Here is a 127401-nt window from a genome sequence, read left to right as displayed (position 1 = left end):
CTTCCAGTACCGAGTGGAGAAGGCGAGGCCTCCACCCACCATTAAACAATGCTTCAAATGTCAACAGTTCAATCACATATCCGTCAACTGCAATAACCCTGTTGTCTGCTTGAGATGTGGAGAAAATCACCATCACGAAACCTGCACCAAAGAAAAACGCCATGCCAAATGTGCCAACTGTGCAGGTGAACACTCCGCCGCCTCAAAGACCTGTCAAACATGACTCAACTTGCCAACAAACCACCACCCCTTGGAAAACCCACCAACCGCCCTACCCTGCACTCTAGAGACAGCACCCCTTCTTGCCCTTCTCAGAGATGACCTTAAAAAACTGGCCATGGACGACACAAAAATAGAAGAAGTCATCAAAAGCATCAGAAAAAAACACAAACCACAGTTTATAAACAAAACCCTCTCACCAAGAACTTTACACCAGTCTTTTTTCCTCAATATTCTCACCATGACACTCTGCACCTTCTTACATATAAACATCAGAGGAATAAGAGGAAATAAAGAAGAACTTATCCAACTGCTAAATGACAAGTATATCTCTGTAGCTTTTGTAAACGAAACACTTTTATCAACCAAATCACATAGATACTCGATCATCAGAAAAGAGCTACAGACAGGACATGGAGGAGGAGTAGCCATCTTAATCAGAAATAACATTGAATACAGCGAAATGGATTTTGGTCTCACATCAGAAGAACTCAACGGAAATGAATTTGTTGCAATAAAAATGAAAACCCATTTAAATCACTCCATCACAGTCATCAGTATCTATTGGGGTATATATATATATATATATATAGGGGTAAGCGAGCCGGAATCCATGCTAGGCTAAAAGCTAACCCCTTCAGACCAGCAGTACCGTCGCTCCTTCTCTCCAATGTCCGCTCCCTCGACAACAAGCTGGATGAGCTACGTCTACTGAGAGCAACCAACAGAGAGTGGAGAGACTGCTGTGTGTTTGCTTTCACGGAGACATGGCTACAGAACACCCCAGCCACGGCCATTCAGCTGGAGGAGACGACATTGTTCCGGGCCGACAGAGAGGCAGCGAGCTCCGGTAAGAGTCGAGGTGGGGGCTTATGCATCTACCAACAAGAACTGGTGTGTTAATGCCACGTTAGCCACAAAACACTGCTCTCCACTGACGGAGTTCCTCATTGTGAAATGTCGGCCATTCTACCTGCCGAGGGAATTTACTAACGTGATCATAGCAGTTGTTTACATAGCTCCAGGCGCAAATGCTAAAGCTAACGCTAACGAGGCACTCGGGGAGCTACACAACGCCATCAGTGAGCTTCTGACCAAACACACAGACAGCTTTGTTGTGGTCGCAGGGGACTTTAACCACACAAGTTTAAAGAAGGTGCTCCCACAGTTCAAGCAAATTGTAGACTTTAAAACCAGAGGAGAAAACATTCTGGACTTAGTGTATACAAATACCCCAGACGCATACAAGGCCACACCACGTCCTCACCTCGGCCGTTCGGACCACCTTTCTGTAATGCTGGTGCCCTCCTACAAACCCCTACTAAAGCGAAGCAGACCAGTGAAAATACAAACCAGGACTTGGCCAGAGGGCGCAGTTTCGGCACTTAAGGACTGCTTTGCATGTACGGGCTGGGGGTATTCAAGACAGGAGCCTCCCAGGGAGTTCAGATTGACATTCATGAGTATGCTGAGGCGGTAACCGGCTACTTCGCTAAGTGCACAGAGGATGTAACTGTACTGAAGACCTTCACTGTACGTGGCAACCACAAACCATGGATGACTTCAGAGGTGCGCTCGCTACTGACAGCCCGTGATGCAGCCTTCAGGACGGGGGACAAGACTGCTCTCCGTTCAGCTAGGTCTGCGCTCTCCAAAGGGATCAAGGCAGCGAAGCGTACCTATGCTGAAGGAATCCAGGGTCACCTTTGTGACACAGGGAACACCAGACGGATGTGGCAGGGGGTCCAAGCGCTGACGGATTACAAGCAGGCGGTCGACGATGACGACGCTTCTCTACCAGACAGGCTCAACAACTTCTTTGCACGTTTCGAAGCACCACACCCTACAACCAGAGGGAGGCACGGCCCTTCTCCAACTGCTGCGGGGCCAGCGCTCATCATCAGTGCAGCAGACACACAGAAAACCCTCATGAGGGTCAACCCACGGAAAGCGGCAGGCCCAGATAACATCCCGGGACGTGTGCTCAGAGACTGCGTTGAAGAGCTGGCAGAGGTACTGACAGACATTTTCAACATCTCCCTCAGCCAGGCCATCATCCCCAGGTGCTTAAAAAACATCCACCATTGTACATGTTGCGAAGAAACCAGTTGTATCCTGTCTAAACGACTACCGTCCCGTCGCACTGACATCTACTGTGATGAAGTGCTTCGAACGGCTCGTCAAATCACACATCACAGCCAGCAAGCCTGCAACACTTGATCCATACCAGTTTGCCTATCGTCCAAACCACTCCACAGAGGACGCAATATCCACCACCTTGCACTCCGTCATCACTCATCTGGACCATAGAGACACATACACCAGAGTCCTGTACATTGACTTCACCTCAGCCTTTAACACGATTGTCCCCCAGAGACTAATGGAGAAACTTCTTCTACTTGGCCTTAACACCGCCACATGTCTCTGGATCCTGGACTTTCTGACTGAGAGACCACAGACGGTCCGTGTTGAAAAAAACATCTCTAGTTCCATCACACTGAGCACTGGATCCCCCCAAGGCTGTGTGCTCAGCCCACTGCTGTTCACACTGCTGACACATGACTGTGCACCCAGACACGAGGGGAACCAGATCATCAAGTTTGCGGACGACACCACCGTGGTGGGACTCGTCCACGGAAGTGAGGAAGCTATGTACAGGGACGAAGTTTAACACCTGGAGGACTGGTTCAGGGAAAACAATCTGCTGCTCAACGTGGACAAAACGAAGGAGATGATCATCGACTTCCGGAAGTCACAACCAGAGCATGCCCCCCTCAGCATCAGCGGCCGTACAGTGGAGAGAGTGGAGAACATCAAGTTCCTGGGGATAAATCAGTTAAAAACACTTAGGAATAGCACTGCTGTTCGCCAGCGGCGTGCGGCAAGCTGAATAAACTGCATGTTGCTGTATCAGACCGGAGACTGTGCTCCGGAGACCTCACCACCGCTGATTGCCACTGTGCTCCGGAGACCTCGCCACCGCTGATCGCCAGCGGCGAGCTGCATAAACTGCCGCTGTATGTTACTGTATCAGACCGGTGACTGTGCTCCGGAGATCGCCACTGCTGACCAGCTCCGGTGCTCCGGGCAGTTTAGGCAGATCGCCGCTCGCCACTGGCGATCAGCGGTGACACAGAGAGTGCAGCACCGCTGATCGCCACCGCTGATCGTCAGCGGCGAGCTGCATAAACAGCTGCTTTATGTGATTGTATCAGACTGAGTCTGTGCTCCGGTCATGGAGGACGTACTGAACAAATATTTTTAATTAGGACGTGTCAGAATGGTCAGTTATGAGCTCTGTGTGATCTTTTCTTAACAATTTGTGTGTTTGTACGTCGGTGAAATACGTCCCCTGACTAAATACGGCGACCGCTGGCCGCAGTCTGATGTGAAGTGGTGCGAACACACGAACACACGTTTGCTGACTTTATCCGGCACATTAGCTTCATATATAAAATCCTCTGTAAAACACTGTGCTCCACTGTGCAGCCACCAACAGCACACTTGTCCCTCCGCGTTGACATAACACCGCTCTTCCTCCCTTGCCTGCACTCTTGCAGGGACAAGGTGGAGCTAAGGTGGAGCTTGCGAAGTAAACTTACTGGTGGGGCGGTAACATTTGCGGTGAAATGCGCATGCTGCCGTCATAAGCGCAGGGAATTCAGCATTGAGCGTTTTATCGCCTATACTTACACTAAGGGGAACCAAGAAAACATGACATGAGTATTCTTTTTCCACACTTTGGCGACTGGTAGGGCCTCCAGAGTCCCAAATATAAGTATTGAAATGGTTAAAAAGTTGATTTTGCATAATATGTCCCCTTTAAATCTTTAGATCTCTGTGAAACGCTCTCTTTTTGTTGCACTACTTGTTGTATGTACAGCTTAATGACAATACAAGTGATTTGATTTGATTGATTTTATATTGTCCCCCAGGAATAAAACCCTCTGCAAACCGTATCCACCCCCAGCCACACCCTCATCATGGGAGATTTCAATGCCAAACATGTTGACTTCTACTGCAATAAAATAAACTCAAGTGGCAAAGTACTTGAACAGATTCTCGCTGACACCAACTTAACAATCATTAACACAAATGAACTTACTTACATATCTCCACTAACTGGCAACACAGACATCCTGGACTTCATTACATGCTCCCTCGACCTGGCTTATAAACTCCATAAGTTCTCCACCTCCTCCAACTCATCAGACACAAAAGGAAGCTGCGACGAGATTTCATCAGGTTCAGATCACCCCACATAATAACAGAATTAAACAGACTGCAAAGCGCTCTTAAAACACAACTCACCCTCCACCGACTACCTGGAAAACATTCACCCTTGTCCAACAGACCCCCATTTTGACAATGAATGGAAAAATTTGGTTGATAAAGAAATAGCCAAACACAAAACAAACGACAAAAACACTGCCAACTTCACTACAGAGCACCAATTACTCACAAAACCAGTAATTATGAAAAAATGAAAAACATTTCCCCTCACCATGACCTTGGTCATTATGATCCACAAACCTGGAAAAGATCCACACAACACCTCAAGTTATCACCCCATAAGCCTTCTCAGCCACATCAGGAAATTATTTGAAAGAATACTCACCTCACGTCTCACCAGCCACATCGAATCAATGGGCCTCCTGGGAATACACCAAGTCAGTTTCAGGAAGGGGAGAGCCACCACAGACAACATCCTCCGATTTTCCGAAGACATTCATAGAAACTTTAACAAAAAAGAAATAACCCTGGCAATATTCTTTGACATTGAAAAAGCATTTGATAAAGTATGGCACAACAGACTCAAATACCGACTACTGGACACCAACCTCAAACTGCCAAAACCCACCCAATCCAATTTCAAGCTTTCTGGATAACCGCCAAATCAAGGTGAAAGTTGCTTCCACCATTTCAACACCTTTCCTCCCTCAAGCTGGAGTCCCACAGGGTGCAGTTCTGAGCCCACTTTTATTCCTCTTATACATCTCTGATATCTACTATCCCCCAGCCACCACAGCCAAAGTCTCACAGTTTGCAGATGACCTCTGTTACTGGTCCAGCTCTAAACGCCCAAATCTAGCAGCCAAGAAACTCCAAACATGCATAACTGAAATAGAAACCTGGACAGAATCAAACTGAACCCTGTCAAGACACAATGCAGAACTCACACCTGCAGCCCAACAATATCGATCTGTCACTCAACAATCACAAAATCACTATAAGCTAAGAAGCAACATTCCTTGGTGTAACATTTCAAAACAACATGACCTGGACCAAACACATCAATAACCTGGAACAAAGAGCAAACAATAGACTCAACCACCTCAAAGCCCTCCGTGGAAAACATGGCGCATCACCACCCACAGTCATCAAAGTCTACCTGGCATACATCAGACCACTCTTTGAATACTCCGTCCCCACCTGGATCAATATCTCCGACAACCAGTTACAACGACTTCAGGTCATTCAAAACAAAGCAGTGAAACTGGCTCACAGACTTCCGTCCTACATCAGCAACCATTACATCCGCACCATAACTGGCATCCAGACCGTCAGACAGAGACACCAAGTGATAGCACTGAAATACATGAGAACAGCAATAAACAATCTTTTCTTTTCTTTATTTGTGCCTTGGTCTTCTTTTGCTAAAACCTCATGAGTCCTTTGCCTCCTTCCACCTTTCCGGCCCCCTCCTGATGTCACAAACTATGGATAGAAAAGGGCAGAGGCCCTGAGCTATCCCTCCAGGCTCCTGACTCTTTAGTTTAGCTTATAGTCACAATCACAATCACAAAATCACTATCAGTAAAGAAGCAACAATAGACTCAACCACCTCAAAGCCTCCTCAAAGCCCTCTGTGGAAAACCACCACCAACAGTCAATAAATTCTACCTGGCAATCATCAGACCACTCTTCTGATGACTGTCAGAGACATCAAAACACACAGTAAACTGATATATCGGCCATAATAAATCAATACGATAAAACCATAATTAAACACAGACTCACATTATTCCCCTGTTAAATTTACCCCACTCAAGAATCAAGAAGTTTTTATTGTCATTATGAGGACATAATGAAATTTTTGCAGAGACTCCCGGCTTGAGGTACACAATACACTCTGGAATAATCCAGACATCCTAAGAAATAAAACAACACTAAAACTCAAATCATGGCAAGAAAAAGGTATAATGCACAAATTATCCAAGATAACAAATTAATGATCCCTCTGGGTAGGGGGTGAGCCCCCCGAAGCAGCACGCACTGCCCCACCCCCCATCCCCATCCTCGGTCGGTGGGCACCGACACTCCTGATGTTTGGTGGGGCCCCTCTCCGGGGCACGGTGGGGTCAGACAAGGCAGGTCATTGGACCTCTGGCCCCGCCTCTGCTTGGGGAATCTGCCCTGGACCGGCTCAGGGGTCTGCCTGTCTTCTGTCTCTCAGGGCCCCCTCAGTTTGTGACCCTACGTGGGTCTCCGCCCCCTCCCTGGGATGGGGAGGCGTGCAGTCAGTCTCTGGGGTGCAGTGGGGGTAGTTGTGGTGAGCTATGGCCGTGCCTTCTCGGTGGGCAGTCTGGGGGGGCGCTGCTTCCCCCAGTGGTGGGCTGGCTCCACCCTCAGGCGCTGGCGGGCTCTGGGTGCGGGGGGCCTTGGCCTCTGCGGCCTGCCTGGGTGTGGGGTGGCTCGGCCTCTGTCCATGATCTTATCGCAGCCGGCTCCCTCGGGTCAACCCTGGGTGGGAGGGCTTCAGCCTCACACTCCTCCGACTGGTTCCCTGCGGGTTGGATGCATTGCTATCCTGGGGGGTGGTGGCTGTGGGTCTCTCCTGCCCTTAACGGCTGCTAGACGCCCTAGGCACTTGGATCATTGGCCCAGTTCCCTACCCAGATTCCAACCACATCTAATGACAACCCCTGCACATATACACTGATATGCACGATCACACATGCACACACACAGTAAGATAAATTAAACTTAACTGATATAGCTGTTATAAGCTCAGAGACACTCTCTTGATGTGGTTGTTAACAATTACTATATAAACTGTACCTGAATGTCAGTAACGTTATCATGTTTTGTTTTGCCAAGTATGTTCTGTATATGCTAAATAATTTCAACTGTTTAATGTTAATAACCTGTTACTAACCCACTAATGAAAGAAAACTACAAAACCCCAGACAGCTCTTTTATAACCAACCTATACATCAGCAAAGAAATACAAAAACACAAGCCACAAATCCAGCTTCGAAAACTGATCCACATGCGAAATGGCAATCTTCCCTCCTCCCTGAACAGTCTACTGTCACCATGGCCCGAAGGAGCATTTAACGGTGCACGCAAACAAGGCACTGAAACCCCATCTGACACCCCTGTAAAACTACTGGTCATCAAAGGCATCGACACCAACATTACAGAAACACAAGTCAAAGAAGAACTCAAGGCATCCAAATCACCAGACTACACAGAATCATAAATAGAAATACTCAGCAACAAACCATATTCCTCAAAATCCACCTCACCAACCCAGATCAAACTGCCGGCCTTCTCCATGAAGGATTCTACATGGACCTCTTCCAGTACCTAATGGTAAAGAGGACTGGTAGCAACAGGTTTAAGCTGGGACATGTAGAATGAGGGATGGATTCTAAGGGAATTAGGAAGTTTTAATTTAACAACAGATGGGTTGATTATTTCCAGGATGGGAAAAGGGCCCAGAGACCGAGGGGACAGCTTCATTGATGTGGCTTTAAGAGGGATGTTTCTGGAGGATAACCAAACTAACTGTCCTGGTTGCTAGAACCGGGGTGACATGCAAATTTGGAATTGTGAACCCATTGCAAAACTTTGGCGCAGACAGAATCTTGCACGGATAGCTTGTGTGGCAATATATAGTTCAGCAACAATCAGATGGGCTGCAGTTCCACCCAATCACAGTGGGAGACTGCCCCATAAAGGCGGGCGTAAAGCACCTGTCAGTCCTTTGGTTGCTGGAGGCTGGGTCGCGTCACTCCTGTGCTTCCTCCATTTCCGCGTCCGTGTGGTTACAGGTGGGCTGCCGGCTGCATTTCTCGCGTACGTTGCCCATCCAGTACTAATGTGATTGTTTTATAAAGGTCCACTTGGGTGTTGCTGCTGGCTGCGCGCTGTTCACCGCTCTGTGCCACTCACTGCCTGCCGCTGGTCGCTCTCGGGGAGCTTTGATCCTCCCGTTCCACGCTGTGTTGGCCGGGATCGCCTGATCGGTATGTAGTGCAGTGGTTTTAGCTTCTTCCTCCAGCCATTCATAAGTTGCTCATTGTTTGTTCGCTTCATCGTAGGACGACTGACCGTAACGGCGCAGCGCCGATTAATCCGCTCCTAGAACCGCTGCTGCTTTGCTTCTGCTCTATTTCCACTTCTTTCCCTCAGTCGAAGAGGTTGTTGGGTCTGGTTGCTGTGCCTGATTGGAGCTGTGCGTTTGCGGAACTGATCGCCTCGCTTGCGTCGGCATTCGCCGCTCCGCCAGGTCGCTTGGTAACGCTGTCTCCGATTGTGGGCAGCCACGTCTTAAACTGTGTGTGTACTCGCATGAGAGGATATATAATATATATATTTGATTTGGTTCTTTTGTGGTAATTTCTTTAATTTCGTTTGTAATTTGTTTTGCTGTAACCCATAATTACAATTATTCTGTTCTTTTTGGGTTATTATGGTTTGCTTTTCAATTGCTGTTATATAGAATTTTGTTTATTTGTCATTGGGTTTAATTATTATAATTCCTGTACATTTAATTCTTTGATTCCTCTTTTGTTATTAGTTATTGTTTTGTTTCATTATTTGTTATTTTCTAATTGGTTGCTTTCTGGTCGCCCCCATTCAGGTGCTGAGCCTACGGTGGTGGATTGGTGTCCTGGTCACGGTGTCCCCTTTTTGTCGTGTTAGCACTTTGTAGCTTCCTTGTTTTGTTTACTTTGATTTGCTTCACGTGTGGTGTTCCTGGGATCCCCTTTTCTTTTGGATACGGTTTTCCGCTGTAGGTCTCAGCACTGATTGGTTCCCCTTATATGTCCCCTTACGTGAGTAATTCTTTTTATAGTATTTTTTAAAACAGAAATTTGTATAAATAAAAGTATTTGTATTATTGAACTGCCGTCTCTGTCTCGTTGCATAACGAACCTCAGTGCCTTGCTCTATTTGAGTTAGTCCATTTATAAGAAATCCCTGGGTGAAATTCCCAGGGTGGCGTTGTCTGGCAACCATTTAAATTTATCGAGGCTGCTTTAAAAAGGCACCTCCCCACACCTCGTGCCGCCACAATCGCATCCATAGTCCATTACCCGGATCCGGCTGACTCCTCTGAGCATCCCTAACTATGGACTCAATTTCCCAGGTGACCGCCGCCACCATACAAGTGGGAGGCAGGATGTTCTCAGGGTCACCTGGGGAATCCTCAGATTCCTGTAGGCGGGAGAGCGCGTCAGGTTTGATGTTACGGGATCCTGGACTGTAAGAAAGCGTGAAATCAAAACGACTAAATAAAAGAGACCACCTGGCCTAACGGGGGTTGAGACGTTTGGCGGCTTGAATATATGAAAGGTTCTTGTGATCTGTCCAAACTAAAAATGGATGCTCAGCCCCCTCTAACCAGTGCAGCCACGCCTCTAACGCCAATTTCACTGCAAGCAACTCACGATTGCCTACATTGTAGTTGCTTTCGGGGGATGTTAAACAGTGCGAAAAAAAACCACAGGGATGCAGTTTGTTGTCAGGACTGGAACGCTGGGAAAGACGAGATTCGAGTGAGAATCGTCTCACGGAAGACTAACAGCTGTGTGGCGATTTTCACCGAGACCTGGCTGGACAATAACATCCCCGATGCAGCGGTGGAGCTGGCGGGGCGCTCTCTGTTCCGAGCCGACAGGACTGCAGCTTCAGGCAAGACCAAAGGCGGAGGTTTGGCACTGTACATTCACAACTCGTGGTGTACAGCCACGAGCATAATTGGAACTTTCTGCTCTTCCGATTTGGAATATCTGGCAGTGAAGTGCAGACCTTTTAAAATGGTTAGAGAACTCACCTCTGTCATGATCACAGCAGCCTACATACCACCGCGAGCTAATGCTAAATTAGCACTGGAGGAGCTGTACTGCCTGATTACCAACCAGATGAACGCTAATCCAGAGGCGGCTGTGATCGTGGCGGGGGACTTTAACCATGTGGAATTGAAAGCTGTTCTCCCCAAGTTCTACAAATTCATAAACTTTCCAACCAGAGACCATAACATACTGGACCAGGTTTACTGCAACATCCGAGGGGCATACAAGGCTACAGCAGCTCCTCACCTCGGCATGTCGGATCACATCTCTATGGAACTGATCCCTACATACAGACCTCTGATCTGTAGGTCCAAGCCCACCACCAGAACCGTTCAGGTTTGGACTGAGGAGGCTTCCTCAGCCTTACAGGATTGTTTTGAGAACACAGACTGGGGAGTGTTTAAGGAAGGCGCTGACCTAGAGGAATACATGTCATCTGTGCTGTCCTATGTTCACTTCTGCACTGATGCTGTCCTACCCACGAAGACAATCACGGTTTTTCCTAACCAAAAACCTTGGATGGACAGCACAGTGAGGAACCTGCTAAAAGCCCGGAATACAGCGTATAGGTCGGGGGAAAGGCTGGCGTATAGCAGGGCCCGAAAGGAACTGAAAAAGGGCATCCAGCTGGCAAAACATTGTTACAAGCAGCACATTGAGGAGCACTTTAATGACAACAACCCACGTAGTATGTGGAAAGGCATCAGGACCATCACGGACTATAAGCAAAGCGACCAGCAGGTCAGCCAGGACCCCACTCTGCTTGACACCTTAAACAGCTTCTTCGCACGCTTTGACTCTCCAAGCAGCAGAAGGACTGTACATCTTCCTCAGACAGAGGTACATCATCAGCCTCTCGTCCTGCAGCTGCACCAGGTGACATCCGTCTTGAGGAAGATCAACATCAGAAAGGCAGCAGGTCCAGATAAGGTGTCAGGTCAGACCCTGAAATTATGTGCTGAACAACTAGCAGGAGTTTTTCTGGACATATTCAACCTGTCTATGCAGCTGTCCATGGTCCCTGTGTGCCTGAAGTCCTCCATCATTGTGCCTGTGCCGAAAAAAAGAACCGTCACCTGCCTCAATGATTACCGCCCTGTCGCTCTGACCCCAGTCATCATGAAGTGCTTCGAGAAGATCCTCCTGAAGTACATCAAGGACGCCATTCCTGCTGGGCTAGACGGCCAGCAGTTCGCCTACAGGGAGAACCGTTCTACGGAGGATGCTGTCTCGTTAGCACTTCATACGGCCCAGACTCACCTGCAGCATCCCGACACCTATGTTAGGATGCTATTTGTGGACTTCAGCTCAGCCTTCAACACCGTCCTCCCGGACATGCTGGCCCTGAAACTCCACAACCTGGGTCTGTCAACATCTCTCTGCTCCTGGATCAGCGACTTTCTCACCAACAGGCCACAGGTGGTGAGGATAGGGGAGTCCACGTCTGCTCCACTAACCCTCAACACTGGCACACCGCAAGGCTGTGTGCTCAGCCCTGTCCTCTTCACCCTCTTCACACACGACTGCTCTGCCAGCCACTCCACAAACATGGTTGTGAAGTTTGCAGATGACACCACCATAGTGGGTCTCATCTCCAACAACGACGAGACCCACTACAGAGGAGAGGTCCAGAACCTGACCCAGTGGTGCTCCGGGAACAACCTTGTTCTAAACACCGACAAGACCAAGGAGGTCATAGTGGACTACAGGAGGTCCAGGAAGACTGTACACGCTCCGCTCAACATACATGGAAAGGAGGTGGAGCATGTAGACAGCATAAAGTTCCTGGGCATCCACATTTCCTCCGACCTCTCCTGGTCTGTGAACACTTCACACCTGGTGAAGAAGGCTCAACAACGGCTCTTCTTTCTCAGGAAGTTGAAGAGGTCTGGGCTCTCTTCCCAACTGCTCATAAACTTCTACAGAGCCACTGTAGAGAGCATCCTGTGTCTCAGCATGACAGTGTGGTATGGCAACTGCACTGCACAGGACAGGAAGAACCTAGCCCGGGTGGTGAGGACAGCACAGGGGATTGTGGGATGCCGTCTACCTGATCTGGACTCAGTTTACACTGCCCGAGTCCGGAGAAGGGCCAGACGCATAGCTACAGATTCCACACACCCGGGCTATGCACTGTTTGTACCGCTTCCATCAGGAAAGCGGTACAGAAACATCAAAGCAAAGAACAATAGACTCAGGGACAGCTTCTTTCCCAGAGCTGTGAAAGCAATCGCCCCCCCACAGTGAAAACAATTTGCATCCCATCTCTACACCACCCCCCCAAACACACACACAAGCAGCCACACACACCCACCCTCCCAAACACACCCCTGCTGACCCAAACCTGCTCAAATCTCCATAAAACGTCCATGTCGCACTAAACTGCACTTTGTGTTGTACATACCTCACTTTACTTTGCACACACTTTGCACACACTGTACTTTATATTTTGTTGTGTCTCATTAGCGTTAAGTCTCTTGTTGTGTCTTATTTGAGTGTATTTCGTCATCTATTTAAATGTCAAGTCCTTCGTTATTTCTGTTATTTTTGCTATTTTACTGTGTACCTTAAGCCGGGAGTCTCTGCAAAAATTTCATTATGTCCTCATAATGACAATAAAAACTTCTTGAATCTTGAATCTTGAATCTTGAAGAACCGCGCCTACTCCCGAGTCGGAAGCGTCCACCTCCACAACAAACTGCTTAGACGGATCAGGACTGAAAAATGGCCGGAGCATTGTTTAGCCCGAACGGCATAACCAGGTATTTAAAATTACCCAAAATGTTAAAGGCCGTCTTCCATTCATCCCCCTTCTTTATCTGAACCAAGTGATACGCATTACGCAGGTCAAGCTTGGAAAACACGGTGGCACCCTGAAGTTGCTGGAAAGCCGAATTTGTTAACGGTAAGGGGTATTTAATCTTGACGGTAATGCTTGTAGAACCTGAAAATGTAATAAAACCTGATAATGTAATAAAGTGCATTTCCCAATAATGTAATACACTTTTTTACCAATAATGTAATAAAGTATTACATTAACGGGAGGTTATTACATTATCAGGTTATGCTTCATTTCGCAGCTCCTGATAATGTAATACTTCCCCAATATTGTAATAATTTAATAGCAGACCACCCATTACTTGGGTTCAAGTGGTGATACTGTGTAAGCAACGCAAGCTCGAGAGCTCTAGCGCCACCAACAGGACAAAGTTGGACATGCATGTATGTACATTAACTTTTGACTTGTTCATCCGTTTTTCACAAACGATGTTACACTGGAACCCTTGGGCCAAGCCGAGTTCAACGCATCCTTATGTTTTTTTCGGCCATATTTGATTTTCTGCCATCTTTGATTTGATCCATAACCCTTTAAAGGCTTGTCTTGTCACACATTTTGTGTAATCTTCTCAAAACATCGTTCAGATGATCTTCAGACCATGCCACACGAATGCATTCAACATCTTGAAATTCAGAGGCACTTGGCCGTGGCAGCCAATCAAACATGAAGTTGAGGTCACCAAACAGGAAGTAAGCCAATTTCTCTGCAACCCTTTAACATATTTTGAACTGGATAGTGTGGAAAAAGAATACTCAGTCCTTTTTTTTCGTGGTCCCCCTTATTGTAAGTATAGGCGATAAAACATGCGATGTTGAATTCCCTGCGCATTATGACGGCAGCATGCGCATTTCACCACGAATGTAACCGCCCCGTACATTTAACCTTAAGTTTACCTCAAGAGCTCCACTTTGCTCCCTATAAAATGCGAGAGTGCAGGCGAGGGAGGAAGAGCGGTATTATGTCAACGCGGAGGGACAAATGTGCCGGATAAAGTCAGCAAACGTGTGCTTGTGTGTTCGCACCACTTCACATCAGACTGTGGCCAGCGGTCGCCGTATTTAGACAGCGAACGTATTTCACCGACGTACAAACACACACATTTTTAAGAAAAGGTCACATAGAGCTCATAACTGACCAGTCCGACACGTCCTAATTAAAAATATTTGTTCAGTACGTTCTCCATGACCGGAGCACAGACTCAGTCTGATACAGTCACATACAGCAGCAGTTTATGCAGCGCGCCACTGGCGATCAGCGGTGGCGATCAGCGGTGCTGTCCCTATTTCACTGATTTACAGTTCGGCACTGTTCGGCTTGCAAGAACAGTGGCACTCTCGCTGTTTTCCGCGCACGCTGCCATGTTGATATTGTGCTTCATCCTTACGGTATTTTGACTAAAGCATGTCACAGACATGTTCATTAGGACACCAGGGAACTATTTTAACTTGGGAAATAGGGTATAATGTCTCATTTAAGTAAACAGTTTGGTTAAATATGTTAAAGGCTTGCAGAGAAATTACTTACTTACTGTTTGGTGACCTCAACTTCATGTTTGATTGGCTGCCACGGCCAAGTGCCACTTGAACCCAAGTAACCGGTGGTCTGCTGCTAAATTATTACAATATTGGGGAAGTATTACATTATCAGGAGCTGCGAAATGAAGGATAACCTGATAATGTAATAACCTCCCGTTAATGTAATACTTTATTACATTATTGGTAAAAAAGTGTATTACATTATTGGGAAATGCACTTTATTACATTATAAGGAAGTTATTACATCATCAGGTTTTATTACATTTTCAATGGACTCTAGTGCAAATTTTTATTACATTATTGGGGTTATTACAATATCTGGGATTTATTACATTATCAGGTTCTACAATGCTGTTTAACCCCCGAAGTCTATACAAGGACGGGGTATTATCCTTTTTACCCACAAAAAAGAACCCAGCTCTTTAATGTAATTATTCATTGCCTTTTGTTCAGGATGTGAAAAGGTTGAAGATGAAAGAGACGGCTAGTAGGTAATGGAGCACCGGGTAATAAATCAATAGCACAATCATAGGGACAGTGAGGTGGAAGTGATAGTGCCCGATCTTTGCTGAATACTTCGGCTAGATCATGATAAATGTTGGGAACACAAGACAAATCGGGAGGCTTATACTGGGTGTTAGGAGCTAACTCCATGTTACTGACAGGGGTGAGAATCTCAGCCATGGGTAACCTAATAGCAAAGGGGTCTGACGCCACCTTAAACCTTATCACTTCTCTGTGATTATCTGATAACACCAAAGTAAGTGGTTCTGTGAGTGACTTGTGACAACACCTTGCCGTCAAATGCACTCACAGTGAGTGGTTCCCTTAATTGTTCAAGCCGAATCCCCGATTGCTTGGCTAGCCCCACGTCCAGGACATTATCCTCTGCCCCGGAGTCCACTAAAGCCTGAAGTGGAATAGTTAGCAAACCTAAGCATAATAAGGCAGGGAGTTGAAAACAAGGCAACGATAAGGGGTTGGGAGCTGCCTGACCCACCAGTACCCTCGTATCTTCTGGTGGGTCCAGTCTTTTGGCCACACCGGACAGTCTCGCAAGAAATGTCCCTTCTGGCCACAGTACAGACACTCACCCGCCCGCAGACGTCTGGACCTTTCCCCCGAGGTAAGTCACGCTCTACCCAACTGCATGGCTTCCTCTCCAGTGTGTACTGGAACGGACTCACCCGGGGAAGATCTGCACCTTCTCTGGAGCTGACGAAAGAAGAGACCGCCACAAGAAACAAGAGATTGGAGGTCAGTAGGTGGATCCCTAAGCGCAAGTTCCCTTCTAATTGGCACAGATAATCCGTGTAAAAATGCCCCTCTCAAGCTTTGCTCATTCCACCTACGTAAAGTAGGTACTTTTTTGTAGTGGAGATCAACCTAATCGTGCCGTGCGAGGCGAGTAGTGTGCAGATGTTGAGATGATTAGAAACAGCTGAGGTTGTAAAAATGGTTTCATTCAAGTCAGTGACAAGAGCAATTATATAAAATACTCACTCATTCATCTGTGTTTGTGTCACAATGAAGTTTTACATGATGAAACTCTGATAATACTGCTACTCTCATGCAGCATGTAGTTAAATACATACGTTTCATTTGTGACTGTCGTGACAGTAACTTATTTTCCTTTAGTGATGACAGTTTACTCAAAGTGATCGATGATGTCATATCAGTCTATGGTGTTAAATAGGAGTCTCTTTCTTTATAGGGCCTTTCTTCAGAGCTGTGGCCTGTGATTAAAAGACTTATTCTGTCTGACATTAATCTAATTTAGCTCCAGTGTGGCATCATCAGCAATTAAAATCATTATGAGGAAAACTATATTATTGGAATATTGTTGGTTCATTACAAATATAAACTTTTATTTTACTTCCCATTTTCCCAAATGAAGAATGATTTGTGGTAGTGAACATTTGACCATTCATTATTTATAACAAGTGCAGAGAACATCACCCGTTTCCTGATGCACGGCCTGTTTCTCTGTCTCTGAGTCTTTGTTTCTTTCACAAACTGGAGGCAGATCAGTGACACAGCTAAGACTGTGCAGTGAGAACACATGCAGGCAAACAGATTCAGTAATAAGTACTAAGTTACCAAGACCCATGTCCAATATTCAAATATGTCCAAACATCACACTGTGATAAGGAATTCACACAACTCCTGATGTGTTAACTTAAACGTCCTCTCCCAAACGTCAATCCCCACCGGGCGCGTTACGGCAGCGGCGCGGAGCCTTGGGAGCCAGCGGTATTCACGGAAGATCGCGCGATAATCTCAAACGGACGCGAGATCCCGCGATAGACTGTGTGTATAAAGGAAACAACAACAACACAGCTTCTTTCATTGTCTATGTATTTCTCTTTTACATAAAGGATAAAATAAAAATAAATGGTTAAAAGTTAAAAAGTTATTCAGTCAAGTATTTCTATATATATAATATTTTAAAGTCATTAAAATGTCCAGTAACTTTGCACTGATCAGGACAAGGCAAGAAATATGGCATGTACTATATTAATTAATAATTAAACAGTTTGTAGGTACAGTACTTAAAGTACTTTCTGTAAAGTTTTTAGAATCACATTTTTTAGAATCACATCATCTTAGCAGGACTTTATACTCGCCATCCACTCCCAAAACTCCTGCAATTAAAAACCAGGCTTTGTCCTTTCTGACATTGTCCTTATAATAAGGATGTGTGGTGTCATAAAGGATTTTATATTTCTCCACTTCCATAATCAGTCTCTCGTCGTCCATTGTCTCCGAGACCCTCGGATCAAATGACTGTTGACCTGGGAGCACCGGTTATGACGTAACGCTGAGGTGAAGTTGTGACCTGCGTATTGTTTTATTTTGAAAGGGGGGCGGAAGTGTTTTACTTTGATACTGTGTCGGACTTCCTGTCTTGTGCGATCTGCTTCGTTGAATTTACGAGGTTCAGCAGCGGCAACGGAAAAAATAGAACTGATTCCTATCGATAGCGCTGCGGCGCGGCGAGCCGCTTCTGGGCCGCTGCTGATCCGCGCCGCAGCGCGGCCGGTGGGAATGCTCACATTGATTAGAATGGAAGCGATATGCAACGGCTACCGGGCGGCTGCCGTTCCGCGTCCAGTGGAAATCCAGGGTTACTGGCTTTCCATTTAAATACATTTAAGTTTCAACATAATGTGAGACACTGTATGAAGATCATGTGAACTCTGTTAGATAAAGTGTGTGGCTCTTAAAAGAGCCGTTGGGTTGATGAGGTGGTTCCAGTCTGAGCAGTGTGTTTACTTGGAGCTGGTGTACTTGGTGACGGCCTTGGTTCCCTCGGACACGGCGTGCTTGGCCAGCTCACCGGGCAGCAGGAGACGCACGGCGGTCTGAATCTCCCTGGAGGTGATGGTGGAGCGCTTGTTGTAGTGAGCCAGGCGAGACGCCTCACCGGCGATGCGCTCGAAGATGTCGTTGACGAAGGAGTTCATGATGCCCATGGCCTTGGACGAGATGCCAGTGTCGGGGTGGACCTGCTTGAGCACCTTGTACACGTAGATGGCGTAGCTCTCCTTCCTGCTCTTTCTCCTCTTCTTGCCTCCTTTGCCGGCGGTCTTAGTCACGGCTTTCTTGGAGCCCTTCTTGGGCGCGGACTTGGCGGGTTCAGGCATCCTGACAGTTCACACTGATCAATGAGCTGCAGCAGGCGGAGGAGACTCTACTTATAAAGGCTCCATGCAAACACCACTGTGTGCTCCCCCTCCTGTGATTGGTTGATTCTCTCACTGAGGTTGGATGAGGAGGAGATAGTGTTGTCTTTGTTTGAAACACACTGGAGACATTTTAGAAACAAATACATGATACATTTTATTAAAGAAACAAATCGCTACTGTCCTTCAGTTCTTCCTTCAGACAGAAACCATTGAACATGTTTCTGCCACAATATCTTCATGATTATTAATGATCTTTATCAAAGTTAGAAACATTTTGGGAAACAGAAACTCAGTGAGTCATGATGATCAAACCTCTGGTAAAAGGAAGAAGAAATTCTTCATAATCTTTTTATCCTTTCAGTTCAACGTGAATGTGATTATTGTGATGTTGTGAGACTGAGATTAATGAGATAAATACAAAAAACAGACAAAATGTCTTCACTTTCAAGAGTACTTAATACTACAAAATAAAATAATCTACCTTTAACCAATTATATATTTTCCATTGTTGAATGAGGCAGAAAAAGAAAATGAAAAAGATGAGAAGATGAGGACAGACAAAAGATCAGAATACTTTATAGCAGTTTAACACACACACTTAATTTGTATTACTAGTAAAAATAAATGCAAAGAGAACCAGTCAAACTAAAAAAACATCCAACTCTGTGTGGGGAAGCAAAACTGTTCAATTGTGGTGGATGATATGAGCTTAACAATATAAAATAGTCCACTGTGATAAAACAATAACATTCATGACATGAATTTCATATGTTTGCGTGTTTTGATACAGAATGATATAAAATCCACAATAATAAAAACATATTTTTAAGTGAGTTGCAAATTTCAGACACATAAGTGAGATTAAATTAAATAATTACATGATAATAATAATAATAACTATAAGAAAGCTGGGCCTCAAATTTAATTTAATCAATGAAAAAAACTTTAGAGCAGTGGTTGAGTAAATAATGAGCTCTCAGTAACACCATCATCAGCAACATTATAATACAGTGGTGTAAATAGAAAGTCAGCTACAAACTTTTCACAGGAGGCAGATTTATTCCCAAAAAGATAATTTGCTCTTATCATCATCATCTTCCTCACTACACTGACATAGTAAAGTCAAAATAAGATCCATTCCACATATATGCAGTAATTTCCTTCCAGGACCAGTGGAAGTTTGTGAACCATTTAAATAACCAAGATAATGGAAAAGACAAACATTCAAAACCACAACAGTGTAGAGTCACTGAACATGTGATATAATTTCAGATGTGAAATATTGTTGATGGAACAATAGTGAAGGTTATTCATAGAGGGGAATTAATTCTTAACATATTAACACTGTAAGTAACAAAGAGTGTGAGCTCTCAGAGACAAAGTGGTTGGCTCTTAAAAGAGCCGTTGTTGTTGTTTTGTTTGATGACAAAGTGAAGTGAGTTTAACCGCCGAAGCCGTACAGAGTTCTTCCCTGTCTCTTCAGAGCATAAACCACGTCCATGGCGGTCACAGTCTTCCTCTTTGCGTGCTCGGTGTAGGTGACAGCATCACGGATCACGTTCTCCAGGAAAACCTTCAACACCCCACGAGTCTCCTCGTAGATCAGACCAGAGATACGCTTCACTCCGCCACGGCGAGCCAGACGGCGGATGGCGGGCTTGGTGATTCCCTGGATGTTATCACGGAGAACTTTGCGGTGACGCTTAGCGCCTCCTTTACCGAGACCCTTTCCTCCTTTTCCACGGCCACTCATTTTTACTTATCTGGTGATAGAGTTCACTCAAAGATGTGATGAATACACTGAGATTCACGGCTATTGAAAGTCTGTTTGAGGACCTAGTTGAAGACAGAGGCTTCATATTCTTCCTCTGTGGGTTTTCATGGTGGATAAAGGAGTTTATGGTATAGCAGCGCCCCCAACAGGAGAAGAGAGTCAGTGACAGAAGTCTCCCAAATTCCAGATGTCTCCCAAAATAAAACATTAAAAAGTCAGGGTTTATATTAAAACACAAGAAAACATGTGCGTCAGATAACAGAGAAAGACCACAAACTAAAAGTTCATTTAAAAATAAGTAACTGTGCTTAGAAAATGATTCATATTTAAATGACTCACTTATTTCCTTATATATTTTTTAATATTTATTTATTATTTATGTTGATAATCAATTATGTCTGACAGGATAGTGAAAAATCACAGCTGAGAAACTGGTGTTTAAAAAAAATATATTGAAAATTTAAAAAAAACCAAAAGCTTAAAGAACTTCAAATAAACATGTCAAAGTAAAGATTAAAGTTAAGAAAAAAGCACCTGATGGTGAGCACAGTTTAACATGATGTGCAGCTTCAATCCTGTTTTCTTTATTTCCTTGTTGGCTTCTCCCTCTCCAGGGTTAGCAAATGTAGATGATGCACATATTAGATTTTTACACTGAAATGACTGTGAACATTGAACCCCATCCTCCTCAGTAGACTCTCCTCCATTGGCCTCTCCCACACTCCCCTCAGCTGGTTCCACTCTTACCTCACAGGCCGCACTCAGTTTGTACAGCTCAAATCTTTCACTTCAAAACCTTCCCCAGTCACTACAGGTGTGCCCCAGGGATCTGTCCTGGGGCCCCTTCTCTTCATCATCTATCTCCTCCCCCTTGGCCACATCCTCCGTAAATTCAATATCCAGTTCCACTGCTTCGCGAATGACACCCAGCTCTACTTTTCTTGCAAACCAAATTCCACACTACCACCACCCTCCCTCACCTCTTGTCTCTCTGAGCTAAAAAACTGGTTCACCTCAAACTTCCTTAAATTAAACTGCAATAAAACTCCTCCTCGGCACTAAATCCACCCTATCTATCTCCCTCACCATTGATAGCTCCTCTGGGTGTCAACCTCGACACCACACTCTCTTTTCACTCACACATCAACATCACTACCCGCACTGCTTATTTTCATCTCCGCAACATCAACAGACTCCGCCCCTCCCTCACCCCCCACTCCACAGCCGTCCTTGTTCACAGTCTCGTCACCTCCCGTCTTGATTACTGCAATTCTCTCCCAAAAGTCTCTCCATAAACTGCAACTGGTCCAAAACTCAGCCGCGCATATGATAACAAAGACCCCCTCACACCACCACATCACCCCCGTCCTCCAGCACCTCCGCTGGCTCCCTGTCAAACTCCTCCTGTACACATACATGGCCATCCACAACCTTGCCCCTCCCTACCTGTCTGATCTCCTGCACGTCATCACCCCCACTCGTTCCCTCAGATATTCCTCCTCCATCCACCTCTCTGTGCCTCCTGCCCGCCTCAGCACTATGGGGGGCAGAGCCTTCAGCCACTCTGCTCCTCAGCTTTGGAACACACTACCACCTGACCTCTGTAACTGTGACTCTCTCCACCTCTTCAAATCAAGACTGAAAACTCACCTGTTCCGGACCGCCTACTCCCTCTAACCCCCCTGCTTTTACCGCCACTTCCCCAAATTTGGGGAAGTTGATTTGTTTTGTTTTTTTTGGTTTTTAAGTAATTGTGTGATTTTAATTCATCTTGTTTGTAAAGTGTCCTTGAGTGACCTGAAAGGCGCTTTTAAATTAAATTTATTATTATTATCGTTATTATTATTATCATTATTGTTATTATTATTATTATTATTATTATTATTATTGAGTATGCAGTACATGCTAGACCTGTATGTGGTGCTGTGATGCTCCTACAGCATAAACAGAGATGTTGAGCATTGGGGGTGGCTGATTGTACTCAATTCCATTGTAAGTCACTTTGGATAAAAAGTGATAAAAGTGTCTGCTAAATGACATGTAATGTAATGCAATAAAGGATGTGCACTTTTTGCAAAATTAAAAAAAAATAAACAAGTAAATGTAACAATGTATACAATCAGTGAAACAGAGACAGAATGGACCAAGGAAAGAAAATAGAAGTTTCCATAAAGTGAATAAAACAAACAATTTCCAAACACAGGAGGATGGGACACACGGTTGGTGTAGTGGTTAGCACTCTTGCCTTTGCACCTCGAACCCCGGTTGGAACAAAGGCCATTCTGCATGGAGTTTGCATGTTTCCTCCCACAGTCCAAAAACATGCAACATGGGGATTAGGTAAAGTAGTCACTCTAATGTAAATGTAAGAGTGTATGGTTGTTTGTCTCTGTATGTCCAGGGTGTGACCTCACCTATCGCCCACTGTCAGCACCCCTGTACAGAACAAACTGTGCAAAAGATGAAACTCTATTATGTGGCTGAGGACTGGTTTACTATAGTGGGAAATGGTGATGAAACATCAAACTAATGAATGATTCATGGTTAAAGTTGCTTCCCTATATTGGCACATAATTGTTGTTTTGTTTTTTTCAGTGGGGGAGAGGCTGTATTTTTTTAGCCAGCGCTAGACCAGTTCCACAAACTTTCATCTTCAAAGATCCTCAATCAACCATCTCCAATAGCACTAGCTGTTTGCTAACAGACTAGTAGCTACTTCCCTCAAGGAGTGAAGGGCTGTTTGTTGCTTTCTGGCTGCTACGATATTTGGCAAACACTGCTCTTATTGAGATGAGAGGCAAAATTAATCTCTAATGAATTTGATTCACAGACTTGGATTGCTGTTTGTTCAATGGTGTGACTGAAAAGACATGACTATAAAAATCATATAAAATAGATTTAACATTAAATGTTTGCTGTGCCTGTACAAAAGGTGATTACTGATCGACCTGCAACACATCATAATTTTTATTATGAAAATAACAAGAGTGTATTACAACTCCTGTACTTACCATGTCATTACATTAAAAATTAGCTGTTATTACCATATCCCCTCCTATTATATGAAATCATCACAATTTTCATGATGAAATTTAACCCATAAGAACACATTGTGACAAGTTCAGGAGGGTGCTATTAAAAAAAAAAGAGAGAGGTTCTTAGGGAATGCAAAACACTTTGTTAATCGGCAGTTGGCATTTAGTAAATAAAGATGACATGAATTTATAAATGTAATGAGGAATAACAAGAGGGGCTGTAGTCTACAGAGTTTGAACAGTAGTTATGTTGGTGTTCACCACACTTACTAATGACAGCTTTGATATCTGTGATAATGTAATAACTATATAAATAAATGATAAATATGTTTGTTCATAATGGAAGACAACAATTAATTGATATGTAACTTACATTATACTAATAATAAAAACATATTAAATGTATTGAGGCGGCAGAGAACAGTTGTCTATGTTGAGAGTGAGGTGGCTCTTAAAAGAGCCGTTGAGGTGGAGGTTAGTGGAGCAGCAGCACAGAGTTTAAGCTCTCTCTCCACGGATGCGGCGGGCCAGCTGGATGTCCTTGGGCATGATGGTGACTCTCTTGGCGTGGATGGCGCACAGGTTGGTGTCCTCGAACAGGCCGACCAGGTAAGCCTCGCTGGACTCCTGCAGAGCCATGACCGCGGAGCTCTGGAAGCGCAGGTCGGTCTTGAAGTCCTGAGCGATCTCTCTCACCAGGCGCTGGAAGGGCAGCTTGCGGATCAGCAGCTCCGTGGATTTCTGGTAGCGACGGATCTCTCGCAGAGCCACGGTACCGGGCCTGTAACGGTGAGGCTTCTTCACGCCGCCGGTGGCAGGCGCGCTCTTACGCGCAGCCTTGGTGGCCAGCTGCTTCCTGGGAGCTTTACCTCCGGTAGATTTACGAGCGGTTTGCTTGGTTCTTGCCATGTTTCTGCTTGTTGCTTTCAACAGGAGAAAAAGTGAAGCAGACACGAGCGACTCTCTGCTCTTAAACTGTGGGAGCAGCTGTGACACGGTGACGCTGCTTCAGTCCTCCGGCTCCTGATTGGTGGTGAGCGGCTCTTCCTGGAGCGCAGCGCCGCCCAGAGGAGCCCGAGACCCCGCTGCTTATTCGACAAAAGTCGCTTGAAAGCGCAGAGGGTGATCCCCCCCTCTGCTGCTCTGCTCTGGTTGGTCTGGCAGGAGTCTCCGCTCTTTCGTGGACATATAAAGGAGGGTTTGCGTTAATCGACTCACAGTTTCTCTGAGTTTGTCAGAAAAATCTAGTAAAAATTAACCATGTCAGGAAGAGGCAAAACCGGCGGAAAAGCCCGCGCTAAGGCAAAGACCCGCTCCTCTCGTGCTGGACTCCAGTTCCCGGTCGGTCGTGTTCACAGGCTGCTGCGCAAAGGCAACTACGCTCATCGTGTGGGTGCCGGCGCCCCCGTCTACCTGGCCGCTGTGCTCGAGTACCTGACCGCTGAGATCCTGGAGCTGGCTGGAAACGCCGCCCGCGACAACAAGAAGACCCGTATCATCCCCCGCCACCTGCAGCTGGCCGTCCGCAACGACGAGGAGCTCAACAAACTCCTGGGCGGAGTGACCATCGCTCAGGGCGGCGTGCTGCCCAACATCCAGGCTGTTCTTCTGCCCAAGAAGACCGAGAAGGCCGCTAAGTCCAAATAAACCACAGCAACTCCGCAAACAAGCAAACAAAAGGCTCTTTTAAGAGCCACACACTCACTCTGAGAAACTGCTCATCCTCCTCTTTAAAATACAGCAAAACTGTCAGTGTCAGATATTAAACGTTGTAAAAACAACATAAAATATAACATGTATAGTATTTACATGGTTTATTAATTTAACATAACTTAACATATACATAAATACATTTTAAATAAAAAGAGTTGCAGGAGTTGTCACACTGGCACCTTCCTTAGCAGAGTCCCTTGCTGGTCTTTTCTCCAACTCCATTAACTGCCTTATTGGATGATTAGTTCTCATATGCCTGTTTGTGAGCATGCTCAATATGAATTTTTTATTTTACAAAGTGTACACTCTGCCTTTCCGGAGTCTTTAAAATGTGTCCAAATTTGACTCCTTTTCTAGCTGTCACTCATCTTCGGTAAAATGGTAAAATGCTCTCTCCCTCCTGTTCGTGTGTGCTGTGTGCGAGTGTCTGTAACACCTCCCCTCCACACAGTGTAGTCACACACAGCCACACATGTTGACCTCCAAATAACAAGGTCACATAAGACACAAGTAACCAACTACAAGTAAAGGTTTTTAGAAACCTTTACCACTTGTAGCAAGTGTGTGACTAAATTAAAGTACAGTTTAACTCCCTCAACTCACTAAACTCCTGTTAGAAAGTTTGGATCATAAATTACAAACATGAACATAAATAAAAATAATACCCTGCCAAAGTTACTGTAAGCGAGATAAGGGCGTCTATACTGGGTACGTAAATAAAGTCAACAACCCTTCCTCCCGGCAACAACAACCGCGCCACTTCCCTTCACAATAAAACTACACAACAGATATGAGAAACAATACCTGACAAGCTCTACTAAGAGCTGCCATAATTAAAAAAAAACATGTTAAAATACTTTATCAAACTTGCCAGTATTCATGGCAACCAGATATTTGTTCAATTGCAAAACATCGGCAAAGTAGCGCCGACTTGGCAGGTTGTTGCGGGGTTCAATATGCGCTATCAACCGTCGGAACCCTCGGCTGGTCGTCAAGAGCAATCATTTCCATTACCTTGATCGTTATTGCCCTGGCCACTGTCTTCCTTTGGTCGAGTCCCAGCTGCGCTGCTTTCTTTTTGTCTGCTGCCTAATGTTACTAGCGTTAGCTTCCTGCCGTTGTTTGTGTACTTCAGGGTGGCGGTTTTTCAAAAGACATGACTTGACGCGGAACCCTCCGCGCATTACCTCGACTTTGCAAGTGTTGCATGATGCTTTTCGCGTATCTTCTATTGACACCCTGAAAAATCGCCCACACCGCTGACATTATCTCTCCTCAACACACACACACACATCTTATGCTGCGCTTGCGTCACTGACGCTGTCATATGCCCAAACAAATGCCGCATGGCCTCCCCTTTCCCGACACACATACACAAACAGCAATTAGACGAGTATAAACATCGGTTGTTAAAATCGGGGCAGTTTTACTCATTGAACCGATGCCGATATGTTAAAAAATGACGAACATCGGCCGATAACAATATTAATGCCGATATATCGTGCATCCCTAATAAAGAATCGCTCTCGATCGCGAGCCGGCTCCTCCAATTGACAAGAAATAAAAAGACACCGTTTTGGCAGCACAGCGAGACTTTATTTTCTCTATATCACATGAAAACAGATAACACGATCTCATGCGGAGCCGGACTCTCTTCTCCGGTCTGTCACTTTACCTGGTCCCCCACCACAACAAGGGGACTTAATTACACTAAGAAAACAAAAGAATAAAAGTGATAATAAAACATTAGACTAAATTAATTAAAATTAACAATACAACTTAAACACATAATAAAACAATAACATGTAATATAATACAAAAAAATGTTATGGTGACAACATAAATTCCATACTTAAACTAATAAACACATAATAAACTACACGGTTACATATACATCAAATACATTTACCCACTGTGTTCTAGTGAAAATGTAAACACATTAACACTTGATTCATTCATTAAGATGAGACATATACAATGAAGAGGGAAGTGAAAGAAACAATGCAACATAATATACATATACATATGTTATACATTATACATAACATATAAATGTATACCTGCAACACTGTTGTTTCTCTCTGCAGCTCTCTGTTGTTTAATCATTTCAATATTTGTATTAACAGGGCACAGTATACAATTATATGATACGTCAACTGTTGTTTGTGTAGTGAACACAATAACTTTCTATACCTCATAATAAATCATAGTATATGTGTTGCTTGTATCTTAAATAGCAGCAAAACAAACAAAAGTGCATTTTCACTGTTGATCTGCATGTATGACTTTGTTGATGTTTATTAATCATGATGTAGAAAATAATTAAAAACAATTAAATGACTCAGGTATTAAATGGTTAAAAACTACCTTAGCTGCAACTATGAAAGTTTACTCAAAGTGATTACTGATGTCATTCATCAGTCTATGACGTCAATTACAAGACTCTGGTCTAATCATTATATTATATATATTTCTTAATATATGCAAGTAGTAATAAATATTTACATAGTTAGGTTACATATCAATACTTAATGTGTGTTATTAATAACACATTATAACACAATCACTTCCTATACCTTGTAATATGTGTATAGTACATGTGTTGACTGTGTCTTTTTTCTCTCTTTAGTTCTTACAAACTCAATTAAATCATGTTCTGAATAAAGGGCAAAACGATGTGTGAGAATATAAATACATATATATGCAAGTGTGTAACATTTGCAGATATAACTTTGTTGATTTTTATCAATAGCGAAGTAAACATTAAACACCCTTGTGCCTGAAGTTCGCGCAATTGGGGGACTTTTACTGAGTTTACGTGACTTATTTTTCGTTAAGAATCACGAAAAAGTGATTTAATATATATATATATATATATATATATATATATATATACTTGGTGTCAAAATTTTCAGAAACATCTGGTATACATCTGGCTGTAAAAAACCTCTTTCAAATGTGAAAAACACAGTTCAAATAACACCTAAATGAATAACTCCATGCCGCCGCCATCTTGTCCCACACACACCCCTGTGGCTCAAATGAAAGCTGCCCTTTCCAATGATGTAAGCCAAAGCAGTACAGGACAAAGCATTACAGAGACACACGCCACAGAATACAGACAACAGAGAGTCGTTCACCGAACGACAGCTGTAAAAATGCTCTTACCTTTGATGTTTCTCCGTGAAAAAAAATAATCTTTCACAGCAAACAAAGCACTCCCCGGCTGGACTGACTCCCTGTGATAAAATCAAGCGCTCCCTGGCATCTCTAGGTGACGTCATCACGTTTTTAGACGCATTACCCTATCCTAAGGCAGCAGCCAGCCGCGTCACACCCGCGCACTCGGTTGCCTCTCATTGACGAACAAAGCTGTCAATCAAAATTGGGTGACGACAGTGTCCTTCTATTGGCTTTAATGAAGCCAATGAGCTGTCGTTCATTCATGTCGGCCGTTCTCTCGCTGAGATACAGGCCTGAGAAGAGAGAAAAGTCAGATGGTGTGTTTTTTGAATGGAAAACATATTAAAATCTGCAGGAACTTTGAAACAATGCCAGAAATTGTTTAACTGAACATTAATACATATATTAAAGTGAAGAAAGTAGTTAAATACATGGTTTGAATCCAAATTGCAGATGTTTCAAAATGTTGACAAATGAGTCCTTGTCCTTAATTTTTGCACTAAAATAGCTCTAATTTTGTTCTGCTTCACTTGATCAAAGTCAAACTTTGCAGAGATTATGTTCACAGGCTGTACTTTAATGTGAGTGAGTTTAGATCTTATTCGCCATTATTCCAGAGAGATATTCATCTTTATGTTGTTTGTTTTTCAGGCAAAGCTATATTATTTTAGTTTTGTTGTTCTACCTTCATTTCCTCTTCACCACTAATTTCTTTTATATCTTAGCCTTAAGAGTGATAAGACAATCCTTTGTTCAGAGAAAGAAATGCAACACATGTGCGGTGGGAACTCATGTGAGTAAATGAAGAGCATAGTTGAATTAAATTCACACTGTATAAAGATCATATGAACTCTGTTAGATAAAGTGTGTGGCTCTTAAAAGAGCCGTTGGGTTGATGAGGTGGTTCCAGTCTGAGCAGTGTGTTTACTTGGAGCTGGTGTACTTGGTGACGGCCTTGGTTCCCTCGGACACGGCGTGCTTGGCCAGCTCACCGGGCAGCAGGAGACGCACGGCGGTCTGAATCTCCCTGGAGGTGATGGTGGAGCGCTTGTTGTAGTGAGCCAGGCGAGACGCCTCACCGGCGATGCGCTCGAAGATGTCGTTGACGAAGGAGTTCATGATGCCCATGGCCTTGGACGAGATGCCAGTGTCGGGGTGGACCTGCTTGAGCACCTTGTACACGTAGATGGCGTAGCTCTCCTTCCTGCTCTTTCTCCTCTTCTTGCCTCCTTTGCCGGCGGTCTTAGTCACGGCTTTCTTGGAGCCCTTCTTGGGCGCGGACTTGGCGGGTTCAGGCATCCTGACAGTTCTCACTGATCAATAAGCTGCAGCAGGCGGAGGAGACTCTACTTATAAAGGCTCCATGCAAACACCACTGTGTGCTCCCCCTCCTGTGATTGGTTGATTCTCTCACTGAGGTTGGATGAGGAGGAGATAGTGTTGTCTTTGTTTGAAACACACTGGAGACATTTTAGAAACAAATACATGATACATTTTATTAAAGAAACAAATCGCTACTGTCCTTCAGTTCTTCCTTCAGACAGAAACCATTGAACATGTTTCTGCCACAATATCTTCATGATTATTAATGATCTTTATCAAAGGAAGAAACATTTTGAGAAACAGAAACTCAGTGAATCATGATGATCAAACCTCTGGTAAAAGGAAGAAGAAAATCTTCATAATCTTTTTATCCTTTCAGTTCAACACGAATGTGATTATTGTGTTGTTGTTAGACTGAGATTAATGAGATAAATACAGAAAAAACAGACAAAATGTCTTCACTTTCAAGAGTACTTAATACTACAAAATAAAATAATCTACCTTTAACCAATTATATATTTCCCATTGTTGAATGAGGCAGAAAAAGAAAATTAAAAAGATGAGAAGACGAGGACAGACAAAAGATCCGAATACTTAATTGCAGTTTAACACACACACACACTATAATTTTTATTACTAGTAAAAATAAATGCAAAGAGAACCAGTCAAACTAAAAAAACATCCAACTGTGTGTGGGGAAGCAAAACTGTTCAGTTGTGGTGGATGATATGAGCTTAACATTATAAAATAGTCCACTGTGATAAAACAATAACATTCATGACATGAATTTCATATGTTTGCATGTTTTGATACAGAATGATATAAAATCCACAATAATAAAAACATATTTTTAAGTGAGTTGCAAATTTCAGACACATAAGTGAGATTAAATAATTACATACTAATAATAATAATAATAATAATTCTTGCAACCTTGTTGCTCGAACCCTAATAATAATTACTACAAGAAAGCTGGGCCTCAAATGTAATTTAATTAATGAAAAAACTTTAGAGCAGTGGTTGAGTAAATAATGAGCTCTCCGTAACACCATCATCACCAACATTATAATACAGTGTTGTAAATAGAAAGTCAGCTACAAACTTTTCACAGGAGGCAGATTTATTCCCAAAAAGATAATTTGCTTTTATCATCATCATCATCTTTCTCACTACACTGACATAGTAAAGTCAAAATAAGATCCATTCCACATATATGCAGTAATTTCCTTCCAGGACCAGTGGAAGTTTGTGAACCATTTAAATAACCAAGATAATGGGAAAGACAAACGTTCAAAACCACAACAGAGATAAAACGGATACTATATCCATTTTATCTTACTATCGTTGAAAGAACGTTTTGAAATCATACAGTGAAGGTTAACATAATTCTTAATATATTAACACTGTAAGTAACAAAGACTGTGAGCTCTCAGAGACAAAGTGGTTGGCTCTTAAAAGAGCCGTTGTTGTTTTGTTTGAGGACAAAGTGAAGTGAGTTTAACCGCCGAAGCCGTACAGAGTTCTTCCCTGTCTCTTCAGAGCATAAACCACGTCCATGGCGGTCACAGTCTTCCTCTTTGCGTGCTCGGTGTAGGTGACAGCATCACGGATCACGTTCTCCAGGAAAACCTTCAACACCCCACGAGTCTCCTCGTAGATCAGACCAGAGATACGCTTCACTCCGCCACGGCGAGCCAGACGGCGGATGGCGGGCTTGGTGATTCCCTGGATGTTATCACGGAGAACTTTGCGGTGACGCTTAGCGCCTCCTTTACCAAGACCCTTTCCTCCTTTTCCACGGCCACTCATTTTTACTTATCTGGTGATAGAGTTCACTCAAAGATGTGATGAATACACTGAGATTCACGGCTATTGAAAGTCTGTTTGAGGACCTAGTTGAAGACAGAGGCTTCATATTCTTCCTCTGTGGGTTTTCATGGTGGATAAAGGAGTTTATGGTACAGCAGCGCCCCCAACAGGAGAAGAGAGTCAGTGACAGAAGTCTCCCAAATTCCAGAAGTCTCCCAAAATAAAAAATTTAAAAAGTCAACAAGAAAACATGTGCGTCAGATAACAGAGAAAGACCACAAACTAAAAGAAATAAATAAAAATAGGAATATGATAACAAATACATGTGTTAAATAATAAGGCAAATTGTGATTTAAAAACATTCTGCAAGTTAATTTAAAAATGAGTAACCATGCTTAAAAATGATTCGCATTTAAATGACATTAATTATTTTTTTCAGAATCACTTATATCCAGACATGAGTAATTATGTTTTATTATAATTATGTCTGACAGGATAGTGAAAAATCAGAGCAAAGTGTCGATGTTCAAACTGACTTGATTCAGATGTGTGTGTGGAGGTTGGATTTCATATGTGGCTATATGTGCTGACTTAAGGCAAGTACACGTACAGGCTTGTAATAATGGATGTGTTGAGTTGAGTAGGTACTTTGTAGTGGAGATGCAACCTAAACCGTGCCGTGCCGAGGCGAGTAGCGCCGGTGGAAAATATGTCAATTTGATTAATTTCGTAGGTGAATGTGCTCCGATACGTGTTTTGATATGGACTGTATGAATGAGGAAATGAGACAGAGTGTCAGATAGCTGCTTCAGGCTCAGCAGGAGGAGGACTATGTTGCCACGGTAACTGACTTAGAGTTAACCTGAAATGGCTTTGTTAAACCAAAAACAAAAAACCTTAGTTAGTTATCTCAGGGTTAACTAACTAAGAGTTTTCACTAAACCTACTTTCTAAAAGGACTGACTGTAAAAGGGGTGAGAGGTTAAAGTATCATCAAACGAGACAGTTGGTGTCTGCAGCGGAGATTCTGTTTTAACAAAGATAAGTCATATAACTTAACTTGATGAATCTCCTCGAATCATTAATAGTAATGGGATGTGAAGCTCCAATTTATACACTTTAAGTACATAATACTTCAGAAACTCTGAACAAAAAACTACAGAATATAGCAAAACTGACAATGTCTCTAAAAATATGAAGATATTAAACGTCATCAACAGCATGGTCATTAATAATTGAAATAAAGCACATACAACTTGTATTTTTAACTTGTATTTGTACTTAACAATTAGTTTTGTCTAGTTTTAGAGTTTAATTTAAATATAACGTTAAATAAGATGTCCAGAATATACATGAGGAATAACAGCCAAATAATGTATGAAATTGTGATATTTTGTAATTCAGGTTTTCTGTATATTTTTTCCTCTTCATATTCATACACATGTAAACCTTGTTAGTCATCTTACTGTATATGCAGCACAATTGAAAAAGATTAGTTTTAAATTGTGTAAATTATGTAAAGCTTTAAATGTCTGACGTAATCAACAAAATCATTTCCTAAACCTTGTAACAGTACTCAATACTACACGTGTAGCTTGTAACTTTGTCTCTTTAGTTCATACAAACTTGTTTTATGAACATTCTCAGTGAAATATGAACCCAATGTGATCAAAATAAACCAGCATACTTTATTTTGTAAATGTATTTTCACTGTTCATTTGCAGGTATATGTATGTTGATGTTTATTAATAATGATATATAATAAACATCAAACAATATATTCCATTCTATATCAATATGCGATTGATGATGTCATGCATCATTTTGTATATACATCAAATACACTGTGTTAGTGTAGTTTAGTGAAAATGTAAACACATTAACACTTGATTCAAGTCAAGTCATTTCAATATTTGTATTAACAGGGCACAGTATATGATTATATGATACGTCAAATGTCTGATGTGATTATGAACACAACGACTTTCTAAACCCTGTAAAAAAACGAATATTATATGTTTTACTTGTTATTTTGTCTCTCTTCAGTTATTACAAATACAATTATTCTGAGGTCTGAGTGTAAATACAATGATGTTATAATCTCTCACGTCTATAGTCAATAGTGATGTAGAGCACATGACACATTGAATAAAGCAGTTATTACTTTGTAGTGATGGGTCTAATCCGGCTCTTTGAAGTGAACGACGGAAGCCGGCTCCCGATCGAGAGCGATTTTTTATTATTATTATTGTTGTTTTAAAGCCCCATTGGTCAACATGTGTGGCTGTGGCAGCGTCTGTGTGACCACACTGAGCAGGAGGGGGAGGGGTTACAGACACTCGCGTGCAGCACACACACAACAGGAGGGAGAGAGAAGATTTTACTATTTTACCGAAGATGAGTGACAGCAGGAAAAAAGTAACACTTGGACACATTTCGTTAGTGTTAGACTCCAGAAAGGCAGAGTGTACCCTAAATTAAAAAATCATATCAAACAGGCTCCACAAACAACCTGCACAGGCATATGCGAACTAATCATGCAACACTTATGGAGTTGGAGAAGGGACTCTGCTAATGAAATATAAAATGAAATGAAAATGAAATCTTTTTTTTTTTTTAATTTAAAATGTATTTATGTATATGTGAAATTGTGTTAAATGTATTAATAAAGCCATATAAATAGTATACATATATTGCATTTTGTGTTTTTACATGAATTATTCATTTTACACTAAATTTGGTGATAAGTGAATTTAAGTAACACAAAATATGAGGAGCCACTTGGGAGCCAAAAGAGCCAGATCTCCACAGCCAGAATTCCCATCACTACTACTTTGTACTTCTAAAAACATGTAATTAATATTATGATGCTTTGTACTGTATATTCAATGAATATTATAGATAGCAGCTATTATATATACACACATGATACTATATTATAATCATAATTACTATTAATAATAGAAGGTGGCTGAGCTCTTAGCGGACACAAGTGTGTGGCTCTTAAAAGAGCCTTTGAACAGGATGGACATGTCTCAGTGAGGACAGCTCACTTCTTCTTGGCTGCTGTCTTCTTCACTTTGGGTTTGGCGACCTTCTTGGCGGGAGATTTCTTGGCTGCTGGAGCCTTCTTCACCACCTTCTTCGCTGCCACCTTCTTGGGGCTCTTCGCTGCCACTTTCTTGGGGCTCTTGGTCGCCACCTTCTTGGGGCTCTTGGTCGCCACCTTCTTGGGGCTCTTGGCTACTTTCTTGGCCGCTGCAGGTTTCTTCACCTTCTTAGGAGACTTTTTAGCAGCTGCTGGCTTCTTAGCTGCCGCTGCCTTGGGCTTTTTGGCTGCTGCGGGTTTCTTGGCGGCGGGCTTCTTGGCTTTAGGAGCGGCCTTCTGTGCTGGCTTCTTGACTTCCACCTTCTTGTTCATCTTGAAAGATCCGGAGGCCCCGCTTCCCTTGGTCTGGACCAGAGTTCCTTTCAACACCAGAGTCTTGATGGCGGTCTTGACGCGGACCTTGTTCTTGTCCACGTCGTAGCCTCCGGCAGCCAGAGCCTTCTTGACGGCGGCCGCCGACACGCCGCTCCTCTCCTTGGACGCGGCCACGGCTTGAACGATGAGTTCCCTGACGCTGGGGCCGACCTTCTTCGGCTTGGAAGCCGCCTTCTTCTTGGCTGCTTTGGCCGGGGCGGCGGCGGCTGGAGTTGGAGCTACTTCTGCCATGATTCGTGGTTTCTAAGTTGAGCTCAGACTGACAACGATCGCAGTGAAAGAGAGCGGATTAGTGGAGGGCACTCAGAGAGGAGGCGGTACTTGAACGCAGCATGAGAACCGTGAAGACTCAACGCAGCAGCGGCTCCTGTGTGCAGCGTGGACACCGGGACACTTGTGTTTTCTCTTCACTCACAAAAGAGTTTAAATGAGTGTGTGAGAGGAGCTGGAGGCTCACAGTGAACGGAGTCCATAGCGGACTGGTCTCTCTTCATATTGAAGTCATGAAGAGCTCTGATGTTCTCTGTGTTTTCTTTGTGGAGCAAACGAACCTCAGCTGTTCACCGCGGTGAGCAGCGCTGCTCGGCGGCTTTTCACACTCGTTTCTCTCCTAAAAGCAGGTGAAAAACACCAGAGCTTCACCAGAACCTGTTTCTCTGCTGCTGCACACGTTTGTTCTCAGAGTCCGAGTCAAAACAAGCAGCTGCTGATGATCACTGTGTAATAAAGTGCACTTATTGTGCAGCAGCAAACACACACTGCTGATGGCCGAGGCTCATGCTCAAGTTCTCACACACACACTTGTGTCACAGCTGTGAACTGAAATGACAACAAACCTCAGGCAGTGATGACTCTCTCAATACTTTTATAGTTTGATGTAAATAATTTACTACATATTTATTATTATTATTTCACAAAATAATATTATGACGCCTCATCTTCTACAGTTTGTTCCAGCTGTGATTTGTCTGGATCATGTTCTTGGAACATTGTTATGATTCTCTCTGCAGGTCTCTACTGTGAAAATATTGACCTGGTTACATATCAATACTTACATACAAATACTCTGTAGTTTGTATGACTTTGTTGATGTTTATTAATCATGATGTAGAAAACATTAAATTATTACTCAATGGTTAATAACTACCGTAGCTGCAACTTATATTCCTTCAGTTATGAAAGTTGATCAAAGTGATTACTGATGTCACTCATCAGTCCAAGACATTAAATACAAGACTCTGGTCTTGCGGTGTTTGCTTCAGAGATTTGGAGTAAAGAGTTGAAGAGTTCCTCCAAGATTCATCTATTTTCAGCTCTAGTGTGGTATTTCTATTGTAATCAGTGAGTGATTAAAGTCAGATAATTCGGCCAATCCCTCATTCAGATGAGGAAAACAAACAAGTGTTTGGTGCACATTCATTGTCCTTCCATTCTAAATGCAACGTAAGAGCATTTTCACAAACACTAAAGAATAAGTGGGTTCTCTTTATGTGGTAGTGAACAACATGTAATAAATAACAATTCATTTTATTATTATTTGTAAATAATAAAATAAGAGTATGTGTAGAAAACATGTTTCTGGTGCTCGTTTCCTTCCCTCAGTCAGTTTCCCCCTGAACAGGTCTTTTTTCGTTCGCTAACTGGTGGCAGATCATTCTGTGCTGTGCACGTTGCCACACACACGTGGGTGAACAATACAGTAAATGAGTAACATACTATGGTAAGTTTCCAATGTTTAAAATGCTTCCAGACGTCCTAATGTGTAATACAATGATGGTTACTCACACAATGACACAAAAACTGTGTGGCGTGTTGATTTAGGTAAACCATAAATGATAGAAGTGATGTATTCACTTGTTAATATAAACATTTACATGCACAAGATTGAGAATAGAAGTCAAGCCTTGGTGATGATATGATATACACATGATATCTACACTGTCTGCCCAAAGGAGTTTGTCAGTGGTTCATGTAGAGAATAGATTCTGGTGCTTTAGTCTCCATTTCTCCTTCAGTAACTCTCTGACCCAGCCTTTGTTCAAACATTAGCAGCAAATGAACAAATCATTATACATTTCTTAATATATGCAACTTGTGAAATGACATTACTTTTACACGTACCTCATACTTGTTGGTGTTCTACATTCATTTACTCTTCACCACTAATACGTACACTGATATTTACACATCTCTTCAAATCCCACAAATTCCTTTACTATGACATGTATTAAAATAGGCCTTGTGGTTGCAGAGATATACTCACTTTATTATGATTAATAACTGTCTTGATTGTAACTTATGTTTCTTCAGTTAGGACAGTTTACTCAACATCACTGTTGATGTCACTAGTTTCAGATCCTGTTTTAGAAAAAAAAAAAAATAATCCTGGATTTTGGAGTATTTAAATAAAGAATCCAGGATTAATCTATTTCTGGCTCTAGTGGCTTTGTATCTTAACCTTAAGTGCGATAATTCAGAAAATCCCTTGTTCATAGAAAGAAAGTATTCCAGTTCTTTTATTACAATATATTGTCCTTCCATAATAAATGCAACATATGGCAACTTTTCCTAACCTCTTTATGTGGTACTGAACAACATTTAATGGGCACTCATGTGGGTAAAGGACGTCAATGTGTGGACCCTAACCTCTTTATGTGGAAGACGTCACATGTTTTCTGGTGCGCTTTTTTTTCCAGATTCTCTGAACGGGTCTGTTTCATTCATAAACTGGCGGTAAATGATTCTGTGCGCACACACATGCAGGTACAGGACGTCAGTAAGGAGCAGGTCTAATTCTTAAGCCACAATCTGTAACGTTTCATTCATTTTACAGCAAAGGAAAGGACGTCAAGGTTAAACAGACACATCTCAGATATGTTATTCACACTGTATAAAGATCATCTGAACTCTGTTAGATAAAGTGTGTGGCTCTTAAAAGAGCCGTTGGGTTGATGAGGTGGTTCCAGTCTGAGCAGTGTGTTTACTTGGAGCTGGTGTACTTGGTGACGGCCTTGGTTCCCTCGGACACGGCGTGCTTGGCCAGCTCACCGGGCAGCAGGAGACGCACGGCGGTCTGAATCTCCCTGGAGGTGATGGTGGAGCGCTTGTTGTAGTGAGCCAGGCGAGACGCCTCACCGGCGATGCGCTCGAAGATGTCGTTGACGAAGGAGTTCATGATGCCCATGGCCTTGGACGAGATGCCAGTGTCGGGGTGGACCTGCTTGAGCACCTTGTACACGTAGATGGCGTAGCTCTCCTTCCTGCTCTTTCTCCTCTTCTTGCCTCCTTTGCCGGCGGTCTTAGTCACGGCTTTCTTGGAGCCCTTCTTGGGCGCGGACTTGGCGGGTTCAGGCATCCTGACAGTTTTCACTGATCAATGAGTCGCAGTAGGCGGAGGAGACTCTACTTATGAAGGCTCCATGCAAACACCACTGTGTGCTCCCCCTCCTGTGATTGGTTGATTCTCTCACTGAGGTTGGATGAGGAGGAGATAGTGTTGTCTTTGTTTGAAACACACTGGAGACATTTTAGAAACAAATACATGATACATTTTATTAAAGAAACAAATCCTAACTATGATTCAGTCAGAAACGTTTAACATTTTTCTGCTTCAGTATCTTCATGTGGATTATTATCATGATGAGTTATGTGTTTCACTTTGCTCTGTGTTGTTTTTACATGTTCTTCATTCTGTACAGCACTTTAGTCAATCCTGTTTTTTTTAGTTGAGTTGTTGACGTTAGATAAATTATGAATGAGATAAATACATGAATCATACAACATGTTCTCACTTTTAAGAGTTGTTAATACTACAAAATAATAATAAAAATAAAAATTGTCCGAATTGGAAGATAAGGTTGAGGACAGACAAAATCATAACACTTTATTGTAGTTTAACACTCACTCACTATAATCTCCCAACACTAACTTGATTTAGTGAGGATCAGTTTGTTTTAACGTGTCCCCCACAAGTAATACACAGTACATGACATGTCAATACATTTATTAAATGTTTGTCTCTGATTTCTATGAAAGTGCATTGCATTCATTAAAAAAAAAAACTCGATAGAACTCAGAAAAACGTTTTTTCTGAGTAATTATATTATCACACTTAAGCTTAAGATATACAACCACTAGAGCAAAAAAAAGATTAATCCTGGAGGAATTGTTTTGTCACAGTCCAATGTTTTCTTATTTTTCAAAAACAGAATCTGAAACTGATGACATCAACAATCATTTTGAGTAAACTGTCCTAACTGAAGAAACATAAGTTACAGTCAAGAATCCAGTCAACAAAGTTATACCTGCAAATCTTACACAGTAACATATATATGTATTTATATGATCACAATGTGTTTGCCTTTTATTCAGAACATGATTTAAAAGAGTTTGTAAGAACTAAAGAGAGACAAAGACACAATCAGCACATATGCTACACTGTAAGCCCGGATAAGTTGAGTTTACAATAAGAAAAGTGGTTGCCTTTTAATTAACTTTTTAAGTACATTTAACTTAAAATATTTTGTAATATCAAATGATTTGCATAGTTATTACACTTATAATAATAATTAAATTCAATGCACTATATTCCAAGTTGACTTAACTAAAAATAATTGGTAATAATAACTATGTAAAGCAGTTGATATTATAGAAGATTTTAAGTTACATGTACTTAAAAAGTTAATTGCTCATTACTTGAAAAATAACTCAGGCACACATTTTTTGTAATTTTTGTAAGTAAAGTCAACTTATCAGGCTTACATTTTAAAGCATCACAAATCACTCTTTAAAGAGAGAAACTGCTGTTACTGATTAGTGACAAAAGTAGAACAAAAACAACAGGAAGTTATATTAAAAAAGTCCAAAAAGAACACAGAAGGCCTGAGGAAGGTTGACTTGCAGGATGAACCCAACTCTGGATGGGTTCAGGGGTGAGTTTTCCTCATCGATACAGAAGATTCCCACTGGAGTCTGACTGTATGCATCCTTGTCAGTTACAATCTTAGAGGGGAAAAAAGATTGACAAAAGGACAGAATCAAGTTAGTTGTCCATACAAAATGCCTTTAGATGCTTACAATGAAATCACACTTCAAAAATAAACTGTATACTGAGAGACGTGAAAAGAAAGACACACTGCTCATACAGGACTTGAGGCCTGGTCAAAAAAATGTGACCTTTCAGATGTTGTTGTAGGAGGCCATTGATGCAGAAATGTTTATGTATGATTTTAGAGAAATGTTGTAATATTGCAACATTGGGCCTAGTTGGGAGCAGAATTCCTGTATTTGTACTCACGTTGTCTGAACAACAATTCAGAACAACTCAGGGATCAATTGCAGGGTTGATTGCTTACTTTGCAAACATCAGTCATATTTATTTATGAAATCATTTATTACAAAGAAAATTAAACAAGATAAAACTCAGCTCAACTTTCTAGCAACTTCATTCCTTTCTTTCTTTTCATGACTGACAGAAACAAAAACAGTTCTTATTTTCTGAAAAGCAAAGGCGAACATCACACTTGCTGCACTGCGTGTTGGTGTATCCTTTACTGCAGTGTCTGCAGCATCCCTTCCCTGTCTTCCATGGGAAATGTGCAACTGGGTCCTTGGACGGTCTCTTCTGAGCATTCAGAGGACTTCCTGATGTCACTGTATGTGTTGCTGGGCTCCCTTTGCCATTTCAGACCCAAGCGATGAATCAGACTCGATCTGCGTTAGCCCCGCCCTCTGACTTTGATAGGCGAGTATAGCAGATAAAACAATTAATGACCCACTGCTACACGGACCATGAAATAATTAAATGTGTCTTTAATTTATTAAATGTATTTAATTAATGACACTTTTAATTGTGTATTTGTTTCTTTATTTTGGCCTTTCATAGTTTATAACAACATTTACATATTTCAGAGAAATTGACAGTCGAGCTATATTTTAAAGAGGAGGATGAGCAGTTTCTCAGAGTGAGTGTGTGGCTCTTAAAAGAGCCTTTTGTTTGCGGAGTTGTTGTGGTTTACTTGGACTTAGCGGCCTTCTCGGTCTTCTTGGGCAGAAGAACAGCCTGGATGTTGGGCAGCACGCCGCCCTGAGCGATGGTCACTCCGCCCAGGAGTTTGTTGAGCTCCTCGTCGTTGCGGACGGCCAGCTGCAGGTGGCGGGGGATGATACGGGTCTTCTTGTTGTCGCGGGCGGCGTTTCCAGCCAGCTCCAGGATCTCAGCGGTCAGATACTCGAGCACAGCGGCCAAGTAGACGGGGGCGCCGGCACCCACACGATGAGCGTAGTTGCCTTTGCGCAGCAGTCTGTGAACACGACCGACCGGGAACTGGAGTCCAGCACGAGAGGAGCGAGTCTTTGCCTTAGCGCGGGCTTTTCCGCCGGTTTTACCTCTTCCTGACATAGTTAATTTTTACTAGATTTTTCTGACAAACTCAGAGAAACTGTGACTCGAACAACGCAAACCCTCGTTTATATGTCCACGAAAGAGCTGAGACTCCTGCCAGACCAACCAGAGCAGAGCAGCAGAGGGGGGATCACCCTCTGTCCTTTCAAGCGACTTTTGTCCAATAAGCAGCGGGGTCTCGGGCTCCTCTGGGCGGCGCTGTGTTCACCACCAATCAGGAGCCGGAGGACTGAAGCAGCGTCACCGTGTCACAGCTGCTCCCACAGTTTAAGAGCAGAGAGTCGCTCGTGTCTGCTTCACTTTTTCTCCTGTTGAAAGCAACAAGCAGAAACATGGCAAGAACCAAGCAAACCGCCCGTAAATCTACCGGAGGTAAAGCTCCCAGGAAGCAGCTGGCCACCAAGGCTGCGCGTAAGAGCGCGCCTGCCACCGGCGGCGTGAAGAAGCCTCACCGTTACAGGCCCGGTACCGTGGCTCTGCGAGAGATCCGTCGCTACCAGAAATCCACGGAGCTGCTGATCCGCAAGCTGCCCTTCCAGCGCCTGGTGAGAGAGATCGCTCAGGACTTCAAGACCGACCTGCGCTTCCAGAGCTCCGCGGTCATGGCTCTGCAGGAGTCCAGCGAGGCTTACCTGGTCGGCCTGTTCGAGGACACCAACCTGTGCGCCATCCACGCCAAGAGAGTCACCATCATGCCCAAGGACATCCAGCTGGCCCGCCGCATCCGTGGAGAGAGAGCTTAAACTCTGTGCTGCTGTTGTTGATCCACTAACCTCCACCTCAACGGCTCTTTTAAGAGCCACCTCACCCTCAACTCTAGACAACAGTCCTCTGCTGCCTCAACATATTTAATAATGGATAAAAATCTCATAACAATTACCTACGTCTTCAATTAAGAATAAACGTTATCAGTTACAGTATCATGAAGATCAAAGCACTCATATGATCTCCTACATCACTGTTCAAACTCCATTACAGTACATTTCTCATAGAAAGTGAGAATGTGTCAGTTTCATATTTAAAGACATTTGACTTTTATTAAATACCAACTGTTGATGAACAAAAGTGCTATTGTTTAACATTATCCCATAATAATCCACACCCATTTTTTTTTTCACCCTTGTCACCATGTGTCCGTATGGTTTGAACGGCAGAAAATTGAAAACCCACAGCGCCATATTCTTCCTCTGTGGGTTTCCAAGGAGTCTATGGTGCAGAAGCGCCCCCAACAGGAGAAGAGAGGCAGTTACATCATGTTCCAGAAATAAGAAAATACAACAAATTATATATTGTATATATTGTTTTAATTATTATAATTTTTAAAACATTTTATGATTATTTATATATTTTAAAGTGGGTGTGTCAGGCAACAGAGAAAGTACGGAAGACCACAATTGAAAATAAATGAATGAACAATAAAGAAATACATGTGTTAATCAATAAGGAAAGTGAGAATTATATATTTTTTTTATTAAAAAAAAGCAACTATGCAGAAAATGATAAATAGTTAAATGAATTGTTTTATTTACTTGCATCACATCTCTGGTTCCATCAATACTGTCTCATACTGTATTATCAATAGTGTCTCAGTGTAGCGTGACATGTGACCACAAGATGGCGTCACAGCTTGTGTTTTCCTCACATGTGTTTGAAACAAACATCCAGAAACAATTCCACTCCTGTGCATGTTGTTTGTGAGAATGATTTGTTTGTTGATAAACTGCAGACACACAGTCACAGTGAGAGCTGCTCAGTCCAATCAGACAGCAGGAGTTTCACACATAGATGTTTGTCTTCTGCACATCAAATACATTTAAAAAAAAAATATATATATATATATATACATATACATATACATATATGTTACTGCTTAGAAAACACACAAAGAGATTGTTTAGATGAGAAACAGCAGTCGGTGTTCTCACATCTACGAAGGGTAATTTAGAGCAGGTTATTATTATTATTTAACCTTGATGCTGGACTGTGAGGAGACAGGATTTATGACCTCATTTATGATCACAGTGCTCAGGGCAGTTTTAAAGCATGTTGTAAGTATTATCACTCAGTAGACACAGACTTTTCTTTCTAATTCATTTCAGACGACCTTTATACTTTAATAAGTCAATCTCTGCTGCACAACACATGTATTATATTTAGGGCCCCAGCACCTCCTGGTGCAACAGCAGCGCTGATAAGTATTTATCTTCTATTATTTATCTTATTATTCTCTGTGTGCACTTTTAAAGGCTTTGCCATGGACAAACCAAGTTTTTGGAGCGATGTGATGAATTTTGCATGAATTACAGTTGACTTTTGACCCTGTATTAAAGGAGTTGTTTATGTTGTTTCTATGTATTTGTTTACATTTTCTACAGTGTTTTATTATTATTATTTTCAGTCTTTTATTTTTAGGTATTAATGTTTTCTTAGGTCTTATCGCGGATGTAACTGTTGTCATTTTTAAATAAAGTTGGATGGGATTGGATCTATTTTCTTTCCCACAAATGTAACTCTGTCAATTCATTATAGTTGTGTTATTTACACCAAACCAGCTGTTGTGTTTCTGTGGTACAACAAATGAGCCCTTATTCTGGTCAAATCCAATCCTCGACTGTAAGTCAATTATTAAAGATGGCTTCAAGTTCACCTTTAACTTTGTTATGTTTACTGTAGACGGCGTTGCTATAAAAGTCTTATTCTGCAACACGCGATAAGATTATGTTTTGTTTTTATAAGATTAAAAATGAATATCAGAAATAATCTTTTAAAAGGAGTACACACACACACACACACACACACACACTCACACAGCAGCACAGAAAGCCAGGGTTTCCTCCCACTCCGTCCCACACGGGCTGTGCAGGCGCCAGATCAAACGCCTTGCTCTCCTCTGAGTGAGTACAACCCCGTGGACTCTGCAGAGACAGAGACAGAGACAGACGAGACAGAAGGCAGAAGAAAACGGAGTGTGAGTGAGTATCTGTTCATTCACACATCTGTTTTAAAGAGTTAAGAGTGTTATGATTTACTTCATTAGTTAGTGCACAGCTACATATCGTTTCTGTGATAGAATTCATTTTGTTTGCATCATTTCTTCTTACTTTTAAGGATTTTAAGAGAGGCGATAGCACAAATATATTATTTTTTACTTACATCATCGTAAAGGTGGACAAAGTACTTAATTTGCATGTTTAAAAAGATTAATGCTACGCATGCATTAACTTGGTTTCTATCGTCAGTGGTGAGCTGTACGGATGTTTACATTGGAGGTTTTTGTACTTGTACTTGAGTTAGAATAGAATAGAATAGATTAGAAAACTTTATTGTCCAACATGGAAATTGCCTTCGACTCACCAGCATAAAAACATCAAATCTGAAAAAGGAAATGAACAGAAAGTGATAAAAACAGTACATAGTCAATAATGATTTCTTCTGTATGTTTGGTTGCCAGGGGAACTCTGTAGCGCATTCCCATTTGCCGGGATACTCCTCACTTTCTCGATGAGAAAAACGTGATCGTTTAAACAAGCTGAAACTGAGCATCCTCCTCCACCCTCTGCTGCTGTGAGGCACAATCAAACGCTCATTTATCTCACGCAGTGATGGCACCACCATGGGCAATTTGTCTAAATACTCACATGCAGGGGATGTTGACTCTGATGTTATCCGGCCATGATAATTATTCTACAATCAGACAACTGTTTCTTCTTTACGAGGATTTCCTAAAAGCCGGAAGTATTTTTTGGTCCCATGTAGTTCTCTGGTGTTGTTTCCAGACAAATCCTCAAGTTATTTCCAAATAAAAGTAGCTTACTCGCTGTTGCTGAAGCTGTCTAGAGAGTGAAATGAAAAATGTGTTCTATTATAATCATTTTAGTATTAAACTTTAGTTAAAGCTGCAGTGTGTAATGTAACATTGCCTCCTTTATCTGAAAACAGGCAAAACTATCAGACCTGATTGAGGGAGCGTGTGTATACAGAAGCAGTGCAGGGGTGGGCGGGGACAAGAAGTGTTTATCCCGTCAAACTACTGAGATTTTCTTTGAGCCGTCATACTCCAACCAGTTTGCAATCGTCTCACTTCACCAGCTCGACATCACTGCTGTCTCCGTCCTCCTGACCTCGATCAGCAAGATACACATTTAAACACCGGTTTTACACCTGAAACAAGTGGTTGAGTTACACTTTACAAATATAAAGAGAGATTATCATGTGTTTTCTTCTCACAGATTCAGTATGGAGGTCGCAGGGGACGACGACGACTACTACTACCACGAAAACATCAGCTTCAACTTCAGCTATGACGACTATCCCGCCTTGTGCGAGAAAGCCGACATCCGCTCCTTCGCCGCCATCTTCCTCCCCGTCGTGTACGCGGTGTGTCTGGTGGTGGGAGTGGCGGGGAACGCCCTGGTGGTGACGGTGTACGCCTACCACAAACGCCTGAAGACCATGATGGACGCCTTCCTGACCCACCTGGCTGTGGCCGACCTGCTCCTGCTCTTCACGCTGCCGTTCTGGGCCGCGGATGCCGCTCGGGGCTGGGAGCTGGGGGAGCTGGTCTGTAAGACGGTGTCAACCTGCTACACGGTGAACTTCACCTGCTGCATGCTGCTGCTGGCGTGCATCAGCCTGGACCGACACCTGGCCTTTGCCAGGGCACAAGAGAGAGACCAGGGGAGTTGGTTGCAAAGGATGTTTCATAGGAGACACTGTTGGAAGGTGTGTGTGGTTGTCTGGGCAACAGCTTTAATGCTCGGTCTTCCTGATTTGATCCTCTCAGAAGTGAGGTGGGGATCTAACAGGAACATGTGCATGGCTGTGTACCCTTCATCTATGGCTCGAGGAGTCAAAGCCACTCTGGAGACAGTGGAGGTGTTGCTGGGATTCCTGCTTCCTCTCATCGTTATGGTGATCTGTTACTGGAACGTGGCCCGAGTGCTAAAGAGCCTCCCGGTTGAAAGCAGAGGCAGGAAGTGGAAAGCTCTGCGCGTTCTTCTCATAGTAGTCGGAGTGTTTGTGATCACACAGCTGCCTTACAACGTTGTGAAGGTCTATCGCATGATGGACTCCGTCTACGCTTTAGTGTCCCACTGTGGGACGAGTAAAGTGCTGGACACGGCGGCTCAGGTGACAGAGAGCCTGGCGCTCACTCACTGCTGCCTCAACCCCATCCTCTACGCCTTCGTGGGGACGTCGTTCAGGCAGCACATGACCAAACTGGCCAAGAGGTTTGGAGAGAGGAGGAGGAGGAGGAGGAGAGAGAATCCTGCAGAGGAGGAAGGGATGGAGATGTCGTTTAACTCTCACAGTGCATCTCAAGCAACAGACACGTTCTCAATATGAGTTACACTGAGTGTCACTTATTAAGTATATACTGAAGTAGCATGAGCACGTACAAGTAATCTGTGATTTTGTTGTGAAAAATAGGAGGTGTTAACTGTTCAGTCTTCTAATCTTGAGTTTTATAAAAGTTTCCAGTAACAAATAAATGTTTTTTTTGTCATTAAATTAGATTATTGGACAAATGAAGTTTACAGGAGGACGTTAATAAACACATGCTGAAATAATCCAGTAAAGACAAAGTTTCACTGGACATTGAAGCTAAATCACAGAACCAACCCTGCATTTTACAAACCAGCACTTGCAATGTTTACATTTTGATCCACCGAGTATAGAACTAACATAAGCATAACAGAATTCATCTGTTAAAGACGTTGCTGAGCATCCGAAACTTCCTTCACACGTTATATTTAAATGGCTGTAATCTGGATCAGTAATCCAGTAATCTGGTAATAAGGTTTTCTTGAAAATATGATTTCAGTGGGTGTATTCTTACTAAACCTTAATGGGAACATATTTGGCTGATCTACCCCATCACAACAAAATTCAGGACAAACTTACAGACAAAATCTCTCTTGTACAACAACTCACAAGTGACGGAAGAAATTAGCCGAGTTGAAACTTGACACATAGTTCAAGTTAGAGATTAAAAAAAGATGAAACGACAAACAAGATCAACTTTGTGTCCGTGGTTATTTGAATCAAAGTCAAGCGATAAACTGGATATACTACACATGACTGTACTTGCTACTGACAAGAACGACACAGGATTTTAGACCTCACACCTTTCAGAACATATTAGCCAGATTAGACGACATGAGAGCGACGTCTGCATGGGCGTTCTGTGTCGTGACTCTTGTGAATATGAGGATTTATGATGAATTTTCATGCCAGTGCTTGTAACCTCGACTTTGGAGCAGAAGACACTTATACACAAATATGGGAATATTATGGTGACACATCCACTGACTATTTGGTTCCACTCCGTTGCCTCTGTTTCATCAGCAATGAGGACACGGTTCCCTCAAAAACGATAAACAACTATGTTATTGCCAGAATCAGTATCCTGTGGGATTTGACTTTTCACTTTGATTTCAAGAATTTCAAGTTTCCAGAAATGCCTCCGAATATGAGTACAAGTCACAGGTGTTTTTCTGGGCCGACTGCCGAGCTGCCAAACACTGATGAAGAATATGCATCAGTCAATTCTTCAGTAGCACAGACTCCTTTCGATTCTCTTGTACTCCATTGAGAGTAGACTTTCAGCACTGTTTAAAGTCCAATATTGGCTCACTGTTGAAACATTTACATAAACAAACCCAATTTCTTTTGTAAGACAGTTTCAACATCCACTCACACATTGACTTTTTCCTACTTGTGTTTACATGCAGTTCCTGCTTCCCAGCTGGTACAGATCAGTTTTATCAAACCATGACCTGGCATGTGAGGATTAGCATCCGTCAGTGGAGCGAAACACTTCCCTGCACCAAAAATAGAGAGAGAAAGAGAAAAGGTTTGACATGAGTCACAATTTAAAATTTTAAACTCTGATAATTAACTGTCAAACATGTTGATTCAGAAATTCAATATTTATTGAAAAATGTGCAATATGAAAAACCAGCATGAAACAAAAAAACATGGCTTGTGATAACAAAACACAAAAATATATATTTATATATAAATATATAACATGCCAATTAAGGCTCTTGATATTTATTATTTCAGATAAGAAATATGGATAATTCACTTTCTAAATTACAATACAGCAGTCAAACAGCTTCAACAGACAAGACAAAGATTTGCCTTGTCCTCAATTCCTCAAAAGGACAAAAACAAAAAAAAAAGGCCTAAAAATGGCAGTTTCACAGTAGAAAATAAACAGTTTTTTTTTTAAATGTGAAAACAAGGCTACAAAATGTAACCTAAACATTTTGTTCATTAAATACAACAGACCATAACTATGAAATCTGTTTTTACACAATATGGTCATAACTCTGAACTAGACCTTCAACCCTGTATCGAAAAAAACCCAACACTGAACACAAGGAAAACTTAAATAGTGATTATGTTGACGAACAAACATGTGTTTACAGTTGTCTTCAAGTCTCAGGTGGAAAAAAAACAAAAAGAAGCAGTCGGATACTGAAGGATGTGTCCTGACTTTGTTCCAGTAAGGCACTCATTACTGAGGAATGGTTGGACCAAACACCCACTAAACCATTTAAGATCTAATGGAGAGGATAATGACTGCTGGCTTTGTAGACCTCGTAAGGTTAATCCATCACTTTGTGCAGTAAAAGAGTGAAACAGTCTTGTACTCTTGTAGTGGTGAGGCTGATGTGCACGGGACATCTGTGAACACACAAACACAGGAATGTTTAGGGCTCAGCGGTTGCATTTCAAACAAAAAATGTGGGGGAAAAGTGTGTTTGAAGCGTCTTTACATACGGACAGAAAAGCTCCAGGGTTGGCGATCAGTAGTTGAGGATCTGCACGTCAAACAGGTCGCACACTCCCTCGTTGTCGTCCAGGTTGAAGCTGTAATCGATGCCTGTACGAAGAGAAGAGTGTGAAACGGCGAGCACACACAGGTTTATGGAGGGCTGTGATATTTTGGTCAAGCACCACCTACAGGTCATTAGTAGGGAATGCTGTGCTTTTTAGAGTGCCTGCTCCAGCAAGGCATTCTACTGAGAACTCCCTACAGTTCTCACTATACACGTGAATGGGAAACCGTCAAAAAAAGTGATCAGAACCAAGCCCAATTTGTGTCGTCATACTTTAACGTAGAGACGTAGTTGGAACTTTAAACGGGTCACAAGACTTTGTACTTTTATCACCTAAGTCAAAGTTTTGATATCTATTACAGTTTTTTACAGAGAATTGAATAGAGAAGGAATGAATAGAGAAGGGTGTAAAAAATGATCCCAACCCAGCCTAATTTAAAGCCTCATGGTGTCATACTTTAACAGAGAGAAGGTTGAAACTTCAAATTGAAAATTAAATTGTTTTGATAACTATAACAATCACAGTTTATTTTGTTTTGTTTTTTTAACTTTTCTGATTGGACAAGTGTGTATTTTTGTGCCACTTAAGAGTAAGACATCACAATTACACACAATTATTATTAGGGTGTGGGAATTTCTTCCCAAAGGATCGCTATGGATCACCCAAATCAGAAACTGGCGAATAATCCAATAAAATAAGGAAATGATGTAAATATGGTGCTAAATGGCTCAGTAGTGCCCCTCAAAGGTGAAAACCGGTAGGACAAAGCCAAAACGAAAGTGTACCAAATTCCACAAAACATGTTACATCCCAAGATGAACAAAAAAGTGTATTGAGACCATGGCCTCAACTCAACAGGAAGTTGGCTATTTTGAATTTGGCGTCCATCTTGGTGATTTGCAAACTCTGAGCACGGTAAATGCAGCAACATAGAAAAATGTGCCAAGTTGTACGAGACACAAGGATGAAGTTCTAGCAGATTGAAAAGGGCGTGACCACAGCAACCATCGAAATGTTGGTACAGATAGTCGCCGTACATTGACCAATCTGCTCGAAACTTCACACACGCGACGAGAGAGAAAAAACATCAGCACATAAAACTCAAGGGCATAGCGTCGCCTGCTGGCAGGGCAGTGGCTGAGAGGGTCTGCTCAATGCTAATTATTATCACAGTTAGTTAGACTTAACCCCTACATTTCAGGTGATTTCATCAACTCATACATGAAACTGTTTGGTTCGTTCAGGACATTCTCATTATTTTGAAATTCCTTTTATATACTGAAAGGAAATGTTTGGGTGTTTTGGGTTTAGTTCTTAATAAACCTCAGCATCTAAAGAGAGTAAGATACTGAAAATTACTACATGTTTAGCATTTTAGTTCACATATTACTGCAGGGACGTACAGGTCCTTATGACATACTTAGTTCCACAAGTGACACCGTCCACTTATACTGACTCTCACAACGTTTTTTTCATTACAATGTAACAGCGAAAATGACAAAAAGGCATAGTTTCTCTTTATGAAGTTTTTTCTCCAGGTCTCGAGACTCTTACCATCAGCAGACATGAGCTCATCAATCAGATCGACAGTTCCTACAAGAGAAATAAAAACAGGTTTCGGTTTGTACTCGTGTAAAAGATCACTATTAATTATTAATTGCGGACTATAAAGAACTGAAATCACCCTTCATCCTGCGCGAGCTTCGCTGCTGGATTCAATTACGGGGACAAACACTGTTTACATCTCCTTACCTTCTCTGTCGTCCTTCATGTGGTCTCCAGCAGTGTGGAGCTTCAGCAGGCTGCTCACGTCCAGCACTGACTGGAACTCTGGGTCCACAAGGTCCATGTGCTGCTCCAGCGATGCCACTGGATGACTCTCTGCAGGGAACACACACACACACACACAATATGAATGCAGACTATATGGTGCATTCATATTCAATGTGTCTCATTCTTCTTCACCAGAAGACAATGAGACACATTGAGAACGCTTATGTGGCAAATAAATCATTTTAGGAAACATGCTTCGCTACTTCCATGGCAAGAGTCAGAGGAAATGATCAACAACCATCTTTTTATTGATTAGCTCAACATAAAGAATCCTGGAAGTTACTGTATCCAGACACATAATCCTCTGCAAGTCCAAACTCCAAACCTTTATTTTTACCTGGCTCTGTCTTTAAGGGGAGATAAAACAATTGTATTTCTTCACCTTAGATATCAATTAGCCAAGCAAATTTACTATTCACACACAAAGTAGGTCTGATTTACAGTCAATTCAAATACTTATTGAACAGAAAATAGAGTTTGTCTGACTGCGTTTGGTTTCGACAGTCTATCCATGCAGCACTGACACATCCTTTTCTTTTAAAGCTAGAGCCAGTAAAGACAGTGGTTAGACATTGGTTTCCTCCTACACAGAGAAAGCAGTCTGGGAAAAATCACTCTCAAAGTTTGTATCTTGAACAAAAACCTTATGATAGATACAAATATAGCAGATCGTTACAATTCAACCTTTTATGTTGTCTTATGATTATGCTTGTTGAGCAAATAACATTTAGCCCATTTCCTTCAAGGCAGTATACATTTAATACATCCTATGCAACTTCACTTACGAGATTGAAAATACAGGGTAATTACCACTAACATGGTGTTTTAAATGTAATAACTTTTGTTTGATCATACCATTATGAGAAAAGTGTCCTGTTCCTGCATGTCAGAGTGCTTTAACATCTGATCTTGAGTCAGATGCTTTTTTTTTGAAGCAATAATAAACCAAATCCACATGAGTCATTTCCTAATGCCAGTGTACTGTCTGACAGTGCAACTCAGCATTGACTTTCGGTCAGTGGTCACGGGAGAGTTACTTAATACAACACAGAGTTGTGAAAGACAGGAACTGCTTGTAATTGCATTGCTTCATAAATATACATAATGAAACTGCTCTCAGTTTCAATGAAAAGTTATTAATGATAATCCTACAAGGTTATCATGTTCACTGTTTGAAAAAATGTCCAACACAGATTGTTTGTGTTTGTAGTCTTGGGGGACTTGTGGTGGCATTGCAGGAGTTTTTAATAAACTACCCTTCTTCATCCCTGTTTGGCTTCACCCTTTAGGGAGCACCACAGCAAATCATCTGCTTCCATCTTTCACTTAATTTCATTCTAATTCACAACATCCATGAAACCCTCTCAACCTTTCTTTATTTTCAAACCGTTTGACCTGACCTGTCCCTCCAATATGCTGATTTCTAGTCCTGTCCATCCTGGTCACTCCCAATGAAAATCTCAGCATCTTCAGCTCTGTCTCCAAACCATACATCATAGCAGGTCTCATTACCAGTGTTGGGAGTAACGCGTTACAAAAGTAATGCAATTACTGTAATGCATTACCTTTTGCTGTAACACGGTACTGTAAGGCATTACTCATTATACAGATCACTTCATTGCTGGCAGAAATTTAGGACAGGTGTACGAGTGCGTGCACATCAGTCCTTTTTTTGTGTGGCAGAGATCTGCTCTCATTTAACACTCTGTGGACGTCCAACACCACCAATGAATCCTAGAAATTAAGTGCTTCTGTCTCAAAGAGTCACAGAAACATCATTTAACTGCTAGAGGATGTTATTTCCACTAAATCAGGGCAGAATATACACAGCAAAAAAAATGTGAGAGCAGACTGGGATGTTAGACACATTGTGTCAACAACTGAAAAGTGTTTTATAGTTATATATATATTTGAGAGGTTGCTGAAGCTGTGGTTGGTTAATAAAACTTTGTGAAGACAAACTTTTCACATAAATCTATTCAGCACAGCCTAAGCAGTCTCTAAAAATGAATCAATGTTGTGCAAGAATTTCATAGAGGAAGTGAGAAAAACCATTAAAATCCTCAAAAGAAAAAAACAAAAAAAATCCTTACCCATCTGCTCATCAGCAGGGGTGGATGAGGGCGTCAGCATTTCATCATGTTGTGGCAGCACCATCTGGTGGTTGGAGCACAGGGAGTCCTGGCTGCAGTAGGAGGAGCTGGTGGTGTTGGAGGTGGAGTTCAGCGACAGCGAGACGGGGAACCTCTGCAGGCTGGCGGGGGTGTTGGGCGGAGTCAGCACTGGACAGATGTCGTCAGTGGGCGGCACCGGGACGACCACGGGTACCGTGCAGTCTGAATCTCTGTTGATGAGCAGGACCTGGATGGGAGCCGAGTGGCTGCGTAGGTTCACCTGGTACTTCTTCTGACCACTCTGACCCTGTGCAGCAACAATGATTCAAAATACTGATCAATAAAATCGCTGTGATCTGTGTTTTTTCTATAGTGCATCACGGAACTACTTGAAGAAACAAACCAAACAGAGATTTATCACATGATACTGCAGCTTCCCTCAGCTATGAAGAACATTTTAGTGTCTTTTAATACATTGTCTAGGTTTTCCAAACTACAGCTCAGTTCATGATTCCTTCTCTCTGCCATTACAACATAAGTTTCAACCAAAGCAGCGGGGACCTGTTTTTGACAAAAAAACTTTCATAAACTACTAATTAAGGTCAGGAGAGGAAGAAGAGGAAGCTGAAGGATCTGACTCTACCACAAATCCACATCAGAGTCTCCTTCTGAGGATGTGGATGTTTCACTGTCCTGCATCTCTCTGGGAGTTACAGGCCACGTGATTTCACTCGGAGCCTTTTCCACAGAGAAGCTCCTTGCAGTAAGAGAATGAGAGCCTTGGTTTTATTTAATTGAAAGAGTGCATGTACGGCTATGTATGATCATATACTTAATCAGACATTACAAGTTCTACAATAAAGTCAAGCTCAGGTCAATCTGTCTACTTCAAAGACACATGAAACAAAAGTGCACACACACTCACACCCTAAGCTCAACAACACAGAAAAAGCACAGAAACGAATGAAATGACGAGTACTTCATGCATAAATAGGCCTATAATGGGGAAAATGGCTGATTTAGTGGTCAACAGTAAAAATGACTACTTTTACTATTTTTCTAGCATCATTACATTTTATAATGTCTCTGAGATGATAAAATATGCACTAACACAGTCAAAATGATGGCTAGTTAACAGAGGGAGGAGTTGCCCAAATGGACAAAAATGTCCACAATGAAGCCTGAGGGTTAAGTAAATTACATATGAAGTGTCTCGCTCCAATTCTCAGCAGGTATATCACAAACACTAACGTGATTTTTTTTTTTAAAGCTAAAAAGAAGAATTTTTAAAAAACCACCATTTCTGGTAGTGGCACCTCCAGTTGTGTCCCAGCAGGAGCCAAAACAGCAAGAAGAGTTTCTCCACTGAAGGCCCCGCAGATATCTTCATGTGTCACAAATCTGTAAGTGGAGGAGTGTTAAGGAAGGAAGCACTAACGGAGGGAATAAACAGGAAGAACTAGTGTTGTACAGGTTAGGATTAACCTGGATATGATTTCATAAAACACCTACAAGAGCAATTACTTCAGTAATCCTCCAAGCATTTTCTCTGCTTGGTAACCGATGTTGAAAGGGATTAACGGGAGATTTAAATTCCCCCTGAACTGAAAACTCAAATGACATATATACACAATGTAAAGCCTCAGTTGTAGATGTTTTAAAAAGGTAACTAAACCCCCTCTCCTGAAGCCATCTCTGTACAATGCCTGATTTTGAAAAATGCCAAGGAGTTGGCTGAGAGCTTAGTGAGCAGGGAGTATTAGTGATTGTGAGACGAACCTCTGAATCATTTACACCGCATTGACTGTCGAAGAGAGAAAGTCTGGGAAAATAACTTGCAATATACTTTACAATAAACTCTGAAGATTTGCACCTGGATCAACAAATATTACTAAGATCCAATATACACTGCTTTACCCCTGGAAAAGTAGTTTAGGTACACTTATAAATTTGATTTGTAAAACAGTGAGTTGCTTTTAGGGTATCTTCCAAAGCAGTTCAAGTTTTTTTAAACAAGCATACACAAAAAAATTGAAATTTGAAATAATAAGACATTTAAAATAATGAGACCCTGTATAATTTCATGTATAATTAAAGTTTAAACAAAAACTAAACTAAAAACCACTTAATTTACTTATTTAATTCAATGTTTTTCTTTTTCTTTTTAAGGAACACAAGTACCCTGATAACAAGGGTGTAGGTTTGAGTGTGGACCAGCCAGACTGTCCCTATCAATATTAGAGACAGGTCAATGTGTAAGTGTGTGTGAATGCTGTGACGAGAGTGAGAGCGAGCACATTTTACGAGCATCAGTGAACACATCACATCACAACCGAGCAGAAATATCGCTGCGAGTCACAGAGGAGACGAGAGGGAGAGTGCAGGTGACGTGCTGCACACTGGCAGATCTTTTGTCTTCCCCTTTCTCATTGACCTGCACTACTGAACACACATGTAATTTTGTCCATGCCTACTTGTTTTTTCTTGTTTCCCAACATTCTTGTAACCAAATCTTAAAACAAAAACTTAACACACTTAAAACAAGTAAAAGTAGGATATGTGCAGGTGTTGGGATCACGGTTCAGATGTTTGATGTTCTCCTCCAGCCAGGCCTTCTGGTTGTCCAGCTCTTTCTCTTGGGCCTCCAGCTCAGAGATTTGAGTCTTCAGATCCTTTACCTGCTCCAGCATCTCTTGAGTTTGGCTGCCCGTGTTCTCACCCCTGAACATAAACATATTGGTATTCAGTGCAGCCGGTAAAACTGTCAAATGTCTGAATTCATTAGCTGTCATAGCAAGAAAAGATTTGTTTTCGTGCACAGTGGGGCATGCTAGTGCTAAAACGTTCACATCCACATTCTGGAGCTGCATGACGCTAAGGGAGATGGAAAATAAATTGAATGTACCATATGAAAAAAAGTTGTCAAACCTCCACTGGATAATATTCTTGTTTTTCTTCTCAATCAGCCCCACACCTTCCAGTACATTAGTGATGTCATATATCCTCCTCTTCTGTTTTACTGCCAAACTGTCTGCAGCCTGTTCATTGACACAGTTTGCGCAAAGGGTTTTAGATTTTTGTTGACAACATACTAACAGACATAAGCACAACAAATGACATTCACGCTGCCAACACTGCATGGAATGAAAAAGACGGAGGCTGCAGTGACACATGAACCCTTTCACAAATTAAGCTGCAAAAGCAGCAAATCAAAGCACTTGGCTGAAGAGGACATTTATACAATAGCGGTGAATGAAGGAGGGGGGGAAATGGAGAAGCCTGCTGTGTAAACATTACACAGCTTTGGCGCGTAAGAAGGGAGGGAAAATTACAAATCAAAGTGAAGGAAAAGACAACACTTCATGTAGGTCTGGTAAAGATAAATCCACCTGTCAAATACTCATAACCAGTTCAACTACTTCAACCTTAATATTGAGCCAAAAACAACAGAGGAAAACATGAAAGATGACAATCATCAATAGTAATGCATCAATGCATATATAGCATTTGCCTCATCTGTTTATCTTCAATCTGCCGATTAGTTTCTCAATAGATCATTCGTTTGGTTGTTCTTTGTTACCCAAAAAGCCTAAATATTTGGTTTAAATGATTTCTTTATTAGATTAAGCAAAGACATGATTCACATGTCAGAAGCTGGAGAAAATCAGAATTGATTTATTCATTTTAATTATTAACCCAACAGCCAAACCAACTGACTTTTTATCAAAATAGTTTAATTTAGTAATCAATTAAATGCAGCAGCCCTAAGAAAAGGACAAAGGACTTACAAAAAAAAGAGAGAGTACAACCTAAGAAATCAGGGCAGCCAAGGGCCAATATATGATGCCATTTTTGTTTGCTTATTTTCCTTCATCTGATAAAACAGTTTATTATTATTATTTATAATAATAAAGACTAAATTGATTAACCTGAATAAAAATGTAACAAAACCTACAGTCTCTCTCCTATCTGCATTTTGTGTCTGTAAACTGAATATTAAAACATGAAACAAATCAGCGAAAGTCAACTTTTAGAAGGAAAAAAGATTTAGTGCAGATTAGAAAAAAAATTAAAAAGGGGCCAAGTTAATAAGCAATAACCGCTTTCCTAATGCTCATCTGTTCTAAACACCAAAGTCACTAAACTGAATCGTAAACTGTTTAAACAGTATCACCACACTTACTGCTTCACTCTGAATATAAAAGTGCAAATTAATTCTAGGAAACCTTTGTGATTATACTACCCTCCAAAAAGTAAATAACACAATTTTAGTGCTGCATTCATATCAAAAAGTGTCAAGCACATATGAGGTGGTGGGAGGGGAACCCTAAATCAAATACTTAGGGCCCCATTAAGGCTTGGGCCGGCCCTGGTTTTGAGGACAGTCATAGGCATAATGCATTTTCTAGCCCCTTATCCTAAACTTAAACCACTAAATGCCTAACCCTAGAAACCAAGTCCTATGAAAATGTGGAGGACCTGCTAAAAATGTTCTCGCAACAACGACAACATCGGTGTTTAAAGCGAACTTATCCTCATAGGCTAATAAAGACAAACACACGGCCTGATTAATGGCGGCTAGCTAGTCCACCTGGTAAAACAAATCAGTGCACCTGTCTCTCCTCTGCATCAGTGTGTGAGCCCTTTGTTCAGGGAAAACAGCAATTAAAAGTTAAAAACGCAAACACCAACACTGAGTCTAGTATCACCATTTTTTTCACTGACCACTTTTAAATCCAGGACGCCATCCTTAGCTTCTTGTAGCAGGCTGACGAACTTCATTGTGAGGAGTCCCAAACTTTTCTCGTGTCGACTCGGTGTGGAGCGCACAGTCTCCGTCGTCTCAAACTCCATCTTCTATGGAAATAATACAAGTCCAACTTGTTTAACTCGTGTTTACCGGCAAACAATAACGGGCATTTCCTTCCATTCAGGCGCCCTCGTTGTTACCTTCAAGGGGCGACAGCAGCAGGTACCTGTGGGGGGTTCTTAAAAAAAAAAAAAACGTTACGTTAGGGTCCAGTTGCCACGGCAACCCTTGTCCTGCTCTGTCAAGCGCTCCCAGCCATCGAAGCCCCGCCTTACTACAGATTTAACACCGCCCCTCCTTGTGTTAAACTGGAACCAATCTATCGCACCTCAACCTGAATCGGAATAGAAGCCCAGACCAATAATGTCTAAACATGTATGACGTATATAAGACGATAATTAATAAATAAAATAAAATTACTAAAACCATGTGGTGAGTAAAGCAAATGGATAATAGAGAAAACACTCAGGAAGTGAAAATCTCTGCTAAAATTGAACCATTTCTGACATCATTTGTAAAGATTTTACCCTTTCCAGTGGTTTAAATTTGATTTTTGAGAAGTGATTAGGGAACCCTTGTACAGGGTAGATCAAACACAAAGCATATTACAGTATTGTAGTAAACTCCACCAAATCAGCTAAATTGACTGGTAACATTTTTCCATTCCGTGTTCAAGAGAAATTAGCTAGAGCATGAGCAACTTAAACTTTTGAACAACAAAAAAATATGCAAAAAATAAAATTTATTCGGTAAATCACAGCATAAAGAATTGAAATACAATAAATTAAGCATAAAGAAAAGTCAAAACTAATAAACTGTAACTACAAAACGACAAGTATGTGATGGGTTAAAGGTCTTTGAGTACACTCGTGAGTCGTTTAATTTTTTCTTCCATGATCCTCTTGTTAGTTTCCGTCTCCTCCAGGAGCTGACGCATCTCATCCTCCACTTCAAACACCTAAGGAACACGCGCGCACACACACACACACACACACACACGTTTGCGCTTTATTCATAGTGACGATCCTCAGACATAACACATTCCCTAGTCACTTACCCTAACCTTAACCATCACAACTAAGTGCCTTATCCTAACCTTTACCCTAACCTAAAGTCAATTATAACCCTAGCCCCCAAAAAGCCCTTTAAAGATGTGAAGACCAGCCAAAATGTCCTCACTGCGTAAGGTTTGTTTTTTTAGGTCCTCACAAAGCAACAAATACAAGAACACACAAATAACACAACCTCAGCTGGAGCAGAGACATGTGGCTTTTTACATATGTCCAAAAATGATGGGACAAATGAAGAAAATGGGCATGAGTAGATGAATGGAATGATTTTTAATGTTTTAAATCATAGCGTTGTCCAAACATTCTAAAACCTCCCATTGAAATGACAGGGTTTTCTTTTCATTTTTTCTCAGATTAACAAAGTGTCATGAATTGAAAGGTCTGCTGCGTGAAAACGACTCGCTTTGTCAAACCTTTCACTAATGCACTGATATTTCCCATTATGTGCAGAATGATGAGTAAAAGGTTTCTGTAGCTGCCTCATAATCACCTGTAACCATTGGTAACCACTAGGAGAAGCAGTAAATGATTAGGAAAAATAATATTGCTGCACCACCTTACTAAAACGGAGGGCTAGACTTTGAACAACTGTTCTGCCTCCCAATAATCTAGAAAAGCCAGGCATTTCTGTGGTAACTGTTGATATTTTACCTTCTGATTGGCTTGTTGGATCTGCCTCTGCTTTTCATTAGCCTGTCGCAGCAGCTCAGCTTGATGAGCGCTCTGGACAGACTCCAGTTGTCGCCGAAAAGCATCATCCACACAGCGCAACTTCTCTACAGCAGCTCTGCAGACAGATGATCATAAATAACACATAATGTGCAAGATAATTGGATTGTGTGTAAACTGCCTTTGGAACTATGATCATCTACATTTTATGTTGAATGGCCCCAGAAATGAAACACTGACATAAATCTCTTTTATTAAAATGATATCACACTCCAGTTCCCGTCTCAAGGACAATATCACCAACCTCCTAAATCACGATGATTATCATGACTACTAATGAAATATTCAAAACTGTTGCCTCTTCAGGTTTTGGCTGATGATTGAATATCTCATGGTTATACTGACACGACCCTTGTTGTGGATGTCGTGGTCAAATGCTGTGTTATTTCTGAGCCACGAGAATCAACTCTAAGCAGATAACGAAAGTGCTTTAATAGTTTGATACAAAGCCACTCTGCTCGGCCTGAAGCTTACTTGTGTACTTCTGTTGCTTTATCTCTTTCTTCGAGGAGCAAGCGTTCCTTGGAATCAAAGTTCTCCTTCATGCGCTTCACCTGGCTCTCCAACCGAGTGAGAAGCTCTGCCTTCCCCTTCCACTTTGCACTTGAATCACTAAAAAGGACAAACACAACAAACGAGAAGAAAGTGTTGTTTCAGAAAGTAGCTGCGACATTAATGTTTCATCACCATCGGCAGCCGTTCGACCATAATGAAGGTTTGGATTAAGTCGTAAAATATTAAATTTTACTTTTACGTAGTAAATATAGTCAGTGTACTCAACGTACACTGACTATAACTAGTAAAAAAACAGCTATTATTAGCAAAGGTTTGTGGATTTCATATCAGGATGCAGATTAAATATTCTATCCTTGTCTCTTCCTCTTGCCTGTAAGCTCTTTTGACTTCCTCAAGTTCTGCCTCCTTGTCCCCCAGCTGCCGTTTCAGCTCCTCCTTGCGCAGGCTGAGATGATCGAGCTGCTCTCTCAGCTCTTCCTGCTGAGCCTTTTCCTCCTCCTGTTGCTGCTGGAGCCTCTTGTGGGACTGTGCTGCCTCCTCACGCAGCCTACGAATATGATCATCACGCTCTTGCAGAGCCTTTACAGCCGAAAGATTGAGGTGACGGATTTAAAAAAAAAGGAGAAAAAGATAAATACATCCACACTAACTTAAAACATGTAAAACTTGTAAAACACTCAAATATAGGTTTGAAGGTTTGAAGAACTGTCAGGGTGCAGTAGGATGGTTGTTTAACTACCTCTTTGAGTTTGCGGATGGTCTCTGTCTGGTCATCAATGATTTTGGCTTTGATTTTGAGGGCATCATTCTCTCTCTCATTCTGTTTCTTCTGTGTCTCAAGCTCAGTGCTCAGCACTTCTATCCTGGCCTCCAGGCGCCCACGATCCTGAGCTAAAGACACTCCTATCAAAGAGGAAAAAAAAAAAACTCATTTTAATGACAGCACTGATGAAACTGCATTAAAAAAATCCAGTACCCTAATAAATGTTTTGTTTTCAGAATCTGTTAATGCAAATAAATATAACCACTAGATGTCAGGCTAATACAAATCATAAATTTTGAACAGAAAGTAAGGAAATTTGTGTTTGGTTGATTTTTACTTTGTTGTAACAATGCTTCATGGCAATAAATCTTACACCGTTGGAAAGCCTGCTTATTTCCCTTTTGTGGGTGTCGCCCATGAAAAACTTGCCAAGATTTAAAAGCCTGTTACAAACAAAGAAATTATCGACTTAACACAAATTTCCTTACGTTATGTGCCAAGTTTACAAGACACAGTACAATAACTTTTAAGCCAAAGACATATCCATCTCCATCATTCTGACTCTATAAGTGTTAACCGTGACTCACTGGCTGAACCATTGCAGGGTAAGATATAGTCTGACAGTCCACAGTAATAAGTAATCTTGACCATCAGTGCTATGGACCGTACTGCTGATTCAAAGTGGATGAGTGTCGTCCAGAATGACTCCCACCTTGCTGAGCAAGCTCTTGGCCCCAGATTCGCCTCTCTGCCCTGAGGCCGTCGATCACCGACTCTTGAGCAGTGAGCTGAGACAGCAGTCGCGTCTTGTCTTTCTTCAGCAACTCCAGCTGCAGGCTGAGACGCCGGTCCTTCTCCACCTCTGTTTCCAAGGAGTGCAGACGGCTCTGTCAGGGGGGCAGAGAGACTATATTAATTATCGTTTGCCACCTCTCATGGCTGGCAGATGGAAACGCAGCGGGACCATTCAATATTCATGTTGTCTCAAGGTAATCAGTCGCATTGTTTTGTTTAAAGGGACAGACGAATGGCCCAGATGTGGTCATCTCCACATCTGATTCGGATAATTGCTTTTAATTTAGCTGGAGGGTCTGGAAAGACGTGCCGCTGTACCTTTAAATCAGTGACAGCGTCTCTCTTGGCTTTGATGAGCTCTGCAATTCGGTTCTTCTGCTCTTTGACCATGGCTGTGAGCTCCTGCACCAAAGAGCCAGATTTCTTCTCCCTCTGCTGGGACTGGGCGAGCAACGCCTTGAGCTGCATCAGCTCTGCAGTCATCTGATCAAAAGCGTCCTTCACCTGCAGAAGCAGAATGTGTCTGAATGTGAATGAGACATCAACGAGTTACACAGAGTGAAGGGCCTTTAGTTCAAGCATCGCCTGGTTAGACAGTTTTATCATGTCACATTTTAAGTCTCAATAACAGGTTTACAGAAAGCAATCTTTTAAAGGTTTTCATGAGTGAACTATGGCTGGCAATCTGTACCTCATTCAGACTTTTCCCAAAGGTCAAAGGTTTGGAGTTAAACCAGACAACAACAAGCTACAGCAATCAAGAGTAAGATTACATTTTGTGCAGGGGGTGAATGAAATTGATGAGAAAGAATGAGGAAGAACACATTCATTCAAATCCAACCCTTTTGTATCTCTCTTTCTGTATAACTTTCCTCCTGTAGTAATCACAGAACACTTGTCCGCAGTCAAATGATCCTAATTCAATCTCAGCTTTCACCAGTAGAGTGTAAAAATTGTATCAAATCAATTTGAGAATGGAGGTCATTTCTGGTTCAATCATTTCATTTTTTTTTCATCAGTGGGACTACACAAAGGCCAGCTGTGTGGCTGTTTTGCGGACCTCATAGAAGCGAGCAGCTTCGATGGTGAGTGCCATGCGGAACTCGTCCTCCAGAGCGGCGTACTGCTTCCTGCCATCTGCCAGTTTCTCCTGCAGCTCCGCTTCCCTGTGAGCACCTCTCTGTTCCACTAATGTAACTTCTTTTGCCACTGCCTCACGGAAATCTGCCCCGCCAGGCTGCAACCGCAACTCCAGCTGTTTTCTGGGAAACAAATGTAAAAAGCACTGGTATGATTCACAGGCAACTGAGGCTTTGACACACACAGGACTGTCTTCAGTATGTAAATTGTAGGTGAAACTATGAAATCATAAAATGTTCTAAAGACTAAAGCACACACAAAATGTTTGGATGCAATCCTCAAAATTAATATAGTGATATTTACACATTTTGTTTGCATGCAACAATGATAATACTTTAAACACATGCAAATAATCCCAAAATAGAGGAATCAAATTAAAATTAGAGCAAACATGAGGTCAAACATGATCTAATCACTTTCATTTATGATTAGTGTATTTAGGCTTTTCATTGGGAGTGACCAGGATGGACAGGATTAGAAATGAGCATATTTGAGGAACGGCGCAGGTTGAATGGTTTGTAGTTAAAGTAAGAAAGTCAAGGTTTAAATGGTAAAATAATAGTAGGAGAGTGCACAATCATAGAAGTCAAGGAGGTAGAAGCCGGTTCAGCCTACTGTTTTACTCATTAGTCATATCGGGGGATCTTGGCATGTTTGCTGATATCTGATAATACATTTTAAAGCCAATATCAGCCAATACCAACATTAAATTGTGTAAAAACTTTAACATGGTTTTTCAACTTTTTTTTTCATTACAATCCCAAAATACTTATGGAGACATTTGACCCACTGACACCCTCTCACCTCCCAACAAATGAGAATTAACACATCAATTTATTTAAAACAACAAAGAAAAAGAAATCTAATTTTAGCAGTAAATAATGCACCTGTGTGGGTCATGACTGCTCATGCTTAGATGCCGAATAAGAAAGTTAGAGTTAGAGTGCAGAGAGGAGAGTAAACAACTCATATAAAGGTTTTCTGGCAGCACTGAGCATTAAAGCCTCCGGATGTACCTGTGCTCTTGTTCTCTGGCTGCGAGCAGTTCCTGCAGCTGCTGCACTTTGTCTTTGTGCTGGCGCACGGAGACTCTCTGAATGTCCAACTCCCTCTTCAGAACTGCTGCCCTGTTTTCCACTTCCTGGTGATGCTTCATCTGTGAATGGTTAGTACCTATTTTCTTTAACCAGCCTGACACAATGAAGGACCCCTTTGCGGTGAATCCTAAATCACTCTGAAGGCTGGGTCACACAAATACTGGACTAGTCTAAACAAAAACGTTGGCAGTGACCGATATTTGATATGTTCAGAAATCAACTAAATCAACTTGCTCTGGTTTCTAGAATCATCAGAATGAATGTGCAGTACTTGGTGTCAAAAATTACGGAAGTTTTACAGAAGTTTTATCAGGTGTGCCGAAGCAACTCCTGTACCTCTTCAGCCTGCTGGCGAGCCCTGAGTGCCTCTCCGTGGGATATGCTTTCCTCAAGTCGCTGAAGTGCAATCTTGTGTTGTTCGTCACTGCTGCGGGCCTTTTCCAGCTGCTGGCTGAGGGACTGACACCTCCCCTCCAGCTCCTCAACACGATTCTGCAGCTCACAGTGCCCCGATCGCTCCTTCAGCAACAATTCTTTCAGTCTATGTGGGAAGAAAAGCATGATGAGGGTGTATAAGAGAAGCAGGAGTAATACCTTGAATGTGTCTTACTGCGTATGGAAATTACTGCAGGCAACAAAATGTGATAGCCTGTGAAATGAAGAAATCTGTTCTTGTAACACAGTCAAAATTTTATCTCAAGAAGGAAAAATGGAAATGCAGTGAGGAGGGACGGCAATATAAAAACAGCAATCTGCTGGAGAGACAAACAACTGAAAAGAGTAAGATGGGACACAAACAATACAACTAAGACTTGTGAACTGAAGGGCGAGACCGACTAATGATGAGCAGGGGAGTCAACAATCACATCTGTATGCTGTGTCATTAGAAGTGGCAGTTAAGACTGATTCATAAAATACTGCTGACATATGCTTGTCACAAGGCTTGTAATTAGAACCATAATGCAGATTTATGTGAGAAAAATGAAGACAGTGCACACAACAGTTTCACCAGACCCGCTGTATCTAAGCAGTGCAGGAAGACAGAGATAGGGATATTTAATTATAGATAATTACTGTATAGCTTCTGCAATGAAAATGGGAGGTATAATATGAAGATGGATGGGTACATGGGTGTATTACCGTTTTTTTGTTTGTGTTTTTAAATAATTAATAGCTGTTTTAATCACACCACTGCAGGCGTACCTAAAGGTTTTATTGTGATAGAGTCAAAATATGTGCTTCATTTCATTATAGGCTATGGCTCAATGATAATGATCAATTTTAATTGGTAGGATGGACAACCATGATCTCAGGGGAGCCAACACCAGAGATCATGAGAGTAGAAATGGATGAGAAGTCATTATGCAGTTGACAGATAAAATCCACAGAGATGAGGTCAATTATGCCATTTCATCAAATCTGATTTGGAGCAGCTGCGCTGATTTGTGTGGGAGTTTGTATGCCGAGTGCATGCATGCACTACATTGTCTCTCCCATAGACTGTACAAAATGGACTTGGGTCTTCCTGTTTGCTGCCTGAGGCCAACCTAGAAGTGAGAATATCTTGAGTAGCCATCAGGGTGTACCGTAAGTATAGTGGGAAAATGAGCCTACATCTCACTTGATCTCACAACAACAGTAAACACAGTTTCAGGTTTCCCTATGTTCCCACTTAGAGGGAAATTGATGATAAAGCACAGCGCATATGAGGGGATACAAGTGTCACAAGTGACATCACCTGGTTGCAAGCTTCACAACAGGAGTTTGTATTGAAACCGGAAGACTACATCTATTTTATATACAGTCTATGGTCTCTCCTCTTACCTGTCTGTGGTGTGCAAGGCCATGCTCTGAAGGTCTTTTTCCTCACTGACTTTTGTCTGGACGCACTTTAGCTCTTCTGTTAGCTTCCTCACAGCCTGCTCAGCTTTCCAACGTCTCTCCCTTTCCTGGTCACGCTCCTCCACGATAGTCTGAACCACACGCAGACACAAAAGCACACTGCCTTAAAACACCGAGTTATACAGACACCAGGCATTGCTTTATCATACATTGTTATAATTGCTGATTTAATTGTTGTGGACCTCCTTTGTCAGGTTTCTGGATAACAAAATAATTATTAACCGACAAGGAAATATTTAAATCTTGAATGAGTGGTGTAATTTTTTGTTACTAAATAAGCATGATACCTGAAATGTCTATATATCAGGTTATGAAGTTAAAAATACAACAATTGTTTTGGATGTTATAATGTCATCTTTAAAAGCATTAAGTACAAATGTAGCTTTTACAGAGACATTGGTCCAGTCACAGCGGATGTCTCCTGTCCTCTTGTCAGGGGCCATAACCTTTTTTATATTATACTCATTCAATGAAAATAGAAACTGCCACTCAATGTGCAGGTGACCTATCCATCCTGTACCCTGTAGGTTTCCGCCTCCTCATTGGACTTGCTTTTCACATTGCCTGAGGCCTTAGCAGATCTCAAAGGTCCACTCCTTGTTGACCCTGCAGTGTCTAAACTCCCTGTGCCACCAGGCTTCTTCCTCGGGCCCACAGCAGACATTGAACTCCTCTGTTTATGATTCTCCTGGTCGCTGCACACAAAGCAAAGGCACAGAACCAGCTGTAAAATCGATAAAAAATCGCCCTCAAGCTTGAGTATGGCTCAATGAAGGTTAAACCAGAAGACTTATTCACTTTGGTAGGAAAGCAAACTTTAAACATAAAATTGAATTTTGGAAGTCGTGTTTTACAATCACCCTGCTTTTGATGAGGCATAAGAAAAGGGAGTGGACGACAGTAGAGCAGTCATTAATCATGGCAGAGAGATGACAGCCGTTAATGACAGCTGTACATTTCATCTTAGAAGAAGAGAAGTTTTAGCTCTTCATTAATCAGAGAAAAACATTTATCACTTCCCTTCAGCTGAGAGGTGAAAGAATCTCCTCTATATTCAAGATACTTGATGAATTGTGTATAAAATAAGAATACGCAGATTTGCAGATATGGTGTTTGATTGTTATGGATGAAAGCCTCATCGTAACTTTGCAATAAACACACTTCCTCAGCACTTTGTTGTGGTGTGCAATAAAACCTAAAATAAAGACAATAAAAACAGGTGAGTTTTAAAACTACTTTGGAGGAATGGTGGCCTTTGTGTATGTCTGCAGGTGGTGAATCACCTGTCAGATTTATTTCTTAACCCCTTGCTGGGCATCGTTTTGTTGCTGTGATGTTTGGGGATCCTGCTATGTCTCGTGTTTTCCTTCCCGCTGTCACATTCACTCTCTGACGTGCGGTCCGTGTCCCTCTTGGCTTTCCGTAATGTCACCACAGCATTAGTAGAGTGAGTGGATTTGTCACCAGCAGGGGCCTGAGAACACGTAACACACATCAGTAAGATCATATGTTTGTACAGACACACGGGTCATATTTGACTGATACAGCAGCGACATATATGGATATGGATAAATGTGAGACTACAGGTAACATACAGCCTTAAGCGCAATGAGCGGGGAGGGTGGTGTGGAAGGCCAAGAAGTATTTATCCCAATCAAGATCCAAACACTGTTTCCCCTCTCCTTTCGGAGATGGCTGGCTGATATGACCTTAGTCGTACAGATGGAAAGACTCAGGTTTATGACAACTAATTCAATTGGAAAGTTCTCGGCTATTTGGGACTCATTTCCTGTCTACTGTACCTAGACGAGATCAAGGCAGGGTGAGAGCCTTGTCTGGCCACTCTCTGAGATGCAGTGCACAACATTTGCGAGCACTTTGTATTTGCATAGCTGGTAGTTTACTTCAGCATTATAATTTTCCAAGTAGGGTTGCATATTCATCTCTTCATTCATTCAAAAATTTGTGATTTTTTTTGTATTTCGTTTTTATCTCGTTACCTATTCTTGCTTCGTGCAAACATGGCACAAATACTTTGTATTTTAATAAATGACTCAGTGGCTTTCGACAGTGTTGCATAAGCACCTGCTGGATGAGCTGGGACACCTGGTGCTCCAGTTTCCTGATGCGTTGTTCATTAATGGGGTCTCCTGGATCAGCCACAGTGGAACACTCCGGTTGTGCAGCTGGCTCTGTGACTGCTTCAGAGATCTGCCGATGAAACTGGGTCAGTACCTTGTCAATGTTGGGTGTGGTGAGAGGGCCATCTCCTCTAAGCTGCAATGAAAACTTCAATTGATTTTTTTCCAACTGACAAGTAATGTGTAAAGTAACTTCTTAGTTAAATCATCAAAGTTTAACTCATCTAGTATAAATCAAAGAATTTACAGTGTGTTCCAACTGTTCAGTCTTATTTTAGCTATGTACAGTACTTGTGATATAAAGGACTATATATATATAAAGAAATTACAATTTCACTTGTGTCTGAAGAAAGCAGCAGGTCCACATAGTTCTCCAGACCAGGAATATCACAGGGACTGCTTGGACCAAGATGTGACGGATTTCCAAGCCGATCTAGTCCATCCAGGACAGAGATCTGTGGCAACGACTGCATAACAATCTCCCAGTAAGCTGCAACATGAGAGATATATTAAAAAACATGATCAGAATGGATTTGCCTCATCATTCATTAATACATCTTCCACCTCTGACAGAAGGTTATATTTTATCAGTATATATTTGTTGTTTGCTTAATGTAAGCACATAAGAATAATTGAACGGGGTAAGTTTAATAGAACAGTAAGTTTGCAAATACATGCACACTATTTCAGAATTGGCCAACTAGTGGTAGATGGCTTTACTAAAGCGACAACCTTTATGCTGTTTATGATGCATAGAATAATGAAAAAATCTATATCCTTTATGCTGTTTATGATGCATAGAGTAATGAAATAATCTATATTGAAATAAATTATCTCTCTTCGTCATGTGCACAACTGATGCTCCTAACACTGTATCTAAACATGTATTGACAACAAAGGCTGTTATAATCCTTTACGTACATTGACTTAAAGAAATGCTGCAGTTAATAAACCATGCAGAGGAAGACATAGATAATGTCTTCACGTTAATGCAAATGCTGTCAATCTGAAAGTGTAAAAAAGGGAACATAAGTGCATAAAGATAAGCAGACTACAACTATTACTGTCAGTTATTCTGTTTCAGTTAGGGCTAAACGATTCCAAATAAATATCTATTTGCGCAAATTTTCCCACAATTTTGAGGGAATGGTTATTTTTACATAATTGTTTGCATTTTCATTGAATAACATTTAAAATGATTACTGTGTGACATTTGTGCAGATCTGTGTGAAAAAAGATCTTTAGTCTGACTGTGCAGGTCAATATTGAGTGACTTCCACTGTGCTTCTCTGAAAAGAGGGTCAGCAATTTTGGGAAATCTAGCAAATGTCGTCTAGATTAATATGATGCTCAATTGAATAATGTTTGCCTAAAATATCAGAAAATGACTATAAATCACAATTCCATTATCACACTGTTGATTTTCCTGTCAATAGACTGAGTTAATTTGACTAACACAGATTCAAAACTTTGTGACAAGTCTTGAAAAAAGTGCACAGTATAGCCGAGAATAGATTAGAGATAAGATAAGATATTAACCGTTAATTAACACAGATAACAAGGCTATTTACGACAATATAACATATTTATTCCCTACCTTGTGATCTACACACAGGGTTGCCTCTGCCATCCTGACTTAAAGTGACTTCTCTTAAGCTTTGCAATCCCAGCAGGCACTGCAGCAGGTGATCAATGCAGTCCAGGTGGTTGCTATGGAGACTGAGGTGCTTCAACTTGTACTCCGTGCCATTAAGATACAACAGCCCTAATGAGAATAGAAGGAACATCACTGCTATGATAATTACTTATCTTTTTTTCCCCCATTTGAATGATGAGAAAAAAAAACTCTGTTTAGTCAGTATTGAACTCACCAGTGAGGTTATTTATTCGATTGTAGGAAAGGTTTAATCTTGTTAGGTTTACAAGGCCATTCAATCCTAGGAAATAAGGAGTGGGTTATTAACGTCTGAGTGATTATTTTGCTCACAAAGCTGTGACAGCAACATCAGAGTAAACACAAGAGCCAGGAGTGGAGAATGATTACATGGAGAACTCCCACAAACTTACAACAATTACTGTCCAACTAAAACTCACCTTCAACCTTTGTGATTAAGTTACAGGATAAATTCAATGTCCTCAAGGCAGCGAGGGAACTCAGACCCTCAATGTTGGAAATGCAATTGGAGGAAAGGTCTAAGTGCCGCAGGTGCCAAGCTGAGGTCAGGCCCTCGATCCTCGGGATGCGATTGCAGTGCAGATTGAGTGATGACACCGTGGGACTCCGTGGAATATCCAGCAGACTAGATCAATCAATGAGGTAGAAAATATTCACCACAAAAAAAGCTTTATCACTTAGTTCCCAGTTACTACCGTTTCCTAAACGTTGTAGGGTGGAAAGGAAACCAACAATCACTTGATTAACCAATGGCTGCTCAATCAATCATTAATTGGGGGGGGACTGTGAGAGGAAGCTGAAGTGCCTGGAGAGAACCCTCTCACACACACACAAAGAGATTTTTCTATCTATCTCTGAAAAATCTTCATGGAGTGATCTGCCTCTGCACATTAGACAGGCGTCTTTTTTCTGTGTTTTTTCGTCTCTTCTTAAAATCCATTTCTTCTCCTTGGCTTCAGAAACCCTATAACTGACTGCATATAATCCATATTATATGCAGTCATTATTGCACAATTTTTTTTCCCACTGTTGTACATTTTACATTTTATGTTTATAATATTTTCTTGTACTGGTGCTATGTCGAAACAATTTCCCCTTGGTGATGAATAAAGTATTTCTATTCTATTCTATTATATACAAAAAAAATATATTTTCTTGTTTTTATTGTATGGCTGTTGTTTTTATTTACTTGTTGTTTTTGTCTCATGTGAGCTGTAATGTATTTTATTTAATCTTCTACACAGCATTTTGGTCCATTGTGGTTGTTCTAAAGCACTTTACAAATAAAGCTGGATTGGTCAAAACAACAGCCAGTACTTAAATCTGCTCTTGGTCTCTCTCTTCTCCACAACATCTTGTCATTTCACCCCAGCCAGCAGAAGCAGACAGCTGCATATTAGTTCTTGATAGATTTATTGAGTTTTTTTCTCGCCACTGAGGCCAAGTGCATTGTTATTGTGCTAACTGCTGGGTTTAATGTAACTGTAAGTTTAATGTACTTTATCATACAATTTTCTGTATTTGTATGATTTCGGGGGAAAACATTGTGCTTTTTCCTCCTTTGTTTTCCATTTCACAGATTAAATAAAATACATATAAACATACATACAATGCAGTCGCACAGAAGAAACTATCAAACAGTACAGAAAATTGCGTTAGTTTCTTACACAATGTACCAATAACAATAATTTTCTGTCAAATAAACTAGTACTTTATTTGAATTGAAAAGGCTGTTTTATTTACCTTGTTATATTCTTGTCAATAAGACTCAGCTCATTGTCCCCCATAACGATGACGTAAGTCACAGTTATCTCGTATTGTCCGAGTGTTCTTGACGCAATAATATGTTTAGCTCAGGTAGCTAGCGGCTTAGCAAAAGTTTACTATCGACCGCTCGAAAGAGGCTAAGTCATCCAGAACCGTGCCCCAACGACATTTCCAAAAACTGGAGGAAGACCAAGCGCAGCGCTAAACTGTCCAATGACCAAAGAAGCACTTTTGAAGTTGGCAAACTATTTCTCTTATTGTTGGTTTCAGCCTCTGTCGAGTTGAAGTAGCCGCCTCTGCCATTGCGCTTCCTGTTTCGTGACGTCACAAACAGCAACATCCGGGACTCAGGATGTTGCAGGATTTTGAGTGGGAGTTTTTTGTGTGTACTAAATTTCACACACATAAGTAGAAATTTTCAAAAATGTCCCCCTGGTTTTATTTATTTATGTATATTCTATGAGGAATATAAACCTACATATTCCTATTTAGGTTGGTAGGTAGGGTTGTGTTGCCTCTTAGAAGTAGATATTGATAGCAGAAACACAGTTTCTGGTGCAAGTCAAACTATGCAAAATACAAAATAAAAAACAAACAAGACTTAAAAATAATAAATATAAATTATATATAATAATATAATAAAATATAATTAAAAAATATTAGAATGCATATTATACTACTAGTAATAGGAACAATGTATTAGAATAAAATATAGTTACAGTTGGAATGTTTGATTTATTCAGTGGCAATAAATTAAACATATTGATCTTTTTATGAGTCCTTTATCTACAATATAAATGAATACAATCCCTTACATTATAATCCATGAGTGACTTATTAGCCTTGTGAAACAATGCCTGTGCAGAGTTGTGTACAGTATTCTGCTCAACAATGACAAATCACAGCTGCATCAAAGATCCTGACCCCTATTATACTCATAATTCAACCAGCGACTTCACAAGCTGGCGATTGATTCAGTTCATCACACACTGAACCATATTAGAGCCGCTGCATGACAGATCATTGTGCTCAGTGGCTGCTAGCCAGTGATGATGCAAGCAATTATACCTGCAACCCTGCCAGTGGCCCTCCTTAACCTGTGAAAATGATGATCTGGTGCTAATGAAGTGAATGAATTAGAAATGCCATCTGTTGCTGCTCTGCCATCACAGTCTGGATTTTTCACAGGCTGGAGAGTTCAAGGGCACTGCATTAAAAAATTGGATGAATAATATTTTTACAGCCAATTAGAGGATAGGTGTTATCATGTATACTCTATAATTAAACTTGAACATGTGACATTCTGTCTCTTTAAATCTTGTCACGTTTTGTTTTGTTGATTAAGCAGTAAATTCCACACAAAATATAAATATTATTGTTAACACCGTACAAAACACAAAACAAGCCCCACAATACTTACCATGTATTAACCAATGTTAATTTATTTGTGTTCTTGTGGGGCTTGTTTTGTGTACTGTTGTTTATTAATGCTCCTTGAGACCCGTAAAGGGAGAAGAGTCACAAAGAAGATTAATAAAGGGTAATATGGTTAATACATGTATGCTTGATTATAGTTAAGTAACACTTGTTCCGTATTCCCATACTTTAATGAAGTCACAACTTTACAATAAGACTCACAAGCTTTAGAAATGCTTACCAAAGTGAAGTTGTGATTTTTTTTTTATAGGTCTGTTATACATAGATGAAATGTCACGTAATTAAGAGAAACAAATGTTCAACTTTAGACACGGGGGAAAATACATTTATAGTTACATAAAGCTTTAATTAACTGTCACTTAAGAGGTATTACTGACAGTAGCTTTATGCACAACTGCGATTGAAAAAAAGAAACAACTGCGATCTGAAAAGATGGACAACCGTGAAACAACCCATGTCTCTTTATTATTTAGGACACACACATACACTATTCTTTTCCTATCGCTTCCTCACTTGGCTTTGCTTTAACCTGTGTGAATAACTGACAAAGTTGTTTGAGCTCTATTGTCAAGGGATGCTTGATATTGTACATTATTTGTGTACTGCAATATAGTAAAAATGGTAGCTTTACAGGCCCTTGCATAATATACAAATTCTTAGATGGATAAAATGATAGCTTGCTTGCTAGCTGATAGCTTGCAAGCTGTAAACGGTTAATTTGCACTCAGCACTCAGCTCTGTTAGCACTAATAACTGAAATACACTTAGCTATTGCGTGTGTTCGTGCTCTTTGATTGTTCATTGTTCTGTCAGGCTGTTAATGTGTGTTTTACACTGTTCTCTTTTCATGTCATTTCATTTCTCTTGCGGTTCTGTGTTTTTCTGTTTTTCTAATTACTGTTTTCACAGTGTGGCACAGTTTGTTATGATTTGAGTTATAAGTCTTCGTGCCTTGCTGTCTTGCCTGTAAATGTAACAGGCTGTTCTGAATCATGTATAGATTTCATTGTTTGTAGAGTCACACTGTTACACCGTTGTCCATGGATGAGCCTCTTGGCTAACCCTGGTCAAATTTACAAAAAATGTTTATCAATAAACTACATTTTAATAAATAACCTGTCTGCTTGTTTTTTAGTTGTTTGGGGAAAAAACGCCACAACAACGCTTCATTTTGTTGAGAGGAATGGGTTTACTTAAAAAATAAAAAGATAAATCACCTAAAAGCTAGACAGCCACATTTTTTTAACATGCTGATAGTAAAAAATAAACATCTTCTGATTAACATAAACATAATTTAAAACACATATTGTGTATAACGGTGACAAAAGTAATGTGCGTACAGCAGTGCAGCGACATGGTGAATAAATGACAAACTGTACCTTTCAGCAAAGTGTACAAACAAAGCAAATGGCGTAATTATCAGTGTCCCTCATACATTCATGTACAGCTCTCTGCCAGCATCGTGGCTCGTCACAGTTTTCAAAGCGAAGAAAAAGAACAAACAACAAACGTACATCTGCAGGACAACAAAGGAGGGCATCTCATGGTTCATCTGATTGATCACATAATCACATTTCTTTATACACAATACTGACCAAAATATATCAATCACACAATATACTGTATTGTTCAGATTTTTCAGACAGCCAATCACTCTGAAGGTTAAGAATCGCTCTTTGAAGTTGATCTTGCAGTAGTTTGGAGAATGTCAATAACCAGCGTTTTGATGAAGTACACATCACGAGCGTCATGTTCTGACGAGGCAAACAAGCAACAAACGAGTTTGGAACACCTGTCTTTGCTTTCCTTTAATTTCAAATGAACCTCCTTGATGAAGGAGGCTGCGCTGGTATCTGTTCCTCCAACTTAATCTACTGAAGGCTTCATTTCTTTAGACTTGAAAAAAGGGACAAAAGAACAGAAGACAGATGTGAACATTCACAGAAAACAGATGTAGACAATCTTCTGGACAGATGGGGACATGTCAGCTATTAAAATAGTCTAATCCCAAGAGCTCCTGATATTACCTGCAACTACACAGACAGATGCACCAGGACCCAAACAGCTCATTTTGTCATGAGCTTAATTATCCATCTTGTGAAAAAAAGATTTCTGTTATCTGGCACTTGAGGACAGCAGGAAGAAAATGTCAGCAAAGAGGATAATTAAATCTCATCGCTATTTGTACACACAAAGAATTCCAGTGGAGATTTAAATATATATATATATATATATTTAAATATGGGGGTGGAGTGGCTCAGTGGTTAAGACCCTACCTTGTGTACCAAAGACATCATGGTCGCAAGTTCGATACCACCCCTGGCTAATTGTACTTGATTCCATTGTAAGTCGCTTTGGATAAAAGCGTCTGCTAAATGACATGTAATGTAATGTAATGTAAATATCGTTTTATGTAAAGCGTGGATGAAACAGAGTTGCATCTGTGCGGTGCTTCAGGCAGTCATCAGTAATAACTGCAGAGAAGCCGCCTCTCCATATGCCCACAGGTACAGAGCACGCTGCACTGAAACGAACAGTGGGGAAGATTAGACAGGAAGGCGATGATCGCTGTTCCTCACACTCTCACTCCTTTTAAAAGTAGAGAAAGAGGTTGCAGATTGTTTGAGCCACTGTTGCTGCCATCTATAAGGGCATCAAAACATGTACAAAGGGTAGTGTGTTTGTTGCCAGACCTTATCCTGAGCCAATCACATAGGGCGAAAGAAGGGGTAAGCCATGGACCGGACACCTATGGGCAAGTGTGCCAGTGTGCCAGTTTGCCTAATTTGCCTAATTTGCCTAATTTGCCTAATTTGCCTAATCCCCAACTCTGCATGTTTTTGGACTGTTGGAGGAAAACGAAGAACCTGGAGAAAACCCCCGCACACACGGGGAGACCTCCATGCAGAAAGGCAGCTGAGAGGGCTATAATATATAAATATAACATTAGAAGCCCAAATCACTTTTTGGCAACTACATAACTGCATGTTACTGTTTGCACTAGCCTTTTAAGAGTTTAAGTAATATCTGGAATTTTATTGTGTAATATAAAACGACTAAAGACTGACCTTCCTCAGTTGTCGATGTCTGATATGTGGTTGTCTATCTGCAAGAAAAATACAGTTTTGATATTAACACAGACAAAGGAATGAATACAATTATAGCATTGTGCCATGTTACCACATCACCACCAAAAAAAGTCTTTCTTCCATGGACCATAACCTACAGTACATCTCCAGAATATGCTTCCAAGTTTGTGTAGGAGTTGCATGCTCTCATCTCACTCTTCCTTTCCAGACGTGTTGGAGAACCTATACAGGGTGTCTACAGGTTTCATTTAAGACCTCTTTAAATTAAATTCAAGACCAAATGTACAATAGAAATGCACAAGTATTCCTTATCTTGAGTATTCCGTCTTCCTCTCCTTCTCTTCAACTTTAATGCTGCAGCGCTAACTAACGCTCATAGGTGCATATCGCCACATGTTGTGCCGAGGTGTGTAGCCAGGATTTAAATAATGGTGGTTTAACAACATAGCACATACTGTACATTAAAATTTAAGATTAAAAAAAATTTATGACCCCATCTATCCTACCGCTTTAGCCTCCTCCGGCACTGTACCAATGTCAGCTGACATTCTGCAGTAATGAAAACATCAATAGAAATAATGTTGCTTAAATCTTACATACTGGACCTTTAATACGTCTAGCAGACAGACAAATAGGCCAAAATATCAAGTGGTACAAAAGACTTGACTTCAGAGGTGAGAGAACTCACTCACTAGTTGGCAGAGAAGAAAGCTACTTGGCCTGCTCACCATGTCACTGGTGCCTTCATCTTCAAAGTCGTCTTCACCACCGTCCGTCATCTCCCCCGCCTCCACCTCGGCTGCCCCCTCCGCTTCCTCTTCACCAGAATGGTCTGCTGCATCACCATGGAGACGTTCACACATCTCCTCTTGTTTCCTCTGCATCTCTGGCAAGGGCGAGCAAGAACTAGCAATTAACAGCAGAACATTACAGATTTATTGAACTACGCTTTCTCTTAGACGAGACACTCTGTAAGCTTTTTTAATATACCTTATAGCCCTTCATCCTTTCCCCTTAAAGACCATGTGTGTCTTTTATGTCTGTTGCTCGTGAGCAGTCTGTCTTTTACTCCTCCAGCAGACAGTCCTCCCTCCCTGCCTCCCTCCCTCCCTCCCCTCCCCTCTGTCAAAGCTTACCCGTGTCGGAGCGATGCTGCCTCTCAAACTTCTCCAGCCTTCCCAGCAGTGAGTCGATCTTGGTCTTGATCTGTGACAGCTCCTTTTTGATTGTGAGGAGCTGGTCTGTCTTCACTGTCAGCACACATTAAGGAGGGTTCAAAAGGAAAAGTAAATGTGTTGTTTCAACGAGTAGACAGACAGAGCTGCGGCAGGGCACTGTGCTTTACTTTGACACATCTCAAAGAGCAAGTTTGTCAGATATCAGTGTGAAATCGATGGACGGTGGGAAAAAGAAGTGTGTAGTGCCTCAATCATTCATATGTTTTAGCGTCTGCAAGTTGAAAATACATCAACTAACAATTAATAACTGGACAGTAACATTGCAAAGAGATTTTAATCTGAGTAATATCATTTTATTTTTATTCGTATCCTCACCTCCGTCTTTTATCTGTGCCTGTTCTCCTGAAGTATTTCAAATTGAACTGAATATTATAGTCAGCTGAGGGCAGTGCCACACGCTGTAAACATCTTATGAGGGCGGTTATTTACGGTAATTCCAACATTAGCAGTCATTTTGAAAAACGTTTGAGGGAAATATCCGGCAGATACTTCACACTCCACAGTGTTTAGCAGATGTGCTGGCAGCGTGTTGTGGGTTCATTGGAGGCTGCTCTGATTGGTGAGAATGAGTCATCTAGATGCTAAACTGCAGATAAACTGCAGCCTGGTGATTACTACAGTCAGAGTCAGTTGAGTCATTAAACATACAGTAAGACATTGGAGCAGCTTTAAATGTCATGTTCTTGAATGTGGCAGAAACAAGTAGAGAAAACAAAGGTGACTGTTACCAACAGTTTAGGTGTAATAGCCTCTAAATATGACGGTTCAGATTACCGTCTTAACTGTTTTGTCTCCTGTGGAAAAACAATGAAGTCATTCAGGGACATAAATGGAGAAGAGAACATACGTTTAGTGCTTGTGATGGAAGAGCCAGCGTTGATCGCTCGGGAGGAGGACGAGGAGGAGGAAGAAGAGGCCGAACAAGCTCTGACAGGAAAGGAGGACTTGGCTCTGCGCGTGGACGGCACGAGTAGGCGCGAGCGTTTGATGGGGATCACAGCCCGGGTCGGAGGCACGACACGACCATGGTACTCAAAGAGTCTGAGGACACATGAAAAAATGTGTCATGCTGTGTTTCCATCGTGGTACGGCTGGGTTTGGCACAGCACGGTGCGGCTTGGAATGGTGACGTCGTACCGGTGCAGCGACAACTAACGGCGACACTGAACGCGACACAATAGACGAAAATGACGGACATCCAGCAACTCTTTTTTTCCTGCTCGGTTTGTGGCTGTCTGGCCTTGTTTGGACTCTGATCAGAATCTGATCTTCCTGACCAACTGTTCACATTATATATTGCAAGTGATCCGATCCGATCTGCACGTGTCCACATTATTGCCATTGTCTAGTCTCGTCTTCCACGTGGATTTCTATAGTCACGCAAAAACAAGCAGTCTAAACAAAATAAACAAAATGGACGACAGAAGTCTGTGCCTGTTTCTGTCCCAAATGATTATGTGGAGCCACAGTGCAAACTCTCTACTGTCTACTGCTGTGTCGATTGTTTAACGTGCCTCAAATTCCATTTCTCCGGCTCTACGTCTTTGTTTTCATAATAGTCTCCCTGACAAGTAGACGATGTCAAGACACTTTGAAATCCTATCTGAGGGACCGAGACGTTTCCAATTTCATGGAAACCACCTCTGTATGTGGTTTGAATCAGCATTGGAACAATCTGATGTCACATGTTTTTTAAGATGTCCAGGCTGACAAAAAAAATCAAGCTAGATACAATCTGGATATGCTTAAAAATCTGATTTGGGCTGCAGTGTAAACAAGACGTCAAGCTTTGTATGAGAATAGATGGGATATTTACACGGATCACAAGGGAGTGACATTTTTCTGTTGCACCATCAGCTGTCGAGGGTGAAGCTACACGTACCGTAGCATTTTATTCTGGCCCAAGGGAAGAGAACCGAAGAATGTTGGGCCCGGTTATTTTGGTAGCGCTCCTAACGGAAATGCAAATGAAAACGTATCATACACGGCTTCACAGTGCAGTAAAAATAGGATTCAAAGTGAGAGGGCAGTCTGGATTAATTACAGGTAGTGTGAACAGCAGTTTGTTGCTGTTACCCCCGCCGAGCCTAGACGTTGTTATCTGAGCAACAAGAAATCTTAACAAAGCACCTAATAGACAAACGGCGAAAGATGCCTGAACAATAGCGGGTCATATTGAACGATGCCACAGCTAGTCAATCAAATCCCGTTTCCTTTTGCCGGCGAGATATCAAATTGCCAAAATAGCAATAATGACTGGAAGCAGAAGGATTCCACTCTGAGGGAAATTGTGAAGCAGAGGAAGTAAACAAACCAATGAAAATGTCAGAAGGAAGATGCATTCTTTGCCTTGCTAGTGCAAATGACCAGCCGGGGGAGTATCTGACATTCAGTACTCGTCTATGCGGATAAAAGCATCATTAGTAAGCCCAGCGGAAAGTAAAAAAACTGCTATGACATTCATTATGGCTATGATAATGTAGTTACTTTGCCTCAGATGGAAATGGGGCTATTCTGCTGCAAACTCATCTTTATCTAAGGAGCTGTCTTGAAAAGAGAGGAGGGTGAAGGGCAAAAATGAGAACATGGAGATTGAAGAAGGCGGCTGACGTTAATAATAAACTAAAAACAAACACAAAGACATACTTTACACCCTAACTTTACTGTTATATTATATACCAGTGGCACCAGATGATCCCCTGTACATACCTGCTGTAGTAATCATCTCTGTAGAAGTCATAGTCAAACTCGTAGCCACTGTGAACACAGAAAAAGAAAAATGTATTTTATTTATTATTTTATTTTTATTTTGCTTTCTTAGAGTTAGAAGAAAACACTCCTGAGGCCGGTTAACTTCAGAAGCTTACAAATGAACACTTTATAGTCTTTATAACATTCTGTTTGCTTTTTATCTATGATGGTTTATGTGCTAGAATATTAGGTTACATGCCGAGCTGACAGGTCCAGGATTTGCAGCACAGAACATTATCAGTTGAATCACGTAGCTCTTGCCTTAAAAACATGTCTCCTTTATATATAATATTTTATTCAGGTGTTTTTGCTCAGCGAAACCATCTCACGGCTCTATTGCTTCACATTTAGTCTGCACACGAGAGGCGTTGTTTGTTTGTTTGTGCCGTCTGTCTCTCCCAAAATATTCGACTAACCGTAAAAACACCTTCTTTGAAAAAAAATTAATTTAGTTAATATAGTGTTTAGTGGATTTTCTGTGCTTCACATTGAACTTGAAATGGTCTAAAAACTAGTGAATATGTAAAAGCAATAAGCACAAAATTGGTGGTGCTGCAATGTAAGCAATATCCTATCTGCACAAAAACACAAATGTAGATTTTTCCTCCAGTGACTTGTTCCTCCACATTCCTACGTTCCTCTAAACAACTAAAATATTGCTTTATTTGACTCATCAATGTTAAATAAAGTTGCTGTGTATAGACAAAAAACAACCGTAACAACTTTTCCACGCGCTTTTCCACGATACAGTTCCGGCACGGCACGGCTCAATCTAGATCCAGAGTATTGTATTTCCATTACTATAATCATAGAACGGCTGCATGAAACTGCAGTGACATTGTTTTATATGTGACACACACACTGGTGACTTGTGAAAGCAGTTGTTCTTGGTGTAACTGAATCATTAGACTCAGTTAATTAAAAAGATTTGTTAGCACAGACTCCTTCTGACACAGTCACTGAACTGAAATACGGCAGATGGGGTTGTGATGCAGCTCGTGATCGACGCTTCCGGCAGTGCTCATGCTAAATACACCAGACTCCTCTGTTAAATGTTGACAATTTTAAACATTTCCTTGCTAAATGATGGAGATTCAGGACTTGGTTTCGGTTTGATTCTTTTTTCAGACGTCACACTCATGACTCTTCCAGTGATGACACTCTCTGACCAATCAGTGGCCGAGCAGTCTAATGACGCCACATATAGCATCGGTTCAGCCAGAGTACCAGGTACTATCACTCATGGAAAAAGTGCTGAGGCGAGTCGTGCTGGAACTGTGTTGTGGAAAAGCGCCATTAATGTCACGTTACAAATTAAATGTTAGCGCAATTACATAAATGTACATGAAGTAAGAGTATGACATTACAATTCTGTTGTTGTTCTGACCTGGATTTTCTGGGGATGAGCCAAAGTGATACTAAAAATCACACAAAAACTAAAAATCCAATATATCGTATGCTTCACTATGACTGTAAAAATGTTGCAGGCTGTTTATGTATTTGTTATACTGTTGGAGAATGATGTCTTTGAAATTGCTCAGTACAAATGTGTCATTAACAGCTTCTAAAACTCAACAGCATGTAAATTGACTGACATCAGTATCGGTAGTATCGGAGTTTGTGATATCGGTATCAGACATGAAAAAAGTGGTATCTTGTTGTCCCTAGAATTTTCCAAATCGGGAACAAATGTTTCCCATGATGTCTACACCACACAAATGAATAATATTATGAACACATATGGTACGAATGTGCAGAAGGTAAGAAGCAGTTTCAGAAAAGGAATATGTAACAAAAACAACAAAGAAGCCACACAGACCTGTAGAGCGACGACAGAGGCCTCTTAGAGCCCAACTTAGGCCTGTATGGTTTCGGCTCTCCTGCCATGTTGATGTCTGGAAACAAAGAAATGTTCATCATGAGAGAGTCTGACAGCACAGATGAGTCTGGATTGCTATAACTCTGCGTCTTTGTGTGTCAAAAGCAGACGTTTTACGGTGACCTTCTTGGCAATGTTTACAGCTGACGTAATTACTCGATCAATCCTGATTACTTGATAAATCTATCTATGACTGAGTCAAGTCACTACATGAATACTAAACAATAGCTGTAAGAAGCTACAACAATTTTGCTCAGAAAAAAATACAGATTACAGACTCCACCATGGAGATACCAACATGAGCTTGTAATGGCCTCATGCAAGCGCTGCTAAAGCTTTAGAGTGTACTCATACAGAAAGAGGAATTGAGATTTTGTCCAAATCGCTCTCACTAAATGTTACATGAGATATGAGAAATGCTTGGGTTTAATAAAAGCAATAGAATAGACACTTGTTATTCTGCAAGTGAAAATGTCAAAGCCACAATAACCACATTTACTGGACAAAAGTGGCAGATGAAAATCACACAAAGAAACTTTCAGCATTCCAACTTTGAGAGAGGAGGGATGGTGCAGTCAGAGGAAGAGCATTACTGATAAATGCTCAGGGATTCATTCCCCAAAATCACTTCTCAGACAAGGACACGTCTGATAAACTTCACTCTCGCAGTGTAATATAATTCTGACCTCCAGGGTCACCTCGCTGAAAATGTTCTTCCATCTTAGCAAAATGGATTTCTCTCCAACTTTGTTTGACACTGGGGCTGAATCTTTGCGGTAAAACTCCGCAGAGACACGGTTGATGTTCTCAGATGAGAGGCCTTATGAACAATGCAAGAGGACGCGTCATCTCTCTTTACATTTTACATTATCTTGCTATAAAATGATCATCGGCAACTGCGGCAATAAAACACACGTGCATGATGACACCCAGAACAGCTCATCTAAGTGCATCAACTATACACTTAATGTAAAAATGACACATGCAAAGTCTTTAAAGTTTGCACGGGTGAGTGAAACAGAGTCAGACTTCAATTAAACAAACAGCACAGAGCGAAAAGGATTTCAATCTCAACCGGAGCTTTTTAAGGAAATTGACATTCACAGTAAAATCAAGGGCCTCCGTAAAGTTTAAAAATAGGTATTAATCAAGTTGCACAAAGGACATAAAGTTGCTCTTTGAAGCACAGAGTAGGCACAGTCTGTTCTGCCACAAACTTACTTCATACACGACCTCAGCTTTTTATGTAGCGCTGAAAAAAGAAGTGGATTTTTTAGAAACAGGGGACAAAGACGAGGTGAGGAAGATCCGGCGGGAGCTAAAGAGGGAAATAAGCGAAGGCAAGGGTGGCTGGATTTAAGAGAACAACATATATCATGACAAGGGCAAATTTCTTCCATGATTTACACCTGATATCATTTTGAATCTTTAAAACACATGGACAAAAGTCTTATTTGGGGACCCCAAAAACAATCAACAGTGACCCATCTGCGGGTCCCGACCCAGACAATGGGAACCACCGCTCAAAATGTTTCTTGAGATATTGTGAATGGGATGACCCATAATATGAAGCCCCCCATATTATGGATATAGATATGTGTTGTTGGTTAAAAACAGAAATATCATTAATAAATTGCAAATTTAAAGGTGATTCCACAATAATCTCAGCGACGTGAGAGACAAGAAACGAAGTAACTTGGATTTCCTGTTTTGAATTGCATTCACATCTATAGTTGAATTTCATTTAATGCCAGTGACATTGCACTTTCACAGCCCCATGTGGTTTAAACAACAAGTTGGATAAAAAATAATCTGATTATTATATAATTACAGTCACCTTATCGCTCGCTCCATCTCAATCTAATTCCACGATACCTGTGTGTGAAGTATATGTGAGGAAGAGGATGAGGCTGCGACGTCCCTCTCACGCGTGGAGCACGTAAGAAGGAACATATAACGCCTATTTTAGCCTCACTCCGCTGGCTGCCTGTGCATTTTAGGGTTCATTTTAAAATCCTTTCATTTGTTTTTAAATCCTTAAACGGTCTTGTCCAGTATGAGACGTTGGTGTTTATCTTTTTATAGTTTTATTGTATGACTTGTTAATTTGTGTTGAAGTGTGTTCAGTATTTTATTGTTTTATTATATGTTTTATTGTTTGTTGTTAGGCCTATGATGTAATTTTTTAAAATATTTTATTTGTCTTATTTATCTCTGATATACAATGCTTTGTTTCAGCTGCTGTTGTTTTTTAAATTGCTTTATAAATAAAGTTGGATTGGATTGGATTGGAGAGAGAAAATTATCTAATTTGGGAATAAATCTGCCTCCTTTGAAAAGTCTGTAGCTCAAACTATACTTAAACATCAGTGATAATGGTCAGTATTTCCACGGGGGGGTTAAAAAGTTTAAAAACTAGAGGTCTGCCATGAAATGCACATATAGGTCTTTTTCATGGCAGACATTTTGACTGGTCACTTTAGGAAAAGCTAAATGATGGCTGAGCTTTAACTTCCTCGGTTTCCGGCTGCATGCTGGCTCACTGTCACACTGTCCTATATTTATACTGAACACAGCCATCGTGAATGTTTGATGCAATGTCACGACGACACTTGGGCAGAAAGCACAGAATCATTGACTGAGTTCACTTCAGTCTTCAAAGAGAAAAAGATGAGCTCTAACTTTACTTTTTTTATTATTATTGTTTTAAGGCCCTTAGGACAAAAATATAAATCCCCTGCAAATGCATTAGCGGACTATTTGAGTCATCTGCATCCACCTCATGGCTTTTCCTATTACTGACAGTCTTGCCAAGAGCATGAGTGCGTTAAACCAGGCTGGTATCAGTGCATTCAGTCTGTCTTCTTGTCATCAGTGCTTTACCTCAAACTCAGCTCAATCAGCTGAGAGTGTGGCTCAAGGTCATACACAAAAACACAAACAAATATCCCTGACGCACACACACACACACACACACACACACACACAGAAGCTGGCAGTGAAACAAAAAACAAAAATCCCTGTCTGAAGAATGAGTCTCTACTTGACAGCTTGGAAAAGTTGCACAGATAAAACGTCAGCTTTGCATCGAGTGTACCGGGGATTACACCGGAGCAAATGTCATGACACTTCAAGTGTTGCAGTGGTTGATAATGAAATCTTAGTGCTGCAATACTAATGTGCAGAGCTTAAAAAAATCTAAAAATATAAATAATTATACCAAGTACCACCTGAGAAATCATTGAGCTCTCGAAGTAAGTCATTGGTGGTCAGCGAACAATGAGATTAACGTGGTAGACAATGGATGGATGATTGTGGTAGTGTTTATAAAATGATGTCCTCTAGAACTGTAGGGGGAGCTCTGTAAAGAAAAAGTTAACCACCAGACTTGCAAAGTTCTGCTTTAGCCATAATGGTAAATAGTAACTGGTCTGTATTTATGTAGCACTCGTCTCATATTGATGATCACCCTTTAAACTGCTTTACGCTACAGTTTTGCCACTCACTACCGTTCAAACTAACTTTTTCTATCACTATGCCATGGTGGCTGTCAGGAGGTGCCTTGGTTAAGTGTCTTGCCCATGGACACATCGGGAATTGAACCCACAGCCTTCGAGTTGAAAGACGGACTCTCTCTACCACTGAGCCACCAACGCCTGCTCTTTTCTAGTCTTAAAGACCACACTTTGCACTACAGTTTCACCCATTCACACGCACAAAGTCACACGTTCATACAGCACATCTACAGTACAGTATGTGCAACATCCATCATCTATAACACTGTGGTGTTTATGTTTGTAAATGACACATTCTCTGCTGCTCTTTATCCTCTGCTCCACACTCTCCCTAATGGACTAATGGATTGGGGATGGATCAGTGGCTCTCAGGTGCACCATGGGCAGCTGTATCATTATCATTCCGCTCCGCAGGAAGCTATGAGGAATGATTCACATTGTAAAGCCATGCTCTCCTCCGGTCCCCTGCTAGGGTCATTAAAGAGAGAGCGGAGCACTAAAAAGCACTTTAAAATGAACAGTGCCACCTCACGACACCCCAAACCCTCCGTACCCGCGACAGAGACACAGTGATGAATTACCGTCATTTGAATAATAATAATCATATACACAAATGGTGCACGTGTTTTTGTGTGCACACTTGCAGACTGACTTGTTTATGTGTGTATCCATAAAAATAAAAAATAAAGTTCTGGCTGGAGATAGAGGAGACAGAGACTCTGTTGCTAAGCAATAGCCACTTGAGGACTTGATTGATATTGTAAATTGTATGCAGCATTGCACTGTGGGGGAATATAAAAAATTACATTATAGCCATGGAGCCATTATGGGCAAGTTGGTTGCAGCAAAATAAAAAAAAAAACACATAAACCTCAACACGTGTGTTTGTATGTGTCGCCAACACATTAACTGGTCACTTTCTCAACTACTCATAAGCTTTTTATAAACTCGGCGTCGGTGTTGAGGGATAATGTTGCCCGTTTGTGTTTTTGCAGGGCACAGAACAACTGAAGCCTGGTGTCAATAAAAAAGGTGCAGCTTTACTAAGTGAATTTATGAATGCACTTCTGCGTGATAGCAAACCCGAGTGTAATTTAGTTTGGTAATAATAGAATATTTACTGGTTGTCCATTGATGGAAACAAGTAAACAACTAAATAATTTTGGGGATGAAAATTATAAACGGAGGAAAGAGGAACCACACATTATATTACGGTTTATAAAAAATATTTTTCTTACAAAGTTGGTCCTAAAACAACGCCATCGCTGGTAGGGGAGGGAATCACAGGGTACATCACGATATGATACGACACATTGTCCACTACAGCAATCATATCACAATACAACGATTCAGTGATAATCAACATGTTGCAAGGCAATCGTGTAGCGATACATCACAATATCTGTCTAACTGAAGAAAACAAAACGTCTGTGCAAAGTTAAAAGTGCAGAGAAACTGAAAGGACTGTTTACTTTAGAGCGCCTTAACTTTGTCCTGGCTTATCGATTACGGACGATGAAATATAACCAAACCGAACCCCTAATCACTGGCTTGATCTTGTAACCGGTACCTGATTAGGGTGTCTGTGTGTGTGTGTGGGTGTTTGTAGCACCTCCGGATTCTGAGGACTCCAGGTCGGCGTCCCTGATCTGGCAAGCCTGGTTTTCCCGAGTGGAGACAAGACAGCAACAAGCTATTTAACCATCACAATGACCAACATCCTGCATAGTTCAGCTTCAAACGTCACTTCTGTGATATGTAGAAGAAAATACAGTGTAAAAGATCTTGGTGGTTTCATTTCACACATGTTAAACCCACTGTGAGGATCCAGCACAGTAACAGCAAATAACACAAGTCTACATACCGATGTGGCAGCGTGTGGATGGGTATGAAAGAGGACCGATACTGCACAAAGTGTGAGTGTATGGGTGTGAATGGGTGAACAGCAACAATGCATTTTATTCTAAAGCACTTATGCAAACATATTAATGGGTAATAGATTTCATTTCTGCCAATAAACCCAGCTACATTTTACACAGGTGGAGCAAACATAGCACATTTTCAAGCATAGCGATTATTCAAACCCTGTACACAAGCCTCGAGTGTTGAACAAATTAACCTCGACTTAGGTGATTAAAAAACAAACAAACAGCGAGTTAGGAGAAGCTAAATGGAACTGCAGTGTCAAGTCATTTTGTCCTCACAGAAAAAAAGGATTGTGACAATACTTAAAGTAATAGTTTATTAATTAAGCTAATTTGATTTAATTGCTATTTTATGTAATGATCATATGTATATATATATATATATATATATATATATATATATATACGTACAACTAATAATTCTAATACTATACTAATAATACTACATTGATTTTATAAATGTCCAGCCTAAGATCAGAGCTCCGTGCTATGTCTCCAACCCTCTGATGGATTTGTTTGTCTCATTCTCGCTCAGGTCAAGGGAATGTTTTTACACCGTCTGCCCTCATCCACGTACAAGATGAAAGCCTCCGTCTCAGGCTTCACAAGACCTCATTTTAACTGAGCGTGTCTCACGGCAAGGATATGGCTGAGTTCAGTAACAGTTTCATCCGTCCACACTGCAGGAAGACAATCATCCGTGCCCCCGGGGCGCTCCGACGTGTGTTGTCTTCATTCATATTAATGAAACTGCACTAAATTACCTGTGAATGTGTTGATTTCTTTCTGCATGTGTGTGTCTTTTTGTAGTTAGATACAGACTCCTCAGCTCAGGCTGCCCCTGAGCTCTGTGTCTCTAGTGGTGTGGACAAGTCATTAAAACTTGATGGGGGAGACACACTCACACACACATTCTCACACAGCATTCTTACTGAGGACACTCAGTAAGTAACCTTATCCATCACAACAAATTGCCTAACCCTAAAACCAGGTCTTAACCCCCAGAAAGCCCTGCATGTTCTGCCTCATTATTAGGACCAGGTTTTGGTCTTCATGTGGACTACTGGTCTTGGTAAAGTCAGTGTTTATTCCAGAAAAGGTCCTAAACAGGTAACAGACACACACACAGTCTGGTTTCCATGACTTCAGAGGACATTACATTGAATTGCATTCACTCCCTGGAGACTTACCTTAACCACACATACTTAACCATAACTTAACCACTGAACCATAACTACTACTGGCCTAACCCTAACCTAAGCCTAACCTCATCATGCAGCACCTGGAAAGACAACTAACTCAGAAAGTGACAACGTGTCTGTCCAAGAGAGAGAACCTTACAGTCGCTTCGGAAAAATAAAGACATTATCATACAATCTGCGGACAAGGGATCCAAAATAAGTTATTCTTCGATCAGTCTCAATATCTAATTGACACAGACAGACGTCTCTGACACATTCTCTGCAACTGGACACCCAGGGGGAAAAATCGTGAAACTGTATGAAAGGTTAATTCATGTCGGATCCCTCTCCTCCATGTAAGTTTTATCTTCTACCTAAGATCCACGAAGACAGTTCCCATCGTGTCGGACTGAGGAAGTGAGTCATTGAGAGTACATTGAAATGTCCTTGTTACAACAAGGATACTTAAATAAATAAATGAAACCCCTAACTGTACAACATGTCTTCACCTTACAGTGTAAGAATTTACATTTCATGGACTTGTTTTGCCCCCATAAGGAAGACAAGTCCTCATAATGCGACTGTATAAGCAGATGTAGGTCCCCACAACATGAGGAATACCAGCAACACACACACACACCCTCGATGACAGTACATTTGCAAGTTATTCCCATATGTAGCGATACATTTACACTTTTTGAAATGGAAAATTGGCCTTTTAATTCTGTCTTCCTTCATCTATGGCTCTTAGCAAATGTGTAATGGGAATAGTGGAGGAGTAAGTGGTTATCTCTGACAGCAGGGGAAAGTGATGTGGTAAATTAGCTTCAGGGAATGAATTGGACAGTTCATTTCCCCCCTGAAAGTACGCTGCCTTAACAGAATCTTTAGCAGACAAACAAACAAACCATCACCTCTGGCACATAACAAACTCCATCTCTGCTGCGGCTGCTGCTGCTCATATCCAGAGAGCAAGTGAACAGCATTCGATTAAGAGATCACAAAAAGTGCCTGTGTGAATACAAATGTGCGACGAGGAGACATCCTGCACGACAGCGGTCACGGATTCAATCTACGCCGTGCTCTCACACCCTGTAAATCTGACAGGGATGACTTGAATAATCTCCGACCACGGCTCAAGGGCAAAGGCGGCTTTCTCTTTTTATGACACCTGAGACCACATTATCCTAAGAGGCCAGGGTGAGGGAGTAAATGTTTGTCTGGATATATATATATATATATATATATATATATATACATATATATATTGTGAATGTATATATATATATATATATATATATATATATATATATATATGTATACATATATACATAAATACATATACAAATGTACAAATGTGACAACTAACTGAGAAACCACAGCACAGCTCGAATCACATTGACGGGAAATTAATATTTTTTGCCAGGTTTTCCACAGTTAACAGCAGGAAATTCAACATTAGCATAAATACTCTGGAAATGCAGTGGCTTTTGCAACGTGGCAGCCAGAACTTGGTGCTTCTGCTGCTCTACCAACAAAAACCACAGACAACACTGTCTCTGCTGTTGATTACAAACAGGTTACAAGTCCTAAACCACGAGTCCTAACATTATCAAAACTCAGATCGTACACTGACGAGTCACGTTTTCTGACTCTTTGTCATTTGGTGCCACTGGTCAGCAGGTGCCACCGACTGTTGCCGTGGAAACACTTCTCAGTGCAGAGTAGCCGAGGGGCTCGGCTGACAAACTGAAAAACATTTATTGATAATGTATTTATTTACATGCTACAAATGTTAAATAACAGCTATGGATATGAATATTGGAACTAACTGAGTGGAGGGACAATAAAACCGGAACCACACGTCAAGAAAGCCAATAAAGTTTTGAGAAAATAAACATCATCAAATGATGGAAACAAATGAACAACAATATGATAAATATGACATAAAGGTTCTGACTGACGTGAAATGAAGTGTAAATGAACTGTTTAGACAAAGAGAATATTCATCAAACTCCCAGACATGACACATCTATTCACGTTACTCTATCAGCTCTGTCTGAGTGTTTTGGTTCAATGTCCAGATCTCAAGTGTATTATGTGCTGACTGATTCCAATCAAAACGAGCATCTCGAGGCTTTAACAGTTTTTGTTATTGCTTGTGACGTGGACGTATGGCTCGACAGCCCGTCCATCCGTAATTAATTGCTTGTACTTTGCTCTTTCGTCCTCTTGAGGAAAAATAGTTACTTGGCAGGACATCAATTTTGGCAGCTCGTCCCCCCACAAGCATCGAATAAAATAATTTTCATTAGACCTGCTGAGCTATGGTCCATTAAATAGAACATGATGTGGGACCACTAAATTTTAGGGTTGGCTGGAGTCAATACATCGCAACAGGAATACAACAATTAGAAGGAGGATGTTGTTAAATCCAAAGACATAAAGTAGCCGCGCAGAAGGTAAAATGTGGTGCCTCCTTGGTTCTTCCAAACATTGACTCATGTTGATTTTTGCATCAAATTATAATGAGGATATCAGCATAGCTCGAGGTAGATAACCAAGGCTTTCATCTCCCCTGAGATTATTATTGCACTCGTCTTCCTTTCCTGTTTAAGCATCTTCTGATCTTATCTCCTGGTGTAATGATGCAACTTTGTGGCTCTTAACTGCAACACTTTGAAGCGTTTGAACACAGAGTCAATCCGTCACCTCCACCTAACGCCGCGCGATCGTTAATCTGTGCGAGCAGCTGGAAAAACAAACCCACAGCTGCCACCTGCTCCAAACTACTTACACACAACTACATCTGCCTCCTCACTTCATGAGCTGACTGTGGAAACGCCCACAGATGCTCCACAATCGCACATCTGCCCCAGTGCTGTGAGCACAACTAGCCACAAAGGGCTGGGCAATATGGCCGAAAAGGTTATGGTTCCATTTTTAATTTATAATCACTGGGGCAAATATCAGTAATTAAATAAGAACAGATTTAGGACTGGTGACCTAGGGTGTACCCCGCCTTTCACCGTATGTCAGCTGAGATTGGCACCAGTTGCCTTCTGACCCTCAGGTGGTGGATAAAGCAGTAGACAATGAATGAATGAATGAATTAATGAATGAATGAAGACCAGATTTACCTACTGAAATTTTTTTTTATTTTTTAGTTAACTTAATGAGTACAGATTGTAGTAATAATTTTATTGATGTTTTTGTGTCAATCTCAAACAGTAAAACAAATATGAGGATCATAAATGTGTTCACATTGTTGTTGTTTTTTTCTATCATTCCCAACATGTGAGTCGTGACCCCGGCAAATAATCAGCGGCGAACCGAGCTGTGAGATAAGATATAACAGCATTAAAAATAAACGATAATGTTTGCGCTTCTGTCCTTTTACTGGCTATTCAAATGAAATAAGGGCAGAGACCAACATTTAGATGATTTAAAGCCAAAAATATTGAATATCACTAGTTCATACAGTTATTGTTGTTGCACATTAACATTGAATGAAATCCTACGGTGCTGAATCTATTTAAAAAAAAAAAGTCTAAATTCTAAAACCATGCACTCACAAAAATACACACACACACACACAGATATTTCACACTCTGCTGATTTCATTGCACAACAGCAGCAGTCGGTGCATTTATGGCTCTTGGTTGTGTTTGCCCAATAGTTTCCAGCGACCTCGCCCGAACCTGTCATTGTGCTGCATTACTCCCATGAAAGGTGCCATACAATTTGATACAGATTCCACTTTTATTCTGTGGAAAATAAAAAGAAAATGGTTTAACAATAAATAAATAAATAAAACCCCTCAAATATCAACTTATTTGTGACAGCCATCTGTTCTTCTAAGTCTGCTATGTGACGTGTGAAGCTGCCAGCTGACGATGGCCGCCTCTCAGCTTCAATTGTTTCGTTCATAACAATGTTTTTTTTTAACAGTCGTCGCAGGACAAACACCGCAAAGGTGTTTATTTCTATTGTGCAACAATGATAAAATGGCCACCGTTGCTAGATCCATTTGACCGTATTACCACCAGCCGTACTGCACCAGTTTCACACTGCCAGAGCTTTGTGGTTTTCGATAGAGCGCATACAGTTCTCCTCATACAGAAGTGCTCATAGTTCATGTTCACATAATGAATAAGGAAACGTTTCATTTCAACTGCAACTGCTCACCAACCACGACTCTGTGTCTATAAATGTGAGTGATTTATGAACTAATGTCCACAGACGCTTAGCATGCAAAAATCTCGCTCTCTCACACACACACACACAAACACAAACACACCTAAAACCCTACAAATGCCATGTGCACCTGTCAGGAGACTGGACACACAACTTTTATACTTACAATAGCTGTGCTCCACTTTCACACAAACTGCAGTCACCGAAGAGAATAAGCCTCCTGTCTGTGATCCAGTCACAGAGACAATTATTCACACATTGGAGGAGGAGAAAAAGGTGGAAAAGGATTTATGTTGTCTCATAAATCTGTATGACTGCAACCAGAGATTATTTTCATTATCAATTAATCTCTTAAATGTCAGAAACTAGTGTGTGTGTGTGTGTGTGTGGGTGGATAAATGCCTGTTATGATCAATGACTGCCCTGAAGATGTGAATGCAAATGTCCAAACAGCCCAAAACCCACTCACATTCACACAGGATGAAGATGTTATTTAAATTCTACAAGGAACATTTTGGCATTTTTACTAAAACAATTCATCATAATAGTAAGTTTGTTTCCTATTTGGCTGTTAATGGTTTGTATTGTCACTATATTCAAATTAGAATCTAATAATTAAAACACTTTCTCTCTTCAGCTTTCATTTCTTTGCTAACAAAGAAATCAAAATAAGAAACATTTGCAAAACATCATCATTTTGAAGGTTGGGAAACACCAATCAACATTGTATGACATTTTATGGACCAAATGAAGATAATAATCGACAGATGAATCAATTGTGAAAAGAATCACAAGTTGCAGTCCTACCAGAATGTCCTGCATTTTAGAATTACATTATTTAGTTCACATACAGTTGCTAAGACAACATCAGAAACAGTGTACACTTTAGTTGAATGAACAGAAAAGCACCAAAATGACAAAAATACTACATGTATTTTAATCGAATGGACAAGTTTCTCTGAGCATTTTGTTTTTGGCTCCATCAAGAAGCTGAAAATGGAGTCCAATGAGCGGAATTTACTCTAAATAAACAGACAGAAACAAATGAAATCTGTAAACAAGAAGAAGCCGCTTCTGTGAACTTTTAATATTGTGCTCTGTCTTTTAACGGCACAGCAATGACACTCCCGGGGGGGTTTCCTTTGTTGTCTTGTACACAGAATGTACAGATACATGTCAGAATAGTTTGCATTAACTGCAGCAGCATCTCTCACATACTCACATCTCTGGTTGCGACGCCTGCCTTTGAACATGGTCATGACGAGCAGAGAAACACGGGAAACGGTGATTTGCTGTGGTGGTGGAGCCTGTTTCCTTTTCACTGTCCTTTCCTCTCTCTCTCTCTCTCTCTCTCTCTCTCTCTCTCACCCAAAACTAGACAGACTGACTGTGCACTTCACTTCCAGCACCAGCCTCAGACCGTACCATTACTCAAACTATTACAGGGGGGGAATACCTGACTAAAAATCTTCCACTCTGCTACCAACAACAAGAGTTAAAATCAACCACAAGAACAGATTTCAAATATTTTCTTCTGTCACAAACCAGGCAATGAGAAATTATAAGTTAATGATTAAAATGATTAAAAAGATATCTCTTTACTCTCACCACAGCAGATGATGCAGATGATGGGGGGGACTAACACTAGGAGTACACTGGAAGTGCTGGGCTTGATTAAGAGTGTCCAATTAATGAGCAGTGGGGAATGTGTACCTTCCTTTCTCAGAGGTACCCCAGCTCTTGACCTGGTGGGGACTTGAATCGGCAACAAGCCAAGTTCCCTTTCTCTTAATGGACAGTAATTAAACAGAATGTCTTTCATAAAGTGGCTGTGTGTCCTTAAATTCAAGACTGAAGCACTTTTAAGGGAGACACTGGGAGCAGAAGATGAGCACTGAAAATAAATTAAAAAAACTGCCAAATACCCACATCAGCTGAAATGTAAACACATTATTGTCTCGGTCAGAGGTGTCAAACCGGCGGGCCGCGGGCCACATGAGTCCTCTCAATCGCTCGCACGTGGCCCTCCACTTAATTTCAATGTCATCATGTAAACATGACCTCGACCTCCTCGTCCTTCAAACACAGAACGTGAGGCTGAGGCACAGATGAGGTGACAGAATATAATACTGAATATATTTGTGATAGTAATAATAAGACATTATTACATTATTAAATGTATCACATTCACACATTAAATTACATACACATACAAATATACATACACTATACACACATATATATATACATATATAGCTTGTTTGGTGTTTGACATCAGTTGTCCAAATTATTATTTACCTAATGTAAATAATAATATATTTATTGTGCAACATATGTATATATATGCACATATGCATATATATATACTGTATATTTTTAATGTGAAGTATACATTATTGCATATGAAAACATGCACTTTTTACAGTTATTAGCCTTTGACCTAGCGCTTCTACAGCACTACTACCTTTGACCTAGTACGTGCTCAGTAGAGTTTACACATTTGTAGCCTAAACATGATCCACAGATTCATAGCAATCAAAACACCTGATTTACAGCCTTTCCTTTTGTCTCCCAACTGGTGCCTTCTGTTTTCCACACAGATAAGGTTGTGACGCTAGCACCAACTATAAAGCTCTGTGATTGTGCTCTGTGTGCTTCAGAGCCATCTTTGACTTGCCTCTGAGCTGTAGTCCATCTTGACTCTCTCTTTGTAAAGAAATAAACCACGCTTCAACTTTGATGCAACTTTATTTCTTCATCAGACCCTCTTGACCAAACTAGACACTCGTCAGCCCGAGTTTGACACCCCTGGTGTAGGTTATTGGTTTGGTCAACTGGACGTCAGCAAAGTGTGAAACGCTTTATAACACTTTAAACGCTATATTTCTAGAAAAATGTAATTAATGATTTATTAGTTTTTCTTTTGTCGCTTTTGTAATCATAATTATAGAAAATAATGTTGCAGATTCATTCACCGCTTATCCACGGACTCACTCACTCACCATCTCGGCTGTAAATGTGTAAATCATCTTTTTAGAAAAAGAGGAGGAGGAGGAGGCGTCGACAGAGTCTTCGCTTCCTGTAGCTGTTTTTGTGGTGCGTTTGAAAATGCCTGGAAAAAATGTACCTTTCCATTTCTACAATAAACGGTCACGAGTCTCACAATATTTTGATATTTTCACAGTGGCTTCAGTGACCTGCAACCCTCAGGTGGAGGATAAAGCAGTAGACGATGGATAGATGGATGGATAGTAATACGGATTTACATCTATCTAAGGATTATTTTCCACTCGGGACGCCAAAATATTGTGACGATGACAGTCCACGTCCTCAGACAAACCTCAAACCACGGCTGATGAGTTTCCCACAGTATCAATATACTCTCTAATATCTCACACATTTGCAGTAAATTAACTCATGAAGCCTGACAAAGAAAACACACACTGCTTTTTGTCCCATTTCAATTTGCAGGGAAATCTGGTTTGACCTCACCGGCCAAACAAGAGGCTTACATCCACACGAGAAGAGAAGAGAAGCAGCTCACTGCCTCCGCCTCCTATTCACTTTTGTGTTTATTAAATTTAATTTGAAGTGGACGGGCTGAGGACTTAAGAGACAGATTGAAAAAGCAGCACGCCCAGTGGGGGGGACAGTGCAGCCCCACTGATTCCCCAGCTGCTGCAGCATTTGGGTTCTGTTATAGATGAGAACAATAGGTAATTGTAATATCTAATTACACTGACACGGGCGTTTGCAGCTGTCTCACACACAGCATGACATCTTAATAGTTTCCCCAGCTTCTTTGTTCTCTGTAAGAAAAGGCAGGAAACTGAAATCTGATATATAGAGGCTGCGCGATAATGACCCATCGCTTCAAGGCCAATCAAAGAAATGAAACGTCAATCTCCTTAACTACTGTTTCATTTTGACATTTTTGGAGGAACACAAAAAAAGATTGTTTTAGGGGCGAAATTAAACTGTGTGTCTGCTAATCCAGATTAACTCAAACACAACCGTCATTATCCATGAAACAAAAAACAGGGAAATATAATAAATATTTATGTATCATTGAAAATGCTGTGCAGGATATCCCAGCATGACTGTTCAGGATTCAAATGAATCATTCATTCTGAGGGACAATTATGTCCCACATGTTTTGTGTCATCTCCCCCCACTGTAATTCTCTTAGCACCACCTAGTGTTGCATGCAGATGGAATAAAATAATAACTAAAAAAACTACCTGATAGAAGGAATTAATATCCAGTTAATATTTCCATCCATTTTCTGCCGCTTTATCATCCACAGGAGGGTCGTGGGCGGAGCTTTGCCAATCTCAGCTGACATAGGGCGATAGGCGGCAGTCACACCCTGGACAGATCGCCAGTTCAAACAACCATTCAACGAGTCAACTCACTCTCACACCTATGGTCAATTTGGAGTGGTGTCAAACTGGTGGCCCGCGGGCCATATATGGCCCCCCAATCGATTACATGCAGCCCACCAATTAATATCATGTGTTTGAACATAATTTAATACTAAATATGTTTGCTAGCAGTATTTTTTCTAATAGTAATAATAATAAGATGTTTGGTTCTTATTATCACATTATTAAATGTATTGCCTTCAAGATTAAATTACATTATTAATTACATATACGTATGTATATATATATATATACATACATATACATATACTATATATATATTATAACTGTATAATATATATAACGCCTAGAGCTACAATTACAGTTCATTTTAGATTAATTTCTGTTTTTTGATATTCATTGCATCATAAATATGTCATTATACTGTAGTACACATCGTCCCATATCAAAACAAGCACTTTTGCATTGGAATTCTGTGAAATATCATCACAATGACATGGTACCACGATGTGGTATAAGTTTTTAGCTCATATGCCCACTACTGAATTTTCTCTGGATCCAACGCTCTTTTGATACCCCAGATTTAGTGCGTCCAATTTACCTAATCCTCATCTTGCATGTTTTTGGACTGTGAGAGGAACCCGGAGGAACCCGGAGGAAACCCACGCACACACCGGGAGAACATGTAAACTCCATGCAGAAAGACCCTTGTCGTTCCAACCAGGGCTCAAACCCAGGTCTTCTTGCAAGAGTGCTAACCACTGCACCAACCGTGTGGCCCTAGTTCCCGTTTACATACGTAATAATAATAATAATAATAATGATAATAATAATATGCAGCTTCTTTTTCTAGTCCTAATAACTTCTCAAAGCTACCATTCACGCATTCATTTACATATTCATGCAGAGATTATCTATCATATTCATTCATTCACATGCACAGGAACACATCTGCATGAAGACAAAGCCTCCAACCTACTCGATAAGTTAATCAATCACATGTGTTTCTGTGTTTATTTAATATCCCAACAGTAAACTTCAAATTGTCTTTCTTTCCCACATTTTGTCAGTGTGCTGTTGAAATAAAACAAGGTGAATCTGTCTGAGATACGGTTCTATGTGATCAGCAAACAAATGGTTAACTGTTATATAAAAGAGAAAGCTTCATTCACCTTGAAAAGAACACTCTGCAGTACGTATTTCCACCACAGAGAGGCGCTCAAAGACCAGACCAGACAGCAATCACACGTGAGAGCAACTACACATACACACACAAAACTGATGATGGATGCAAAGCAGACATGATTACACAAAGCACCAACTTAAAAAAAAAAGAATATCAATAAACCTCTGTCGAACATATTAGACACAAAAGTGGGGAGCGTGTGGGGGAAACAAAGATTAAATCTTCCCTGTTTCCCCTCCGCCACCAGCCGACATCTTCATCAGGATCTAAGTAGCTGTTGTCAAAGGTCAACCTCCAGCATGATTGAACGTCACTCGTATTTGCAGTGAACTACTTACAATCACTGTATGGACGTGCCAGTCATGTTCAGAGGAATTAAACTGAGTCAAGCAATCGCCGCAGCTCCAGTGTGTCACAGCTATTAAAGCCACTCAAGCGTGGAACAAGCAGCTTCGCTGTGTACTCAAGACATTACAGGTTTAAAGCTGACCCCGTGACCCCCCCGCCTGTCACATGTTATGCCTTTGCACGGTTGTCCTTTACGTCCCCTTTCACTGTGAGTAATTAAATAAAAGAGTAAACGGGGTCCAAGGAAATATCGAAAATTCACATTGTGTGCGGGCTGCTCACACCTCTGGGCAGTGTAGCTGCGGAGTTTAATCAAATATAGAGTTCATGTTTAAAAGATAAGGGGGTTGGGGGTTAAATTTCCGCTGAATACGAACCTAAAAGATTATTTTCCAAAGCAGAGACATTACTTTAGGCACCAGCTCTACACCTCTGACACTTACGGTGCATTGTTAATATCTTGAATTTACCGTGCCTGCGTGTGTGTCCATGAGACTCTCAGTGTTTACATGGACATGATGAAGAGCATTCAGCGGAGCCACCGTATGCAAACATTATGCAAAGGAAGATCTCATTCTGGTTTCTGTTTCACTGCCTTTGTTTAGTTGTTTCGGTTGTTGAGCTGTGATCTTCTCAGCTCATTGAATTTCCTCTCTCTCCCTCTCTCTCTCGCCAGGGAAACACACACATGCATGCATGAATACACACACACACACAGACCACTGAGTAAGCCTCGCTGCTTTTCATTGGAAATATAACTGTGTTGTGAGTTTATCAGTGTACATAACAACGAAGAGCTGCTTTAGAGGTCCAGCGTGCCACAAATACGGACATCTAATGGTGACACTGCAGGAACGAATGGAAGGAACTCCGCTCACCCCTCATGTAAGGGAACTACGGTGGCCTTTGGTTACCAGAAAGGATGTTATGGCGCTTTTTCATTAAACAGTTCTAGCACTACTCGGCTCTACTCGACTTGCCTCTACTCAGTTTGGTATCAGGGACGTCATTTTCCATTACCTCATAGCACCTCCTCAGCGGCGGTGGGGTCGCCATAGCACGGCTACATAAAATATTGTTTGCGTGTTTCTGACGTTTTAAGTCATTTTAACAGATCTACAGTTTTTGTAGTTTGTGTACAGCCATTGCTCAGTTTGATTCTTGTGTCAGACGTCCCGTTTCACATTTTAGTATCAGCTCAACTCACTTAGAACCTCGTCAGAGCAGGTACTAAAAAAAGCTCCAGGTACCAGGCACTATCACTAATGGAAAAGCAAAAAATAAAACACGAGTAGAGTCGAGCCAAGCCGAGCCATGCTAGAACTGTTTCACCATTACCGCCATTAGTCTTCTTAGTTTTTGTAAAACCACAAGCTCTGGCTGGTTTGTCCTTTCAGGCTGCTGTAGAAACATAGCAGCACAAGATGGCTGCCTCAGCACAATATAAAAGGCCTTTCTAACCAAATCAGTTGTATTTTAAAGCATACAACAACTATACTTAGAATAGAATAAATAGAATACTTAGAATTTGTCTTTTTTTGCCCATGTGCCAAATAGTGATAGTGAATTTGTGCTCTGCATTTAACCCATCTTTATTACACACCAGTAGTGAATACACTTCTTGGAAGATGTTCTACAAGACTGTATGTCTCTTGGCAGTTTTCCATTATAAAGTTTTAGCACAGCTTGGCTCGACTCGGCTCGACTCACTTTTTCTAGCTTCTTGCTTTTCCATCATTTTCTTAGTAGCTGCTCTGACGTCAAAATGTGACGTCAACAGACTGCCGGCCACTGATTGGTCAGAGAGTGTCGTCATTAGAATAGTCATGAGCCTGACGTCCGACACAGGAATCAAACCGAACAATGTCAAACTGTAGATCAGTTAAAAAGACTCCAACATTTAGACATTTCTAAAATTTCAAATCACAACTCGTTCCACTGAATTTTAGTTCAGTGACTGTGTCAGACGGAGTCTGCTGCTCTCCGGTCATGCAGGAGTTTATTAACTGTTTCTAATGATTCAGCATACCAAAAAGGGCTGCTTTGCTTATAACTAGTTTGTGGTTTGTGTCGCATACAAAACGACATCACAGCAGTTTTATGCAGCCGTGCTAGGACAACCCCACGTTGAGGAGGTTCTATGAAGTAATGGAAAATGACGTGCCTGATAGAGTTGAGTAGAGTCGATTGCCGCTAGAACTGTATAATGGAAAAACGCCACGTGGGAATTTGTGCCAATTCATTCTGTAGAGCTTTTATGAGGTCAGGCACTGATGATGGACGAGAAGGCCAGGCTCACAATGTCTGTTCCAGTTCATCCCAAAGGTGCTCAATGGGGTTGAGGTCACCAAAGTCGTCAAACCATGTCTTTATAGTGCATGCCTTTCTTTGTGCACCGGGGCACAATCCTGTTGGAATAGAAAAGGGTCTTCCTCTAACTGTTGCCACAAAGTAAGCAATAATAGTATTGTTCAAAATGTCTGAAGCGATAAGTCTGTCCTTCACAAGAGATAATTCAACTCTATATGTTGTGAAAATTCATATTATCGCGTTAATTGTGATTAATTCATTACCAGTCATATTTAGCACAATAATCTAATTTTTAATCTCTAACTTTACTGTTTCTGCATACAAGTTGCTTTTTTAGAAAATGCGTTTTTGTGTTGGGCTCCTTGTGCTTGGAAAACAATGGTCAGTCGCACCCTGAAGTGGACATTGGCTGTCATTGTGTTTGGAGCGAGTGATTACAGAGAGGAGACATAGAAATGGAGGAGTATGTGAGAGTTCTCGGCCAAATGAACGGGACATTTATTGTATATTTCAAAAACAAATACAGGTAAAGTGATAAGAAGGAGTTAGCTTACCACCGCTCAAGTTTAGCCTACCACGTCAATGCAAAGCAACCAGCCGCGAGTGCAGCCACAGCTATCGTTAGCAGCGAAGACGTTAGCAATTTGGCGAGCCATAGCAAAGCTCTTCGTCAAACTAAACTGGAGGAGAACGCCCCGCGTATGAGCAGGTCTGCGACCGACAGGCTACTTTATATGGACCTGATGTTTTACTTTTCATTTGTGTTTTCTAATTATTTGGAGTTTGACAAAAGAACACAGCAGAATGTAAATGGCTGCATCTGTTCAAGTTTGTTCAAATAATAAGTGACTAAAGCCACTTTTTTTGTTACATGTCAATCTTTGATCTGCCACAATAATGTAATAATGAATCTAAATAAAAATACCTCAAGTTGATGGTTTTTCTAAGTCATTTTCAGGTGAGATAATTAGATTAATTAATTAATTAATTAATTAAGTTTTTTTAATCGCTTGACAGTACTAAAAATTTATTCTGTCTACTGATTGAACTTTTCCTTTACCTTAAGATCACAGTTCTGAAGAAGGCAGAAGACACAAAACTGTTTAACAAGGTAAAGGAAAACTACGAACCAAAAAACTATAATTCAATACAGGTCCTTGAAGACCTCCTCCCCTGCATGTTGCAGATGTTACCCTGCTCCATCACACCTGATGTGTGTGGGTAAAAAGTGGGAAACACTTACTTAGGGGTGTGGCCAAATACATTTGACTATATAGTGCATGTTGTGGCATGAAAAAGCTAATTGTACAGTCCTGTTAGCAGGTATCCCCACGCTAACAATGCTTACATCACATCTGGGTAAAGAGACTGAATCCAACCAAACGTTCATTAATTCAATATCAAGAATGCCATTTCCAGGATAACAAACAGGTTTGAGATGAAAATACAGAACTAGAGCAGAGAATGTAGTTAGCCTAGCTTAGCTTAGCGTAAAAGTGACTGGAAGCAGGAAGGGAATGCAGGTCTAGGTTTTCTACGCTAATTTCACAGAATGTCATGGTTTTCCCTTAAAGATGTACTGCAACGTGTTGGTAGTTGTTACAGTTGCATATGACAACACTGAAGTAATGTAAGTAAATACTGATAAATACTGGAAGTAAGGTCGACATGTCTTACAGAGGAAATAAGACAAGTAGTCAGACATCCCACTGGGTTGGAAACAAAGACCCTAAAACACTTGTGTGCTTGTGACTGAGTTTTACAGCGTGAGGTTATTTTAGGTTCACCCTCCTCCTCCTCTCCTCCTCTCCTCTCCTCCTCGCTTGACGCCAACACATCACTCAGATATTTTAACCTCTTTGTTTGGAGGAGAACTGTAAAGTTGGCACACTTGAAATGCAAACAATGGTCCTTGTAGTTTCAGCTTCTGTCTGGCTATTTACATGTATGTGTTTTGTCTTTTTGAACTAATGTCGCCAGGTTCTCCAAGGTCTCTCCAATTAATTCTGCAAGGAGATCGTTACTGAGAGAAATAACACCTGGCGGCTCTGGCCTGTCACGTCTGTCACAAAAGACTCACAGTATGTGTCATAACTTTCCGCAGTAATGAAATCACAGTAATTCTATAGCACATTATGGATTTAAGCCACCCTTAAAATTCCAGAAAAGCCAAAAATGCACAAAATTGGGCAAGTGCAGGGTGGAATTATTTGACCCTGCGGCGCACTTCTTCATATTTAATGAGAGAGCGATGCTTGAGGAGGACTTTTATTTTCCATGGAGGAGGCTGTGATTTAATCAATAAGTAATATATGGAAGATTTACAGGGATCACTGAATGCCCATGAGGACTGAGCCGTTTCCTCCATAATGCTGTCCGTCTGCTTTTTTCCTCTCCACATCGTTTTGGTCTTATCTTTATGTCGACGCTCGCCTCGTGTCCTTACGGCGACAGCATCACTGTGTTTTACTTACAATCTCGCCATCTTCACAGTGGCTACACCTCGACATTTCAGAATTGTTTTCCACTGATCACATTTGAGACAGCCAACAAGATAATATGCCACAGAACCGCTGACCATGAACTGCAGGAGGGAGAAGGAGACTTGAGGTCTCTATCGATTAAAAGTGAGAGTTCAGCAATTCTGTAAGAACTTGATATATCATGTTCCACAGTGTCTGACTGACAAAACGGGTATCATGTCTCCAACCTTAAAAGTCCATATCATATAGACTTGCCTTTACCGTCAATATTGATCCCTGTTGGATGCCTCGTGTCTTGCTTTTTATGGGTATTCTTCTTGTTTTGTTTTTGTTATTGTTATTGCTTTTGCAGTAAATTTTATGTGTTTGTTCTGTAATGAGGTTTTCAGGAAATGCTGCGGATCAATACTGTTCTAAATGAAATGACCGCGTTACAGTTTAAAAGAAATATATACTTTTGTGCAAATGTACCTCTATAGCATTTTATTATCATTGTATAAACTGGCACAATATTTGTTGTGCCAGTTGTTGATAATAAAATGCTATTCAGATCATTTACTCCATGCTCAAAGCAGTAAGCAAGTTGAGCAGTATGGATGGATGGATGGTTACTTCAATGTTTGATGTGCTCCAGGTGGAGACCTCTTTACTTTTTGGTATTTTATCCTTTACTCATTTTTTTCCTGGGCAAGACAGTCATTCATTTATTTGTCTACCGTTTTATCTTCCACATGAGGATCACAGGGAAGCTGGAGCTAATCCCATCTGACCAGTGATGTACACTGATGAAGTGCTGAGCCTCATGTGCACAATGGGTAACAGGCGCATGTCGCTGCATGCTGTGCGCCTGTCGTGCGCCTGTCGACTGAGTGACAGAGATATTCTTGGAGAGGGATTAGGCGCATGGACCTACAATACATATACATATAAAGGTAAGACCATACACAATTTTCAATTTTAATAAAAAAGAGAGAGAGATTAGCCAAAAAAAACATATATTAATAAATGTTCTTTTTTTTTCTTGCTATCGTATTGTTGAACAGTATGGAATTGATTTAAGCATAATTAAAAGCTTTTGAAAGAACTAAATGTCTCAATTAAGGTCAAAATTGAAATATAAGCTTCTATTCTGGGTTCATATATTTGTACATCTGACTCCAGAGTAGTCACTACATCTGACACAGGGTGAGAGGTGGGGTCCTGGACAGGTCGCCAGTCCATCGCAGGGACAACATGGAGACACAGACACAGACAATTCACTCTTACATTCAAGGAGAAAACCCATGTGCACAGGGGAGAAAACATGCTCACATCTCCACACAGAAATGACCGGCATTCGATTGAGGCACAGTGCTCCCACACATATTAACCAACACATTTTCATGTTTCATGAGGCCCCTGTAGTGACTATCAGGCTCAGTAATGAGGCTCTTGCTCAGTTTCTGTCTCTCTTTTGAGTCACGTCTCATATTTGTGTTTTTTGAAAGTCACACATTATTAAAACGGTGTGTGACACAAGTGAGTTGTGTACATGCGACTTGGAGTCTTATATTTAATATATTTGATATCAGTTCACGCCATCCCTGATTCAAAACATTCATTTTGAAACCATTTTGAGGCCTGGAAAGCCGAGCCATTAGGGCACCACATGGCTTCCCTGGCTAAGTCCCTACCCCCCACTGTAGTGCCCTCTTGTTCCCAAACCAGGATGAATGGAGAGAGTTGTATACAATAAAATATCATTTAAATTGATTCACTGATTCCAGTAGGACCAAGAAGGGTCTCTCTTAAATCAGAGGTCTCAAACTTGGGGCCCGTGTGCCACATCCAGCCCCCTGATAGATTTCATACGGCCCACCACTTATTATAATGTAATTATTCATCATGAACTATGTCATTACATACCAGAACAAATTTTTATATGGAAATGATGTGAATTATAGTCATGAACAGTGTTATATAATGTGATACCATGATTTTTTTGCTTTACAAAAATGTGTCCCAATAAGTGTGACAGTCCCCTGTCTTCAGTGTTGGTGCACTACCAACAAAGCAAGGCAGCGGAACAATGTCAGACTGCTCTTTTATTAGAGTGTTAGCCTGGGGTTTTGTGTTTAAAAATTAAAGCAGCCCCTTTGTTCGACACAATTTCGCTGATGGTTCAGTGCGGTTTCCAGTTCGTCTCTTATGTTGAAGGCTATATTAGTGCAATTTGGGAGCTGTAATCTATATACATCGTGAAAATGTGACGCCCATTGGATCATCATTACCTAGCGATTGTCCGGCGATGACTCTGGTGTTCTCTCCGGCCACGGCCGTCCGGGCGTTCCTCTCGCTGACGTACTGGACGAACGCGAAGCCCTTATGCACCGAGCAGCCCACGATCTTCCCGTATTTGGCGAAGATGGCCTCGATGTCACCCTTGGTCACCACTGCCGTGTTGAGGTTGCCAATGAAGACGCGGGAGTTGAGGGAGCGCGGGTCATTCTTGTTTGTCACGTTGCTGGTCTGGGTCTTCCCAGTCATCCTAGTGGGCGTGCAGCACTGCCTGCTGGGGGAAGGTCATGGAGGTTAGAGGTTACACACAACCGTGAGCACCAGTGCCCTGTGAACGCTGACCTCGCATCAGAGGTCAGTGTTTACAAGGTTTATTTTGTATTTAGTATTTTTATGTTGGTATTTCTACAGACAGAAATCTAAATAATGTAATCTTGTTCTAAAATGCCAATTGTCCATTTCTCCACCACTGATTTGTGTTTCAAAACCAAATCAATTATTATTATTAACAGATAATAAAAGTCATGTTTATTGGGAGCTGTGAAGATCTCTATTTAAAGCAAGTCATTTAAAGCTGTAATTATTGATTTTTCTGATTGCATGTAATCTGCAGGTGATCCTCCTGATAATCTATTGATCGTTTGGTCCATAAAATGTAATAAAAGTGACGCATTCAAATGTCTTGTTTGGTCCAAATACACAATATTTTTTTACTACAAAAGGCACATGACTGAACCTGTGATTAAATGTATTGCTATTTTAATTAGTGGTCGGGCAAAATATACCTGAAAGTTACCTAACACTGTGATTCCCGCCCCTAATTGTAATACATTTTGATGGATTGATATATTCATCAACAGGTTATTGCAGTTTTACTCTAAATTGCTGGTTTTGTCACAGAGCAAGAAAATATTCATAATTCAGGTTTAACATGTCTGCTTAAGAATGGCTTGGATGATTATGAAAATGCTATCTTGACTAAACCGGATAAACAAAGCTATTCTGGCAATATGTAAGTAAAGAACATATTCCCATGCTTCAAATATCTATATCATAGTTTGTTTGTTTTTTTCAAACATTTCACAAATTCCACCCGATTTTAAACATTCTGAGCACTTTTTGCTCAGGTGTGTTTATATAATTGGTGAAAAATATTTTTATCATCAGATTGTCTAGGTTGTGCTGAAAAAAAAGAATATCGGACACTATGTATATTACACATTATTATAGCCTCTGTATGTACTGTACGTTTTAACATGCGCTGTGATGCTCTGTGTTCTAAGGGTTAATCTCTGTGTAATAAATCAAAGTTTAGTTTCACAGAATGGTTTCATTGAGGGGCTCTGGGTCATTGTGACAGCATTTCTCTAAAAGCATCTTGTTGGTCCCTGTAGATGTTTCTGAACCGCACTCACAAAATGTTACGTTTAAACGCAAATATGCCATCAGAATTCAAATCTGGTGTATTCTGTGGTGCATCGCTTTCTTGCACATGAAACTGCCACTGCATGCAAATGCAGTTTCTTGGGGGAACAGAAATTATAGATGCCGACCATCTAAAAAGCTGCTGCAAAGGTGGATGATTTACATTTGATGCACGAGTGACCATGTTTTAAACAAAGTGATTTTCATTTCCATGACTCTATTTGTGCGGCGTTTTCTACAAAGAGCGGCTGGTGGGAAAAAAAAGATGTTTGTACCGTTTCTGCCCATTAAAGACATTTGAGCTAATATGTTTAAGGCTTTTAAAAGCCATCTTGCCTTTTGAATGAATGTCCACAGTATTCAGCTCAGGTAGAGAAGAGACTGTGCTTGTGATATTTTAATCTGTGAATGTCTTGTGGCAACAGGCCAAACTGGCCCCAAACCTAATTAGTATCAGTGTTTTCTAAAAATAACTGATTACATTTGTCCAGCCTTGTAGGGAGGAGCAGACGTGCAGAACCTCATTCATTCTTTCATCCTCTACCACTTTATTCTCCATGTGAGGGTCACGGATCCCAGCTGACATAAAAGGCGGGGTCACAGTCGCCAGTCCATCAGAGGTCAAACATATAAACAGGGACGGTCAATTTAGAGAAAGGACGGGGGAAGTTTTCTATCAGCAATTGACTATCAAACTGAAACATTGCAGCTTCATCAGGCGAATCCTGATGTTTTTTTCTGCTAGTGTCTTAAAAATAATGTCTTCAGTCAGTCAGAGACAAACACCCACAAATCGATGTGGAGAATAACATGTGAACAAATGCTTTTAACGAACTATATTTTCCCTTTTTGTACTGTGAATAATTATTGTTTGTTGTTATTATTATTGCTTCTTCTTTGAGCCAAACATTATGTATTATGTGTTATTTTACAGACATTTGTTAACTGTAAGTTTTAACAACAGAATCTCTTTGAATCAGTTCATATTCTTTTCTGAATAAAGGTTCTGAATTATGCATGAGATTGTCATTTTTTTGAAGATTAGAAAATAATTCAAAAATAAATTTCAAAAAAATCAGATTTTTAAAATCATATACTGATGCTGTCAGACCAGTTTTGGCCCACAGGCCCCCAGTGGCTGACCCCTGATTTAGTTTCCATTGAACTCATGTTTCGGGAATTTGCAAACTCCACACAGAAAGGCCTGAACCGTGATGCGAACCTGGTAACCTGCTAGCCGTGTGGCTCCACAATATGTCCTCTCATACACCCACAAACATACTGTTGTGTATCGACGCATTGAGAACAGTGTCAAAAACCCACCAAATCTGAGGGATTCTAGGTTTGCTTATTATTAGACAGGTCCGAACAAGAAAAAGTTCCCTGACCAGATGACATCTAGCCTAAAGTAAAACACAGGTCCACACCGTCACAACAAACAACGTCCCCCAAAGTAGATCAGCACATCAGATACTACAATACATACACTTGATTTTCATCCATCCTAAATCTCCTCTGCTACTCTAAAAAACGACAGATAACCTCTGCTGGCCCATACTGAGGCAAAGACGTCACTGAGTTGATTAACTTAATAATCGACCGAGCGGAAGACTAAAAAGCCACCAGTCAGTCCACTCAAATCACATTCTGTTCAGTGTGTCTCAGCAGCCTCACGGCTCTGGATTACCAGATGAATCCACCACTGATGGATGATGGATGGATGTGAAGTGCATAAAGTGGACCACTTGAAGGCAAATGTTTGCTGAGGCCATTAAGAGAGCGAATATTCAAAAAATCACTGTTGAATGGATTTAATGCAACATGTAATGGGGTATTGTGTCAAATGAAGGCTTTGGCTTTTGCTCATTAAGCACATTTGTTACAGTGGCTGTGTCGGGTTTTAAAGACAGGAAACTGAGGGAACGGTAACATGTGGCCACTTGTTTCTTACAGTGAGTGTAGGTGTAAAGTGATGACTGTCTACTCCCATGTGTCACAGCTGTCAATCATGATGCCACACCCTGTATTTAAAGCATCAGAGAACAAACTGGACCTAAAATGTAAAGAGGTCATTCAAACTTTTGAATATGCATGTTTCTATCTTATATATAACTGTATCTCTGTCCAGTCAGTCTGCTAACATGGAGAGGCAGGGGTTTATTGGGGTATATTAAGACATTTTGGTTTCCCTTTAGGACAAGTTCTTACATCATTAATGTAAGCGTCAGTGATGTGAAGGAAAAACCAATAAGAGCCACACTGCTGGTCACCAAACAGCCAATGCAAGAGAGGAGAGCATCCATCCATCCACTACTGCTTTATCCTCCACAAGAGGGTCGCGGGGCGAACTGTGCTGAGATCACATCCTGGACAGTTGGTCAGTCCATCACTGGGCCACATATAGAGACAAACAAACATTCACTCTCACATTCATGGTGAATTTAGAGTGTCCAGTTGACCTAATCCCCATATTGCACATTGTTTGTTTTGTTACAGTACGGTACGGTTTGGAGCTGTAAAGCCCCGGATCAGGTGTGGACTGAGAATAGTACGTTGAGTTGGTCACAACTGTTGTTGTCTGTTGTGAGCGAATGCGACACAACAGACGAGGCGGCTCTTTTTCCTCCTCCTTGGTTTGTGGCTGTTTGTCTAAGCTATCCTGCTGTGTATGAGAAAAGATAGCGGGCCTCGCCTTCCATGAGATATTTACACCTATCGCAAGGGAGTGTTGTTTCAGCTGACTGTCAGACCGAACCATATCATTTTACTCTGGTGGTTAAAGGTTATTTTGGTAACTATTCCTAATGGATACACAAAAATAAAAGGCGCACCACACTCATACACACATACAAAAAAAGCAAAACTGATTATTATGTGACTTCAGGAAAAAGACTGTGTATCCATCACTTAGGCAGGGAGAGAAATAAACAAAAAAAATAATTGAAAGTGAGGAGATGTTGAGACATAACTGTGCGTGTGTGTGTGTGTGTGTGTCAGTTAAGCCTGTTTATTAATGCTGCAACACTCATATGAAACGGAGAAGGCAACTGAAGGAGATAATTGTGCAAATACTGTTTCACTAAACATTGTGTTACTGTTACCTTTGACCTTAGAAGATGCCGAGGTAACAGTAACACAATGTCAAGGTCATAAAGTAACTGTCTTTGCCATTTGATTCCTACCCAAGAAGCACAGGTGAGTGTTGTGTTGCACTTTTAATGCAGACTTTAACTTAATAATAGAATTTTAAATGTGATCAAAAATCTGCGATTAAGGAAATATGAATCATTTGGCAGCCCTAATTTAACAGCACTTTAGGTCATAAGAAATCTGAATTGCTTTCACAGTCATGAGTGGAATAGAAGTGAAGTTTAGTTAATTAACAACATTAGTGAGCTGGTTTGAGGTACACCGCTAAAATCCCGAGCAGTAATCTAGTAATTATTTTAACAATTATTCAACACTGTCTCCCTACAGACCATAATTTGATGAGTAACATTACGTCGATATTGATATTGGTTTAGTGGTTTCCATGTTAAAGCAAAACAAGAAACTGCCTCCTTTGAAAACTGAGCGTACAGTTTCACATATAAAAAACAAAAGCAGCCCAAATAGGAAGAGAAAATAGCTTTTTAAGTGTTCGTGAATTTGACTTCTGTCGAAAACTTCCTTCTGGACACAAGACATTAGCTCGACTAATGGCTTGTAGTTCTCTACAAAGTCTGTGAATTTGTCGAACTTCTATCAGCGACTGACAGCATCGACTGCTCACAGAGCAGCAACCTCTGAGCTGACGCCCTAAATCACTGCAGACTGCAGCAGGAACAAAAATACGACTTCAGGCAATCTATGGCCAGCTAAGCCAAGAGGGGTCAAGCATTTTCAGTGTCTCTCTCAGCACAGAAACCACCTTATTATCTCCCCAGCGGTGCTCAAGCATTATTTTGCAAATTGCCCTCAATAATATGTTTTCAGTGAAAATGATCGCGGGGAAAAATAGTTTACATTATTCCTCTGCCTCATTCAAAATGGAAAAAAAAGAGACTTCAAAGATGATACATTTACAATATTCATGAGTTTCTAAGATCCTCAAAGCCTTTTCAGAAGTAACGATGTGTGAATGTGGCATGACTGCTGGTGAAGACATCCCCGGCCAGAAAACAGGCTCACACTGAATCTGAAGCACCCGGATCGTCCAAAAAAAGAAAAAGGGTTTTGGATTAATCTTGACATGTGTTACACTTGAGAAATTAACGCTAAATGACATCTACGTGCATCAGTGGAGCTGTAAGTGCATCTTGACTCATCGCTGGTACATTTTCTGTGTGCAAAAACTTTCTGTGTTTGACTCTAAAAACTCTTTCTCACAAGTGCCTGTCAGTGATGTTTTCTCTTCAGGGAAACCTCAGTGCCAAACACAGGTTCCACGTGCATTACATGGATCCTCTTTGGTCTTTTCACACGTCAGAGTCTGAATACTCTGGAGATAAAGAAGCAAGGAAAATTGTGAAAGTAATCATTTTAGCACTTCCTCTCCCCCCACGATCTTTCCTCAGTGACCTGCGCTCCTGTCGGAGGAGAAAAGATGAAAACTCATCATCTGACATGATGAATACATATGGGATGTGAGCGGTGCATCCTGGCCACACTCGCTCTCGCTCTGCTGCTGGAATGTTGCATTGCAGCATTTTGTCTTTAGCGAGTTGACAGAGCACATCCGAGAGCGACTAAACTGTGTTGTCGTCATCAGAGGGAAATCAGGCTGACTTTAATTTGCAGGCGTCTCCGTAGCTCGACTGCAGACTCAGGAGACTGACGTTCCTCCCACTGAGTCTCACGGGGGGAAAAATATGTCCGCACAAGAGAAGGAAATATTGGACTTTATTAAGAATTGTTGCCTCTTTCATTTGAATGACAGCCAAATGTGGACTGAAACTACATTTTGACACATTCTAAGTTTATGAACTGCACTGCAGTGCAGGTAGAGGTGGTAAAATGACTTAAATACACTCACAAATCCCCCCATAAACGTCAACCAGTGCATAACTCAAACAACACATCACCCCCGTCCTGAAACAACTTCACTGGCTCCCTCATCCGTTTCCGCATTGAATTCAAAGTCCTTCTTTTAACACTCAAAGCCCTCCATAACTTAGCTCCTCCACGTCTCACTGACCACCTCCACACTTACAAACCTCCTCAGCCTCCCTCCTCTCCAGACCACCTACCCCCATCTGTCCACAATGGGACTCAGGTCACTCAGCCACACTCAAACCAATTAAATATCAATACAGTTGACGATTCATTTAGTAGATGATTCACCTGCTGCATGTCCAATCCCATTATCAGCTCGTCACGTTGACCTCTTCTAAACAACTTAGCTGTTAGCATTTAGCTTCTAGATATAATCAGCCATTTCACAAACATCAACAGCATGTTGCCCATGCTAGATTTTCTGTAATAACAATGCTCAATATCGTAGCGGCTCATCCCTAATCCCAAGTGAAGAATAGTCCAAAAGTTCTGAAAGGTGGAAAGTTTTTGAAGGTTGTAATATTAGTATTTGTTACAAGGTTAGGTTACTCTCCTGTCTGTGTGTTAAAGTTAAAGCCTTGGGAAGGGGAAAAATAGCAATAGCAAGCTCACTGATAAACCCCACCCCCTCTCCTCAAAGCTCCACCCCCAACACGCTGGAAGTCATCGTGTCTGCCAACATTCCATCACTTGCTTGCTAACTTCTATTCATCGTCTCTGCTTCGGCAGCTTGTGCCTCAAAGGCTTCACATCAGGACCGATGTGAAGGTGGACGAGAGACAACTAAAACGTGGTCTGAATGAAATGAACCGCGTTTGCGCTCCAGACACCCTTTAGTTTCAGATTACGTTATTTAATCATGGCTGGCAGGACATGAAGTGCATTTCAAAAAGTAAGAGGTGAGTCACTGCCACTGACCACAAAATCCGTTTCTTGTGGGTTCCCATCGCTCTGTCTTCTTCTGCTTGCTTTGAGAACATTTCATAGCATAAACAGCCGTCTATGTGATGGACTGTGTCGTTTCCTGCCGGGGGGGCGTGTCGGAGGTGTCACCTTGGTTGTGTGACATCAGCTACTGGAGCTCTTTTGAGAGGCTCATCTCACTGAGAAACTCACACAGCTGTCAGACCACGCCCCCTGCCCTGCTCCCCACTCCCCCTCCCTCAGCCCACTTCATGGCATTATTGGGGCAGAGTTAGCTGCAGAAGAGGTTGTTGACACTTTAAATTAGTAAACTTAACTGGAAATGGCTAGAGCTGCAATGATGGCTCAGTACAAAAGCAAAGCATCCGCCCGAGCAGCATCGTTAAAGGAGAAAACCAGAGTGTGTGGTAGAGGTGAGCAAGATATGTCATTGTTGTTGCTTTAAAGATATACAAATTGTCACTGACTTTTAAATAACTTTGCAAAAGCCAATGAAACTCTGAACGTGTGCAGCAGACACCCACCTCGCTGCAGCTCTGAGCAGGATTCAGTGTCACATGACCACGAGAGGGCTTACGTGATCACATGACCTCTCGCGGGCATCCTCTCTGCCACACGTGTGGTTATGCTAATTAGGGAGCAAAACATGGAGACACCAGCACCCACAACTAAGTCTTTGAAATAGTTTTATTATTTGCTCTTTGCTTGTTTGCTGCACAATTTTCCTTCCGACAGTTTACTTAGAGTTCCCCGTTGCTACTCTGCAGAAATCTTTTAACTTTGACTTGAAAGTTTAGAGAATTGTTTTCCTGAAACACTGTGTCCATTGATAGAATCTGCAAGCAACAATTAAAGGAATAAACAAATTCAACTTTAAAAAGATATAGAGTACTTATTGTTATTGTCAAAATCCCAAGAAATAGAGTGTGTATTATTTAGCGTGTAGCATATTATAGCTTTTATAAAGATAACCAAGATTCTCTTCTGGAATATTAAAGGCATATTTTGGCCTCATGGAGTCAAACACATCATTTGAAACAAGACATCAACTGGAATCTTTAACTTGAACCTGGGTTGGTGGCCTGGAGAGCGTGTAGACTTATAATAAGGTCAAACATTTTCTTTTACTTTGTTTCTACATGCTCCACATGAAGAAAAAGAGTGAAGAAAACAGTCTTTAATAAATCTAAAACAAACGAGGAAGGGAAGGCATACCTTTAGACACAGGGAGCAGAAATACAGGAACAGTGACCAGAGCACAAGGAAACAACATGGCAGCAGCACAGAACTGAGGAGAGCAGAGACTAAATATACTCGGGAGGCAGTGATAATTAAACACAGGTGAAACACATTAAAGTGGGGCAGGCAATCAAAAAGGAAAAGGCAGGACAGGAAGTAAAACTTGACAAGGTACAAACAAGAAAAGAACTCCACAATAAAACAGGAAACAAGGCAAACCACACACAAAGAACTAAAAACCTGGGGTTAAAGAAAACAGAGAGAACAACAACAAAGAGTCCAAACAGGACAGAAGAAAAAGAAAAATCTTCTGGAGAAACCGGAGGTGAGGACACAGACACTCTTACCTATAACTAAAGGGTTTTCAACCTTAACTACTCCTACTCTCAGAGAGACCGTTTCTTTGGAATGACAACACAAGATGTCATCCAGCTGTGAGTATTTATAAAAAAAGACAGAACAAATCTGTGCTAACTGGGTGACGTGTACTGTATATGTCATTATGTGAAGTAACCTGACCATGATACATTTTCAATCTAACTGTCAGTGTGGGCCAAAGAAATAAACATCATTTAGAGCTTCAGAAAAGTCAAAATGATATTCCAAATCTAAAAGTATTCAATTAAAACTGCAGGCGCAGAGGGCAGCGCAATTGAATTATGACTTAATGATATTTAATCACAGAACATAATGGATCTAACAAAGAAGAATCGTGTCATAATAGAAGATGAGCACTGGGCAATTTTTAAAATTGGGAGGTAGTATAATAAGAATGCTGTGTGGGCACCGACGTCCTTTTTAATAAAGCTTCCTTGCCCCCGTTCATTTTTACCCTCCGACTCCCTTGCAGCCATAAATTACTCAGCTAATGCCTCCACAGCAGCAGCTATTGCTGAATCATTCAAAGACCTCAATTAACAATTAAAGCCTTAATGAATAGAGGTCCACGCTGGGCCATTTTGCTCCGGGCCCAGAGGAGCCCAGTGGAATCTAATCTCTCCTGCAGGACAGCACAGTAAATACGGGCCAACGGTGCAGGGAAGATAGAGAACAGCCTGTTATTGCCCACATGTAATGAGCAACTTGCCTTGCAGTTTCTGTGCCCTGTTTACTATGCACTTGGAATTTCTCATATAAAATGCTTTGCTGTGGAGCTTAACAAGGAAGTATGACTGTCAAGCACCATTCTTATTTTTTCCTCTGCTCCAGCTCCCCATTACCTCTCGGATAATACTTGTCTTGAGTTTGAATAGGAGAAGGAGAGATGGGGGCTGGCAGCAACAAAAGGAGAAAGGCAGAGATATAGAGGCAGAGAGGCAGAAATAAAAAAAAAAAAAAAAGAGGAAAGAGGAGAAGAAAAGAAGCTTGACAAAGGCATTTGTAATGTCAATCATCCTCAAGGAGAATAAACCCTGGCCTCAGACCAGAAATGCAAGGATTGGAAATTCAGACATACATCAAGCGGTAGGTAGGTTATAAATTTATACTGTGGCTCTATGCTTTTATATTTCCTTTTATTTACATATATTTCCCACCTTGAATGAACAGATTTCTTTTGAGCTGTGAAGCGACGCTTCACTGTGTGAGAGCCTGCAGCGACATGACGACACAGAGCTCCTGTAAAGAAATACACTCAAGCTGCCATCAGCTTTATCTCCCATACGTAAATTTATGGACGCCTTCTGAGGCCGAGGGCAGACAACCAATGAATTGTCCCATAATCTGATTTAAGCAACCTATAGCCTCGACCAGTGGTGACAACAGCACGATAAAAGCTGAGTGTGACCTGTGCTGTGAGCCGGGATGAAACCAGATCCTCACCAGAGATTTTATCCAGTGTGTTAAAATAAAAACAGAGCTGATTATCTCTGAAATCATGACACGTGTGAATGTGTTTACGACATGAAACAAAGCCGATGTTTGAGGTCAGCGTGTTACATTGCAGGCTGTTTAGTTTCTGTAAAGTGGCAAACACACGAACTTTTCAGTGACTTTAAAGGCAAAAAGAAATTCCACTTCCTTAATCCCACAGGGATCCAGATTTTTCTCTTTTTTTTTTCTTTCACAAAACCTTCTATTTTGTTTCATAAAATCTTCGTTGCATCACCGTGTATCACACTGTTACTCTGTTAATGCTTCTGAAAGTTTTTGTTCTCTCCCATTCTCAGTCAAACAAAGGATGACTCCTCCATCACCGTGCATATTTAAAGAGAGACGCAGGAGAAAAAGACTCCACCTGCTGCTGCAGCAAGGGAATCCACAGTCCCGCTCCAGGGCATGTCAACATATGCCATTCTCTCCTCTCTCACTTGGCATGGACATTTTTCTCCCCATTTCCTTAATTCCCCTATTGTGTGATTGTTAAATATAGCTGCAGCTCCACTGGGCTAAAGTAACTGGGTCACTAGAACTGTGAGTAATTAGCTGATGACAAAACTATACTCTCTGGCCACTTTATTAGGCACACCCGTTGAACTGAGCATCAGAATGTGGAGGAAAGATGATTTAAGTGACTTTGACCATGGCAGGGTTGTTGCTGAGTATTTCAGACACAGATGATCTCTGGGGTTTAAAGACAACCGTCCAAAAAAGCACCAGTTCTCTCAGCAAATAAAAGACTTATTGATGCCGTAGGTCAGACTACTTTGAAATAATAACTATTCCTTACCACTAAGAACGTTTTTGAACGCACAGCTTTTTTAAATATAGTTGGTAAATAATATATTGTAGCACAAGCTTGCTCTAATATACCTACATTACACTACATTACATTCCTCCATCAAAGAAGAGAATGAACTATTGAAACTACACATTTTGAGCCCAAACACTATTATAATACGTCAACTATTTTGAATATCAAAATATCGTTTTGAGTGGGGCTTGTTTTCTTTAAGAAATAAAATGTATTCTGATTTTTCCGCACCTTAAATTTGAATATTTTCTGGTGTCTTTGCTTTACATAACAAAGAAGTTAATACTGAATCATGTTTAGTTTGTGGATGAAACAAGATGTTTGAGAACATCATCATTTCAAGGTTTGAGAAATACATTTTACATGTTTTTGAAGCTATTATGAGGCAGATATTTGATATGCGGTGTTAAAGTTTGACTACCAACTATTAAATCAAAAATGTACTGTATTACAGTAGCTAGCTGGCTGGTAAATCAGATATGTTAAATGTAAGCTAGATAGCACAATTTCATTTAAGAGGCTAGCTTAGCATGGTGCTAGCTACCTCAAATACCAGTTTGCATACATGTCTGATTATGACAGTGTAACTGAATCATGTTAAGTCTTTTTTAACTGATCTACAGTTCAGCATTGTGTGGCTTTCATTCTTGTGTCGGACGTCTCTTCCAGTGGCGGCACTTTGACCAATCAGGGTCCGGCAGTCGGTGGAAACACATCAATTCTCATAAATGTCCATAACATTTCCAATGTGGAATGTTACCAAAAATTCCCAAACTAAACTTCCCATGGAAAGTTTCTGGAAATGTATTGGGAGTTTTGCAAACCTACACACAGCACGAAAAACCTTGACATAAATGACCTACAGTAGGAGACGATGACCAAACCAGATGCCACTCTTCTTATCGGCAGTTTTGGATTGTAAAATCTTTATTGTCCCCAAGGGGCAATTTTGCTGGCAACAGGAGTCTCACCACACACATGCACAGATACACAAAAACACATACAAAGTACGCAATGCATAGGATATAAATACAATGGCTGTCATCATGAGCCATGTGACCTACTGGCAACAACTATAAATATTAGAAATAAAATATCCAATGACACAGAGCATTTTGGCTACTTTTTTCCATTACTATGTTAAAACATAAAGCATATACAGAGGCTATAGGAATGTGCAATATAGAGTGTCTTATATCCTCAAATATAAACACAACTGAGCAAATAAAGCACTAGAAATGTTATAAATTGGATTGAATTTGTGAAATTTGGAAATATGTCACAGTTCAAAGTTCACTTGGCTCATTTTTATGAACAAAAAGAAAAGAAAAGAAAAAGCGGTCTAATTTTGTGACTTCCTCACAATTATTGCTATGTTATATCACGACTACAAATGTGCTATAAAATGAATCATAACTTTGACTCAACAAATGCATTTTTTAAAGCTTGAATATGTGACCTATAAACAGATCCATTCCGTATGAGCACTAAGGGTTAAATATGTGTAGTGTCATCAAGTTTACCTAATAAAACGGCCAGTGTGTTTGTGTTTTATGGTACCAGCAGCCTCTAAACTGATCGCTCATACTGAGACAGTGAGTGTGAAAGGTTTGGAAATGTGTGGACGACCAACGTCACAATCTCCTGGTTTAATGAAATCACTTAAAAACACTGATGACACAGAGTTTCCACACAATGAGCTCATGTTGACATCATTTAATTTCAGGAGTGTCTTCTGTGGACAAAATTGGTGCCGGTCTGCAATTAAACATTGCAAATGTTGTTTTCCCTTCATTGCAAACGGAATAACAAACATATTTTGTGTGCACGCTGACAGTGAGATGAATAAGAACTATGTTAAAAGCAGTAAAGAACAAACTGAATGGAAAATAAACATCCACCATGGGACCAGAGCCAGAGGCCGGTTTTTCCTTGATGAGCCATTGGCTTTCTCTAATACTTCAAAAGCACTTTATGGTTCTATAATAAACCAACATAGTATAATGATATTCAGTACAAAACTAGACGATAAGATACATTTAGAGGTAAATCTTCAGAATAACAGTATAAGGCAACAGTCATGTCTGGCTTGAAGAATGTCAAATGAATCACGTAAAAGAAAAAAAAACATTAATTGTACTGTTTTTCAGATTCATAATTCTTATCTTGTACAATAACATTACATTCTTTCTCCTTCTAATTCTAATAATAACAATACTAGCCACTAACTATGCTGTCAGAGAAGGTATTATTTGGTTTTGTCAGGTATCAATTCTGCATTGGCTTTTTAAAGTGAGCCATTTAACTACAGGAACACAATACAAGAACAATATAGTGCAATATTTTAGACAATAAATGATATAAATGTGTACATTTATAGCATCCGACTTCTTTGTGGCTGTGCCAAAGAGGAGATAATTAAATTAAAGAGCAAAAAATAACATCTATGTCCTATGAACCTCCTCCCTATAGAAGCCATGCCGCAGTTGAAAGAAGAGGTTAATTTAAGTTTTTCCGTCATTTATAAAGCATAAAAGAGTCTGTTTGGTAAAAGTGTTATCAGTGTGTTTCTTATCGGTCGGTAGAAGTCTCTCTTTCAGGCTTCTGAATGTGGCTTGCAGAGCTTGAAATAGGTCAGAATAAGACGTGTGTGAAGGAGAGGGCAGGGGTTAGTGAGGAGAGACACTCCAGACTTTCAGGCAGGAATCATCTCGCTCCAGCTGCCAGAGTAATAAAGTGCTGGCAGCTGTCCATGGTTCTGAAAACAAACACCATCTCTTTGAATGGAGTATAAAAGGAGCTGGCCGTGGTTCTGAGAAACTGGTGCCGCTAGGTTAATGGCACAGCTCACAACACAGCTGAGCATCAGGTGCATGCATATACAGCTGTTTATAAAAAAAAATAAATAAATAAAAACTACCGCTTTCCGATGGCTGCAGAAACAGATTGTGTTTTTGGGAAAAGAATGTGTTGAGTACAATTAATTCAGGCGTACAAATCCAAGGACAAGCGGTCTAATAGGAAGCAGTGGGTATTGCCACATACATAATGGAACACGGAACGATATTTTGGTGAACTGGATAACACACACGTATTGTTACTGGAGTTTTCTGACGCGGTAAACAACCACGTTGTTGCCTTTTCTTTACATCTGTCTGACTCGCTCTTCTGTTTCTGTCCTTGGTTGTCTTTCACATGCAGGTAGGGCTGCAGTTCAATAACTTTATTCAATCATGAGTTTCAATTAAGACTGGGCAATAATTCAATAACAGGATATATAGCGACATACTTTTCTTCAATATCAAGATAGGCTCAGTTTACAGGCGCTGTGCCATGTTTATGCACAGTCTTACCTTTTACCTGTTTCTCTTTAAATGTCTGACATTTAACATGATAATTATCGAGTATGTACAGACTTCGCCCTAGCTTCAGTATACATGAAAAAAATGTTAAATCATATAAGTTATAACACATGTAATTACTTTGTTTGTTTTAGCCTTGATGTGTGGAATATTTATTTTTTGTCAATAAAATGTTTAAATCGCTCCTTCACTCAAGAGCAAAACGACTCTGTGAGGTCTGTTCATCTATGACTTCAGTTGTGGTAATTAGAAATAACAACTGATAACAGTGTTGGCCATATCGTGCAACAAAAAAAAAAAAGAAGAGAAGAAGCAGCAGCTCCTCTAATCTGTTTTTTGACCTATCATCTGAAAGCTGGAGCAGCTCTTAAATGTTTTTCATCTGTATCTCACAGAAGTTGGACTCTGTGGTGCGTGGCTTGGAGGCAGAGCACATCATACACCTGCTAAGGGTCAACGATCATCCAAACCCAGGGGGAGCAGGAGCCGCTGGACACAGACAGATTACCGACCGGTCCAGAAATGCCTGGCTAAACTTTATTCCTTCTTTCTCCTCACTGGGCTCATAGTGATTCTGTGCATGTGCATGTATAGGCTGGTGCTTCCAGAGCCCCCACCGCCCCTCCTCTCCGCCTCATCCCCGGTGAGAGATAAGTATTGTTTGAGTAAAGCAGCACATTTCATGCTCGGCTTCCCTCACCTGTTCCCTGACCTGCAGAGTCTGAAGGCTGCTGGAAGGACTGTCAAACCACTTTTGAGGATGACTGAGAGGAGGATTGTCTTACAAAAGTTTAAGAAACAATTCTGCAGCATTTCACATTGCAGTGCAGCAGCAACATGATGCCACTGGGGTTTCCGTTTTGTATGGGAATGTCATTTTATGTAACGCCGTCTTCTTTCTGTAGTAATCACCTAGCTTGTTAATAGATATTGATACAGATACAGATAGATACTGATCCATGACCCTCATGTGGAGGATAAAGAATTAGACAATAGATATATATGTACATATAAACTTTTTTCCTGGGCCCAACTGCAGAGGTCATTTAGTTTCTTCTGTACTGAAATGAATACAGTATTTTGTGAAAAATAAATCCATCCATCTTCCACCACTTCATCCTCCATATGAGCACAGTGGCCGACGGTGGCAAACGCACTGCAGCGACCCGAAACACATGCAGGAGGAGAAAGGAGCTGCAGATTCACAAACACAAACCAAAACAAAGACACACGGCAGAAACGAAAACACCAACGTAATCCAAAACGGAAGTGGGAGCGCTCGTTTCCGTGCAGCTCTACGACCAGCCGTGATTCTTACTTTATTAAGAGTTTATCCTCCTGTAACAACGCAGTTTTTATGATCAGTGTTTCAATTTGGCAGTAGCTCGCTCTGGGCGTAGCAAAGTATGCTTTTATTAAATCTCAAAGTTGATAATAATTTCGTATTAAGAGAGCGAATATGACTTTTAAATTGAATGTTTTTTCAAACATTGTACAGTAAAATACGATGTATTATTATTATTACAACTATAGTTTGCAGTACACTATGAAATATTACTGTATACAGTACTTTGGACAGACGCTTATGTCAGATTAATAGGACTCAGTGATCTGAGGGTTTTATTTTGAAAACCGGATATCGATGTCCTTAAAAATCAGCTTGACTGCAGGTTTTTTTACCATAAATCCCTTGTAATTCAGACGTTAAAATTCAGCGTCAGCATTTGACTACAGAGAAACGAGCGTCGGCTAGTTTTAGAATATGCTGTGTTTGTTTCTGCTTGTGTTTTTGTTTCCATTTGTGTTTTTGTATCTGCAGCGTTTGTGAATCTGCAGCTCAAGTCTCCTCCTGCATGTGTTTTGGGTCGTTCCAGTGCGTTTGCCCCTGTTGGCCACCGTACATGAGGGGTCGCGGGGGGCGGGCACTGGTGCCGATCCCAGCTGACATAGGGCAAAAGGCGGGGTCACACCCTGAACAGGTCACCAGTCCAACCTTGTAGCTCCGTGCAAAATAAAAAAGTTATATAGAGGGCACCAGCATGGAAGTCAAGGAGGTAGCAGCTTATTCTGCCTCCTGTTTAAGTCATTTGTCAAATCTGGGGACGATAATACATTTTAAAGCCAATGCTAGTAATAACAAACGGAAGTGCGTATGAAGAATTAGTTGTTTGGTTGTTTGGTCATCTTTGTCCCCCAAACTAAAATGGTTCAGTTTAAATGATTTCTTTGTGATATGGAGCAGAAGAACATATTCACATTGAAGAAGCTGGGAAAATCAGAAGAGCTTGTTTTAACGCAGTGGTTTCTCAAATGTTTTTTTTAAAATAAAGTTACCACCTATCAAGAAAATATCGAGCTCTCAAAGTAACAAACATTATCACCAACATTTAAAACACAGTGGTGTAAACAGGTCGACTTTTAACAGGAGGCAGATTTATTCCCAATAAGATCATTTGCTTTCTCATCATCCTCCACCTCTTCCTCACATATACTTCACACACTGGTGTACTGGAATTAGGATAAGGCAGAGGGAAAGATAAATTATTATTATTTAATCTACTCTATTTTGTTTGTTTCATTGTCTAAGCACTCTGGTTAAAAAAACAAAATCTCATCACATACCAGAGGAAGCTCACGTACCAAGGGTGGTACATGTACCACAGCTTGAGAACCATGGCTACTCAAACCAATTCATCCATTATCAAAATAGTTGCTGATTTAATTTAGTAATTGATTATTATTGACTATAGTTGTGATTGACAGTCGTTTATAGAAAGTCTCACTATCAAGCTCTTACCTGGATATTATTATGGAAATATGTGTAATATTACTTCTTCTTTTTTTTTAGACTAAATCTGACCACAGTGGTCTTTTTTTTCATTTTGATTAGAGTAGCTTTGGAATTAGATGTATGTATTTGCATTTTTTTTTTTTTTTGCATGATAAACTGCACAATTTGCAGTTTACGTCCACATCAATGTGACTTTCCAACCTTCTCCGTGTGGTGTCCTGACTGTGTCTGCCAGTTATCAATCGCCAGTGTAATGAGGTTTGTGCATGTGCAGAGAGAGAGAGAGAGAGAGAGAGAGAGAGAGAGAGAGGTGCACAGCTGTGTCTGGTTCAGCTGGCAGGAGTCTATATTATATTGTTTTGCACAGCAGTGATCATGGAAGATGAGTGAAATTGTAAAAAATTGTGATCACTGCGTGGCGGGTCAATACCTGCAACCTGTGACCTTTAGAGTCACTTTTCATTTTCAAAGAAAACTGTGTTTTGTTTCTTTGGGATTTCAAGAAATTCATCATCTGGGAAAAATCAACTACAAAAAACAAAAACAAAAGAAGAATTCAAATTTTCCAGTTAAAAATGTAACATCTTTTGGAAAAAGTGAGAGTTTCCCTCCTTAAGGAAGTGTAAAGAAAAAGTAACATTTCTCACCTATTAGAAAAGCAAAATCCTCAGAGAGTAAAATCAAAAGAGTTATCTTTGCGAACATGCCTCCAACACCAGAGAAACACTGCAAGATCAAAGAAAAGCACCCGAACCAAAATCAAAATCACACCAGAACAAAGCCACGATAGCAAGAAAAAGAAGCCAGAAAAGAAGCAAAAGATCAGAAGAATCTGCCTCTTCTGGAAGAGAAGAAGAGGAAGAGAGAGAGAGAAGAAGAGGGAGGGAAAAAATATCCAGCGCGTCCGCAAGCACATACGGATGTCTCTCTCAGAGGATGTCTGCCGGAGAACCAACACTCAGCATCCAAGATTCAAACCGCTGCATGCAGCCAACGAGAAAACATTCTCCCCGTGTGTGAACATCAAGAGCAGGAAGAAAAAGAAGATGGAAAAATGTGCAAAATAAGAATAGGGCAGTGGAGGATGTACTCACCGAGCAGGAGTAAAAGGTTTCAAGTAAAAAGAAACTGGGCGTACGACGGTGCTGGCTTATTGGTCGTGTGCAGGATTGTGTGCACGCACCGAGGCGCTGCGTCCCTTTCGCGCTCGGTTGTTGAGTCATGTGACGTGCGATTGGACAGAGTTTGTGAGTCTCTCTACACAGGCTCACACCAAGGTGATGATGTTCACTGTTACAATGGAGATGAGCTGATTCAGCAATGTCATTCATTTCAGGAGGATCCATGTGGGAAAGTTAAGATTCATTTTTGGGAATAAAATAATAATAATAAAAAAAAAAGAGCAGAAATCTGAGAGCAAATGTCTTAAGAAATAAATAAAGAAAACAGCTCAGAATTCTGACTTTAATCGAAGAATTCAGACTTTTTTTTCTCACAAATCCGACTTGAATCTTAAACATTCAGAAGTCTGACATTCAGAATTCAGACTAAAGCATAATTTGTTTTTTTTTATTATTATTATTCCAGGTTTTCTCAATCCGGATACTAGGGAGCCACTGTCCTTCATGTATCTGTGCTACCCTGATGTTTTAGATGTTTCCCTGCTCCAACACCCCTGATTCTAATGAATGGGTCATTTTCAGGCTTGAACCATTATTTTCATAATCCATAAAGTACTTGTTTGGTCCATCAGAAGATGTTGGAAAATATTGAACCGTGTTTTTCCAACCTGGAAATGGTGATGTTTCTAATGTGCCGTTTTGTCCACAAACCAAAAATTATTCAGTTTTAATGATTTTCTTGTAAAAAATGGAGCAAAGAAACCAGAAAATATTCACATTTAACAAGCTGAAAAATGAGAAAGCTTGTTTTAATTATTGTAAAAAAAAAAACTAAAAAACAAACAAACATAGAAGACGATTAATTTAGTAATCGATTAATAATCGAGTAGTCATTGCAGCCTTAGACATAATATGGTCTGTCTTTCTAATCTGTATCTGCTTTGGAGAACATAACTAAATATTAAATGCATGGAACGGAATTATGACACTAAACATTGTCAAATAAATATTTGGATGAAGAAAGTGTCAGTGCAGATTTGGATCAGGATTCAGGGAGTAATAGTTATAAAGTGTGCTTCGCAGGTTTGAGCTCGAGTTCGGGTATTAAAAATAGGGATAGCTGAAAACTGCTGCACTAAATTGACCTTTTAAAATCAGCCTTTAAAAGGGAAATTTGTCATTACATTGCACCAGCTCGTACACAAAGATTTGATTTGCCCATCTTTGCTAAAGGCTATATGTCGTCACTGGTGAACGGTATGAAAAGGTTTCCATGAATCATCTGGTTAAACCTCTTGGTTCTCTCCCATTAAAACCCAGTTAAAGGATTTATCAATTGAGTTTCCATCGAACCTCACGAGAATATTGATCATCGGTGAGGATGTCAAGACTCTCTAACAAAGTTTAAAGCTCGCAAAGCAATACGTTTACCTGCAGCCCACAGGTTAGAAGCAATATTGACACAGCATCTTCCCAAACATTAGGGCATTTCCAGGATATAAAACGGGAGCGTTGCATTTTTGGTCCGGAGATCTTATAGGCTACGCCGTGGCTTCTCATCATGTTTCGTTTGATCCTGCTCCGTAAGGTTGACAGCTCCAGGGTTCTTACCCGTTCTTGACAGAAACATGAGTGGTCATGCTGTCAGGGAGGAACAGAAGTCTTTGTTGTTGCCGCAGCATCTGCAGAGCAAATGAGCAAAGGGTCTGTATGGATCAATGACTCCCTGAGGGGCTGATGGAGACAGACAGATGCGAGGACAACGTGCTTCCTCCAAGAATCCCTTTGTTTTCTTTGCTTGATAGATTTAGGCAAACATCACAGGAGCGGCATTTATCAAACATGATTTCAAGGTCCTGTAGGTTTATTAGGTGTGATTCAGGAAGGTGCTAAAAACCGTATGTGTTCAAATGAAAGCAGCAATGCCCCAGTGAAGAAAGTGTTACAAGTAAAGGTCACACACTCACATTTTCAACCCGAGTAAAAAAAACAAAACAACTATACTAGTATCAAAACAAACTTAAAGACGCATTTCAGAATAATTTGAGTTATAAATATTTATGCAGTGTTTATTATTATTACTTTGTCTCTTTGGCTTTGAGCAGCATAAATCTTCAAGTTAGAGATGGATTTGGATGACATTTTGTGAAGACACTGACCCAAAGGAGAAAATGGATAGATTTTTGGTGCCGATCCAGATGTGAATGCGGATTCAGGATTTCTTCTTTTAAAATAAGTGTTAACCTTGCGAGATCCAATCCAATCCCACTTTATTTGTGAGGCACTTTAAAACAACCACAGAGGGGCAGAGTGCTGGACAGAATAATAAATAAAAGACGGGATGAATAGAAGACATAAAAGCTCACACGAGGCAATAAAATAAATATTAGAAAAATGAATAAAATAAATGAAAAGACATGGGTAAAAATAACAATGCCTTGAAAATCAGTCTTATATCGTTTGAAAGCCTGTTTATTTCCCTCTAAAATGGTGCCACATTTGTGAGGAAAATGCATTTGTGGGGTGAGTAGCAGAGTTGAGTATGTGGGTTGGACCCATGAAAAACCTCTGCCAATGCCAAACAGCTTATTCTGCGTGTTTGTTGAGATTGCATGAAGAAACAAGACATAATTGGCAATTTAACTATTGATTCATTTAATGGAATACTTCACCAATTTGCAGTTAGCTTTGTATTACTAGAATAAGGGTAGTATTTTAGAAAAATTGTGCTTCCTAACGTTAGTTTCCCCTGAGTCGAGAAATATCTTCATTCTTTCTTTAGTTACCTGCCCACCAGTGACACTTGGTCTGAGGTTTGAAACTGCAACGCTAATTCCACACATTTTAGACCCACTCGTAGGGGGACGGGACCTCATTCCCAGAATGTAAACAGTGTCATCTTTCCTAACAGGACCAAGTGTTGCTAACAAAGAAAAGAATGAAGATATTTCTCGACTCAGGGGAAGGTTGGGAAGCACAGTATATCAAAAATACTACCCCTGTTCTAGTATTACAAAGCTAAATGCAAATCTGTGAAGTATTCCTTTACCAAACAGGGTCCTTAGTAGCATGTGAGAGAACCATACACAGCCACAACAGCCTGGCACCATTTAACTATTGATTCAGGGTCCTGAACAGGGTCCTTAGTAGCACGGCCCACACGGTTGTGTAGTGGTTAGCACTCTTGCCTTTTCAGCAAGAAGACCCGGGTTTGAGCCCCGGTTGGAACAAGGGTCTTTCTGCATGGAGTTTGCGTGCTCTCCCTGTGTGTGCATGGGTTATCTACGGCTTCCTCCCACAGTCCAAAAACATGCA

At 40.9% G+C, this 127401-nt stretch overlaps 10 protein-coding genes and 1 pseudogene across 15 annotated transcripts; 2 read left to right on the top strand and 9 right to left on the bottom strand.

The window, feature by feature from the left end:
* Window positions 1–17883: 17883 nt before the first annotated feature.
* Window positions 17884–18358, bottom strand: LOC122766726 (histone H2B). Its single transcript, XM_044021829.1, has one exon. The coding sequence runs from the start codon at window positions 18326–18328 to the stop codon at window positions 17954–17956; it is 375 nt and encodes a 124-aa protein (XP_043877764.1). The 5' UTR covers window positions 18329–18358; the 3' UTR covers window positions 17884–17953.
* Window positions 18359–19747: 1389 nt separating this feature from the next.
* Window positions 19748–31207, bottom strand: LOC122766738 (annotated as a pseudogene).
* On the bottom strand, window positions 28908–29401 carry LOC122766728 (histone H2B). Its single transcript, XM_044021861.1, has one exon. The coding sequence runs from the start codon at window positions 29372–29374 to the stop codon at window positions 29000–29002; it is 375 nt and encodes a 124-aa protein (XP_043877796.1). The 5' UTR covers window positions 29375–29401; the 3' UTR covers window positions 28908–28999.
* Window positions 31208–33855: 2648 nt separating the features above from the next.
* On the bottom strand, window positions 33856–34924 carry LOC122766548 (histone H1-like). The gene has a single exon (XM_044021502.1). The coding sequence runs from the start codon at window positions 34920–34922 to the stop codon at window positions 34257–34259; it is 666 nt and encodes a 221-aa protein (XP_043877437.1). The 5' UTR covers window positions 34923–34924; the 3' UTR covers window positions 33856–34256.
* A 2676-nt stretch (window positions 34925–37600) lies between these two features.
* LOC122766650 (histone H2B) lies at window positions 37601–38048 on the bottom strand. The gene has a single exon (XM_044021691.1). It carries the CDS (start codon window positions 38044–38046, stop codon window positions 37672–37674), a length of 375 nt encoding a protein of 124 aa, XP_043877626.1. The 5' UTR covers window positions 38047–38048; the 3' UTR covers window positions 37601–37671.
* Window positions 38049–40610: 2562 nt separating this feature from the next.
* Window positions 40611–41091, bottom strand: LOC122766630 (histone H2A-like). Its single transcript, XM_044021654.1, has one exon. The coding sequence runs from the start codon at window positions 41089–41091 to the stop codon at window positions 40705–40707; it is 387 nt and encodes a 128-aa protein (XP_043877589.1). The 3' UTR covers window positions 40611–40704.
* A 214-nt stretch (window positions 41092–41305) lies between these two features.
* Window positions 41306–41845, top strand: LOC122766597 (histone H3). The gene has a single exon (XM_044021591.1). The coding sequence runs from the start codon at window positions 41427–41429 to the stop codon at window positions 41835–41837; it is 411 nt and encodes a 136-aa protein (XP_043877526.1). The 5' UTR covers window positions 41306–41426; the 3' UTR covers window positions 41838–41845.
* Window positions 41846–43906: 2061 nt separating this feature from the next.
* ackr4a (atypical chemokine receptor 4a) lies at window positions 43907–46711 on the top strand. Of its 2 annotated transcripts, none has more exons than XM_044021350.1 (2): window positions 43907–44062; window positions 45324–46711. In XM_044021350.1, exon 2 carries the CDS (start codon window positions 45331–45333, stop codon window positions 46438–46440), a length of 1110 nt encoding a protein of 369 aa, XP_043877285.1. In that variant the 5' UTR covers window positions 43907–44062; window positions 45324–45330; the 3' UTR covers window positions 46441–46711. The 2 variants fall into 2 exon arrangements, with proteins under 2 accessions (XP_043877285.1, XP_043877275.1); XM_044021340.1 differs by having other exon boundaries at window positions 43907–44066.
* Window positions 46712–48128: 1417 nt separating this feature from the next.
* Window positions 48129–58299, bottom strand: e2f5 (E2F transcription factor 5). Of its 3 annotated transcripts, XM_044021375.1 has the most exons (10): window positions 57843–58299; window positions 57618–57749; window positions 55821–55930; window positions 55452–55613; window positions 54191–54299; window positions 52872–53199; window positions 50698–50826; window positions 50500–50538; window positions 48886–48988; window positions 48129–48789 (listed from the first exon to the last, which is right to left on the bottom strand). In XM_044021375.1, the coding sequence occupies exons 2-9, from the start codon at window positions 57744–57746 to the stop codon at window positions 48912–48914; spliced, it is 1083 nt and encodes a 360-aa protein (XP_043877310.1). In that variant the 5' UTR covers window positions 57747–57749; window positions 57843–58299; the 3' UTR covers window positions 48129–48789; window positions 48886–48911. The 3 variants fall into 3 exon arrangements, with proteins under 3 accessions (XP_043877310.1, XP_043877301.1, XP_043877317.1); XM_044021366.1 differs by having other exon boundaries at window positions 57618–58299; XM_044021382.1 differs by having other exon boundaries at window positions 54209–54299; window positions 57618–58299.
* A 128-nt stretch (window positions 58300–58427) lies between these two features.
* Window positions 58428–71651, bottom strand: lrrcc1 (leucine rich repeat and coiled-coil centrosomal protein 1). 2 transcript variants are annotated; one of them, XM_044021202.1, is made up of 19 exons: window positions 71274–71651; window positions 69950–70155; window positions 69727–69792; window positions 69453–69620; window positions 68185–68345; window positions 67800–67991; window positions 66998–67188; window positions 66235–66409; window positions 65637–65785; window positions 64149–64353; window positions 63732–63871; window positions 62636–62837; window positions 61894–62079; window positions 61493–61667; window positions 60757–60920; window positions 60388–60596; window positions 59976–60113; window positions 59424–59559; window positions 58428–58660 (listed from the first exon to the last, which is right to left on the bottom strand). In XM_044021202.1, the coding sequence occupies exons 1-19, from the start codon at window positions 71315–71317 to the stop codon at window positions 58550–58552; spliced, it is 3018 nt and encodes a 1005-aa protein (XP_043877137.1). In that variant the 5' UTR covers window positions 71318–71651; the 3' UTR covers window positions 58428–58549. The 2 variants fall into 2 exon arrangements, with proteins under 2 accessions (XP_043877137.1, XP_043877144.1); XM_044021209.1 differs by having other exon boundaries at window positions 67800–67925; window positions 71274–71650.
* Window positions 71652–73988: 2337 nt separating this feature from the next.
* On the bottom strand, window positions 73989–124155 carry LOC122766492 (RNA-binding Raly-like protein). 2 transcript variants are annotated; one of them, XM_044021411.1, is made up of 9 exons: window positions 124060–124155; window positions 105492–105769; window positions 81632–81707; window positions 79771–79818; window positions 77909–78102; window positions 76960–77073; window positions 76552–76709; window positions 75803–75840; window positions 73989–74630 (listed from the first exon to the last, which is right to left on the bottom strand). In XM_044021411.1, the coding sequence occupies exons 2-8, from the start codon at window positions 105745–105747 to the stop codon at window positions 75808–75810; spliced, it is 879 nt and encodes a 292-aa protein (XP_043877346.1). In that variant the 5' UTR covers window positions 105748–105769; window positions 124060–124155; the 3' UTR covers window positions 73989–74630; window positions 75803–75807. The 2 variants fall into 2 exon arrangements, with proteins under 2 accessions (XP_043877346.1, XP_043877337.1); XM_044021402.1 differs by having other exon boundaries at window positions 105492–105772; window positions 124060–124148.
* Between the last annotated feature and the right edge of the window lie 3246 nt (window positions 124156–127401).

This window comes from Solea senegalensis, linkage group LG1, assembly GCF_019176455.1.
Source record: "Solea senegalensis isolate Sse05_10M linkage group LG1, IFAPA_SoseM_1, whole genome shotgun sequence".
Classification (NCBI taxonomy): Eukaryota; Metazoa; Chordata; class Actinopteri; order Pleuronectiformes; family Soleidae; genus Solea; species Solea senegalensis.
This window is presented reverse-complemented; position numbering and strand designations above follow the sequence as displayed.

Bases quoted from the DNA above. Each gene is read 5' to 3' on its own strand.
- LOC122766728 (XM_044021861.1), bottom strand. From the start codon at position 29,374: ATGCCTGAACCCGCCAAGTCCGCGCCCAAGAAGGGCTCCAAGAAAGCC.
- lrrcc1 (XM_044021202.1), bottom strand. From the start codon at position 71,317: ATGGGGGACAATGAGCTGAGTCTTATTGACAAGAATATAACAAG. The intron at 69,621-69,726 runs GTGAGTTCAATA...TATTCTCATTAG, and splicing joins TCGAATAAATAACCTCACTG to GGCTGTTGTATCTTAATGGC. The intron at 65,786-66,234 runs GTACAGGATGGA...CGTGTGGTTCAG, and splicing joins AGGAGGCGGAAACCTACAGG to ACTATCGTGGAGGAGCGTGA.
- LOC122766597 (XM_044021591.1), top strand. From the start codon at position 41,427: ATGGCAAGAACCAAGCAAACCGCCCGTAAATCTACCGGAGGTAAAGCT.
- LOC122766492 (XM_044021411.1), bottom strand. From the start codon at position 105,747: ATGACTGGGAAGACCCAGACCAGCAACGTGACAAACAAGAATGACCCG. The intron at 78,103-79,770 runs GTATGTACAGGG...ATGTGTCCTCAG, and splicing joins AGAGATGATTACTACAGCAG to ACTCTTTGAGTACCATGGTC. The intron at 75,841-76,551 runs GTGAGCAGGCCA...TTTTTCTTGCAG, and splicing joins ATGAAGGCACCAGTGACATG to ATAGACAACCACATATCAGA.
- e2f5 (XM_044021366.1), bottom strand. From the start codon at position 57,746: ATGGAGTTTGAGACGACGGAGACTGTGCGCTCCACACCGAGTCGACAC. The intron at 54,300-55,451 runs ATATCCTACTTT...ACACTCCTCCAC, and splicing joins CGTGATCCCAACACCTGCAC to TTACAGATTTGTGACACATG. The intron at 50,539-50,697 runs GTAAGGAGATGT...TTTCTCTTGTAG, and splicing joins CATGAAGGACGACAGAGAAG to GAACTGTCGATCTGATTGAT.
- LOC122766630 (XM_044021654.1), bottom strand. From the start codon at position 41,091: ATGTCAGGAAGAGGTAAAACCGGCGGAAAAGCCCGCGCTAAGGCAAAG.
- LOC122766726 (XM_044021829.1), bottom strand. From the start codon at position 18,328: ATGCCTGAACCCGCCAAGTCCGCGCCCAAGAAGGGCTCCAAGAAAGCC.
- ackr4a (XM_044021350.1), top strand. From the start codon at position 45,331: ATGGAGGTCGCAGGGGACGACGACGACTACTACTACCACGAAAACATC.
- LOC122766548 (XM_044021502.1), bottom strand. From the start codon at position 34,922: ATGGCAGAAGTAGCTCCAACTCCAGCCGCCGCCGCCCCGGCCAAAGCA.
- LOC122766650 (XM_044021691.1), bottom strand. From the start codon at position 38,046: ATGCCTGAACCCGCCAAGTCCGCGCCCAAGAAGGGCTCCAAGAAAGCC.